Source organism: Pseudonaja textilis, chromosome 6 (assembly GCF_049901715.1).
Source record: "Pseudonaja textilis isolate UNSWEBS1 chromosome 6, rPseTex1.2, whole genome shotgun sequence".
Lineage (NCBI taxonomy): Eukaryota > Metazoa > Chordata > Lepidosauria > Squamata > Elapidae > Pseudonaja > Pseudonaja textilis.
This window is the reverse complement of record NC_141995.1, coordinates 9,056,477-9,200,655: the sequence shown is the minus strand read 5'-3', so window position 1 is coordinate 9,200,655 and position 144,179 is coordinate 9,056,477. Positions and strand designations below refer to the sequence as shown.

Genomic DNA, 144,179 nt, shown 5'->3' with positions numbered 1-144,179 from the left:
GAAGTTGCCATTTGTTTGACCATTCTGATACATAGTCAAGGTCTTTTTGAAGGGTAGCAGTATTGTCTGTGGTGTTGAATAGCTTTACATCGTCAGAGAAGAGAACGCAGTTGTTCTTAATATGATCACAGAGGTCATTTATGTAGAGTATGAAAAAAGTTGGTCCTAGAACACTGCCTTGGGGGACACCACTGTTGACAGGTACAGAATTTGATAGGATGCTCCCAATTTTGACCATTTGTTGTCTGTTTGACAGGAATGCTTCTATCCAGTTATGCAGTTGTCCAGAGATACCATAAGATTTTAGTTTTAGGAATAGTTTGTCGTGTACTACTGAATCAAAGGCTTTACAGAAGTCTATGTGGATTGCATCTATTGCTTTGCCCAGATCGAGTTGTATAATCCATATGTTTTTGCAGTGTAAGAGTTGCAGATTTCAGGATAGTTTTTTTCTCAAATCAAATTGTTTATTAGAGAGTAGGTTGTTTGTCTCTAAGTGGAGGATAATGGATTAGTTAATAATTGATTCCATGACTTTACAGGCGATGCAGCATAAAGAGATTGGACAAACCCCCAACCAATGAGAACACACCCTCACCCAATCAGAACACAGCCAAGCCCCCACCCAATCAAGTCACACCCCCTCTAGCAGTAAAAAGGAAGAAGCAGCTGCAAGCTCACATTACTCCAAGAAGCACAAAGCCGAAGACACAAGCCTGAAGATGATGAATGTGACTTCATTGAAACGTCGCCTAGATACTTCCAATTTTATGCGGGGAAAAACCTGAATAACCAAAGATCCACATACAAATACCTGCGAAAACCTCAGAATATATATATATACACACACACACACACACACACACACACACACCTCCTTTGAAGTTTGGGGTGTGGGAAGACTGGTAGAAGAAAAGGAAGGGGGCTGCCCCAAATTTAAATCTGAAACCACTGTAAAAGTCTGACTCACAGATGAACACTATACAGAAGCCTGATGATGGCAGATGAGATTCTGCTGAAACGTTGCTACAACTTTAAAAGCACAACTACAATGAAGTGGGAAAATACCCGAACAAAGCTGAATGCCATACATGTAAGTACCCGTGAAAACTTAAGAAAACAAATATCAAACCTCTACGGGGAGGGAATAAACAGCCAGATCAAAACCTACGAGAAACTGGAAATTAAAAGAGCAGGAATGCTATGTGACCTCCAATTCCTACGAATAAACACAGACCAAGACTCCCAACCAATCAGGATGAAGAAAAAAACCATTCTGGCACAGCAATAGGCTGCCCCAAATTTAAATCTGAAACCACTGTAAAAGTCTGACTCACAGATGAACACTATACAGAAGCCTAATGATGGCAGATGAGATTCTGCCAAAACGTTGCTACAACTTTAAAAGCACAACTACAGTGATGTGGGAAAATACCCGAACAAAGCTGAATGCCATACATGTAAGTACCCATGAAAACTTAAGAAAACAAATATATATGGTATTCAGCTTTGTTCGGGTATTTTCCCACGTCATTATAGTTGTGCTTTATATATATATATATATATATATATATATATATATATATATATATATATATATATATATATATATATATATATATATATATAATTTGTTTTCTGAGGTTCTCGCGGGTATTTGTATGTGGATCTTTGGTTGTTCGGGTTTTCTCCGCGTAAGATTCAAGTATCTAGGCAACGTTTCGATGAAGTCTCATTCATCATCTTAAGGCTTTTGTCTCCGGCTCTGTGCTTCTCAGAGTAATGTGAGATTGCAGCTGCTTCCTCCTTTTAACTGCCAGTGGGGTGGGACTTGATTGGGTGGGGGCTTGGCTGTGTTCTCATTGGTAGGGGTTTGGCTGTGTTCTGATTGGTTGGGGGTTAGCCGTGTTCTGATTGGTTGGAGGCGTGTTCTGTTCAGGTGGGGGCTTGGTTGTGCTCAGGTTAGTTTTAGTTGCTGGGGATTTGAGCTGGTGAGTTGTGATCTTGCTGTTTGGTTTCTAGTACGTGGTCCTGCTGCATCTTCATAGTGGGTGTCGGTTTGCTTCATGTATGGCTCAGAGGGGTTTGAAGTGGGTAGTGATGCAGCTGCAGTGCAGCTTCTGGTCCATGGTCGTGTCTCATTTTCTGAATGGGTGGGAGTCTGTTTTCTATATGGAAGTGTGGTGGTGGTATCTTGTGTGGCTCTCATGGGTGTGGGTCTGGTGTCCTTCTTCATGTTAGGTACTGTCTGTTCATGAGGGCAGGTTTCCAAATGGCTGGAAGGCGGGAGGTGTCATCTCGTTTGTTCATGCTGTGTGGGCGTTTTTCTATCTCTATGGCTTCTCTGATTATTCTGCTGTTGAAGTGTTCGGTTTTGGCGATGGTTCTGGTATTTTTAAAATCAATTTCATGTCCTGTGGCTTTGAGGTGTTGGACCAGGGAAGAGGTCGTTTCTTCTTTTTGATTGAGTTCTTATGTTCTTCAATGCGTGCACTTATTCTTCTGTTAGTTTGTCCAATGTATGTGGTAGGGCAGGCAGTGCAGGGGATTTTGTATACTCCTTGGTTTTCTAATTCGATTTTGTCTTTGGGGTTTCTTAGTATGGTGGATATTTTTCTGTTTGTGCAGAATGCTGTTTTGATGTTGTGTTTTTGGAGGATCTTGCTAATTTTGTCTGTAGTGCCTTTTATATATGGGAGGAGGGCTTTGCCGTTTTCTTGTTCTCTGTCTTGGATTTTGGTTGGGGTTTCTTTTTGGATTAGGTGGGTAATCTTCTTTCTTTGGAATCCATTGGCTGTAAGTACGTTGGTGAGAGTGTGTAGTTCGGTTTTTGGTGTTGTTCATCGGCTAAGCATTTTGTTCTGGAGATGAGTGTCTTGGCTACGGAATTGATCTGTGCTGGGTGGTGGTGTGAGAGTGCATGTAGATAGCGGTTAGTATGTGTTTTCTTCTGGTAGATGGTGTGTCCTAGGGAGCCATTGGATCTTTTGTATACCAAGACATCTAGGAAGGGAAGTTGATTGTTGGCTTCTGTTTCCATGGTGAATTGTATTTTGGGGTGTAGGCTGTTGAGGTATGTGAGGAAGTTGTTCAGTTTTTCTTTCCCGTGTGGCCAGATTATGAAGGTGTCATCTACGTATCTGAGCCAGAGTTTGGGTTTGTGGTCGTATTTTTCTAGAGCTTGTGTTTCAAAGTGTTCCATGTAGAGGTTTGCGATGACAGGTGAGAGGGGTGATCCCATGGGTGCTCCTTCTATTTGTTTGTATTTTTGTCCATTGTAGGTGAAGTATGTACTAGTATGTACCACGTACTAGAAGCCAAACAGCAAGATCACAACTCACCAGCTCAAATCCCCCAGCAACTAAAACTAACCTGAGCACAACCAAGCCCCCACCTGAACAGAACACGCCTCCAACCAATCAGAACACGGCTAACCCCCCAACCAATCAGAACACAGCCAAACCCCCTACCAATGAGAACACAGCCAAGCCCCCACCCAATCAAGTCCCACCCCCACTGGCAGTTAAAAGGAGGAAGCAGCTGCAATCTCACATTACTCTGAGAAGCACAGAGCCGGAGACAAAAGCCTGAAGATGATGAATGAGACTTCATCGAAACGTTGCCTAGATACTTCGAATCTTACGCGGAGAAAACCCGAACAACCAAAGATCCACATATATATATATATATATATATATATATATATATATATATATATATATATTTCACCCCCTTCCTTTTCCTCTACTGGTCGTCTTCCCACACCCCAAACTTCAAAGGAGGTTTTCTTTCTCTGCTTATAATTTGTTGCTAATCAGCTGTCAGGCTCAGCACTGGGGCAAGGAGAGGGCCCTCTCTCCCAGCAGCTAATGGTCTTAAAAGTCACTGATTCAATGTCAACAGGAAGCCTCTGATTCAATCAGAGGGCTGGATGAGCGATGGCCCTCGGTGACATTAACACTCATTTTGAGTTCAAGCATCTGGGGCCTAGTAAATAACCATCAGTGGGTGGGTCTCGGGGACAGGTCATTAGCCCCGCGAAAAATAAATATCGCTTCCCTTGATGGCTGCAAGTAATTTAGCTCAGACGAGGAAATTTCACCCTAGATTAAGTATGATGAGGCAGTATCAGTCAGTGGAGGCCACACAGTGAAGAAAGCCTGATGAGTTTGCAGGAAATTTATATGCAGCTGGCTGAATGCGAGATGAGTTCAAAGAAATGATGGACAGCCTTCTCCGAAGCTTTAGTCACCAAAAAACCCCGCCAGCCAGCCGTTGTCTCTGCTGGCAAAGCGAGACACAGACACAGACACACACACACGTACAAACCTCATACGTGAGTCCACACTTTGTTTTCCAGACAAGATGGATGCCCTCATTTCAGAACTTACCCTTTTGATTTCTAAAAATGAAGCAGAATTTAGCAACGAAAACTCAAAATATCCAGTTTTGGTCATCGCACTACGAAAAGGATGTTGAGACTTTGAAAAAAGTACAAAGAAGATCAACTAAAGAAGCACAATTAAAGACCCGGAGACTAAAACGTAAGGAGAACGGTTGTAGGAATTGGGGTTTGGCTAGTCTAGAGAAAAGAAGGACCAGAGGAGACACGATAGCAGTCTTCCAATATTTGAGGGGCTGCCACAAAGAAGAGGGGGTCAAATTATTCTCCAAAGCATCTAAAGGCAGGACAAGAAACTGGACAGAAAATAATCAGGGAGAGAAGCAACCTGGAATTGGGGAGAAACTTCCTAACAGGAAGGACAATTAACCAGTGGAACAGCGTGCCTTCAGAAGTTGTAGGTGCTTCATCACTGGAGGTTTTTAAGAAGACAGTGGACAGCCACTTGTCCGAAATGGTTTGGGTCTCCTGCTTGAACAGGGGGTTGGACTAGAAGACCTCCAAAGTTCCTTCCAGCTCGATTCAATGCAAGTGAATTACAATAGTGCAGAGCCAGAACTGAAGAGCTAAGATATTGGGGCCACCGCTGAAAAGCTCTTCTCCTTTCCTCGGTTCAGAAGCTACTATAAGGGTCATTGCAGTCTAACTTAGTAAGCCTCGTTGAACTTAGTAACTCATTCGTTGGGACAATTACATATACACACAATTGTGACTGAAAGGGACCTTGGAGTCCTAGTGGACAATCATTTAAAAATGAGCCAGCAGTATACTGCAGCTGCCAAAAAAGCCCACACAGTTCTAGGCTGCATTAACAGAGGGATAGATCACAAGAAGTATGAATACTACTCTATCATGCCTTGGTAAGACCACATTTAGAATACTGCATCCAGTTTTGGTCACTATGATGTAAGAAAGATGTTGGGACTCTAGAAAGAGTACAGAGAAGAGCAACAAAGATTATTAGGGGACTGGAGGCTAAAACATATAAAGAACAGTTGATGGAATTGAGTATGTGTAGTTCAATGAAAAGAAGGACTAGGGGTGGTGTGATAGCAGTCTTCCAATCTCTAAGGGGTTGCCACGAAGAAGAGGGAGTCAAGCTATTTTCCAAGGCACCTGAAGGCAGGACAAGAAGCAATGGGTGGAAACTAATCCAGGAGAGAACCAACCTAGAACTAAGGAGAAATTTCCTGAACAATTAGAACAATTAATCAGTGGAACAACTTAACTCCAGAAGTTGTGGGTGCTTCAACACTGGAGGGTTTTTGGACAGCTTTGTCTGACATGGTATAAGGTTTCCTGCCTAAACAGGGTGTTGGACTAGAAGACCTCCAAGGTCTCTTTTCAACTCTGTTATTCTGGTTTTCGTCAGTTTAATCTAAAACTGAATGCGTCAGAATTTTGCCCAAAAATAGCATTCCAGCTTAATGCCGACATTGCAAATGGTATCGACAAAAATATTGAAGCATACTGTCTTCGCTTCTCCCACTATGTTTGGCTCCAAAGACAATGAATCAGTTTCTCTTGCTCATTTTTGTAAATAACTAGACATTTAGGCAGCGCCGCGGTGGAGATCAGAGACACCGAATCGTTTACAGGTCCTCAAATCCTCAACTGGCAACCATTTATTTAATGACTGTGCAACGTTACGGTGGTGCTGAAAAAAGTGACTGACAATTAGTCCTCACACTTACAACCAGGGGTGGGCTTCAAAAATTTGTTGCTGGGTGGCCGTGGCCATGGTGGGTGTGGCCTAGTCGACCTCCTGCACCACGGTGGGGGAACATTTTTGCCCTCCCCGGCAGAGGTGCTATTCAGCAGGTTCTGACCAGTTCTGGAGAACCAGTAGCGGACATTTTGAGTAGTTTGGGGAACCAGCAAATACTATCTTTGGTTGGCCCTGCCCCCATCTATTCTCTGCCTCCTGAGTCCCACCTGATTGGCTGGGTTTTCTTTGGTTGCCCTGCACAGGAGAACGGAGCTGGAAAGCAGGTTAGTGGGATAGGGAGGGAATGGGATTTTGCAGTATCCTTCCCCTGCCATGCCCACCAAGCCACACCCACCAAGCCATGCAACACCCACCAAGCCACACCCACAGAACCGGTAATAAAACAATGTGAATCCCACCACTGCTCCCCAGGCTCCAGAGGCTTCCCTCGAGACTCCAGGAGGGTGAAAACAGCCTCCCCTGGCTCCGGAGGCTCTCTGAAAGCCAGAAACAGGCCTGTTTCCGGCCTTCCCAAACTTCTGGGAGGCCTATTTTTCACCCTCCTCGAACCTCTGTGTGCGCCCTGCACTTACCTGCATCCAAAACAGGCCACGTGGGGACTCCTGCGAGGGGAGGGGTGGGCGGGGTGGGGCCAGGCAGGAGTGGGTTTTGTGGGTTCTTCGAACCACAGAGAATCTTTTTATTTTTTTGCAAGTTTTACTGGTTTTTAAAGACAAACAAAAACAAACAAAACATAAAAACATCCAACTTTCTTTCATAAGTGTACAAGCAGTGTGTCGGTTGGTTTACAAATTTTTTGTGCATCCATTTCATAGTCTCAGTTACAGTTACATTGCATAGTAACTCATATTATCAATCAAAAATTGAATACCCTAGTATCACTATTAAACAATCATTTGACTGTAATTTTGTTCATTCATACTTTGCGAGATAACTATAATTTACTTAATTTATTTTATAACAATTCATATCATCCTCCCAAATCTATCCTAAAGACATTTGATAGATATAATAACAAAAAAAAGACATACATCTTTATATATTCATTATTTTCTAAAATTCTACATATTCTATTATTGTATTTTATTATCTAACCATTGATAGAATAGATCCCAAACTTTATAAAATTGTTTATCATCCTGTTCTCTAATTTCAAATGTCAATCTACTCATTTCAGCACATTCCAATATTTTCTTAATAGTTTCCTCCTGTGATGGTATTTTCTCATTTTTCCAATTTTTAGCAAATACAATCCTAGCCACTGTTAATACATTTACAATCAAATATTTTAAATCTTTACTTCTATGTATCAGGTAAAATTCCCAATAAAAATATCTCTGGTCGAACCACACAGAATCTTAACTAGGAGCTCTTCTGAACCTTTGCGAACTCCCCTGCTTACAACTGTCATAGTTTCCCTACAGTCACATGAACAGAATTCAAATCCTAGGCATGCATTTACAATGGTTATTGCATCCTGGGGGTCAAAGTGATTGCCCTCTGCAATCTTCCCAGGGGTCATCCGACGAGACAAGGAAAGTCATTTGGGGAAGCTGGATTCACTTAATGGCTGGGCGATTTGCTTAACAACTGCAATGATTTGTTTAATGACTGTGAGGGGGTGGGGGAAAGGTCAAAAAAAAAAAATCAGGAACGACTGATGACTTAACAACCGCATCATGGAGCGAATGAAGTTCTGATGCTGGTTGTACGTCAAGGACCATCTGTAATTATTTGCCTGGAGCTTGCCTACTGGCAAAATACAGGTAGTCCTTGACATAACAACCGTTCGGTCAGGATTCCAGCACTTACCCCCAGTTAAATCATGAGTCTCAAGCCAGACTTCCAAAACTTCAAAAGGATTTATTGGGAGTTAAACTGCCCGTCATTGCCTGGGTGTAGCTGACTCTGAGACACATCATTCATTGTCACCCTTGACCCTGGTTTTCCCCCCACCTCCTGGGTGTATCGAAATTCATATTCTCCAATGGGACACATCCATAGCCAAGAGTCATCAATCATGCTCTCCAGTTAGAATTTTCCATGGCAGAAACTTCAGTCACCTAGTTACTATCTTTGAAAACATTTATGGAATGCAGCTTCGGGTTTGCAAGCTGCTGCACTGCTTCCCCCTCCCTTTCTGTTGCCGACTCTAAAAAAAACCCATACAAATATTTTATGAATTGACACGTTCATTTAGAGACTGTTCAAATTTACACTCTTTTTCACACTTACAACTGTTGCAGCCATCCCCCTGGTCACATGACCACAATTGGGGCTACCAGCATGTCTTCAGGTGACCACCATTTGTCACCTGGGTCAGGTGACCACCATTTGTCACCTTCCCTGCTGGCTTCCGACAAGCAACGGCAGTGGGGGAAAGCCAGATTTGCTTGATAACCACGTGGTTCACTTAACGACTGCTGCAGTGATAATGCTTAACAACTGTGGCAAAAAAAAAAAGATCATAAAATGGGGCAAAACTTACTTCACAACTGCTTTGCTTAGCAGCGGAAATTTGGGGCACAATTGTGGTCGCAAGTTGAGGACTACCTGTACCCATTTGTAGAGAAATTGGCCAGCAGCTTCAGATACAATACTAAGAATCAGCAATATATCTTTCTCTGTTTCTCTCTCTCTCTCTCTGTCTTTCTCTCCTCTCTCTCATTCTCTGTTTTGCTTTCTCTGTGTCTCTGTCTCTCCCTGTCTCTCTCTCTGTCTCTGTCTGTCTGTCTGCCCCCCCTCTCTCTCTGTCTGCCTGTCTGCCTCTGTCTGTCTCTCCCTATCTCTTTGTCTGTTTTGCTCTCTCTGTGTCTCTGTATCTCTCTGTCTGTCTCTCTCTGTCTGTCTCTCTCTCTGTGTCCCACTCTCTGTCTATCCCTGAGTATGTGTTTGTGTGTTTCTCTCTGTGTGTGTCTCTCTCTCTTCTCTCTCTCTCTCTCTGTCTCTCTCTCTCTCTTTCTCTCTCTATCTTTCTTATTTCTCTCTCTCTTTCTCTGTCTCTCTCTTCTCTCTGTCTGTGTGCGTATGTCTGGGTCTGGGTCTGTGTGTGTATGTCTCTCTCTCTGTCTCTCTGTCTCTCTCTTTCTCTCTCTTTCAGATTAACAGAGTAATAGAGTTGGAAGGGACCTTGAGGTCTTCTAGTCTAACCCCTGTACTCAAGCAGGAAAGCCTACACCATTTCAAATAAATTGTTGTCCAATCTTTTCTTTAAAACCTCCAGTGTCATCCTCTCTCTCTCTGTCAGTATGTCAAGTTCTGTTTCTTTCCATTTTTACTATTTGGAAAATGGGTCTAACCTAGCAGGTAGATTTTGCCCTAGTTTGCACTAAAAGTTTCCATGGGTCCATTGGACAAAAGCTTTGCTGCCATCTCTTGTTTAGATTCTCCTCCACCCCTGGAATATCAAGTACGTAACTTACTCACGCCATAACATGAAGACCTTCTATAATTCTTTTGCACATCAATGGCACGGAGACCAAAGCACTATTGACGTCACAATATGAGAAAGTTTTTCTCCAGAAGGAGGTGGAAGTTAGACAAGCTGCTATCAGCAGTCGCTGAAGGTACATGTTTAACATCAGATCAACGTTAAACCTGTTGGCTCTATAGATTCTCCTGACAACAGATCCAAGAATTTGTAATCTGCGAAAAGAGAAAGGATGCTTTCATTTGCTATTGCAACTCTGCGTGATTCAAAAGCATAATGAAATTGCAAAGAACATCAGATGCTGAAGTACATGCAAATAATTTTGTTTTTATAACCAATTTCAGACAGATAAATACTAGCCTCCCTTCCAATTTCCCCCTATTAAACTGAAGTGTCAGAGAGATTTACAATCCTCTCAAGTTCTCTTTTCATAGGAACATTCATTTACATAAACAGATAATCCAAGATAAAATTTTCCATTAGACAAAGGTGAAATGGATCAATTTCCCCTGCCAAGACAAATCTTAAATCTTGAACAGATAGGGTCATTATTACACACCGGCCCCATTTCAGAAATAATGTGGGTTCTAAAAAAATAATAATAATCTGATCGCAGCCATTTCCAGCTTTCCAATTATCTTTAAGAAAAGCTTATTCTGTGGACAATAAAGCACATTATGGCACAATATGATACAGTCCATAAAGATCACAACGTTTTATGAAAGGTTAAAAAGAAAAGCTCAGCAAATCTTGGAAATTTTACCATCCACAAAGTCTTTGGTGACTTGACCAAGAGAGCTTGTGGCCGGCGTAAATATTGAGAAACGAAAAATGTGACATTTGCTTCTGCGTTCAAACAAACATGGGATATAAACACATGTTTGCAAATAATTCCTTTAGAGGCACAGAAAGGTTTACATCCCATTGCTCCACCCAAGATGGCTTAAGTATAATTGATGCTTGCCAGAACCTGGGGAGAACAATAACCACTCTGTCAAAACTAGCAGGTCGCAGAGAACCCAATGTTATTTTTATTTTTACTTATTTATTCATTAAATTAAATTATGCCACCCATCAAGAAGAGTCTGAATGGTTATGAAATGGCCTTACCTCATACTTTTTCTCCAATTTATTTCACTGCCCATTTATCAACTGAAGAAAATATTTGTAGCTCAGGGTCCTTGGTGCTGTCTGAGCATGGTGCAGTGGTGGTATTCTACTGGTAGTAAAAAAAAAATGCTACCTTTTGGCCGAATTAGTAGTAAAAAAATAGCTACCGGTTTGGCCGAACCAGTATTTCTTTTTTTCTCTCTCTCCCGACAATCAGCTGTTCCAATGATCAGCTGTGCCAAGATCCCCCTCGCTGTCTTACTGCTGCTCCCAGGAGGTTCCCTGAGGCCCAGGAAGGCAAAAAACAGAGCACAGAGGGGCCACCTATCTACTCCCACCTAGCCACACCCACAGAACTGGTAGTAAAAGTATTTGCATCCCACCCCTGGCATAGTGGTTTTATTACAGACATTTCATAACTCAACTAACTGGCATCATCAGTGTCCCAAAGGGGCTCTTTCAAAAGGCAACTGGACTTCTTGTTTTTGCTTGATGAAGTTTTGCTTCTCATCCAAGAAGCTTCTTCAGTTCTGCAGTGCAGAACTGAATTTTCAGAATGGAAGAAGCTTCTTGGATAAGAAGCGAAATGTCTTCAAGCAAAAACAAGGAGTCCAATTGCCTTTTGAAAAAGCACCTTTGAGACAACCATGACCTGGATATCTGAGAATCTCCATAAACATTTAACATCATCAGTGATACCAAGGAAACACCACTGCCCATTTATTTGACCCTAGCACTGTTGGGGTATTTAGGATCTTGGTGATACTAAATACCCCAACGGAACAATGGTAATAGCACTTAGACTTATATATTGCTTCAGAATGCTTTACAAGCCACTCTAAGCAATTAACAGTGTCGGCATATTGCGCTCAACAATCTGGGCCCTCATTTAACTAACCTAGGAAGAATGGGAGTCAGCCTTGAGCTGGTCAGAATCAAACTGTGGGCAGTTGGCAGAATTAGCCCGCAGTACTGCATTCTAACCCCTGCACCACCATGGCTCAAGTTTGAAAATAGCCAATATTTAATAATGATGATAGACAGAAACAGAGTGGGTGCCTCTTGGAAGCCAAGTGGTTCCATTTCTGATTTTAAATCCTTACTCCGACACTCACAGCCCCAGTTCAGCAGCACAATGTCATGTAGCTTTTGAAGTTGAAGGAGTTTATGGGTGAAAAAGAGTCTAATTTACTGAAAAGAAGGACTAGGGGTGACATGACGGCAGCATTTTGGTATCTCAGGGGCTGCCACAAAGAAGAGGAAGTCAAGCTATTCTTCAAAGCACCTGAAGGCAGAGCAAGAAGCAATGGGTGGAAACTAATCAAGGAGAGAAGCAACCTAGAACTAAGGAGGAATTTCCTGACAGTGAGAACAATTAGCCAGTGGAACAGCTTTGCCTTCAGAAGTTGTGGGAGCTCCAACACTGGAATTTTTAAAGAAGAGATTGGACAACCATTTGTCTGAAGTAGTGTAGGGTTCCTGCTTGAACATTCTTAAAACTCACCTAACAGGCTAAAATAAAAGCCAGGGGAAAGTGCCTCCTTCCTTCCAAGAACACCAGCCGTTTGCTATAAGATATGTGCTTGTTCTGTCTCACTTTTCTACTTCCCAAAAGATGAAAGAATACAAACTCACACAAACACAGGCAGGCAAGCTGACTCGGACTTCACAGAGTTAATTCTTTGGAACTGATAATATCCTTGGCATTCCAACACCCTCTGCCTGCCAAGTCCGAACTGATTACAAATAAAAATCTACTCACAGAAAATTACAAGGCAGTCCACAAAAATCATTCATGAAGAAAATCTGAAGTAAGATTAAACTTTGTCCCGTACAAAGTTCCAGCCGAAAACACACCCACTTTTATCCCCTGTGGGGTGTGGCTCAATGACTCAGCTCACTCTCTGACCCTCCCACGCCTTCTACGTTGCTGCTCACGTTTCTCCCTACGATGCTCTCAGGATCAAGCCAACACTCTTCCTCTTTACTCCCTGTCGGGGGCTGCTCCAATATGCCTTCCTCCTGATCAATCTCAGGCTGTTCCTCTCGGTTGTCTGATGAAACCTGAGGCATTATCAAGGAGGAAGGCATTGCCAGAGAGGGAAGTCCTGGGGAGGAAGGCATTCCCAGTTCCTCTTCCTCATCTTCCAGGTCTTCTTCCTCCGACAGCACAGGCTCAGGAACTGGGGCCACAACACATGCTTATGTGGGCTGACCAACAGTATGTTATAATAAACCACAGTTAACACGGTGTGAACTCGAGCAGTGAACCAAACCAGAGGAATACATCATTAAGTTACGTTATTGATTAGATAACTCCTAATCTGTGGATTGTCCAATTAGATATCCCTTGGAACACACTGGAAGTATCCCATGTATCCATGATCCACAAATTACAAAAATATGTTCATGACTTTGAGCGAGGGCAGTGGGGGAGTAGGGGAATTATTTTGACTTTTTGGTACCTTCCAGTCAGTGTTAACTCCTGGCAACAGCATGGACAATTCCTGCAGTTTTCTTGGCAAGGTATCAGCCTTAGAAGCCATATTTTACTTCAAAGCTTCGAGGCTGCCACATTTTAGTGCCTGGGAATTTGGGAAGGCAGGTTTCACAGAGAGGTGGAAGATTAGACTCAACAACATCCTTCTCATAATATCAAGGACAAGTTACCCTGCACCTGGAAAGGTGTGGTTGGAGGAATGTCTCTAGTTGGGACAATGGGTGATTGGACCATGTATGTTGTGGTTAGCTGGCAGCAGTTGCAGATGGCTGAGGAGAGCAAGGACTCAGGTGAGGGGCCAGGACTATTAGGGAGTGGACTGCTGCCTTCAGAGATTGTGGAAGCTGGCAGCAGCAATGAGAAGGTTCCCAAGGAGCCTGTGCCAAGTGCGCATGCACGCAGGATTGCTTGCAGGAAAGAGCAGCTGCAACAGCATGGGCAACTCAGGAGTAAGGCTGCAAGGTAATGGCCCCTCCTTCAAGAAAATAAAAGCCAGCTGTAAAGCGAACGTTCTTTGCAGGAAGCAAAGACATTTTGAAACTCAGCCTTGTGGACATTCCAGTATCTTAATTTGGTATTTGAAGACTCTTGTGTTGTGAAATGTTTCTTATCTGTGATTCTTGGCAGTCTTGTACAGTTTTGGCAAGGTTTGTGCTTATCAGAGTTAATTAGTTTGCAGCAGCCTTTTAACTGGGGATTCGTAAGGCTCATTAAAAGGTTTCTCTTCCCTTTGGTTATTGTTTGTCTTATTGGAAAAGGGTTTTGCTCAGAACAATGTGATGGACTGGTGGGTGCAGGGGATAGGTTTGTGAATTTCAATTGGGAAGGGAAAACACAGAACTCTCAGATTCAGGTTTTCCCAGATCTGCCAGTATGACTTCTCTAATCAATTCTTACTTGGATGAACTTAGTTTCTGAGTGCTGAATGAACGCTGACACAAGGTTTTTTAGAAGTGATTTTTTGCCCTTGCTTGCTTCCTAGGGCTGAGAAAGAATGACTGGCTCAAGGTCACCCAACTGGCTTTGCATCTAAGGCAGATCTAGAACTCACAGTCTCCTGGTTTCCAAGTCTGGTGTCTTAACCACCAGGCCAAACTGACTCTCTTTCACATTCAGAATTAAGCAAGATTATTTATTAGTAAGAGTTTGTCAACTTTGCTTTCTCGATGAACTGAGGCAATGTGAGCGAGACAGTTTTGAAATTAACATTTGGAACCAGTCTTTCTTTCTTCAAGTACACCTTTCTCTCACCCATTTGGTACAGGGAATCCTCGATTTACAACCATTCGTTTAGTGACCGTTCAAAGCTTACAATGGTGCTGCAAAAAGGGATCTATGACCATTATTCACACTTAGGACCATTGCAGCATCCCCCATGACCATGGTGATCAAAATTCAGACGCTTAGCAACTGGTTCATATTTACGACAGTTGCAGTGTCCCAGGATCACATGTTCCCCTTTTGTGACCTTCTGATAAGCAAACTCAATGGGGAAGCCAGTTTCGCTTAATCACCGTGTGTTATATGAAGATCAGTTATTAGAATTTTACAATCGTGATTGTGTTAAGCCAGGTTATTCTTTCTTTGTACTCATTTTCTCTTTGTTGCAAATTTTTGTCAGAGAAAATAAAATGGATTGCCAGATTTTATATATATATATAAATTTATATATATATATATATATATATATATATATATATATATATATATATATGGATCTTTGGTTGTTCGGGTTTTCTCCCGCGTAAGATTCGAAGTATCTAGGCAACGTTTCGATGAAGTCTCATTCATCATCTTCAGGCTTCTGTCTCCGGCTCTGTGCTTCTCAGAGTGATGTGAGATTGCAGCTGCTTCCTCCTTTTAACTGCCAGTGGGGTGGGACTTGATTGGGTGGGGGCTTGGCTGTGTTCTGATTGGGTGGGGGTGTTCTCATTGGTAGGGGTTTGGCTGTGTTCTGATTGGTTGGGGGTTAGCCGTGTTCTGATTGGTTGGAGGCGTGTTCTGTTCAGGTGGGGGCTTGGTTGTGCTCAGGTTAGTCAGGTTAGTTAGGAAGCAGCTGCAATCTCACATTACTCTGAGAAGCACAGAGCCGGAGACAGAAGCCTGAAGATGATGAATGAGACTTCATCGAAACGTTGCCTAGATACTTGAATCTTACACGGAGAAAACCCGAACAACCAAAGATCCACATACAAATACCATGAGAACCTCAGAAAACATATATATATATATATATATATATATATATATATATATATATATATATATATATATATATATATATGTTTACACATTACAGAAAATTATATGGAGAGAAATCTGTGCAGGACAGATTGTAAGATGCGTTTGTCTAGTTTACCTGCCATTTCTGGCTTCCTGAGCACACTAACAGGGATCTTTTGAAACCCACCAACCTTTTTGTCTTCTCCTCTTCCAGAACTGGAGTGGAGGAGCTGCTTATTGTTATTATGGTTGTTCATAAACTAAGCCAGATGTTTGGACTGGACTTGGCATTTTTATCCACTTATCAAGCCTTCCCAATATACTAGCTTCAATGCATCTTCTTCACTGTCCTTTTGTCATGTCACTGTTGGAATCTGACTCCGAGGAGGAAGCCAAACAGCTGACAGGGAGTGAGAGTGTGGCTCCATTGGCTGCGGAGGAGGCTGGGGAAGAGCAAAGCCTGGCTGGGCAAAGCAGGGGAGAGATAGAACAAGGGAGAGGGAGTTCAGTGGATGAACCAGGCGCACTCCCTCTTCATCCTAGGGCATGGGAGAAGGGAGCAATGTGGGTTGCGTGGCTTATGGGGGAAGAAAAGGCCCTGATTCCCTTCCTTAGCCACAGCTGGGAAGACAGTTGATAAGAAAGGCAGGCTGCGGGCAGCAGGCTATTGGGAGCAAACGTGACTTTTTCTTGTATCATCATGGCTTATCTGTGTTCCTGGCATCTTCCCAACTGTGTGGTTTTTGCCATGCTTTCAAGTTTGAAATTCCTGCTCCTGCCCTGCCAAACTAATTACTGCAGCTTGGTTTGTTTGGATTTTAAGTTACAGTTTGTGGGTACCTTGTTTTGGACTGAACTTTCTACAGTCAAAGGCTGTTCCTGGGAGAGTTTTTCTCCAGCCCGAAGGTAACCTGGACATTGGGAGCAAAGTTGGAGATAATAAAGGGACTCTTATTGCTTATCTGACTGTGTTGCCTTTATGCCACACCCTGGGTCATCACACCTTTGGATATTCTTCCAATGACCTTCTTTCATCTTTGACTGTCTGGTGTACTTGCAACGTTCAACATCTACCTATTTTCCTTGGTAAGTAGCATCTGTCAACATTCCTGCGTGGATGAAGAGCAGGAATCATTGCTATTATTTTTCTGGTTTTCCTATCCAGGGCTTTTAATTCTGCTTGACTCCAGCCTGCTATTCCAGCTGTGTATCTAAGGACTGAAATTGCCCAGGTGTTAATTGACTTGATGCTATTTCCTCCACTGAGTTTGGACTTCAATATGATCTTCATTCTCTTGACGCATTCACTTCTGACTTGTTCTTGACTTGAGCATGTTTGATATTGTTAGCTTGAAGGATGCCCTGGTATTTCTAATGATCATCTCCATCCAGACCTTGATTGGTGTGGTGGCCTAGAGGTAGAGCTTTTGCCTCACAATCAGGAGGCTGTCAGTTCGATCCTAGGTAGAGGCAGATATTTCTCTCCCTGAGCACAATGAGAATATATCCGCTGAATATATCTCTGCACTGATGACAGGAAGGGCATCTGGCCAGTAAATACTCAGCTCCATTCAGTTGCCCAGACTCCACCCTACAAAGGATTATGGGGTCATTAAAAGATGATGATCTTCATCCAGACTTTGATGCTATCTCCATAGTCCTTCAGTTTTCACCATTTTCCCCCTGTTGATAGTAAAGGTAGCAATGCATCAGGAGTCCAGGCAGTTCAGCCGAGTACAGGTAGTCCTCAACATATGACCACAATTGAACCCAAAATATCTGTTGCTAAGTGAGATCTTTGTTCAGTGAGTTTTACCCCATTGTGTCCTTTCTTGCCACAGTTGTTAAGTGAATCGCAGCAGTTGTTAAGTTACTAAGACAGCTGTTCAGTGAATCTGGTTTCTCCATTGTTTTGGCTTGTCAGAAGGTCATAAAAGAGGATCTCATGACCTTCTGGGACATTGTCACCATCATAAATATGAACCAATTGCCAAGCATCTGAATTTTGATCATGTGTCCAAGGGAACGTTGCAAGGAATGAAGGCAAATACATGTGTCCCATGTTGACCCTTACAACCGTAATGCTGCAAGGGTCATAAGTGGGAAAAACGGTTGTAAGTCCCTTTTTTCAGTGCCATTGTAATTTTGAACGATCACTAAATAAACTGTTGTAAGTCGAGGACTACCTGTATATAGGTTTATTGTATGCTAAAGCTTTCTACAAGAATTCAAACTACTAATGGTGAAAGCAAGTTGGCGGTAGATAAGAGTCAACAGAATTCAAGGGGGGGTGAACTTAGATCTGTTGGGCACAAAGAGACTCAAGACTGATGATGCATTTGAGACTTCCCACCGATTCAGCCTGGTCATCTCCTACCAGCACATTTATCCAGTCCAAACTCCATTGCAATGTCTTACCTTGGAAGGAAATATCCATCTGGTTCAGTTCCAAGCGGGAAGAAAGACACTGGAAACATGGAGACTGATTGGAAAGGTGGTTTAATGATGAAGCAGAACCACATGGGTTTGAGGTCTTGGGCAGCTGACCACATGGAGTGGAGAGTGAGGGTTATTTATATCCTCTCTTGGGCCTTGCCCTTGAGCTTCCTGTTCCTGTACAAGAAAATTATTCTATTGGCTGTACTCAGATTCCCATGGGGCCATGAAGGGGTTATGTTTGTCTGCATCAAGTTTGGTTGAAGCCTGGAGGGTGATGCAATGTCCCCAGGTGATTTTGTAATGCAGTGAGCCCTGCTGCTGGATAATCCTATTATGTCCTGGAGGGTCATGTCTTAATCCCATCACTCTGGAGCTGGAGGTCTTTTGTCTTGTAGATAGGCTGTCTCAGTCCTTCTCAATGGGCACCAAACATCTGCTGGGGGCAGGGAGCTGCTTTCTGCCTTTAAAAACCTGTTTCTCCTTTTCTCATTCAGTGAAATATAATATTCTGCCTTGTTAATATTTCTCAAAATATTTCATTCTTCTAGGAGGGGTGACTTCCCTCAGCTGTATACATGGATAGTGTTGAGCCACCATTATTGTTAGTGTTGTTTGATATTGATAAATTGATGGGCCACCTGACTCCCAACAAATGCAGAAGGATGACCTCCAAGACCAGAGTCCTTTAAGGAAGTACTCTTGAAGTGGCCCCCTGATAAATCGTGGTATCTGGAAAAATGAGCAAAACAGGTGCACAGATGGCCACTTTCTCTGCTCCCATTCTGCTGAGAACGTATCTCTATTTAAATCACAGCGATTATTCCTAAATTGGCATTATAGATGTTAATTAGCACGTGCTCTTTTCAGTAAACCTCGTGGTCATCGTTTGTCCTCTCGGCTGGTGATGCCTTTTCTGCTTGTGAGTCATAAGCCGGCCTCTCTCCTCTCCCTCTTCCAGGCCTCACATCTTTCTGATCGCCACACCCCCAAACTTGGCATCCTCCTGAGGAACATCGCCGCTGCCATCTGAGTTCTTAGACAGCATTAGGGGAGGCTGATCGAAGCGCCGTGACACACCCTTCCCAAGCTGGTGTCCTCTGTGCGCGTAAGGGGTTACCAAATCCATAAACCCACTCCACCATAGCTAACCCATCTGGAGGGCATCTGGTTGAAGGAGGCTGCTGAACGCTGCCGAGCTAGGAAACGATGCCAGAAAATAATTGACCGGTTTTCCTTTCCATTTCCCTCCTTCTCCGTCTCTTGAAAGTACGGCCTCGTTATGACTCATCCGTACAAATTCAGACACAAGACGCAATTATGACTTTTGGGAACGTCGGCTTCATGGCCAGGCTTGATCGACAGCAGAGAAAGCCTGCTGATCTATGGCAGCAGACAACATCTCCCTAGCCATGTTATGCACGAGCCTGCTGGCCAGGGGAGCAGGCTGATTTTAATTTCTGCCCGTTGAAATGTATTTATTGTTTGATGGCCTGCTGGATTATGAGGCTGTGGACTTGTCAAACGCAGTTGCCAGATTTTCCACACACCCCATCCCAGGTGGAGAATGTGATAAACAGCCTGGCATCACTTCACATGGAATGACCAATGTAGAATAATATATTTTTAATGGGCAGAATGTTTAATAAACATCTATTCTCCTGTTACTCTAACACTGCCTTTAGAAAAAAAGGAAAGAAAAGGAAGAAGGGGATTGCCTTGAGCCATGTAGCTATCCAGCTGATGGTTTTATAACACAATTTTCTCTCCATCATTAGAGGTTATGACTGTCATTCCAGCTGCTCTTGTTGTAAGAGGGTAGCCCTACTTTGGAAGAAAAAAAAACCCAGCATGATATGGAAATAAAAAAAAAAATGGGTTAGTTGCGCATAGGGCTTTCCAGGATTCAGCCCTAGAGGTTGTAGTACACTTGGGCATGTGCAGAGGGCCTATTTCACATGTTTTCATCTCTACATTTAAGAACGGTTCATGTCAAAAAGTTGATTTGCAGAGGTTTGAGATCTAACACAACAGTTGCGGAAATGTTCTGCATTTCTCAGAAAAGGAGCCAACCGTGTATTTAAGATTCATGATCTCCCCAACAGAGATTAGATAAAAATAATCATTTGCTTCCATTACCTTGCAACTTGGTATATTATAGATTGACATGATGACATTAGCATGTGCTTTCCGTTTTCCTAAAGACATATTTGACAAGTTCTGAAGGAATTCTCATAGATTGTATGGGGAATATCTCAGATGCTGCGGGAGGGAGGGAGGGAGGGACATTTTGGTTGATATAGCATTTAAAATCCAAAGTCCACATTTGATCCTAACTTTGCTGATACTATTCTTTACAGATTAGGATATACAGAATGCAGAATAATAGAGTTGGAAGGGACCTTGGAGGTCTTCTAGTCCAACCCCCTGTTCAAGCAGGGGACCCTATATTATCCTGAACAAATATCTGTCCAATCTCTTCTGAAAAACCTCCAATGATGGTTTTGCCTCCAACTTCTGGAGGTAAGCTGCTCCACTGATTAACTGTTGTCACTGACAGGAAATTTCTCCTTTTCTAGGTTGGCTCTCTCCTTGATTAATTTCCATCCATTGCTTCTTGTCCTGTCTTCAGGTGCTTTGGAGAATAGATTAACCCCCTCTTCCCAGTGGCAGCCCCTCAAATCTTGGAAGACTGCTATTTCTGCTCTAAACATTGTCCTGCAAACTAACATTCTATTATTGCATCCAATCAAGTAAGAGGAATGGATAATGTATGACATATTCCTGATGCTTGAAAGCAAAAATCCAGGCATTCCCTATGTTCTGCATATTATTCTTCGGATGGTATAAAGCAGATAGAGTAACTCCACAAAACATCCACAACAAAGTCTTTTTTATTGGTACATCAGGTATCCTCATAGCTCACATTTGTGACGAAGTTCTTCTTAATGTCCAATCCTTTGCATATCTGTCTTGTAGTGTAGAAAGATAAAAAGGTCTCAACCCCATGATGCATGGTATGGTATAGTTACAGGCAAGAGTGAGGGAGCCTCCCACAACCCAACAAGGGTCAATATAGTGACCAATCAGGATTACAGGTGTGGTCACGTGACATGGACTACATTTTCCAGGATACCTTTAACTACATTTACCATGATGCATTCCCTTAAGGGGACAGCTCACAATTCCTAAGTAACTAGTCCCAAATCCCGTTAACTCTGAACTGTCTGGACAGCACCACCCTAACACCTTTTCTGACTGTGACACCTGAGAAAACTTAAATCTGCTATCTGAAGAGAGAGGAAGGATTGAAGATATACCAGTTCTGTCCTAATAATACCTCAAGGGATGAACAATACTCCTTCCTCTTCCTATTTTCTCCCCATAAAACAACCCTGTGAAGTGGATTGGCCTGAGAGAAAAGGACTGGCCCAAAATCACCTAGTTGGCTTTCACACCTTAGGCAGGCAGGGAGGGAAGGAGGAAGGAAGGAAGGAGGAAGAAAGAAGGGAGGGAGGGAGGGAGGGAGGGAGGGAGGAAGGAAGGAAGGAAGGAAGGAAGGAAGGAAGGAAGGAAGGAAGGAAGGAAGGAAGGAAGGAAGGAAGGAAGGAAGGAAGGAAGGAAATGAACATGCAGAAGGAATATGTGAGATAACTCAAACAATCCTTCTAGGTCCTCTTCAAAATATCGTTGTAGAATTGGGGAACTGAACCTGTGGTGAGACAGAAGTGCTCCTGTTACCTCGTCAGTGGATGAGTTTTAAAGCCACAAATGCTTCCTTCACCAAAAGGCTGTAGAGCCCAAAATACTATTGGTAAGGCTTCTTATAAAAACAGAACAGGACGGAAGACACTTTGTGCCAGCGGGGGAAACAACAGTGGTGGAGTGACATCTGGTGGAAGTTGGAAGGGTAGGATTTTTCAGGCAACTTGATCCATAGGACTGTAAGAATCACCTAAGATCTGTTTCAAATACTAAACTCATGCTGATCTCCGTGATCAATTCAATGAACCGAACACTTGAATCACACTTTTGATTTAGAGAAAGATTCTTATTTGGAAGCCTCAGGTCAGTTAAAACACCACATCAGTTGTCCTGCCCCAGCTCCTATTCTTGTCTGGTCCTCTGTCTAATCCACACTTCTAAGCAGCAAGTAAAGTCCACACTTCTCTGAAGTACAGATACTCTTCAACTTACAACCATTTGTCTAGTGACCGAACACCACTGGAAAAAGTGACGTGACCATTTTCCACAGTAACGACTGTTGCACCATCCCCGTGATCACGTGATTAAAATTCAGACACTTGGCAACTGGCTCATATTTATGACACTTGTCCTATCCTGGGGTCAGGTGATCACATTTTCTGATCCTCTGAGAAGCAGAGTCAACAGGGCAGCCAGATTCACTTAAGACTTGTATATCACTCTATAGCACTTTAGAGCCACAGTGGCACAGAGGTTAATATGCAGTCCTGCAGGCTACTTCTGCTGACTGCCAGCTGCCTGCAATTTGGCAGTTCAAATCCTACCATGCTCAAGGTTGACTCAGCCTTCTATCCTTCCGAGGTGGGTAAAATGGGGACTCGGATTGTCAGGGGCAACATGCTGACTCTATAAACCACTTAGGGAGGGCTGTAAAGCACTGTGAAGTGGTATATAAATCCAGGGGTGGGATTCAAAACTCCCCAAAACCGGTTCTCTGCCCAATTGCTGGGTGGGCGTGGCCATAGTGGGCGTGGCCTACCAGAACTTCTGGGAGGGCTGTTTTTCACCTTCCCCAGAGTCTAGAGGCTTCCCTCAGGCCTCTGGGAGGGCAAAAATGGCCTCCACCTCGGCTCTGGAAGCCGGAAACAGGCCCATTTCCGGACTTCCGGAACGGCTGGTTCGGCCCATTTTTCACCCTCCCAGAGCCTCCAATTACCTACATCCAAAGCAGGGTGCGTGAAGACTCCTGAGAGATGCTGGGTGGGAGGGAACAGACAGTCGGTTCAACTACAGGTTCGGCGAACCAGATGTAAATTTAACATCCAGTTCGCCTGAACCAGCCCAAACCGGCTGAATCCCACCCCTGTATAAGTCCAAGTGGTATTGCTATTGCTTTACAGCACTCTGTGAGCAGTTTACAGAATCAGCCTATTTCCCTCAACAATTCTGGGTCCTCAATTTATTCACCTCAGAAGGATGAAAAGCTGATTCAACATTGAACTGGTCGGGATTGGCTGTTGGCAGAGTTAACTGTAGTACTGCATTCTAATCACTGCACCACCACAGCTCTTCATAGTATCAGCAAGCAAAAAATATATACTTTCCAACTTTCAAATTGAAAGGATCTAGATTGATCTGCACGGTAGATTGCTAGAAATATCTGAAAACTCCCTTTATGAGGCTGGAAATGAAAGAACAGTGGCATCAAATGATATTCCATGTCAGAATATAAAATTGGGTGGGTTACTCAGCACAGCTGGCAGCATAATTTCATTGCAGTTTCTAATGCCATAACATCTGGCCCTTGGCAGCTGGATTTCCATCTTTTTAGTTCATTGTCCACATTTCGCCCTGGAAGGACAGGGAGACATTTAAAAAGTTTTGCATTGCTTCCAATGAAAAATTGTCATATTTGCTCATCAACACAAATGGGAGATTTATTCATAGAAATTAGATTAACTGTTTGGGATTAGATTATGAGCATAGAAGCTTCTGCACTGATGAGACTGTTCTGGCCAGCCAGAAACATACAAGTTTTCAGACAGGGAAGGAGTCCTACTCCATTAGTATATGAACTGATACTCCACAATCAGATTTCAAGAATAAGTCATTATATTTCTATAAGGTGTTTAGATAAGTTTTAATTGTGGCCATACAGATCCTAAAGCAAAAATGGATGGGGTGACCTTCATTTCCCCACATCCAATTTCTAATCTTCTTTTGCTTTCTTAAAACTTATCAAAAACACGTTTAGGAGCAAACTTTATACAGGTAGACTTCAACTCACAATGATTCATTTAGTGGCCATTACAATGGCACCAGTGATGGGATATTTAAAAATTTACTGCCATTCTGTGGGCATGGCTTGGTGAGCACGGTGTTGCTTGGTGGGCTGGCTTGGTGGGCGTGGCAGGGGAGGGTTATTGCAAAATCTCCATTCCCTCCCTACTCCTGGGGGAAGGTTACTGCAAAATCCCCGCCCCGCCCCACCCCACTAACCTGCTTTTCAGCTCCGTTCTCCTGTATAGGGCAATCAAAGAAGACCCAACCGATCAGCTGGGACTCGGGAGGCAGAGAATAGATGGGGGCAGGGCCAGTCAGAGGTGGGATTTGTTGGTTCTTCGAACTACTCAAAATTTCTGCTTCTGGTTCTCCAAAACTGGTCAGAACCTGCTGAATACCACCTCTGAACGTCTGAATGGCATTGAAAAAAGCGACTTACGACCACTGCAGTATCCCCATGGTCACCTGATAGAAATTCTGACACTTGGCAACTGGTTTATATTTACAATGGTTCCAGTGTTCCCGAGAGTCTCCTTTTGTGACCTTCTGTCAAGCAAAGTCAGTGGGGAAGCCAGACCCACTTAACAGCCTGTTTTTAACTTAACAACTGCAGTGATTCACTTAACAACTATGGCAAGGGAAGGGGTGTAAAATGGGGCAAAAATCTCACTTAACAAATGTGTCACTTAGCATCGTACATTTTGGACTTGATTGTGGCCGTAAGTCAAGGACTACCTGTACTGCATTTAGACCAATAGATCATGGATGTTGTTTTCTCTTCAAGATATTCAACAGGACAGGCAGTTGCACTAAAAAAAAAAAAAAGATAGCTGAAGGCCCTCGCATTTAATACCCTCATTTGCTTTAGAATTGGATGAACAGTTGAAGGTAGAAGAGAAGGAAATAAGGGAGGCTCAAGGGAAATATTGGGCACTGAAAATAACTATTGCCAGTTCTGGATTTAATTATAGGTTATTAATTATATTTTTCCCTTCCTTCCAGTTTACATTGGATCATTACCCATCATTGTATTCTCCTGGTGACAAAAACCCTCCGTGTAATGACAAGCTGGGCTGATGTATGACTCAAGTCAACCAATGAATATGCGGAATAAAAGTTTAAAATTTATACTGAACTATAACTTAAAAGAAAATTTCTATAAGATGATGATGTATCATTGGTGTTTAACTCCAGATAAGTTGTCAAGAATGTATAAAGGCATTTCAAATGAATGTTGGAAATGTGAATGTAAAGAAGGGACTTTTTATCATTTATGGTGGATGTGTGATAAAGCAAAGAAATATTGGAGTAGGATACATATCTTAATACAGAAGTTTCTTAAAGCATATATAACAAGAAAACCAGAGACTTTGGGGTGGAGGGTAGTGGGAAAAGGGCCTTGGAAAAAAAATTCGTAACTTTGATATACGTTGATGGCAGCAAGATTACTTTTTGCACAGAAATAGAAGGTCACCTCAATCTCCACAATGGACCAACAGCTGCAAAAATTGATGGGAATTAGCAGAGGTGACTAAATTGACTGTTTGGTTAAAAAATACAAATACTTTTATTTCTACTTGGAAACCACTTCTGAACTTTGTGCTTGAAGTGGAGGAAAAAAAATGAAACTGATTTTGAGTTTTACCGATTAGATAAATGGTTATAGAAATGGCTAATTTATACTATTATGGAAAAGTAAAAAGTTGAGGTTAATGCACCAAAGGGAGTCGGAAGTCAGTCCCTTCTCTTTCTTTTTTTCCTTTCTTTTCCTCACTTTTCCCTTCCCTATTTCCCTATTTGCTTTTATATTTTCTTTGTATGCTATCCCAAAGATGCTTTTTTTCAAGAGGCAACTGGGCTTTCTGGTTTTTTCTTTTGAGGATGTTTCGCTTCCCATCCAAGAAGCTTCTTCAGCTCTGACTGGATGGTGGGGAATGATTCAGTCAGAGCTGAAGAAGCTTCTTGGATGAGAAGCGAAACACCTTCAAAAGAAAAAACCAGAAAGCCCAGTTGCCTCTTGAAAAAAGCACCTTTGGCACAGCCATGACCTGGAAGACTGAGAATTTCCACAGACTTTGTATGCTATATTATATAAACGAAGAAAAACTGTTTAACCAAAAACAACAACAACCAGTGAATGTCTGAATCGAAGTCCCCGCATCCCATTCATCCCCCTACACAGCCAGGCGTAAACATCCCAACTTGATAGACTTAATTTCTTCCATTCCTCTTCAATTCAATTTCAATATTTTTTTAAAAAAAATAAAATCATTTAAAATCGGTCCACAGCAAAACCAACCCCCTCTCTCTGCCCCGGCTCCTCCCCCCCCCCCCCCCCGCCCCTTCCGCGCGCTTCATTCTGTTTATGTCGTGCCCTTCGGCCACGCCCCCTGCACGTGCCCCGTGGGCGAGGAAGGGATGTGGGGAGGGGGAAGAGTCGCGATTTCCTATTGGTGCGCAGTGTCGGCTTCTCGCCGTGACGTCAATCCTGCGCGACCGTCGCGAGGCTCTCCAGCATCATCCGAGCGGGCCTAGGCAACCGGCGGCGTGAGGGAGCTAAGCGATGGCCGCTTAGGACCATTGGAGGCGGAGGTGGCTGTTTTCTGAGCGAGGAAGAGGAGGAGGAGGAGGAGAAAGAAGGAAGGGAGCCTCTTCGGCCGCCAGGATGCTTGAAGGGCTGAGGAGGCTTCAGCTGCTCCGGTGGCAGCAGCAGCGGCGACCGGGGTGAGCGAGATCGAAGACCGCCGCTTGCGGGGTCGGGGCTCTCAGCCTATTGGTGCCCTGAAGGGCCGGCCGAGGGAGCTGAGGCCGTGGCCCCTGGGCTCGCTTTCTCTGGGCGCGGGTCATCCTAGCCTGGTTTGGCTTCTGGGTCCTTCCCAGGGAGGGCGGGAGGGCGGCAGTTTTCACCCAACAGTAGTAGTACTTTATTGTCATTGCACCTCGTGCAACGAAGTTAAATGCCATCTTACATAAGAAAACTATAAAAATAAAATAAAAACATACATCCTTCACATTCTATGTGATTGAATTAAAAAAAACCCTGATATTAATTTAAGATTGCACTATGCAGTAGAAAATAGAGCTACTGCCCTGGGATAGGAGCTGTTTTTCAGCCTGCTTGTGCTTGTTTTTATTATCCTGTTCCGTCTGCCAGGTGGTAATAGTTAAAAAAAAAAAGGGGGTGCCCAGGATGAGATGGATCTTTGAGAATGTTTTGAGCTTTCTTAAGGCAGCAGGAGCTCTAAAGCTCTTCCAAAGAGGGGAGAGGACAGCCAGTGATCCTCTGGGCAATAACGTTAACCCTCTGGAGCGCTTTCCTAGCTGCCCGTGTGCAATTGGCAAACCATACAGAGGTGCATTTCATAAGCTAAAGTGCTCTGGGACTTCAGGCTACAGACAGACAGACACCTGCCACATAATAGCCCAGGCTTAACAACTGCAGATAAGTAAGATGAAAAGAAAATGCTGGATGCTGGATGTGGCAGCACCTGGAAAGAGAGAGAGAGCAGGACACAGGTAGTCCTCGACTTACGACCACAATTGAGCTCCCAATTTCTGTTGTTCAGTAAGACATTTGTTTTGTCCCCCTTTACGGCCTTTCTTGCTACAGTTGTTAAGTGAATCACTGCAGTTGTGTAAGTAAGTTAATATAAGTTAGTAACCCCAATTTGGCTTCCCCCATTGACTTTGCTTGTCGCAAAAAAGGATCACTAAATCTTGGGTCACAGCAATGGTCATAAATAGGAGTCAGTTGCCAAGCATTTGAATTTTGATCACATGAATCATGGGGATGCTGTAAAGGTCATAACTGCAAAAAACTCATGTTTTTCAGTGCCTCTGCAACTTTGAACAGTCACTAAATGAACTGTTGTAAGTTGAGGACTACTTGTAGAAGAAAGAGCTGGAGAAGCGAACAAAATGCAAAGAGCTGCAAATAGAAATAGGGCTGTTGTGGCAAAAGCAAGCCAAGATAATACGTATAGTGAGTCACATCTGCCCATCCCAGGTCTTTGGGAAGGGCTCGATAGGCAGGCAAAAATGCCATATCTGGTCTGAACATCTGGCTGACTGTGCAACAGACCAATAATAATAACAAGGTTCTTCTGTGTGAAAACCTCTGGCTGCCTCTCTCCCACTGTTTGAAGTTGCCTTGGAGGTATACACATATAAATCATGATATTTAAATGTAAACCTTTTTAATAATAATTAATTTTATTCATTTAGATAATATATACATTTTAACAATTAAATGTATATACCACCCAACTTCCAGAAGGTTTCAGAGAGGCAGCTGGAGGTTTTTACACAGGACTTTAATTAAAAATATCAAAAAGGATTTTTGGAAGGTTTTAGAAAATGAGCTGGCTAATATTTTACGGGACTTGATCATAATATTCCTGATTTAAATTACTGGAAAAAAAGTTTATAGAGTATAAAACAACATGGCAAGAAACATGAAAGAATCGTGGAGAAAACCAGCCTAGATGGGAACTAGGGAAAAGAAGAAACTTAGGGTTTATTGGTAATTAGATGTTAATCAGATTTAGAAACTACCCATCTCTGTCTCTCCCTCTGTATACAGGTAGTCCTCAGCTTATGACACAATTAACTCCAAAATTTCTGTTGCTAAGCAACTGTTGAGTTTTGCCCCATTTTATGAATTTGCCGCAGTGGTTACATATGAATCATCACAATTATAAAGTTAGTAATAATTGTTAAGTGAATCTGTCTTTCCCATTGACTTTGCTTGTCAGAAGGTTGCAAAAGATGATCCCATGACCCAGGGACACTGCAACCGTCACAAATTCCAAGGGTCTGAAGTTTGATCATGTGACCACAGAGAATCTGTCATAAGTCGCTTTTTTCGGTGCTGTTGTAACTTTGAATGGTCGCTAAATGGTTGGTTGTTAGTCGAGGGCTACCTGTATTCCTTGTATGCAGAGCACAACTTTTAAGACTGTTGTAATAACAGGGAGAGGTTTCTGGGAGGGCTGCCTTTAGGCCTGTTTCTTTAGTCAAAATACTGCTGACAAAGCTTTTTTTTAAGAGGAAAGAATATTAAACAGGTCTGTCTTTAGCAGTCCAGCTACTTCTTGCTCTGTATTGTTAATCATTAGTCTTAAAAGTGTCTGCTGTTGCTAAAATACTTTTTTTGATGGTGCTGTTGCATTTTCAGAATGTGAGTTGTGTTTTTCCTATATAGAAAAATGCAAATTGTTTTGTGACAAGTGAACGGGAGGAAAACTTGGATGTTCCATATCTGTCCTATTTTAGACCTTAAACCTCTGAATATGTTGTCTTCGTATTTTTCAGATAACTTATAACAGAAGTCAAAAGCCTTGTGTATTGCTGCATGTTTACTCTTGCCTTGGTTGATGACTTGAAACACTACTAAAATGCACCAGAAGCTCTTGAAGAGCGCTCATTACATTGAGCTGGGAAGTTATCAGTATTGGCCTGTTCTCGTTCCTCGAGGGATTCGTTTATACACCTATGAACAGATTCCTGTGTTCCTTAAGGATAATCCTTACATCACTGATGGCTACAGAGCATACCTACCTTCTAGGCTGTGTTTAAAAAGGTTTGGAGTTGATCGAAATGGTTCAAAGTGAAATTAATCAACTAGCCTGGATTGAAGCAGTGCCTATATGAAACAATGAAATGTTTTTATTTTGAAACTGCTTGGTTTATTTATATTTCTGTCCTGCTTTCTGCAAATTATAACCAAAGCGACTAATGAAGCAAGGTGCATTGACTTAATTTAAATGTTCTTTTCTCTGTGTGAAACACTACTTAATTCTGTCTTGCTGGTTATCCTTTGAAACTTTGAGGCACAAATTTCTTCTTGTCAGTCCCTTTTTCCGGAATCTAAACAGACAAACTCCACCGTGCAGTTTCTCAGGCCTAAGTGTATCCATACAACAGCAGAAGTAAATGGCTCTCCTAATAATCTATGAGCAGTGAGACTAATTTGCATGCGGTCCATTACTTTAGGGCTGGAATCCCTGATTAGATCGAGGCATTGCTATTGTCCAAAGCAAAAATATTAACAGAAAACAAAGTTATGGTTTGTCACAGCAACCATTTTCATGCACATACGATGGCAATATAAATATTGCAAATGCGAAAAAAATCTGAATACAGAACGGAAATATTATGTGATCAATTTATTTCAATTTTGTATTTTTCCTGAGGAAATATAGAGAATATATGCTGATTCAGGTTCAGCATAAAGTGCCCCTTTCAGGATAGACAGACAGACGGACAGACTCACTCACTTACTCACTCACCGACGTAATACCAGTATTACTGACTAGCAGAGTTGAACCACATACCTATGCTGCTATTAGTCAAAATTATTTAAAACTAGTCAGACATTATTGTTTTTTATCTTTTTTTCCCCCCCCAGTCTGTTCGTTTTGTCCAATGAGACAATCAATATCTGGAGTCATTTGCTGGGCTTCTTTCTCTTCTTCACTTTGGGCATATACGATATGACTTCTGTGTTGCCTTCTGCGAAAGCTTCCAGAGAAGATTTTGTTATTTGTTCTATTTGTCTTTTTTGCTTTCAGGTAAGTTCTTTTGCCTATGGCTACCAAACTTTGCAAGGAATGGGTATATCAGAAGGACTGATACAGAATAGAGCTTGCATTCTCTTCCGAGGTGAGGCCTTTGCCTCATTTATTTTAATCAAAACATTGTGATAATTTACGGTCCTTTAATTGTAGATTTCATGGAACAATGTTATCATCTTATTCTGAAATCAAGGTAGCATCTCCAATTGATGGTCTCCCTTCCTAGTCTCAGTGCATTTCTATTTCATTAGGAATTTTACTAGCCTGTAGAATTAGTACATAGTAATAGAATTTTAGGGGAATCGCATAAATCCTAATTTGACTTGTTTTCAATTTTCCTGCTTAGTCCATTAGTATTTTCCTATAGTTGTTGCTAATTATTATTGTTAGCTTTCCTCTAGATCCCCTTATATTGGAAGGTAGTAGTGTAATAAATAAAAGTGTTTCCATCACTCTTCCTATTGTAAGCAGGTTGAGTAGAGTAAAGCCAGATATTTCTGCCATGCTTATTTTTTAGTTTCAACTAGAAACACACAAGCTCCTTAGACTGCTGCATGCTAAAACCTAAAAAAAAAAAAACCCAAATCAATTGTATAAAATTAATGTGAATTTGTTTCAATGTTTTTGTAGGTCTGTATGCTTTGCTCAGTAGGATATCACCTCTTCTGCTGTCATCGCTCAGAAAAGACCAGTCGAAGATGGATGGCATTGGATTATGCAGGAATTTCGATTGGGATCCTAGGCTGTTACGTGTCAGGAGTGTTTTATGCATTTTACTGTAGTAATGTAAGTTGGGCACAATGCTAGCTGTTGTATACCTTAAATTCTGCTAGGGTTGTCTTCTCCCAAATAATTAAGTCTCTCAAATAATTAAGTACATCTAATTGTTCATTTATTCAGAATTCCAACCTGTAGTATAATTATATCCATGTGACCCTCAACTCCATCTTTTCAGATAAACAAAATATGAAAGTCTTTCTTAGCAGCAGGGACGGGAATGTGTACAGCTAGTGCAGATTTTGAGAAAGCTATTTCAACAAACAGCAGCATCTGAAATGGACTAGCTCACTGCTGAATGATCAAATCTGGAATACAATCTGTTAAAATTGCAGAGAAGAGCAACCAAGATGATTAGGGGACTGGAGGCTAAAACATAAGAACGGTTGCAGGAACTGGGCCTGGCTAGTCTAGGGAAGAGAAGGACTAGGGGAGACATGATAGCAGTCTTCCAACACTTGAGGGGCTGCCACAGAGAGGAAGGGGTCAAGCTATTTTCCAAGGCACCCGAAGGCCAGACAAGGAATAATGGATGGGAACTGATCAAGGAGAGAAGCAACCTGGAAATGATAAATTTTCTGGCAGTGAGAGCAACCAACCAATGGAACAGAAGTTGCCTTCGGAAGTTGTGGGAGCTTTACCACTTGAGACCTTCAAGAAGAGATTGGACTGCCATTTGTCAGACATGGTATAGGGTCTCCTGCTTGGGCGGGTGGTTGGACTACAAGGTCCCTTCCAACCTTGTTATTCCGATATTCTGTTAAAATTGTTCTGTCAGTATTTGGAAATGCAAATAGTACCACCTTCATTTATATAGTTGTTCCCTATGTTTTGGAAAAGCAGCTTAAACAGACATTCCCGCATTGGCTGAAATTCCCGCGCAAGTACCTAGGTTTCTTTACATAGATCTCCCTTTTTCCTCCCCCCATTCTAGTACTGGCGTCAAGTATACTTGATCACGGTGCTTGCTATGATTTTGGCAGTATTCTTCGCTCAGATTCACCCCAATTACCTCACTCAGCAATGGCATCGACTGCGCTCGGCCATCTTCTGCTCTGTGTCAGGCTACGGGATTATTCCCACCATCCACTGGATTTGGCTTAACGGTGGTATCACGGCATCTATTGTACAGGTAAATCTAGAATAGTTACCTGTTCCGATACATTTGCTTGAAAGATGGTTGTATGAACCTTATGGAGGCCTGTTTCCCATTATTATTGGTTTAGGGCCGTGCTTAGTGCTTAGCCAGCTTTGGTTAATCTTGGGAGACTATACAGGTTGACCTCAGTTAGTACTTGGATGCACAACCATTTGGGATTAGGTGGCTTCTTCCTCTTCCTCTTCCTCCTTCTCCCATATCCATCACTGGACATTGGCGACCCTATTTTTATCAACAGCCACACGAAAAAGTGCTGCTGAGTTTTGTCCAAACCAGTCCCTTAGATTTTGAAGCCCTGGTGTTCCTCTTTTCTGCCTGGACCTCGTTTGCCTTCAGTCTTTCCCTGGAGGATTAAATGAATTTGGGATTTGGCTAAATTAGGAAATTGTGAGGAAAAAATCTTGGAAAATCCCAAAGGGAAGATACTTTCAACATGCTGCCAAGAAACTGCATTTTATTTGTTTGCTTATTTTATAGTTGTACATTTCATGTGGTTCTGGGCAGCTTACAAAGTTAAAAATGCTATTCCCCCCCCAAAAAATATATCTGCTAAAGTCATCAAACCATAAAAAATACAAACTATTAAAATTATTTTTTAAAAAACAATCTGGGAGAACATTTATTTGTTTTCATAATTGCACTGATGCCATTTATCAGTTGAGCTGGTCATTTTTATTATACCCACTTTCTTTTATTACCAGTTAAAGCTTCCAAGTGTGAGGACGTTCAGTATTTAAACTTGCTTTCCTTTTTTACAGCCTCACTTTTTTTTTTTGCGTTGTATTGAAATTAGGGTATCTGAAGAAACATGGGAATATTCACTTAACAAAGTAGTGAGTGAATACATTTGTTGTTGCCAGGGTGCTACTGCAAAGCAATAGCCACTTACTGAAAAATCAGATGCTTTTTTTCCTTTGCAAATGTTTTTGTTTAGGAAAAGTTCAGTAATCCACACTGTAAGTACACTGCATATAATCCTTCATTTTGAATGAAAAGCATAAAACATGAGAAAATGAACTGGGTAGATTTTGCAAGTCATCCATTTTTTTAATAGTACTTGAAATCTGTTGAAAATGATTACTATATTCTTTCTCGCATGTCAAGGGATCTGAAACTTGGATGCTTTCAGTGATTACAGTTCATTTTTTTATTTTCCTTTCTCAGGAATTCGCTCCCCGAGTTATTGTGATGTACTTAATAGCCATCATAGCGTTTCTCTTCTATATTTCTAAAGTCCCAGAAAGGTATTTTCCAGGTAAAGATATTCCTGATCATTTTCTAGCCGGATAAAAGGTGCACATTGTAGTTTTGACTGCTGTTGTGATCTTGTTTTAGAGTGAATATTCGAAGAAATATTGAAAACTCCCTGGTTGGGCACCTAAATTATGTAGTATTGTATTTAAGGTATATGTCTTCAAATAACAAGAGGCCTAGTGCAGTATCAGTGTTAGTGCTGTGAAAATATTTAGCATGATATGCATCTTAACATTTCCATAACTTGAAAAATAGTAATAACATTGCTGCACGTGATTTTTTAAATAGCAATAGTACTTAGACTTATATACTGCTTCACATGCTTTACGCCCCTTTCTAAGCAGTTTTACAGAGTCACCATATGGCCACCAACAATCTGGGTCCTCATCATTTTACCCATCTTGGAAAGATGGAAGGTTGAGTCAACCTTGAGCCAGTGAGAATTGAATTGCCAAACTGCAGGCAGTCGGCAGTCAGCAGAAGTAGCCTACAGTACTGCATTCTAACCACTGCGCCACCGAGGTTCTGCCTAATATCAAATTGAGAGTTAACAGTAGCCATCCAGACATACCTGGAAGCTCAGGAACCAGACATAAATGAGACGGTCCTTTCCTGACCTCCAAAATGCAATATTCTCTTGACTTTCTGGGCTGGAAAGATCCTTCATTTCCAGTTCAGCCAAAGAAAAAATATATTGGAATGGCTGTCTCTTGACATGCATCTTCATCTGGTTGAACAAAACGCATGTTCCTTTCCTCCCTTCTGATTAAATTGGTTTTCTCTTTTCTCTTCTTCCACAGGACAGTTAAACTACCTCGGCTCCAGCCACCAACTTTGGCACATTTTTGCTGTGGTGATGTTGTATTGGTGGCACCAATCTACAATGTACATCATGCAGTATAGACACAGCAAGCCTTGCCTGGATTAGAGTAATGCACCCAAGTGCGTCAAAGTAAGGCACTCTCGGTATCAGAGAACTGAAGAACTAATAGCCCAGCGGCCCCCAAATTTTTGGGCACCAGGGACCAGGTCCGTGGGAGAGGTTTTTCCATGGACTGCAAGGGGCGTGGTTTTGTGTGCTGCTTGCATCCCGCGGATGGGGCTTCGCTTGTTTGAGCAGCCCGATTTCTGGCATTCTGCAACCCGGTGTTTGGTCCATGGACCAGGGGCTAGGGAGTCCTATTCTTGCCTGTTCTGGGATGGAGAGTCCCACCATTGCAATGAATTTGATCTCTTGGAGAGCAGCTGTTCAATTCCTAGCCTGGAATTTCCCTTCACAATGAACCCCAGATCTATCAAATTACTTGTTTCCATTGTCAGCCCATTTCTCCTCTTGTCCTTTGATGTTCTGGGCATCATTCCAAGTCAGTATTATGATTGCCGACTGGTAATGTCTCTCCTTAATTTCGGATTGATTTTTCTTTTTCCTGGCCCTGTGAAATTGTGACTAGGAGAGCCAGTGTAGTTGTGGGACCAGGGATATCCAGGTTCAGCTCCCCACAAGATCACGGAGTTCACTAGGAGAGTTTAAGCTAGACGGGTGTTCAACCTTGGCAACTTTGAGACTTGTGGAGTTCAACTCCCAGCATGACTGGCTGGGGAATTCTGGGAGTTGAAGTTGAAGTCCACAAGTCTTAATGTTGGACTCCCCTGGTTCATGCTATTCATTATCTTTTAGGCCAGCCTATACCCCAGGACGATGAGAGGATAAAAGCAGGGGAGAAGGCTTTAATCTTTGAAGAAAAGGCAGGATATATATATATATATATATATATAGAAGGAAAGCTTTTATGATACCTTTTACTCTTACAGGCATTTTGAAAGTTTTTATTCATTAGATTATATCCTGTCTATTCTTCAGGAACTCCAGGCAGTGAATACAGGTAGTCCTTGACTTACAATTGGGCGGAAAATTTCTGTTGCTAAGTGAGGCACTTGTTAAGTGAGATTTGCCTCATTTTACAACCTTTTTTGCCACAATTGTTTAGCGAATGACTGCACTTGTTAAGTTAGCAACATAGTTGTTAAGCGAATGTAAGGCTTCCCCACTGACTTTGTCGGAAGGTTGCAAAAGGTGACTCCAGGACACCACAGTCATAAATATGAATCAGTTGCCAAGCAGGTGTTGTAAGGCACGGGCTACCTGTACTTCTTTTCCCCACAACCTGTCCGACCTCAGCCGGTGAAGTGACTTAAGAGCTGTTTGGTTTAAGGGTGGGATTGAACCGGCATTCTTCCATTCTTGTAATTCCTCCCAGGCCAACTTTTCAAACATCACATTCTTCCAGCGGCCAAACATTTGAAATTGATTCCATAAATTGTGCCGTAATCTTGTTGGTTTGCAATTGCTGTGAAGTCAGGTGGATGCTGCAGAGGAAAAGGTTGCCAGCGGTGTATTGAAATATTGTCTTTATAAGGAGGAAATAAGGTTTTTATTTTAACCAGAGACGACGATAATGGGGGGAATATTAGATCCCTTTGTGTTTAAGGGACGGCCATCTTTTTTATTTTGTGAATCCTGAGATGGCAACCTCCCCCCTACTAGGAAAGCTCTCTTGGTAGAAGTTCTGCTTGCAATAATTTAAAATGAGTTTTGTATCATTTTTCAGAATTCTATCCTTGCACCGAAGTTTGGACATGTCTGCATTTCATGCTGATTTTAGGAGCAACAGCCACAGTTCTCATTGAATCCTCTTTCTTTTAGGAATAATATGTTAATAAGCACTCCTGATATCATTGATCTCCACCAGCTGAGTAACTCTTGGTCCACTTAAGGAGGTTGAAAGAACTGCAGATAACTCTGTTGTATATACACGACTTTTCTTTGAACTACTGATATATAAACTATAATAAAACTTCGATGTGGAGACTGTTTATGCTATCAACAAGAAAAGTTCTCCAAAATGCATGCATGTGAAGTTCTCATGACATGTGCATGCTGGGATCTCACTTGAAAATCCATGTTAACTATACCTTTTTAATGTGCTCTGTGTTGTGCTGACGTTTCATTTGAAAAAAAAATTCAAATAAGATTTTTTTTATTGGAGTTCCTTTTCCTTTTAATAAAAGAGTCTCCACAGATTACTGGTGGGTGACTTTTATCTTCAAACTAAGATAAATCGGTTTCTAATCTTGGGAGCTTGTAGTTAGTGAGTCCAACATGTGACAAGGGTCAAAAGATTTTAGACTTGACTACAAATGGCTGCAAGTAACACTCGCCACAAACTTGACCTGCTTGCTACTACTAGGATAAATGGAATTCTTCTGAGCCATTCTGCAGGATAGTACCTGCCTAATGCCAAACACAAAGTGCTTGCTTGTGCCTTGACAGCACTTTCTGCTGCCCTGGAAATTTTGAAGAAAGAGAGAAATTTAGCCAATGCAGGAAAAAAATAATAATATCCGACTGGAAGCACGGCTACTTCAGGTTTTGAGATTCCAGGAGCCACGTCTCCACAACCTGGTGTCAAAAAGGGATTTGCAGAGAAGAATGAAGGAGGTAAGAGGCATTTGAGTTGCAGCCTGTTGGTTGCAAACACTGGTATAGAATTGGGGAAGGATGCAAAAATAACGTTAAAGTGCAACAAAGTAGTTACTAAAAATCTATTTTAAAATACCTTGGAGAAGGACAGTACTTCTTTCCTTGCCTGTAACTTCCCTCTATTATTTTCTGATATTGTTTGATCTTGCCCTGGGGAGTTTTTTTTTTTTTTAAAACATCTAATTCTAGTTTTAATGTGGCTTCTGCTAAGTGTTTGGAGAAACGTTCATTTCTTTTCAGCAGTTCTTCCCATTCTGAAAATTGTGCCATAATGCACGTTAACTTTCGGAATACGGAGTCTCTAAAACTAAGATAATGGGGAAAATCGTATTTTCTCTATCTGAAGCAGGGTAAGATTTTGCCCTGTATACACATACCCTCAGACTTTTAGGACACAAATGGGAAAGATATGCCCTGTAGAACCTCCCAACCCTACAGCTGTTGGGACTTAAGCTGCCAGTGAAACCTCTTTTTAAGTCTGACGACTATTAGCAGTTTTTCCTCAAGGTTATAATTGGAGAGGGTAAAATTAAGTCTTCCCACATACTACAGTTCTGTTTCTCCAGAGGTACTGTTTGGTGCATGTTTTGCAAAAAGGCTTTATCGCTGAACAGGGATGAGACGGGGGGGGGGGGAGTAGAAAAGAGAGGCAACGGACAGGTCAGAAAACAAGAGACTTGCCAGTGAAAATCTGTAGAGCAGGGTATCCACACTTGGCAAATTTTTAAGATCTGCAGACTTCAAATTCACAGCTGAAGTACACAAGTCTTAAAAGTTGCTAAGGTTGGACGGAGTATTATAGTCCTTGGAAGGCAGTCCAGGGATTTACAGTGGGTTTGGGATGATCTGAAATGGTAAGTGCCCAGGTTGTTATAAAGCAAAATAATAATAAAAAACATGGGACAGACTACAAAGCATAAATTGTTCAACAAGTAGGCATAATCAAGAGTTCACCGTTAACCAGTGTAAAACATCCTCTAAACAAATTCATTTTGTCTTCTGTGAGATCAAAGTTTGCCTTTGGTTTCCAGGCTTATCCTTTAAAAACTGGTATTGGAGGCTTCGTGTGTATTTTTGCCTTATAACTTAAACTGTTAAGTTTCACTGGTGCCAGTAATACTGAAAAACAGTAGAATTGATGGCTTTATTGTGGTTATAATAGTGTGTCATGCCCTCTATAACCTCTTCCAATCATATTCTGTATGTGGTAATACAACAAGCTGAGTATTTGTGCAATAGAGAACAAAACTTACAATTTAATGCCAAGATGGAAATAAACTTCCTTAAAGGTAAATTTGGCTATTCAGGCAGAGTGATCCTAGTGTATTTTACACTGTTGAAAACAGTTGCTTAATTTGTTCATATAAGGGCGTATTTTGTTACTACATTTTATAAAATGTAGAGAAGCAAGACTATTCGATTCTGTTTTTTAAAAAATGAAATCCCAAGTGGAAATTCTTATGCAGAAAAAGCAGATATTAAGAGATAGTTAAAGGGCTTTCCAGAGCCTTCAAGATGTACTTGTAGCAGCAGGTTCTTCAAATAAATACCTCTTTTTCATTTAAGAAGTAATTTAAGTTAAAGAATCTCCAGCTACTTTTACTTTACTGAAATTAAAAAGGGGAGACTTATTACCTCAGGTGCATTGCTAGAAGCAAAATTTTAAATTTGGAAAGCTTACTAAAAGAAGGATTTCTCTATGCGTGCTTCTTCCACCTTGCTTCAATTTTGATAATTTCAGTGGAGAAAGGATGATTTAAAGTAAAATCTGAAATGGAGGCATTTTTTCTGCATAGATGAACTAAATTCCAGTGATCATTCAATCACTCTATATTGTTTTTCTTTTTCAAAGGCCTTATGCTGCTGTAACGTTGTTTGGATACTTTCAGAAAGGTAAATGAAACGAACGGCAATACCAGATTTCCACCTCTGAAGTCTGCAACTGCCCCAGGACTATCAGCAAAGTTGATATGTGCCAAGATCTGCCATTGAAGCTGCAAGCATGGCTATAGAGCAAGGGTGTCAAACTGGTGGCCCACAGGCCAGATGTGTCATGCGCAGGCCACGTCCACCCAAGCTCCGCAAAGGCAAAAAAAAACATTGTGATACATCATGTGACATCAACATGATGCGGCAAGCTTGACATCAGTGCTATAGAGGAATCTCCAGATGGTTTATTGTGAATGCAACTAATTCTAATGGATTCCACTCCAACATCTTTTTCCATTTCCTATGCCTTCCATTTTTTTAATGCTTTAATGTTGTTTTTTGCCTGAAACTAAAATGAAAGCTACAGTTTTATTTCAGATGTATTCCTCTAGCCTGGGACAACCATTACAGAAAACTGTACATTCAGAGTTAACTACAGGCAACTTATGTCGTGGCATCATCACTTTTGTTCTACTTCATCTTAGACTTTTAACTGCCTAGGAAAGTCGTGACAATTGTTTGCACTGAAGTATAAAGGCAATTTTATTTGGTTGCACTGTAGGTGTTGTGTAAATAGTGCTTCAATAAAGGGTTTGCCAAAAGGTATGATCTGCTGTGCTGCATAGTAACAAATAATTGGGTAAGGAGGCCTGAAAAACCCAGCATGGGAAAAGGTAAGGCTGTAAACTTTGAGATTCCCAGTGTCCTGCCATTACTTTACATGCTCAAAAGCACGTTAAAGAAAATCTTGAGTATTCTTGTGAGGTACTAGCAAATCTCAAGAGGACAAAATGAGCAGCTTTACAATCCCTTGTGCCTCTTTATACATTTTTTTAAGACAAGTACTGCAATGTGAGGTAAGAAATGGATCACATTAGTTTGAAACAACTAGCCATACTCTTGTACTGCACTCAGAAAGTTCCGAGTCTTTGTAAGTTATGGCTTTGCCTCCCAAATCATGCTAATCCATGAAAAATTGAGTAGCTGGGTTCACCCAATTCCTTAAGCCCAAGGACATATGCCATCTTATAGCTTAATATGAGAATAATTTAGTCTTTGTGATGGATTAATTTACACTGTAAAAGTTTGGCAGAAACCAAGGACTGTGGCAGTGGTCCTTAGGATGTAGCTTGGTTTAACCAATTATCAAGAAGCTGCTTAGTTCTTTTGTAGAATATTGCTATATTGCCCCAATCATAGTCTGAAAATACAAAGATCCAACTGCATAAAACTTTTCAAGTATTACAAAACAATTACAAGTAGTATAACACTTATAGATGCAGAGACAATTTGGCCCAAAATCAGAACTACCAAAATAATTACTGCTCTACAAAATGTAATTTGGGGGGGGATTGGGTATCCATGGATTCATAACTCTAGTAAATTAGGAAATTTGCTAGCAAAAATGTAACAAAAATATATTTTCATGATGTGATTTCCCACAATTGTTCACATTTGGCCATAGCAAGGTAAGGGAAAGCTTCCAGTTATCTATCCCCAGCCTCACAAAAGCCCCCTCTTAACCACCATCAAATGGACTTGGGGGGGGGGCGGAATTCTACATTCTTCAAGAGCTCAAAAAAGGGCAAGTTGAGTTATAGGTCCTGATTTTTTCAAATCTGCCCACCTGTGACTTAAAAACCATATCCAATTGTTTGGGGTTTTTTTTTTCCCATAAAACACTCTTAAAATAGCTAGATAACATTGAAATTTCGCTCGGTTGTTATTAACACATCTTAGTAAACATGCTTTCTTTAAAAATGGTACAATAAGACTTTATTATAACAGCTGGCATTGGATGGAACAAGATTAAGTTAAAGGAGATGTCAATGAGATCTTACACATTGGAAAAATCTTATACAGTACTGGAATGACAAGTTTTTACTTGTAACACCCCAGTCCCATTGCGAATTCACACAGTGGTTGGTGTTACAGAAACATGGTATCTGGTTGATTAACAACTGGAAGTTGTTTTATGTACATCATTTTTGCACAGAAAGGTCTGTATTAGTGGTTACCCATACACATACATGCACACATACACACTGCACAACGCTTTAGAAATTTCAAGTCTAACAAAAAAAGGAAAATATGGAAGTGTAATTTTGAAAAGTGCACTTGAACGCTGTTTGCCAGCAATTAGAATGTAACATTATTGTTTTATTCTTAAGTGATGTTCTTATCCCAGAAACTAATCTAGGCAACAATATTCTCTTCAAAGCGCCCCAAAAATATAATCACACAGACAATGGTTTTGCATTTTCTTATTATTCTTTTAGCAGCTTTTGGCTCCGTTTCGTTTTCCAATGCCGTGAAAATGATTGTGACTGCAATACTATATTTTTTAAATCACAGATTCCCAAGAGACTACAGGATATGTGTGCATGTACGCTTTATATACATCTCTATAAAAATACACTATCATGTAAAAAAATATTTCAATAAACTCTAATTGCTATTCTCACAGTAGTAGCTATCTCCTTTTATTCTCACAGTAGGTTTTTTTTCTCTCTCTCTTATCATTAGGAGAAAACTGAGGACTTCTGGGCAGCCCTACCACAAGGGTGCTTGCTACTGAATTTCAATGTTGCAGGATCGGCTTTGAAGAGTATCTGGGTAGAACACGCCAGGGAAGTAGCCCCAAATTGATATTTCAATCTACAAGGTTTGTGGCAAGAGATTCAATCTCAATTACAAAGCTCAAAAGTTGTACCTTCTGAACACATTCAGGTAACAAATGCAGTCCATAAGGGGGTAAGTGATATTTCCCCTGAAGCACCTTAATTTCTATCTTCGACCTCACAGATAGAAATTATATTTTCAAATCAAATACAAACAGTACCTTAATTTTACCAGTAAATTATCCTGTCCAAAGAAAGCTACCTAGCCCCCTAGATGAAGTACACAGCTGGTTAGTAAAAGGAAGGCTCAGATTTTCCTATATAGTAATGAGAAGGTCTAAATGTTTCATGAAAATGGAAACGGAACCACCATCTCCAGTTCTGAATCAATATCTCTCAAGCTTCTTACCATTGAAGGAAAGACCGAAACAGGGTGAATTTCATATATATGGATAAATACATCCATCCATCAAGCAAGGCTATCCCAACCTCCCCACCCAAAGAAAATAAACAGCTTTTTCAGTGAAGCACATAATTGAATGATTAAACTTACTTGGCAAAACGAATAAGGAGAAATCAACTTTGTGGAAACTCAGTTCAGCCACCAAAGACACACACACACACACAAATCAGTGTATGAACCTCATTTACAATAATCTAGGACAGTGATGGCTAGCCTTTTCGGCACCGAGTGCCCAAAGTGCGTGTGCGTGCGTGCAAATGCGCGTGTGCATGCATAAACCCCCAAATGCAATGTGCGCAAATCCGTCCCCTGCCCCGCATGTATGTGCATCCCCACACATGCACCCCCTGTGCATGCATGTGCGTCCCCTACATGCGCCCCCCCATGCATGCATGCATGGCAGAGACCTAAAGACCAGCTGGCCTGCAGGAGGCGTGCGGGCATGCGCAGCAGAGCTGAGCTGGGGCAACAGCTCGCGTGCCTGCAGAGAAGGCTCTGTGTGCCACCTCTGGCCCACGTGCCATGGGTTCGCCATCATGGATCTAGGAAATCAAATTCTTTTAAAAGTCTGATTGATACAAGGGGCAGAAAGCTGGGAGATTAAAGATCCTATTCAAAAACAAAATAAATGTTGATGAAACAAATGAATGGCCATGAATTACACAGGGTTATCCTCAGTCCCAATCCTATGTATGTTTCGTATCATGTGTTCATCCCTATCGACCAATTATACAGCTGGAGCCATGTAGGTGTGCCCCAAGGTTTTCTAATGAAAAAAATCTGTCCTAGCAACCAGAGACAATGGCCAAGACAACTGTAACCATTTTCTAGCATAAATCAGTTTTGGGAAGAATTATCTGCGACATATATAAACAGATGCAAAACACGAAGTTATGCTATCTCAGCTCTTCCCATCACTAGATTGGTGCCATTTTTGGTCTTAAGTACAGGAATCCATATATCCATATAGCATAAGTTCATATGCCCATACAAATGTACAGAATAAAACTAACCAAAACTGGTACAAAGGATGATATCCTCCTGGCAAATCGAAGCCACTATTTAGGATCCTGAAGACAGAAAACAGAGTGACCCGATTACTCTAAACGTCATTTCTCATGGCACATACATCATCATCTTCTTAACTGCTTACTGGAAACAACTCACTGCAATCTGATTTCATCAGGATTTTCTGATGAAAAGGGTTTGGATGGAGGTATAAAAAAAAAAATCAGATGTCAGGTGTAATCATGCAGACATTTGGAAGCAAAAAAAAAAAAGTTACCAAACTGATTAGGTGGATTGGCTGCGATTTACTTATTGTCTCCCATTAATTTTAGCAAGTGGTGGCAACTTTGGGGTGAGGAATCCAAGCTGTTGCATTTCTTTTATACCACCTGAAGCACGTGTATCTTTTCAAATAAAATGAGGTTATCCTATGGAGACCATAATTAAAATCAGCTCTCTGTTCACTCTGGGACTCCAACATATCTCCAACATATCTCCTACCCAGAAAGCCTTCCACTAAATGAAAGCCAAATACAGTACATTTAAATAGCAGGTCCTTAATGACTTGATTTTGGACAGTTTAGAACCCTCCTTACTCGGAAGTCTGCTGGCCGTGATTCCAAGTGGCCTTTGGAAAGAAAGTTATTTTACAACACACATTATGCCTGAGGCTTTGGCACAAAAATAAAGGAGCAGGCCTTCTGAGGCATATGCACAGCTGATTTTTAACTGGTCTTTACACAATATTTAGTGTAATAAGACATCTAATTGGGGGGGGACGGGACAATATGGGTTTCAAACCATGCAAAGAGATGGACTTCACTTCTAGAAGCACATTTAGCAAGAACTTGAAATTATATCTTCGAAGAATGATTAAAACGCTACATATTTTTTCAAAACTTGGAAGCACGGTTAAAGGGTCTTAACTATATTCACATTTATTATGTTTGCAAATGATATTCAAATTATGTAAATGCTACCCAGACACAGCTATAGTTAAGGTCATGGAGCTTCTACAGTTCAAATTCATATATGTGTGAATGTCTATGCAAGGATCCTGAGATGTCAATCTTCATTTGTTTAAGGAGAGAAATGGTTACTGAAGCTTTTCACTTTTTAAGAATGGATTGCTCTTTGCCACTTTCTGCTAGACATTTAGCATTTCTGATTCACACACACACACACACACACACACACATATACTTCAAAGATACTGCCGTGTTCTCTGGAACCTGACTATTCCTTTTGACAAAACTTTTTACTATGTCTTCAAAGACACCCATTTTCACAAATCTGAACAAAAACTGCAGGACATCAAGTGACTGTTTTGAACAAACCCTACTGCTCTAGAATGATCAACAGCGAATGAAGACATTAGGAATTCCTTTGCTCAGACTGAAAATTCCAAAATGTGCTGTCTACTCACCGAACTTCTCCAAATGTTACAATCTGTATCTCAAGGGCACCAATTGGCTCAGAGGTAAATTTATATCAGGACATGGTCCTGGCTGTAAGGCATTGCTGGTTTTACTATGCGGTAATAATGGTAAGAGACTCAAAAGAGCATCATTTTTAAGCCTTCCATTCTAAACCTCCTTTTGTTGGAAACTGATCGGTGTGTTTTGTATAAAGTCTTAGAAAAGTACAATCATGTAATACAGAAAGCATTCAAAAATTAGGTGAGAACCATTTTAGAAGATTAAAAACCTTGTGGGGTACATACAGTTTATATGAAATACAAAACCCCAGTAAAGCGAGTAGACATGGGGTGAAAACTCTGATTTAAACTCTTTGTAGGTTTGAATTTGCTACACTTTTCTGGCTGTTTTCCCCATCTTCTCTCTGTGGTATGCAAGTAAACCCCGCTCTCTTCTTGAAATGGCAATCTTCAAAGTGCTGCAAGAAGCTAACTGTTAGTGCTGCTGCTTTCTCGTTCCATTCCCACTTTCAACATCCTAAGTTCTTGAAATCCTAAGAATTACAACGATCCCTGTTTTATATTAATGGCACTTACTGTGGAAAAAGCACAGTATTCAGGCAGACAGAGATAGAAAGATTTGGGTTTCTTCATGTAAGTTTAGGAACCAGTATCAAGACCGCAAGCTCTGATTTTCAGAGATGAAAAAGAACAGTGTTTTTCTAAAAACCTTTAGAACAGGTACAAGGAAGCCATTCTCAATAAACCTGGCTTTTTTTCAGACATTTTCTTGATTTTTTTGACTGATTTCCTATTTCATTCGTCGACCCGGTCTGATCCTTCCATCATCTCTCCATCAATTCAAGTGTAATTGCACTCTGTAAGGGATACAGTTCTGAATGTTCTAGTCATAGCTAATATCCTCAGTGATAGCTATCTTCCGATCTCACTTTTGGAAAGATTTTCCTCTATTCAAACCTTTCTCCCCATTGTATCATTCCAATCCTGCACCTTTAACATTGCGGATGTTAAAATCTCATCGCGTCACAGCAGAGAAATAAGCGTGTTTAAAAACAACAAAACATTTGCTTCTCAACCGAAGTAAATGGATTACAGTGGCATATTAAATCCAAGGTGTTTTTTTTTAAAAAAAAATCCAGATGTTCCTTAAAAAGAGTCTACGGTTTGGAAGGAAACGGAGCTGCCCCGAATGGATCTAACTCTACTGCCTGTTGCTGCTGGCTCTGTTGACACTTCACGCTTGGCACAAGTTCGGTGAAAGGAACTGCTCCAAAATCATCTGTTAATTTTACGCCGTCACTGGAATGAATGCTGCCAAGTAAGGAGCTCTGCCTAGGTCTCCCAGGCACAGCTGTGTTGTGATCCCCACGATTATCGCCCAATCCTTGGTGTTGCGGGAGACGCAGCCCTTCGGCGGGATGGAAAGGCTTGGCTCCAAAGGGATCCAGGAGGTTATCATCACCCTGCAGGGGATTCACTCTGTCCTTGCTATCCGACAGGCTAATGCTTATGTTTTCCTTGGAATCGGAAATGGTCAGAAACTCGTTGCTGCTTTGGGAGTCTCGGCGGCCAGCTTTTTTGTGCCTTCGGGCTCTCTCCGGCGTCCGGTAACTGGGCTTCAAGGTCTTCTTGGCGCTGGTGGGAGTTCCATGGTGGCGCTTGCTGTTGCTCTTGGATCCCTCCTGCTTCATGCGCCTCTGGCGGGAGGAGAGTTTCTGCAGATTCCGTTGTTGCTGTTTGGCTTTGTGTTGCTGGTGGCTGCCAGTTATCTCCTCAAACGGGACAAGCCCGAACAGATCCTCTCTAGCTTCGCCGTGCCTTTGGATGGAAACGGGCTGGAATGGGATGCAGCCAAAAACGTCCACGCTTTTGGGGGAAACGGGAGACGCCAGAGGTTCCGAGCCTGTGATCGAATCATCTTGCTGGGATATTCTTCTGCTGAAGGGAGCTTTGGTGAAGACATCGAAGTCGTCCTGGTCTTGCTCCGGATGGGCAACTTGGGAAGAGGTATCCTTTGGTTCCTGGGGCTGCAAAACAAAGAACGGAACAGCTCCAAAGACATCGAATTCTTGTTTGGGGCTCAAACTGGAACCCGGGAACTCAGTCAACGAAGGGCAGGGAAGAATCATTTCTCTGCTTTCCATACCGCCAGGCCCTTGTCTGTATCTGCCGCAAGGTACTTCCTCTGTGGGCCTAAAACGGTGACAATCAGAATCAGAACTGTGCTTATCGTCATCTTCTGCATCTTCCTCAGAATCCATGAGAAGGGGATGCTGGCCTAAGTTTTCTGGCTCTGTATCGTTGTCGTCAATGAAGTCTCCCATCTCGCCCTGCAAGACTTCTTCATCCTCTTGTTCCTCCTCTTCCTCACTACTCTTTGGAGAAGGGGGATCGGATTCAAAATCACTCTCCGACTCATCGTTTCCTTTCTTAGTAGGGGCTCCCATGACCTTCTTTCCAGCATCCTGGTCCTTAACCACCTGGCTTGACTTCTCATACTTAGACAGACTCTCTAACATGTTTTCTAGATTGCTGGCTCGGTTATTAATTTCATTTCCCGGGGAGCCTGAAAGGATGAAGAACAGGCAAAAGAACTTCAATTTCAAATCAGTGTTTCATACCTCCACAAACACACACACATATATACATTCTTTTACATTATACAACTAGACAAGTATGATGCTTAGACTCACAAAAAAGCAGACATTAGAATCTTAAATCTTCAGCCTTACAGCCAGAAAAGGCATATCTGAGTATTTGTACATTCACTCTCAATAGCAACTATTCTGCTAAACCATCAACAGATGTCGTCCCACCAACAATCATTTTGCATTCTCTGAGTAAGAACTTTATAATGGAGGTCAGCACATTCTCTTATCTTCTTATTTATATACAGTAAGTCATACTGTTTTGAAAGGAAACGTACTAAACTATTTAATTATGTTTGCGATGCCATTTCTGATCACATGCTTATTTAGAAATGTTTCTATTTAATTATTTTTCCAGCTTGGATTGTCCCACATTCTGGCACCACTTATCTTCACACACTGAAGATCAACAATCCAAAGCTGACATTTCCTTCATGACATATTTCACTCTCTTTCCACACTCTTTTCTGTCCTAAAAACACACTCCTAAAAACTTCACTTGTCCTTTTCACACTTTTTCTGTCCTTTTGAGCTAATTGGAGTTTGGCATGCAGCATTCTAGCAATACAGCTCTGTATCTTATTAAGAATTCCCATGGTGGTCCATACGATTTAATACCTAGCAAATAGGTTTCAAATTTCAGCCTAATCTTTATGTAATAAAATATACCCCTTTATTAATCAATTTTATTTACCCTCTTAATATTTTCACTGGCTGATATTTTAACTTTGAATCAACTATGATTTTTCCGCCTAGGGTATTAGTGACCAATTTAGATTTGATCCATTTACATGTGAAGCTAGCATTATTTATCCCAACACACATCAAGGATACTTTCTGTCTCATTTCACTCACCAAACTGTTTTTAAGGAGAGATTGTTTTCCTTACAATGTATTTAAACCACACTTCACAGTTATTGGTTTCCTATAAATGGACTTTTGGATTAACTGTTGTGATTGCTTTTTGAGTGCAAAGAGCAATGGATTAGTACATCTGGACCAATCTAACTGACCAAAATCTGTAACTAGCCTTTCATAAGTCCACTGTGAAGCAAAGGAGGCACCGGACATCCATTCTTCCTTTTCCGTTAGATTCCAAGTCTTTTGAGACAAAACCTATCTTATCTTTTACTCTCTGCACAACATTAGAAATGTTTTTTGTTCTCTTAAATCAGCAGCCCCCAAACCTTTGGGCATGGAGAGAGGTTTTTCCATGGACTGGAGAAGGCATGATTTCACATGCTGACTTGTTTGCATGGCCCGATTTCTGGCATGCTGTGGCCCAGTGGCAGACCATGGCCTGGGGGTTACTGATTATTTTTGTTGCATCCAATATTTTATCAACATTTGGGGGGATAATTCTCTATCTATGGTTTTCTAAGATTAATATCCACATGTACCATAGATATATCAAATGTATATAGTACATGTTTAACTCTTAGCTGCTGCCTTTGAAGTGGTTACATCCCGCTCTATTCGTGCCTATATAAGTCATCGATCAATCATCAAGCCAAAATATTTGAATCATTCCTTCTAGCCTGTGAACTGTAGAAAAAAGTACCTATTTCCATTTTTCATTTTTCTGCCTTCCCATTCTTTTTCCTCTTATTTTTGCACAGTACTACATATTTTGTAAGCCTGGTAATTATTACTATGTGGGGAGCCTTCTAAGACAAAAGAGCAAGGAAAAAAATTCCTAGTAATAATATATCATTCATAAAATATTCAGGAGTGGGATTAGAATTCATTCCACCCAGTACAGTAATTAACCAAGGAAATATGAATTTTAATCAACATGTTCAGAAAGTAAGCATATTTCTATTAATTTTCCTTTCTGCTAAGATTGTTCTCTTTTATATTAAAAGAAAAAGTTCCCCCTTACAATATTACATTGAATTTATCTAAAGTAGAAGAGTTTATTTCATTTCTCTGACAGGCACTAAGACATTTACTGACAACAAATTAATGTATTTTACCACAAAAGGTACACTTCAACAATATCCAAAACTAAGGAAGTAATCAACAGAAACAGGGAAGAAGCTATGGGGTGTACAGCTATAGTAACATGCAATCCTACAAGTAGTCCTAAAAATAATTTGGGGGAGGAACCACCCCTTTTTTTTAAATGGAAAAATATAAACAACTGTTTTTCAAGTGTGATACTGTAACAGGTTGTGCTACATTTCATATATTGGATTTTAAAGTCATATGAATATGTAGATTCTTTCTTGGTGTGATAGTTTCCCCAAAGTAAGTCATAATAATGAACTTTCAGAAATCCATTTCAACATATCCTTGTGTGCTAAAATTGCTTACAGAAATTCTTATTCTTTCAAATTAAAAACTTATTCTTTTCAAATGTGCATAGTTATTTTTGTTTAAATACCAATTTTAAAACTGTGCAATTTTAAATATGGGCATGCTTCTGTTTGTTTAACTAAAAACAGCTCAATTCATATATGTATATATAAATGCTTATCTTAAGAGATGATGTACTTTCTCTTTATATCAGGAAGATAATTTGTCACATGTAACATTTGCTTGGTTGAGAGAACATATAAATCAGGTAACTCATAAATTGCTCTAAAACTACTTCTCTGTTTTGAGCATTCGGTTTACAGTGGGGAAAACAGTTAAGTCCAAATGAATCCCGATATTAACTCAACAGTAGTTCTAGCATAATGCTACTTTAAATATATGCGCACAAGAGGTACCAAATCCATATCTTAACCCAATTCAACTTCCTATGTCACCCCCCTGCCCTTTAATATTCTTACATTTATCAAAAGCTCAAGAGAAAGAAATTTCAAATTCACTTTTAAATTAATGCCATAATAATGTTGTAATAACATGTAGAAAAAGATTTGATTGAAGTAATCTCAAAACTGCTCCAATGGTCATTTCAAATCTGACTTTATGAACAACTAAGGACTGGGCAGCATAACAACATCTGTTCGCAAGAAAATGTACAGATTATATCACTTCTAATCAGGTTTGCCTCTTGTACCGGGCTGTAATTCTGCCCTCAAATCCAGTGCAGGTAGAACATCTTTAATCATTAAGATCCCAATCTTCAAGAGAGAGAGAAAATTTCTGTTCCTGTGTTCATTTTCTAGACATCCGATTATAAGAGGATGAATGGCTTGCAACAACTGGAGTAATTACATGCCTTCTGCTAGTGCATCATTTCAAAAACTGGGAGAAACCCAGGGGAATAACCATTTTTAAAGCTCTTCCTGAATTGGGAACATACTGCTGTCATCATTCCACAGCAATCCGCCACATGTTAGCTCAAGGATTGCAGAGATGTCAGCTAAATCTGCAGTTTTCAACAACAGAAAGGCAGATGTCCAATGCTGTCAAGAGATTTAGTGGTTTGCTTACTGTTTTGAACTTAAGGGACAGTCAAACTGCACTTCCTTCATTCCATACACCCATTTCCTTTATACTTGTTGCAATATTTGGAATATTGCAATATGGAATCTTTTCAATTCTGAGTTCTCAATCCCAATAACTGTTAATCATCAAGGAGAAATATTTTTTGAAAAAATTGTATCTTTTTCAAACAAAATGGCAGATCAAGTGGCAAATCTATGTACAGGTAGTCCTTGAGTTATGGCCATAATTGAGCCCAAAATTTATGTTACTAAGCGAGAATTTGGATTTTGCTCCATATTACGGCCTTTCTTGCCACACTTGTTAAGTGAATCACTGCAGCTGTTAGTAAAATGGTTGTTAAGTGAATCTGGCTTCACCATTATCTTGTCATGATAGCAGTCTTCCAATACTTGAGGGGCCGCCACAGAGAGGAGGAAGGGGCCAAGCTATTATCCAAAGCACCTGAAGGCCAGACAAGGAATAATGGATGGAAACTGAACAAGGAGAGATTCAACCTCGAAATAAGGAGAAACTTTCTGACAGTGAGAAATAATCAACCAATGGAACAGAAGTTGCCCTCGGAAGTTGTGGGAGCTCCATCCCTGGAGGCTTTCAAGAAGAGATTGGACTGCCATTTGTCAGAAATGGTGTAGAGTCTCCCGCTTGGGCAGGGGGTTGGACTAGATGACCTACAAGGTCCCTTCAAACTCTGATTATCTGTTATCTGTTATCTTTGCTTGTCAGAAAAAGTGCAAAAGTGATCACATGATCCCGGGAAACTAACCGTCATAAATAATCCCTTGCCAAGCATTTGAATTTTGATCAAGTGACCATGGGGAGGCTGCAACAGAAAGAGTTGTAAGTCACTTTTTTTCAGTGATGTTGTAAAATTTCAAATGATCACTAAATGAACTGTTGTAAGTCAAGGACTACTTGTAGTGCTTGACTTACAGCTGGTATTTATTTCAAGCATTCCAAACCTGTCTTTAAAGGAAAAATCCTTCTTGGGATAAACTCCATATAGAACAGGGGTGTCAAACTCAAGGCTCAAAGGCCAGGTGAGGCCTGTGGGGTGCTTAGATCTGGTCCGCAGGGCCACCCTAGAAACAGTGAAGAACCGGCCCATGGTGCCTCTGCCAGGGAAAACAGAGGTCGGGAGGGTTTGCGTGCAGCCCTCCTGGGCTCCATTTTCGCTGGCAGAGGCTCGCAAGACACCGTTGCAGCCGGAAATGGAGCTTGGGAGCCCATTTTCCCTGGCAAAGTGCTCAGGTCACCACAGGCGACCCCAACACGAGTAGCGTTGAGCCTGGCCATGCCAACAATGGCCCCCGAGGTCAAACCCAAAAACTGATGCGGCCCTCAATGAAATTGAGTTTGACACCCCCTGATACAGAATAATAAATCATTCCAATTTAGGTATAAGAATGTTTGGCCTAAACCAGGTGTGTCCAGCCTATGGTCCACAGGTTGCGCATGTAACCCTGGGCAACTAGTAATGCAGCCCCACAAGATATTAAAAAGTATTTTTTAAAAAGAAGTGCGTTAATTGTTCCTGACTCAATGCAAGTCCTGGCAAGCTAAAAGATTGGACCATCTATAGATGACGTATGTTCTCCAGTTGGCTTTTGATTGTATTTAACTACTCCTCAATTTCTAAGTGGCTCATAAGGGTAGATATTACTAGCCAAATATAACTCTAAATGATGAAACAGACTAAATTATGAATGAACTGTTCAGAGGCTTGAAGTTCAATTTCAAACCAGGAAGAGAACCTTTTTTAGACATATTCCCTCCATCATTAGCTTTTTAAAAAGAAAACAGCAAGGTTGCCCCCTCCCCCCTCCCCGTTTTCTCAGTGCTTGGTAGTAATGTTCAGGAATGGGGGGAGGGGGGGGGTTAGTTTGCCAAAGGAAGTAGATGCTGGCCTGTGTTACATTTTGCTGATTAATGGACTTCTATTGAAAATAATTTAGACAATGTTTGGATTTGTAAGCTTACTATGGAGATATATAAGATTTAGTCCCAGTTAACAAGCCACATATTTTAAAGGTAGATTTATAGAAAGTAATCAAGTCAATATTTGGAAGAAGCATTCATGATATTGTTGATGAGGTTGTGCTGATTTCCATATAATATAAAACCTCAATTCTACCATCAATAGAAATACCCATTGTGTTCATGAATGAAGAAAGCTTTCCTTTGTTCAACTTGTCCTAGTCAGCTTATGCAAATCCCCTGCTTCTAAACTTGTTTTTCAAGGAAAATGGGTTCTTCAAACTCCCATCTTACAGAAGAGGGCAGTATCTCCCCATCCACAAGATAAGAAATGCTCATGAGTGTGAAAAACAGTCGTAAGTCACTTTGTTCAGGGATGTTGTAACTTTGAACAGTCACTAAATGAACTGTCGTAAGTCAATACCTGTACATATTGGCTAACCTTCCTATGTAGTAATGCAGTCGGGTGATGGATTTGTTTATATGACTCCCTCCAGGAATCCAGTTTCTTCTTAGAGCCAGCTATTCCCTCAAACGGTTGAAGATCTGTAGAACATTGTATAGGTAGTCCTCAACTTACAATAGTTCATTTCATGACCTTTCAAAGTTATAACAGCACTGAAAAAAAGTGCTTTTTTTTACCATTTTTCACACTTACAACCATTGCAGTATCCCTATGGACATGTGATCAAAATTCAAACGCTTGGCACTTGATTCATATTTATGAGAGTTGAAGTGCCCCAGTGTCAAATGATTCTCTTTTACAACCTTTTGACAGGCAAAGTCAAAGGGGAAACCAGATTCATTTTACAACTGTGTTACTAACTTTAACAGGTGCAGTGATTTACTTAACAACAGTGGCAAGAAAAGTTGTAAAATGGGGCAAAACTCACTTAACTGTCTCACTTAGCAACAGAAATGTTGGGCTCAGTTGTGGTCTTGAATCAAAGGCTACCCGTAATTTTAAAAGTTATATTGTATTTAATAAATCTATCCTTTTATTGGTGTGCTGTGATTCTTAGATTTATTTTCTTTCTTTTTTCTCTTTTATTTTATTTTTTTTATAAAGAGGAGTAAAAAATATTCAAGAAAAAGTATAGGTAGTCCTTGTTTCATCATCACACTGGGGACCAGCTATTTAGTTGTTCAGTGAAGTGATCCCTAAGGGAAAACGTTTATGATCTTACTTCGTCTTTTTTTAGTTTTACAGACTTGCAATTTGGGGATTTGTCCAAATGTTACTTTATCATCATTATAATTGAAACAGTTGCTAAATTAGGCAGTTGCTAAAAGAGGACCCTCACCTGCAATCCCATTTTATACAGTACATGAAAAAGTCATAAACTCAAATGTCGTTATCAAACTGATATTGAATTAGAAACTGATTAGCATAACAAAGGAACAAACAAAACTGTGTTGTTTGGGGCTTATTTTGCTAGGGGGACGCTAATTGCACAAGAAATATACGTATGATTTCTTCAGATGCCATGTTAAGAGACTTCCTTTTCACCTGGGGAATTTACAACGATGCATAATTGGGCCTTTCCCACTGTACTGAAGAGATCCCGGGAGATTTGATCAGCTGCCTCCCAAAATGTACATCTGACAAAAAGAAGAGCCAAATAATTGGGCAAAGAACGCACAACTATTGGGAGATTGCTTAACCTCAGTCTGAAAAGTCAGCACGTTTTGATATTTGTGTCTAAGGGTTACTGGATAGGTCAGTATTTCTCAGCCTTGGCAACTTTTAAGGTGTGCAGACTTCAATTCTCAGAATTCTGGGAATTGGAAATCCGCACACCTTAAAGTTACCGAGGCTTCAGAAACACAGGGGTAGGTTATTTCTCCACCAGTAGAGCCAATTTGGATATAAATGCTGGTTTACCCCTCAGGCTGACCAATATTATTTCTATTTCCCTTCCTTCTTTGCATTATTTATTTTTGGCTAAGCCTCACCTGCTTTGAGATGTGAGCAATTAAAATGACTGCGCTATTGGAACCTCAACCTCCTGCCATGTGTCCATTTCTAATTGGAAAAAATGCTTAGGATAATACTGTGTTTCCCCGAAAATAAGACCCTGTCTTATATATATGCCACCCTCCAAAAGGTACCAGGTCTTATTTTCGGGGATGTCATCCAGACTCACCTCACTTGTGTGTGTCTCCCCCCCGGCCTCTTTTCACTGTCAGAGGCCTTCAGGAACTACTTTTTCTGTGGCTGGCAAGGCTTTCCTGAAGACCTCTGCAGCCGATAACAGAGCTCTTGATCGATCCAACGCCTCCCCTTCACCACCCTAGCTTAATTTTTACCCATGTATCCTGAAGTGGGCAGGGCTTATTTTGGGGGTAGGGCTTATATTGGGAGCACATGTAAGAATCAAGCTAGGACTTACTTTCAGGGTAGGTTGTATTTCCCGGGAAACAGGGTAATAGCATTTAGCAATAGTATTTAGACTTATATAGTGCTTCACGGGTCTTTACTGCGGTTTACAGAGTCAGCCTCTTACACCCAACGATCTGAGTCCTCATTTTACCCACCTTGGAAGGATGGAAGGCTGAGTCAGCCTTGAACCTGGTCAGGATCGAACTGCCAAATTCCAGGCAGCCGGCAGTCTGCAGACGTAGCCTACAGTACTGCACTCTAACCACTGCGCCACTGCAGCTCTTATAATAAGCCACAAAATCAGTATACTGCCTCCTGAATGTGTGCCAGAACACTGCATTTATCTCTCAGTGGGATATAGAGAGCACACAGGTAGTCCTCAACTTACCATTCATTCAGTGACCATTCAAAGTTACAAAAGCACTGAAAAAAGTGACTTATGTGGGTTTTTTTTACACTTATGACTATTGCAGCAACCCCATGGTCATGTGATCAAAATTCAAGCGCTTGGTAACTGGCATGTAGTCATGCCCAGGGTCATGTGACCAATATTTGTAACCTTCCAAGCTGGCTTCCGACAAGCGAAGACAATGGGGGAAGAGCAGGATTCACTCAACGACTGCATTATTCAGTTCACAACTTCAGTGATTCACCACCACTGTGGCAACAAGGGCTTCAAATGGGCTGCCACTTAACAACTGCCTTGCTTAGCAACAGAAATTTGGGGCTCTTACGTTGAGGACTACCAGCGAGTTGGCTTGTCAAAAAAAAAATAGTCTATTAAATGTGGTCAGGAAGAAAACAGTGGGAATAATCTATTTTGTTCTCTAATTGATCATAGGGAAGAATTTACACTACTGAACCAGCCCCATTTCCCTTCGATCAAAAAGATAAATTGACACGAAAATAAGTCATGGTATACACTATGTGACTTGCCTGCATGAGAAAGGAAAGGAACAGAACCAAAGGGATCTTCTGAAGGATGGGTCAGTGGAGCAGAATGTGACTCCACTGGCTTATCTAAGGAAGTTCTCTTCTCCACCAGCCTGTCTGCAAAAATAAAAATGAAACAAAAACAAAAACAAAAGTAAAACAAAAATGGCAACTTTTAACCCAGTTAATGTTGCATTTAATAAAAGTTTCTTTTCATTTGTGGAAATAATATCCAAAAATCCTTCCTGCAACCCTTCTGAGATAAATTGCCAGAAGTGTACCAGAAAGAAAAGAAAAGAAAAGAAAAGAAAAGAAAAGAAAAGAAAAGAAAAGAAAAAAGGAAGGAAGGAAGGAAGGAAGGAAGGAAGAAAGAAAGAAAGAAAGAAAGAAAGAAAGAAAGAAAGAAAGAAAGAAAGAAAGAAAGAAAGAAAGAAAGAAAGAAAGATCAATTTTAACTCAAACATTTAGTTGAACTAGGGGACAAATTTAATTATTGCTTCCAGAAATTGTCCAGAATTTAATAAATATCCAAACTAAGGAGACCTCACAAGTCTGCAGCAGCCAAAAGAGAACGTGCATTAAATAAATGGGTAAAGAAATTCAAGAAATGAAAATAATGATTGTTTAATTTCTGAGTTTTTCCAGGATTACTTATTAGTTGTGTTCGAATACTTTAAAGACTAGATTCTGCATGAAAAGACGGTTTCTATTTCATACTAATTCAGAATTCTATAGTGTTTCATGTTTCATTAATTTAAAAACCACAGCTTAACTCTTTTCATCATTCTGCAGCATCATTCTCTGTTCTAGCAATGCGTAAGAAACACCTGTCAAAATTAAATATAAAGCACATGCAAACTGCATGCTTACAGCAGCTGTTCAGCGATAGAAAGACTATGCAATGTATCATATATGAAAATTGCATTGCACCTGCTCTTCAACTCTTCTTCAGAAGTCTGTATAATTTTCTAAATAAGACATTCTTAACAGTGCAGTACAGTTCTGCTCCAATCAAGAAACTCATTTGCATAAAGCTGCCAAGAACAGTATATTCCACTTTGCTTCCCAAAAGCTATTTCTAAGGCTTAATTCCAACTTGTGCAAACTGCCTCAGCCCATTTTCTCTCTGGCTATAAGCCTGGCCATTTCTCAAAGTGCAAGAATAATATTTCAGAAGAGCCCAAATGTGAGAATTTCTTTCCTAGGTAGATCTGAGCTGTTAGCTGGATTCGGATTATCTCTTCTGTAAATCAAAGACCCATTTCTTTCTGAAACAACTGAAAATTAACGAAGAATCATTCTATGGGGTGGCAGTTTTGCCCATATGCTAATGCCTAACTTTTCAAACAACAAGATAGTATCTGCTATTTTTTTTTTTTTTGATCAGGATCCTTTTGTGAATGAAATTTCACTGAAGAGTAAAGGTAGAATTTTCAGAATCAATTTAAAACTTCCCCTATAAATATAAATGTCATTCAATAAGACAGCTATATCAGTTTTTAAAACAACTTAAAACAATATAATTTTTATCTGGTAAATATCCCCAGTGATCAAAGCCAGCTAGCCTGTACAAGAATCAAACAAATTAAGAAATAAAATATTCACAGAATCAACACCATGTAGGGATATAGAAAGCAAAAGACAATTGTAATTAAAATACACATTACAAAGAATAACATAAAACGTTTAACTTTCAAACTTCAATCACAGCAAATGAATATTCTCCATGCAAGACTTTTTCTTTCTTTTTTTTACCTAAGTCAAGTCTTGGGAAAATGAATTATACTTGTGTCCTTTGGTATTATTTCTCCTTTTCCACAAGAAAAGCAACTGAAAAAGAATTGGCATATTCCAAGAACTTCTATTGAGTACAGAAATGTTTCTCTGCTATATACAGATTTTTAAAACTTAACAGTATGATAACTAAATCATGATTACTGTATTATTATCTTTTGTTCATTCAGGATAATGCAAGAATGGATAATCAAAGTATCCTACTACACTGTTTATTCTATGTTTTAATTGAATCTACTATTAATTATACAGAAGTAAATTTAGAGACCTTTGCATTACAATGTCAGGAAAAATACTGGCATTTTATCTTAGTAGATTGTACTTATATGTACAAAAAGTGAGTTTGGAAGACAAAATTCTCATGAATATTTTTTTTTTTACAATTATATATTTCAATTTTATATCTTCCGGAAACCTCAGATCCTTATACTGTTTACAATCCAAAGTTTTCAAGCAATAATTCAGTTCACTTGTTTATCAAAATGGAATAAATTGCATTTATTTTCTTCAGTTACTTAGATAATTAAAGGGAAAAGAGGAACTTTGGAAGAAAAAAACTGGGTTTTCCAACATCATTGACCCTGATACTGTATTCATTATCAGTTATTTACTGTGGAGTTTGCTGGAACTGTACAAAGTGCAACAAGAATGCTATAAATCTATTGGGTTTATTTTAAATCCAATTCTTGCTTCAGGTCAGAATTGCAATTCAGTTACTAACAACACAACTTCCAATGGCTGAAATATAGTTTGGGGAATAATCTTCAGTTAATATCAATAGGTAGGGCCCAGAAAATAAATCTAGATCTAATTGTGGTTTGAAAAGCAAGAAATTTTCTGAAATCCTTTCAACTCTTACATATTTATTTACCCATTTATCATAGATTTCTTCCAGGGTGATTGAATACTTTATTAGTAATACTGAATTTTTATTGCATGCTCTTTAGGTAAGCAGCTCCAAAACAAATACCAAAATGTTGTAAGTTTCCAATACTATGAAAAGGACATTCCAGTACATAACAAAAAGCATTTGAGAAGAAGTTGAAACATTTATTCAGAGAAGAGGAGAAGCAAATGTTTTATCATGGCTCCTTCAAAGGAAAGCATTTTGAAAATTTACAGGATAAATACATTCCAAATAAACTGCAAAACAGTGCAAAACTATGATTTATAAAACTACTGCTTTCAACTTAATACATAGGTTTTTAATAAATTACTAAATGTTTAAAGCTTTCTGTTTGACTTTCTTGTACTTTTGCAAATCATTAAAAATTTCCCATTAAATCTACACGAAAACATTTGAAAAAATTAATCATAAAACACAACGTAATTTAAAATCCTATTATAGTTGATCCTCGTGTGGGTATTCTATTATATGAAGTTATCCAATTTTATCAAGTTGTTTATAAAGTTTACTCCTTGGCATGTTATAACTTTGTGGAAGATGAATAGATATTATAACTGATTCATTTTTAATTAAATAATTGTTTGGTTAAACCAAGTAAAACTCAGCATTCAATTTAATACCGGCATTTATCAAAGGTCCTGTAACAGTTTCTCTGTAGCCTTCCTGAATTTAGTTACATAGGTTAAATATACAGCAACACAGATATATTTTAACAAAGTGTTAAAACAGAGAATAAAAGACAATTAAATCTTTTAATATTTAAGGATTCAATTTAACTGTAATCTTTCAGGAGTCAGCCCATCTTGTTAATAATATGCCTATCAAAACTACAGCTCATAGGATGGTTGTTTCAATGACATTATCCATTATTTTAGCCACATAACAAAGAAAGCCCAGATTTAAGCTTCTTGGTTCACATGTGAAGAGAGAACGTTAGTTGAAGATTGTGTTAATTCTGGGATGCTATGTCTAAATTGGACCACGAGCCTTTCATGACAGTGATGTTTTCCATTAAAACAACAACCTGCATTATTAGTTTCATCACCTATATTTTGGCTAGGTTGTGATTTGCCTTTTACCAAGTTTAGAATCGATTTATTCTTCACAGCATTCTGCATTTTCTCCACAATTCATCTCCGCGAAAACAAGCAATATAGATAATATAGTAAGGGGAAGCAACTTCAAGTAAACACACTGGCTTTTGGACTTAAAGATATTTTATTCAAATATTGTTATTTAGAACAATAAAGCAGCCTTTAACATTAAGCTACTCAAAATACATTACAAAACATTAACATAATGTACTGGGTCATTTTTCCCCCTTTCAGGCACTTTCAAAAGGCATTTTCAGACCCACACGATCTCCTCTTTTGGTGTGCAAAAGAACAAAACTGCCAAGTGAAGCAATGCACAGTGCTAACTGGTATTCTGCAAGGTTACACAAGCATATGTTTTTTGCATTTAACATTCAAGTAATTATTCAACATACGACCCTGACGTTTTCTGTGGTTTTGCAAAATGTTAAATTTCTATTGCACACATTTGTGTGTGTGTGTGTGTGTGTGTGTGTGTGTGCGTGTGTGTGTTTGTGTGTGTGTGTGACAGAAAGACAAGTCACACAGTGGGTCTAGTTTTGCCCTCAAATGCTCAGAAAGAGTTCTCTCTACAACAGACTGTGCGGCCCTTGAACAAAACAGTCCCCAGCACTGTCATTGGTACCTAAAGAGCTTTTTACTTTTATTGTGAAGCGAAATAAGCCTTCAAGCGTCCCTTACTTGATCTCAGAAGGTCAAACTCCCTGTCCAACAGCTCCTCCTCTGTCAGGTTGGAGAAATTGTCTTCTCCAAAAGGGTTCCACCCAGACATATCAGGGGGGCTGCTGATGCTTTGTTTCGGATAGCTGGAAACAGACTCTGTGTCAGAGGAAGATGATCTGTAGGAATTGATTGAGAAAATGACTTAAGGTACTCTTCAGGCATATTTTAATTCACATTAAACATCATTAAATACAATGTGGAAAATTAAGTACGATGTGCCATTCCTGAAAGCTGATCTGACCGAAACCATCTTGGAGCTTCAGTGTTTCCACACCGGTGCTGAGGGATAGGGAAGGGGGAATTGAGATAGCTGGGACTTTGTAGCCAAAATAAACTACTTTCTCTTGGGAACCAAGGGCTTTCTCACACCTGGTCAGAGGAAGGAGGAGTGATGTCGCCAGGCAACCAGACAGAACTGTGATTGGATGTGACTGATTGTTTTGAGAAAGTGAAAAACTTTTAATTTAATTTTAATTAGGTAAAAACTGAAGGTTTCTGCAGTCTTCACCTGATCTGTGCCAATATGATATATCCAATAAAGCTATCCTTTGGGGAATCTACCTACCTCGGAGTTTTGCTTGCTATGACTTGGAACCCTGACATGATGTAGAACATGACCCTTGAGAATATGAAGCATTACAAAATGTTTTATTTTAGAATAAGATGCCCCCATTAAAATGGAATGATATCCTATAAATAACAGAGTGATAACATAAAAGGACACCTATATAGTTCATTTATTTATTAAATGTGTACACCTTCCATCTCACTATTAAGCAACTCTAGGTGGCTTGCAATGCCATAACCACAGTCTGGATGACTGAGAATCTCCATAGATATTTGCAATGCCATAAATAAGAGAATAAAACAATTAAAGGGTTAAAACATTGGGTATTAAAAGTTTAAAACATCAAAATTAAAATTAAAAAAGCAGATAAAAAGAACCAATACATAGATGGGGTGGAAGTGGGATCTTCTACTCATCTACTAGCTGCCTCCAAAATGGGATGCCCCCTTCAAGGCCCCAAGCCTGTTGGCAAAGACAGGTTGTCAAGCTGTCCCAAAGGTGCTTTTTCAAGAGGCAACTGGACTTTCTGGTTTTTCTTTCTGGTTTTTTTTTTTTTAAAGAAAACCCAAGGAAATCTGGTTGCCTCTTGAAAAAGCACCTTTGGGACAACCAGGACCTGGATGACTGGGAATCTCCATAGATAGATTGTCAAGCTTTTCTAGAAGGCCAAGAAGATCGGGGTGGATCTACCTCGAGGGGCAAGATATTCCAAAAGATGGAAGTCATGGCAACAAAGCTCTTTTTCCTAGACCCTGCCAACTGCAATTCCTTGGCTAACGGGATCCAGAGCTTGCCCCTTCTGCCAGATTGAGTGGGGTGGGCCAATCCCATTGGGGTGAGATGGTTCTTTAAGTACGGTTACTAATAACATGAGCTGAGGAAGCTTGCCTGTTTGCAGAATAAGGAGCATCCAGAGCTGCACCAACATGAGCTGGAAAGGATTTAGAATGAGAGATTAAGGCTGGTGAAAACTCCTGAGGAGAGGTAAGAAATTCAGGAGAACGTTTCGGTGGTGGCAACTGATTCCCAAGGACCTGTTGCTGTAGAAGAGCTTGTTGGTACTGCTGCATCTCAAAGGAGAAGAAGAAGAACGTCAGAACTGTAAAACTCTACCTCAGGTAAATCTTAAACACAAATAATCCCACCATCATGCCTTGTACAGAAAATGAACATCTTAACTGAATTAACACAAAAACACAAACATCTGGAATTTATACTGGCATTAATAAAACAAACAAGCAGTTAAAATAAATGGTAGGAAATGAAATCAGTTAATTAATAGTTACATAATTAGCACAATTAAATTATGCCGTCTATTCATCTAGCTCCACGTTATGATGGACATAAAATGATGTAGCGGGATATTCTTAGGGGAGGGAAAAAATATTCACCAAAAACTTACAATATTGAACAAATATTGCTGTTTTTGATGGGCATTTTCCCTGTTTCCAATATTTTTACTTCTGGTTTCCATCAAAAAATGCCCATGACCACTGAAAAAAATTGCCGAAAAAACAGGCCCAGGCACATGACTTACAACTGCAATGACTTACAACCATAATTCCAGGTTCAATTCTGGTTTTAAATCGAGGATTATGTCTACTTATTTTGACCAAAAAAACTTTAAAGACAAATTTTTTTTTCAGGAAGGATAAACAAATTGTCTATAATTACATTAACTATTATAGGAATTAAATAATATGGAAGGAAGTGAAAACTGAAGATGTAACATTTTCTTCACACATATTCACTGTTTCATAAGCCAAGATTTAAAAATGGCAGCACAGAAAAATAAGGTACCAGAAAAGGATATATTAATTAAGCAATCTCTTTAAGATGAGGCTCCAGTAAAAGCCACCAGATTTACTGTATATATTCTGAGTTTCATTTATTTACATAATACTGTTAAATTCACTCTCGATTCATTGGTTTGTTCCAGTGAACAATAAATGGTTTTACAAAACGTTTGTTAAGTAAAGCCTAATAAATTAGATGGAGTTAACCAGCACAATCAAACTATTTCTACAGTCCAAGTTTCCCTTTCTTAGCTAGAAGGGTTTTATTTGGTTTCCCAGAGTGATTTACCATAGCAGGATATGGAGAAGGAGTAGGCTGCTGCTGATAGACAGAGCGTATCAAAAGCTGCTGTTGAACGACATGCTGCTGCATTGCTTGCTGATACTGTAATTGAAAAAGAAAATATTTGCATAAATCACAAATGCTGCTCAATCAAGTGAAATTATCCACAAACAAAACTGTTTTGGGCAAAAAAATTTCAGGGGAAGCCACAAAGGAATTCTCAGTAATTGCTTAATCTTTATTGTGAACAAAACAGTCTCAAGATAAACTATTTGGGAGGGGGGGCGGGGGACTGGTGGAGAGGGCTGTCCTTACGCTGAGTTTCATATTCTCTACACTCCATACTCCACTTAAAAATGCTAGAAATAGCAAACACACACATCCCAAATTCAGAGCATTGCTAATCAAAAAGCATTCTGCGAAATGGTGAGGTTACAAGCTTGAAGTTTTAAAGAAAATAGAAAAAGGATTGGGGATTAATAAGGGATTAATTTTGAGGGATTACACATTACAGCTCAACCACAACGTTACCTGCTGCACATATGAATCATGGAGCAATTGTTGTTGTTGCTGTTGCTGATGTAAATGATGCAACTGCTGTAGCCTCCAGTCACCTTGTTGTAGTTGTTGCAATACTCTGTTTTGCTGTGGGGTTCCTGGCGATAATACGCTCTCGTGACCATTTCCAACCTTTGAAGCTCCTAGAACATTTTAAAATGCATATTAAGGAATTTATTTAACAGATGTTTTCCTCATGACTCCAACGGCCCATCCCCAAGCTCCGTAATACTCTTAGCATAGGAATAACAAACCTTTCCTGCTGCACTTTTCTATGGAATATTTTACTTGTTCTGTTTTGTTTATTTCTCCTTCAGCTAAGCCTTGACAAACTCTAACGAACCATTTATATTTTAGGGTATAGGTACAATTTTCAACTTTCCTATCCTAGTAAATTTTACATCTTAATACAGAACATTTTGACCAAAAAATCAAAATCAATTGAACATTTCCTGTAAACGTAACCCTGTTGTTGCTCACTTATTATTTGAAATGTAACATTATCTCCTGAAATATTAACAAGACTACATTTATTTTGGGATGAGTAAACTGTTTGCTACAAAGAATTTTTTAACTAGATGCATTGCTTTTTAAAACAATAACATGTTTTCACAACTCTGTGGTAGCAATTCTCCTCATACTGTGCTAAAATCCCTTTGAGCATAGGGAAAACCAACAATTGTTTGAGTCTTACACATTTATAACTGCTGATGCCTTCTAATTCTGGAATAAAATAACAATGATTTCTACTCGTTACCAAAAGAAGTTCTTTGCAGCTCACTGCATTAGTTTGAGAAATTACCTTTGTGTTCATTGTTAAAATCACCAGGAACTGGCACTTTTACTGGTGTGGCTGAGCTCTGAATTGTAAGTACACTAGAAGTGGCAGTGCTTGTATTGGCCTTTGGTCTCTGACGTGGTGCTATTGAGGTTTCTGTTGGTCCAATGGCATCTGTTATTCTAACGAAAGAAATCAAGAAGGAACTTTGTAATAATATTTTTTAAGCAATGTACAGTATATAATATGGGTGGTAAAAGTGTCTAGGAATTTCACAAATATTACTGAAGTGACAAATACAAGCTTCCCAACTCAGAATGTTTCTAATTTTAATTTAGTTACTTAGTTACTTATGTATTTTATATGCCACACATCTCACAGTTTTAACAACTCTGGGAGTCTTACAGCATAATACAAAGCAATTAAAAATTAAGGTAGACGTATTTGAGTCTTTATTTATTTATAAATAAAGACTCAAAAGCCAAGAGGACTGGCAACACAAGGGTGGGGATCTTTTCTCTAACCCATCAGCCACCCCCTGCATAGACAACCCTATTTGGGCCACAGACCTGCAAGCAGAACCAGGTTTTAAGGCTACTCCAGAAGGCCAGGAGTGTGGGAGGTTGAAATAGGCAGTTGCATCTTATTTGGACTACTGCTGAACACAGAGCTTCCATTAAAAACCACCCAAAAACTATAGCTGGTCCTGAGGCAGAGGTGACTTAATTCCATCTATGTCAAGGGTGTCAAACTCGCAATGGCACATTGTCGTCATGTGACGTATCGCAACTTTCCCCCCCCCTTTCACTAAACCAGGGTGGGCGTGGCCAGGGTGTGATGCATCTGGCCCGCAAGTTTAACACCCCTAATCTATGTGATACCTCTACTACACAAACTGCATTGATTGTTTGTTTGCTATTGGCTACAGTTCAAGCATCTATTAAGACCCGCTTGGCTGAGGGTCTGGATATCTACGGGATATCTCTTTCTATCCTTCTGGTAGGACCCAGCAGGATCACAGGTGCCAGAAGCAACAGGACTTCAAAGAGGGCCTTCTCTGTGGCCACCCCTACTTGCTGGAAGTGCATTGCCCAAAGTCCACAACCCTGCTGTCCTTTAAGAAAGCCTTAAAGACCTGGTTTTTTTTTTTTCAACAAGTCGTGAGCAAGGTGTAATTATCTAATTATTACGCCGTTCTCTAAGGTGGGTTCTTAATGATTTTTTGCTTGTGCATTTTAATATCGTTTTCAAAGTATATTTTATTGCACATTGCCTAGAGTTTCTGTGCTGCCTGAGACAGCTTACACACTTCAAACAAATAAAAATAAAACCATCTTTCCCTCTGTGAGACCAAGAAAGTGTGAATGGAAATAAGTGTTTCTTCAAACCATAACCAGCCTATTGTGTCTCAGTGCTGAGCCATGAAAACAAGGAATTACAGTTGAAGGGATAGAATAATCCTTATCACCAGCCCTTGTTTCACAAAAAGAGTATAGTACTCTGGCAAGGGAAGCATAGATAATTTCTTCTCTGTATCCCTTTTCAGCATCGTGTTATATTAATATGTATCATGTTTGGTTAAGAAGCATAGCAAGAGACAAAGAGAACTCTTTACCACTGCTTGTTTTTGTTTTGTTTTTTAAATCTTTTTTACTCTGAACAGTTTGAAAGAGAGTTTTAAAACAGAAAAGTGTTCTGGCTTCTACTCCTAGTCCTTATTATGTGAAAAACACATAAAAACCACAGGTTAGAAACATCTCAATTTAGTTAAAATTACGCAATACACAAACATCTTTATACTTTTTTCTAGGCCTTCAAAATTGTCCTTTGGCAGGCAGTGTGTCCATGTGCGTGCATACACGTGTACTGTATATTTAAGGGCATGTGTGTATATGTATACATAACATTGTATATTTATTCTTCACAATTATCACAAGAGGGCGCCTGTGTAATATGTTCTCTGAAAAAAACATGCAGTAATGACTTGGAATCCTGATTGTACCACTCAAGTTTACCTTCAAATGTACCCTAGTGCAGGGTTCTCCAAACTTGGCAACTTTAAGCCTGGCGGACTTCAACTCCCAGAATTCCTCAGCTGGCTGGGGAATTCTGGGAGTTGAAGTCCTCCAGGCTTAAAGTTGCCAAGGTTGGAGACCCTTGCCCTAGTGTGAGATAATTGAGTTTTTACAAAAAATAAACCATTGCACTAAAAAATGCAAAATCAAATTATTAACAATGGAAACCATTCAAGAGCAAATATTTGATCTTATAAATATACCAGATTATTTTTTAAATGGACAATCCTTGTCTCAACCACCCTTTCTCTCTTCTTATATACATGCAAGAGAACAAGAGGGAAAGGCAGAGGAAAATACGGGAGCTCCAAGATGCCTGGAGCAATACTGTGCTGGTGGGTGAGGAGATAACATGTCTGGACACAGGGATGCATTTAAATACAAGCCTGCTACTCGGCGATGCTAAGGGCAGTGGAGTAGAATTTAGTTTCTTCCCCTATTGCATCTGCAGAATGTTCACTGGCTGAAATCATGTCTTCCTACTTTAATGAGTAGCATTTTTATAAATAAAACCAGCCAAAACTTCATCGAATTTGGTAATGTTATCTGGAAAGTTCTAAAACCAGCGGAACTCACAAAAAAAGGCATAGGGTTCCTTGCGGTTTTAGCTCTCCCATTTGTAGATTTGATATCTTCCCTCTCCTGCCAGGTTAAACAGCCAAAAATAAAACGACTGGGGACTTGGATTCAAGGAACTGTCAATGTCTCTCTGTGAGAGGGGTGAATTCTAGCAATCTTAAAAGAGGTTGATCCATCCCCCTCTTAAGAGACCTGCTCTAAATCCATTAGTGCTGGACAGGCTGATGGATATAAATATTTCATCCTATTTCCAACTTTCACATTGAAGAGAAAAGTGGTGCAGCAACCTATTTGACCACTACTATATGTTCTAAAGTGGACAGATTCAACATCACTCACAATGGAGGAATGATTGTGAAGGGAATGGAACTTGCAGGAAAAGGCTAAGTTGACCATGGGAAAAAAAACCAAAACACTATCTACATTTAGGTCTGTCTGAAAATCCCCTTGTAGACTTTTTTGTATGGCACAGAAAAAAAATGCAAATGATTTGTGGTTTTGAAGATTAGGAAAAAATAGATAAAAAGTGAGCTTTTCTTTTTTGTAGCCACAAAGTAAGAGGTCACTTTGTAATCATACCTGTGTTTGCTGGAAAGAAAACTGTAAGTTTCACGAGAGCAAAACCCACCCCCTTCTGGCACTGATGAGGTTACCTAGTTTGGTAATGAAATGTCTGCAAGAGGACAGCCAAGCTCAAAGAGCACCAAGCACCAAGGACACTTCAACCTCTAGCTACAAATATTCTTTTCTCTTTCTAATCTTTTTTTTCCTGCACCTTTTTCTTTTTTCTTCTTTCCTTTATATTAGTTTTTGTTTACTTGAATACGCTCTTTAAAACTTGTAATATAATTAATATTAAAAAAAAAAAAGAAAGTAGCGGAGCAACAAAAACATTCTGGAAGAAGCATATTATCCAGAACTATCACAGTGTAGATTCAAGTCAAGACGGAGGGAGCGTGGCCGTCTTCATTTTATGGGACTATCTGGCAACCTTTGGCACGGTTAGCTACACCCTCCTCCTTCAGGGCCACCTACAAGGATGAAAGCGCTACAATAATGACAACATTGTTCCTGAGTGGGCAGGTTCTGACTATCAATTGTTGTAGAAGAGAAGGGGGGTCAATTCATGATGGGGGATTCTGGGCTTCATCCCTTTTAAAATCTACATGAAGCCAGTGGGAAATGGGCGATGCAGGGGAAGGATGATATGTGGAGAAACCAGCTTGGTTTCAACCCAAGCAAGAGCCAAGTGGCTAAAAAATGGCTGACCATTGTCTTGTACCAATCCTGATTCTGAATAGAACTATGTTCTACATGGAACTAGGAGCTTTCCTGGACTCACAGCACTGCCAGGGGAAATTGTGTTCAAGGAGGGAGCATCTATGGCCACAAGACAAAGCTCTGCATAACGGAGTTTAATAGTATGCCAAAAAGTGCACTGAATTATTAATACAGTTATTGCACTCACCTAGCTTTTATTTGGCTTTTCTTAGCAGCAGCCTCACTAGCTGTCAATGGCTCAGGAAGAGTTGAAGGGAGAGGAGAATTCTTGGAGAAAATAAGTGAGCAGGTTATTAATAGCTTTTTTAAAAAAATAGTAATAGAAAAATTTTTATATCACACCAACTTGAACATAATCACATTGCATACCAACAATAAAAAAGAGACCCATATGCAGTATTATCCATTCCATTTGGAGAACTGGGGATGCAGCCTCCTTGTGAGGTTTCAGAAGATCTCCGAAACCTTCTAAAACAGGGGTGTCAAACTCAATTTCATTGAGGGCCACATCAGGATTATGTTTGACCTTGGGGGGGGGCAGGGTGTGTGTGACCAGGATGTGTGTGGCCAGCTTGACATCACTCATGTCAGGGGCGCCTGTGGCGGCCAAGAACTCTGCCCGCAAAAGCGGGCTCCCGTGCTCCGCTTTCGGCTGTGATTGCCTCCCGCAACCCTCTGCCAGAGAAAATGGAGCTCGGGAGGTCTTGGGAGCTCCATTTTTTATGGTAGAGGTACTGCAGACCAGTTCTTTGCTGTTTCGAGGGCAGCCCCACAGGCCAGATCTAAGCACCCCGCAGGCCGAATCCAGCCTGAGGCCCTTGAGAATTTGACATCCCTGTTCTAAAGTATCACAAGAACACTATGTGCTATTTGAAGAATGACATAACCAGATTTGGGGAACAGCTATGGTGTGGCTACAAGCTGTGTCATATAAGGAAAGGCCAGACACCCCTCATCAACAGTGGAAAGAAGACGGCGAAAGTCACCTGAGAGCAGCAAGGCTTGCAGAATGCAGGACCACGGAGGTGGCTTTATGATCACATTGCTTAGTGATCATAGAAATTCCAGTCCCAATTACCGTTGTAAATCCAAAGATCACCTGTACAGTAGTATTCCGCATTTTTAACTTTATTTTTGTTGTTAAGAAACAAGGCCAGGTGAATAGCTCTTAACTTGGTCAATTATTTAATGACACAAGCATATCTTGGAAATGAGGCCAGGAAGTAGTATGTCAAATGCATTAAAAATGCATATTGCATTTGCTACGATCAATACAAGCATACATTATCTTATTCAGTAACTTCTAAAAATAAACTCTTCCCTTGTCAATACTACATTTGTTAAAAGATAATGGGATTTTTTTTTCAACAGAGGAAGATGAATTAATATTTTTTAAAGCAAACCTGATTACCAAACCCAATAAGCAAACCTTATTATTCTGAACAAGATGTACTATGTCAAAACAGGCACAAATATAAATGTGCTTACATTCATGTTTAAAATTGGACAGTCCTTTTTGGCAAGTTTAAAGGCAAAATAAGATACTTGAAAGATATCAGGTCTTCGCTCTTGATCTGGTTCAAGCATGTATCCTGTTGAGTACAGCAAATTAAATTATTAACATAAAAGTGAGAAGTCATTAAGGCAACCAAGTCTATTAAGAGTGAATAATTGATTTTATAGTTACCTCTGAGTTCTAATTACATTACTTTTTACAGATAAAAGAAGTATCATAGCAAGGTATGGGTGTTAAGAGAATTGAGTGACTGGATTGATTCCTCTTAATTGTCATTACAATATTTTATGTAATATTCTTACATCTATCCACACATTACACTGTGAACTTTGTACCAGTTTTACAAGAAAGCTACAGGATTGTTTTCTTTATAAATTAGATTTGGCTAATTTCATGCCTTCATAGCAGCTAAATTATTCTAAACTGCCTCAAAAAATTATTTTAATCACCATTTGGCACCACTGTAAATTTTATTTCAGGCCTAATTTATGGTACCAATTTTAACTTTCCACACCCATAAACTACCAAGGCTAGGTATTTTTGACTGCTGTATCTCCTATTTTGTCATTCTCGGGCAATTAAAACATCACATCAATTCTGCCTGGAAAATCATCATAATGTATATTTGATGAAGCAACTTTCCCTGAGATTCTTTACTTCTTAACCCTATTATTTTTTAGCTTCCAAAACTAGTCTCGTCTGTACTGGCCAGGATTAAGCTACAGATAATCAAAAATTTTAGTACCATTCCCTGCATAAACACTCTAGTAGGTGAATGTTTTTTTAGTTTGAAAACAAAGTGAGCCTACACAAAAATGAAGTATCACTTTTCATATATCTGTAATTTTTTCAGTTTATAAATTAATTGCATTTTTTAAAAAAGAAAAGTGGCTTGATAGGGATCAGAGAACTTTCTAAACTTATTTTATGGGTGGCAATCAATCATGTACAAAAGATTACATTAACTACGGTAAGCCATTGTTCAGAATTAGCAATGCTGTCATAAAATGTCAAAATAAATTTAGAGAGCCAAAAGAACGCTGCTATTCCAATATACCTAAAATTACAAATCTGTATTTTTTTTTTCTATTTATATTTGCAACAATAACTTTCCCTAAAAAGGGAGGGGGAAGAGAAAAGAAGGTATTAACAGGAATCAGAAGTCTGATTACACACAAATAACCATTGAAATCTAAGTATAATAAATTAGGACTACCTATAACAGATTTCTAAATGTAGAACTTTATCCAATTAAAGAACGGAGCCTTTGGATACATTAATTTCTTTTTAAAAAGTCGTGATAGTAACATGTTCTGCCTACATGTAGCAATTTAGTTTCACATAGACAATTTAGTTGATAAAATGTACCAATTACTTACTTATCAAACAATGCATACTGTGAGAATAACGTGAATTGTCTGGGATGGTAAAGCTTCCATCACAAATAGCAACCTGACTCTCACCAAAGGGAAGTGTGAAAAAGCAAAGTTTATACAGCAAGCAGCCAAGGGCCTGTTAAAAGAAAGGACATCATTATAGTATTAACTGAACTATAAACAGCAGACTCTACTTCAAAAGTTGCAATAAGTTTTGTTATCACAATTTCATATTGAACATATTGAACAATTGCTAGATATAATAATAAAACTTTTAAAACATGTTGTGTTACTAAGATAATTTACTAAAATAATTATTTAGCAGCAACTTTTCCTAAACTATAATTCTGTCAAATTTGTTCATTTTAAAAATACTTTTCTTGATTTTTTGCTGCTTGTGGCATAATGACAATTTATTCTGACGGTTATTTATTTTACCTCTACATCTTCAAAGTACACTTGTTCTAGTAAAAGTGCTATTGTAGTAAATAGTTTCCAAATGTTATGGATTAAATCCAATCAACTGTTTCTCTAAATTTAGTCATTAGAACAAATAAATAAATAAATAAATAAGATTCTTTTAAAATTATGTTCTACATTGAATTTGGCAGATTAAAAATGTCACCCATTTCATTTTTATCAATTGTCTAGATATGAGTTGGATTCAGACATTTATACGCAGCAGACTCACTGAAATTAAGAAAGATAACAGTAAACCTGAGTCTGGCTACTTCTAGATTCCTGTGATATAGTGATTTGGTCAGCACCTTTCTTCTTAATTCTTACAAAACTGTTTACCTTACCCAGATATCTGCCTTGGTTGTAATTGTTTTCCCTCCATAAAGGTTGATCATTTCAGGAGCTCTATATGACAATGTGGTATACCTTAAGGCAAATAATTTAGGATAAAAGTTAATCAAGTACAAATATGACTAGTGTAAACTGTTTTACAAACCCAAACTAGACAGCTATTGCACTCATAAAAGTACTTTAACATAGGGTGTTATTTATTTCATTTTTTAAAAAAATGATGGCACTCATTTTTCTCAGGGTGGTTGATAAAGAAATCAGACCTGGATATGCACATAAAATGTCTTGATTACTGATGGTTTGGCTTAGTTTTTTGCAACTGAGGGGTGCACACACAATAGCAAAGAGCAAAGGCACTCCACACAGACAGCAGAAGGAAAGGGATGCCAAAGGTCAGCTGGGGGCAGCAAGAGTGGCGGGGGGGGTGTCACAGAACCCAGAGTGGCCAAAGGGGCAGAGATGGCGGAGAGAAGCGGGGGTGGGGTGGGGGTGGATAGTTGAAGTGCATGCTGGAATTGTAAATGCAGACAAGTGCTTCAGTGGCTGTAACTCTGAAAAACAAAGCTATTTGTTTAGCACCACTGTAATTTCAAATGGCCATTGAATGGTCATTAAATGAGGGCTACCTATAACAGATTTCTAAATGTAGAAATTCATCCAATTAAAGAACAGAGCCTTTGGATACAGTGGTGTATTAGCCATTAAGCAGACTAAGCACCAAGCTCAAAGGGGGCACCACAAAAACTTCTACATAGTTTGTCAGTGCTTAGGGCACCAGTGAGACTTAATCTGCCACTGTTTGGATACGTTATTTCTTTTTAAAACATCGTGATATTAAAGCAGACACTGAGATTTCCAAACATTCTAAAGGTGCATTTTGTTATTGTTAAGATGCAGAAAACTACTCCCTTAAGATGTGCAACTTAATTAATATTAATGCAATATCAGGTTTTCAGTTCAATTGTATAGAATGTGAAGGATGTGTGCTTGTGTTTTATTGTTACACTTACAATGTACATTGAAGATGGCGATTAATTTCATTGTACAAGGTGCAATGACAATAAAGTAAAGTAAACTAAACTTACTTTTTAATTTCTTCTTCAACTCCGCTGACTCCATCTTTCTGAGGGTTAAGGAATTTATTAGTGGCACTGCCAAAGTCACAAAGGACATAGTTCCCACTATCATTCAATAAAAGGTTTTCAACCTAAAAGAAAACAAACATCGATTTACAACAAAAACACACACAAACACCAAATATAGTTCTAATAATTTTCAAGCACTTTCACTTAGCTGCTTGAGTTAGAATGAAGAACTAAATATTATTATTACTTTAATTCCCCCAAGTAAAGATTTATACACTGTATTATAACATGCACTAAAGTCCACACCGCAAGAGTAAAGCTCCATATATAATAGAGTTAACAAGCAGCTTGCAATCAGCTTGCCAAACATTCTGCCCCCAAAAGAAATGAAGAAGACTGGCTATGTATCAGGAGGCAGATCTTTTCAGTAGAAGTCCTTACCGAATGTGCTCCTCCTGGAAGCCTGGTTCCCCCCTCTATCCTACATGTTCTTAGAATGCTATCCTTTCTCAGCACTACTTCAGAACGTCCAGCTGTTCACCTAGTATCATTATTATTATTATTCTAATTTATTGAAATTATTGTACTGTTGAACTACTGAGATGCATGCTACCCAAAGTCAATACGATTTGGGCAGTTTATGAATTTTTGTAAGTAAATGGAGGGAGATACAGTGGTAGATACAAACTTAAAATAACTAGGAATGTCCTGACTACAAGAACTATTAACCAGTGAAACAGCCTGTCTTCTGAAGTCATGGATGCCTTGTTATTGAAGGTTTCCAAACAATGTTGGACAGTATGGGATGACATAAGGATTCCTGCCGTGGGCAGAGAGGACATGATTAGAGGGCCTCCAAGGTCCATTCCAAATTATATTATTCTATGAAATAAAATAAATATTGAATAGCAATTTCCACAAACCACATCCAGCCTGCGGCTGTGCTTTAGAAAGTACAAGTTGGTCTACTTCTGTTATTTATTAATCTGTTTGAACACAGTTTAATATCTGTGTCCCTATATATAAGCTCTTAACTAGCCTCCTCCTTACTAAAGATAATACCTTTATACTTATCAAAGACACTGCAATGCTATTATCTAAGTTTAGCTGCCCAAATAGTATGTCCTACATGTGCATGTTTTAAGTGCATTGTGATCTACTCAAGAACATAAGAGAGAATTAAGAGCAGTGTATAACACCAAAAACATAAAATTATAGCAAGTCAAAATAACTTAAGTCTTTTGTTTTCACATGATCTCAAACTCAAAAACTGCAGAAGAGCCAGTTAAACAAATCAAATCAGTAGAGATTCTAAGATTAAAGTTTAGGTTATGGATTATTTACAAAGATTAGAAGTGCATGTATGCATCTGTATATGTTCTTTAATGCTTGTTGACTGTGGGACTTTCCAAGTAACTCTGAAACTGTTTACAAGATTGTTATATAGAATTTGAGGAGATTTCACAGTGTTGTTTCAGCTTACAGAAGACTAAATTGTGAGTTTAGAGAAGGAAGGGAAGAAGCATTTTCACATGTGTTGCTCAGCATCTGACAGGGTTGGTGCTGAATGCAGTTCATATGTGCGTGGAGAGGATACTTGATACTACCACAGTACATAAAGAAGAATTTACTAACAATAAGAGGCCTTGAATAGCCTGACTCAGAAAGTGGTAAATTAGAGTGGGAAAAAAGGGCAGGATGCCATAGGTTTCATAATGTATTCTTGCTGGAACAGATTACCTCTACAATCCCTTCCAACCAGAGGTGGACTTCAAAAACTTTAGCAATCGGTTCTCTGCCCGGATGCTAGGTGGGCGTGGCCATGGCGGGTGTGGCCTATTCGGCTTCCTGCACCACGGTGGGAGGGGTCATTTTCACCCTCTCCGAGCTCCAGAGGCTTTCCTCAAGCCTCTGGGAAGGCAAAAATGGCTTCCCTGGATTCCAGAGGTTTAAAATATAAGCTATAGCTATTTCAGAATTTCTCTGAATAGCACTGTTTAACAGTAAACCCACAAATATAATCATACCCAATTTATTATCAATTTGGCTTCCAATCTATTAAACTACTGAAGAAAGGAATCAGGGTTTAAGTTAAAGTTTGCTGTAAGATAAATAAAATAAAATAAAATCTTATCCCATAAGTAATCCATTACAGTAAACCCAAAATTTTCAAGCATTTTACACAAAAAGGACATACCTGAAACAAGTGGTAAATAATGATTATAGTATTTCCACAAGACTTCCCTAATTAATATTACTACCTGTTTCAAAACAGCAGTTCAAACTATTCTTTCTTTTCGACCTCCATTCAACTGAACTTCCAGCTCAACTTAAGGAGCCAGGATGAAAAAGAAATAATTATTCTAAGATAATTTCTTAGATCTCATCCAGCAAGTTGAGCATAGTCTCAAACCAAACCAACCAAAAAGGATGTAATAACAGGGTTTTTTAAAGGCACCATCTATCTCAACTTGATTAAGACTCTGAACTTAGAAAGAAAACATGGCTATACTGAGACTCTATTTGTTTGTTTGAAACATTTATATAGTCATCCATTTTATACAAGAATTAAAATATTGATAGTAAAAGCTAAAAAACTGTATTAAATAATGCCATAAGCAGATTAAGGCAAAGATAATGAATGAATAAATAAACTAATCCATATAATTATTCATTCATAGACAGGAACAGCATGGATTTCAGTCACAATTTTTCTCACCTTCAAATCTCTATGAACAATGGGAGTTTTGCATTGGTGCAGCCTAGCAACAGCTTCACAGGCATCACAAAAAATTCTTAGCACTTCTGATTCAGTAAAGCCCGTTTGTAATCTCTGGTTCATCTGATTCACTATTTGCCCAGCTAGAGAGAAGGAATAAAAATAATACATAGCAGACTGGATTCAATTCTGTAAGATTGGAAACATTAAATATTCAAAACCCTGAAATACTTAACACAATGCTGCTTTTCAAAATAAAAGTTTAGATGTCATCTATTATTTATCAGAGATAAATACTAAGAATACAGTTAATGTAAGCATTTCATAATAACAAATTGAATCAAAATATTTTTATTTAATTTTAAATGGCAAATTAGCCGGATAAAAATAAGTCTCAGTTTAGGGATAATAAACTGCAGTCCAAGCATAAATAACAAAATTAATTGCACTGCATTGGAGAAAGTATCTTCTGCAGATCAACCTAAAATACTGATTCTAAATGAAATGTGCTCTGAATATTTCATATAGCCCTAACATATGAGTGATCACTGTCGTTTTTGTACCATTTTTGCTTTCTAACAAGAAGCAACAAAATGGAGGAACATTAGCAAATAAGGCTGGCTGTGGATAGTCTATTTCACCTTGCAGTAACTATCTCCAAAGCTGCTATAATTTTGTCCAAAACACTGCATGCTAGCCAACTATTTTTGTTATAAAGATGACAAAAAATGTACTTACCGCGACAATATTCCATTAAGATAAGCACTTCCCACACATTATCACTAACAGAATTGACAGCACAATCCAAATACCCTACAATGTTCTTGTGCCCAGACAGTTCTTTCTGTAAAAAAGAGAAACATTCTTAAGTATAAAGAAAAAAAAAGAATACGCTAACTTTTAATTCTACTGCAAATTTTCATTCAATGCAAACTATTAATCATCAGTTAGTTATTTTATGATGTATTAGACATTTTATAAGTATCCATTTCTTGTTATTATCTTGAATACAGAATCTCACCAATGTACTATCTGGAAAAGTTTAATCTCTTCTAAATAAACCTATGAAACTCTTTTTGTGTTTTCTATTACTGGCTTAGAATCATTAAATTATTTAAAGCTTATTCAATATGATCTGGCAAACAAAACATGAGTTTGAGGTTTTATATAGAAAGCCAGGTTAAAGGGGAAACAAGTTGGATAAATATTAAAGCTTTTATACAAATTAAACTGTATTTCCTATATTCTTTTTGAAAGTGATCTATTAGTTAGGAATGCACAGCATTTCAAAATTGACTCCGGAGAGATGTTTAAAAGTACACTGCTCAAAAAAATAAAGGGAATACAAAAATAAGACATCCTAGATCTGAATGAATGAAATATCCTTATTAAATACTTTGTTCATTACATAGTTGAATGTGCTGACAACAAAATCACACAAAAATTATCAATGGAAATCAAATTTAGCAACTCATGGAGGTCTGGATTTGGAGTTACACTCAAAATTAAAGTGGAAAATAACACTACAGGCTGATCCAACTTTGATGTAATGTCCTTAAAACAAGTCAAAATGAGGCTCAGTAGTGTGTGTGGCCTCCACGTGCCTGTATGGCCTCCCTATAATGCCTGGGCATGCTCCTGATGAGGTGGCAGATGGTCTCCTGAGGGATCTCCTCCCACACCTGGACTAGAGCATCGCCCAACTCCTGGACAGTCTGTGGTGCAATGTGGCATTGGTGGATGGAGCAAGACATGATGTCCCAGATGTGCTCAACTGAATTCAGGTCTGGGGAACGGGCGGGCCAGTCCATAGCATCAACGCCTTTGTCTTGCAGGAACTGCTGACACACTCCAGCCACATGAGTTCTAGCATTGTCTTGCATTAGGAGGAACCCAGGGCCAACTGCACCAGCATATGGTCTCACAAGGGGTCTGAGGATCTCATCTCGGTACCTAATAGTAGTCAGGCTACCTCTGGCGAGCACATGGAGGGCTGCGCAGCCCCCTAAAGAAATGCTACCCCACACCATTACTGACCTACTGCCAAACCAGTCATGCTGGAGGATGTTGCGGGCAGAAGAACATTCTCTACAGCATCTCCAGACCCTGTCACGTGTGCTCAGTGTGAACCTGCTTTCATCTGTGAAGAGCAGGGCACCAGTGGCGAATTTGACAATCTTGGTGTTCTCTGGCAAATGCCAAACGTCCTGCACGGTGTTGGGCTGTAAGCACAACCCCCACCTGTGGATGTCGGGCCCTCATACCACCCTCATGGAGTCTGTTTCTGACAGTTTGAGCAGCCACATGCACATTTGTGTCCCGCTGGAGGTCATTTTTCAGGGCTCTGGCAGTGCTCTTCCTGTCTCTCCTTGCACAAAGGAGGAGGTAGCGGTCCTGATGCTGGGTTGTTGCCCTCCTACAGCCTCCTCCACGTCTCCTGATGTACTGGCCTGTCTCTTGGTTGCACTTCCATGCTCTGGACACTACACTGACAGACACAGCAAACCTTCTTGCCACAGCTTGCATTGATATGCCATCTTGGATGAGCTGCACTACCCGAGCCACTTGTGTGGGTTGTAGACTCCGTCTCATGCTACCACTGGAGTGAAAGCACCACCAGCATTCAAACGTGACCAAACCATCAGCCAGAAAGCATAGGAACTGAGAAATGGTCTGTGGTCACCACCTGCAGAACCACTCCTTTATTGGGGATGTCTTGCTAACTGCCTATGCTTTCCACCTGTTGTCTATTCCATTTGCACAACAGCATGTGAAATTGATTGTCAGTGTTGCTACCTAAGTGGACAGTTTGATTTCACAGAAGTGTGATTAACTTGGAGTTACATTGTGTTGTTTAAGTGTTACCTTTATTTTTTTGAGCAGTGTACATTCAAGCACAGTGTACCTATCTTCTATTTGTAGAACTCTACAGTTCTACAAATGCAAATTGTCCAACCCTCCCAGATAACACTAACTGTTGAAATGAAATGTGGAATGCTACAACCCACAAATAAACTATTTTTACAATAAACTGTATTTCTATAATTTAACCACAGTGATTTCGTCATATCAAAGAACCACATTTCAACACAATGAAAACAAATTCGAACATTAGCTTACAGACTAATGCATCATTTCTAAACTATACACACCCATTATACACACCCACATATATATACTGTACATACAACACAAAACTTATATCAACTTACCATTATTGTTATTTCCCTTTTGCAGATATTGAGGTCAGGCACATTATTTACATACATTCTTTTCAATGCACATCGAACTCCACCATGAGTACGCACAAGAAGTACCGTGGAAAAGCCACCTAGAAGAACAATAGTGCTATGAATAAGTTCATCTTTTTAATATTAAGAAGCTAAAAGTTTATTTCCTAAAAAATAATTCAAATGATTACTGATATTCTTGAATGCTTCCATTTCATAGAACTACGTGAAAAACTGCAAACAGAATTATGCAGTAAAGGACAAATGCCCATTATTTTCACATTTCAGAAATTTGTTTATTTAGAAAGAAGGAATTAGGTTGAAGCAGTCTGATGAATCCAAACTTGGAAAACCAACGTATCAAAATAATCAAAGAAGGAAATTTTATTCAAAAAGTAACTATTACTGTAAATTCCGCTACTTCACAGAAACTTCTGCAAACATGCTGTGAAATATCAGAACTTTTGTTTCACAGAATGGTTTATACAGGGGCAAACAGTTTTAGAAACATTTAATGACACAGCTGAAGTTAATACAAACTAGAAAAACAAATTTCATATGAAATCCTGATATAGCATACTCAACAACTTTAAGTTTGAAATTTTTGTTCTACAATACAGCTTTTATATAATTACCAGTTTTAAATATTTATCTAGTTCAATATTCCTTATAAACCACCTTTTAAATACTTCTTCCAGTTTTCTCGCCATCAAAAGCAAATCCTTTCTGAATTTAACCTTAATGTTTTCTTAACTGTAAATCATCCATAGTCATCTAAGCGAGACAGGCTGTGTAGAAATGCGATAAACGGGATGGATGGATACATGGAGTTCCCGAGATATCATATCACTTACAAGATGAGCAACGTCTCATGACTCACTTTGAAGTTACAGCGATTCTGAACAAAAGGACTTACAACCGGTGCTCAAAGTTACGGCCATTAGTGTCCCCACTGTCACATGATCAAAATTTGGGCACGGTCCACTCACACTTTATGATTGCAGGGGTGCTGCCACTCCCCCTCATTTGCCAATCTAACCCCAATCTATGCCCTTTTGGCTCCTTGCACTCCATGCCCCAACATCCTATCTGACTTTTATCATCTTCTTGCTCTCACTACTGACCAAGCATGCGCGCACTGTCTGGTCCTCCGCAAGGCAGCTGTTGGCCACATGAGGTTTGCTTCCCGAGGCTGCACAGGTGGTTTCCTTGCAAGACCTGGAAAAGAGGACCTCTCGTGGTTTCCTTACAAAAGGGCATGATTTCTCAGCAGCAGGAGGAAGAAAACAACAAAGCTCATACAGGATAGTGGAGCACATGGTGGGTAGGGGTCTCAAAGTGCAAGGTGATGGTAACAATTGCAGGTGGGACTGGGCTGACTGTGGACAGCCATACCCGATACTTCTGCCTCCTATTTGCACCACATTAACAACCCGGTTAGGTGGGTAGGACTAAGAGGCAGTGACTGGCCCAAAATCACCCAGCCGGCTTTCATGACTAAGGAAAGCCTAGACTTCTGGTCAGCATCTTAAACACTGTACACCAAACTGGCTGTCATTTCGTGACATGTGTCAGAATGCAGATTATATTAACACTAACACATATGCTAAAACACCTAATTATTCGTCAAAAGAACTTTTGCAATAAACAGTAGCTTTTCTAAGAACTGACTCTGTAGCAAAGGAATAGTCCAGCAGCACAGAAGACTGAATATTTCAAGGTTATATGTTCTCCCATAGCGTTTCAATTTAAACGACCAATACTGTATATATATATTTTTTAAAAAAACCTGGGTCACTATTTTCATCATCACTGAGAAACCAACAAGTTTCTATTAAAGTCTGAAACTACCGAAGCACAGATTCAAGCAAGTATTTTTTGCCATTAGATGGCAACATATCCAAACACCTTTTAAATCTATCACTGTTCCAGATAGTAAACTGTAATAACCTAAAGAATGTCACTGTACTGATGTTTGATTATTTCCAACACTGTATTTATTCAAGATTTTTTATGATTGATAGACCAATTGTGTATAGAATTATATAAGAAAAGTTGTTGACTAGATAAAAGCAAAATGTGAGAATAAGACTTGCAAGTCTTCTATTCCACAAAAGTAGTCACTAAGCATCTGCGGGCATGTTCATAGCCTTAAACTCTTATCACTGTAAAACCTTGTCAAAAATGCCATGTTTTATGTAGGAAGCACATAACCCCCTTAAATATACTTAAAATATCAGTTAAGTCTACTTAGATTTTACACACGAAGTATGCCACCCTCTCCCTAGCTACTGCTTACTCCATAACAAATTCTGAGACTATGCTATTTAAAGCTCCTATATTTTTAAGAGATTCTTTTTATTAAATATCTTTACAGCAACAAACCGTGCTTTGCAGAACTTCAACTTTAAAGGCAAAAAAGTGTTTCAGTGTATGTGGGGATTCAAAAATTGCATCTCTCTGCAACTTCTTCTGTTCTTCTATAATCAAGCACAAGTAGAAGTGTGATCTGGAGGGGGAAAAAGCACCTGAGTTGCAGACAGGTGCTACATTCCAGACAATCTGAAGAATATTTTGCACCACACAGCCTTAGAAACAGCCAAAGCACCAATATGTTTTATTCCCATTCCAAATGAAGTTTCAGGGAGATTCAGTTAACTAAAACTAGCCCCATTAGAGTGACCCTAGCAAACAAGTTTCAAAAACTCAACAGTGGGATTTTGAAACTGCATTCCACAGAAATATGGATTATTGAGAAATATTTTTCTCCAGAACTCCAGGGTTCAAAAGAGTGCAGAGAAACATTTCGAAGGGACCAAGAGAAAAAGGATATGAAACTCAATCTTCAACTTACTTTTTAGGAGTGTCCATAACAATTTTATTATGTAGAGATTTTTTTTCCTTTATTGTTTTTAATTCTCGCTAAAGTTGGGTGGAGGAACCTCTTCACAACAAACAGTGGAGGGCGGGGGAAAGTCATTTCTACATGAAACTACAGTATGCCTTTTTTTCTTGGTTCCTTGCAGAGAGTTTCCCCCCGTTAATTCTATTGGACCCATTTAAGTCCTTGTAGAATCCTAGTTTTCACAGCCTAAAAAAAATTTGAACACATTTTCTTCACATTAAGATTATATGGTATTTCAGATAAGATTCCAAAAAGTTGCTTTGGAGCAGACTGGAATGGGAATAAAGCACCTATCTGCAACCTTTTAAAACAGATGCCTCTCCTTCTGAAATGGCGTGGCTATCACGCAATCCCAGAAACAACGCAAGACAGAAGTCAGTTGTGTATTTTAAAACACTTCTTTGAATCAAAGCTAAATCCTACATACAGTACAGTATATTTAGAGTACAATGCAGAGATCATGGACAAGTCTCTGCAGCTTTCTTGGGAAGGGTTTTCCGAAGTGGTTTGTCACAGCCTCCTTCCTAGGGCTGAGAGAAAGTGACTGGCCCAAGGTCATTCAGATGGCGCAAGGTGGCACTAGAACTCACAGTCTCCCTGTTTCTAGCTTGAAGCTTCAACTACTACTGCAAACAGGCATTGTCAGAAGGAGCTTATAAATGCTAGTAAATTCAAGCCATATCGACATTTTTTCTGTCTATAAAGAATTATAGGAATTTCACATCCTAAAATTTATTGATCACCCACCCACCCTCACCAGTGTTTTCTCATCAATGCTGCATTCCAAAATAATTCCTGTGTATACAGTTTCTAAAGAAGTAACTATTTATCGTTAGATCTTTTACAGAAAGAAGGGACTTACAGAGCTTTAATAGACTAAGTTTTATTTTATTTGAATTTTTGTTATCAGAAGTCCACCTTATGTGTGGTGGGTTCCAATGCATAAAATTTTATAACATAATACAGTTGTTAAAATGTAACATAGCGTGTAGTTTTCAAAAGTGAATAGATTCTAAATCTTTCAACTTATATCTTCCTTCTTTTCATGTGAGTCCCCAGTTTCTTTAATTTTGCTACCTTAATTCACTTAATTTACATTTTTGAAAAACTGGAAAAGTTAGTTTGGCAAAAAGGCATTTTTCAAAATCTTACACTACGTTTTTCTTTTTATATTAAAATGTATAGTATACAAATTCCTCAAAAGGGCTAGCCCCTGAAAACAGAACAACATTAAAATCATTTTAAAATACAAAAAGAACTTTAAAAATTCAGAATACTCGTATGGAATTCTCTTTTCCCAGAGAAGATGCCTCACCCACTCTCTTGGGCTTTTATAAGCTATTCAAAATGGTCTTACTCTACTGTGTCTTTGACCCAAATTGAATGGGGGCATCACTCTAGTTTTTAAAAGGAATGTTAATTGTTTAGTTGTCTTGTTATTTCTTTTAGCACTCACTGACAGAGTCCACTGGAATTGGGGCAGCTTAGAAATGCTGCAGATTGAATGTGTTACTGTCAAGCAGACAGAAATCACAGAGTAAAATGTAGGCTGCAGCTTTCCTAAACAGGAAGGTCCTTGCCCCCAGCAAAAGATGGCCTCAAAAAATGCAACTGTGTCTCCGAGGGAAGAGGGTTCCATCATTTAAGAGTACTCATAAGTTATTTTCCCTTTATCTCCACTATAACTCCACAATAATTGGGGACACAGGGAAGGGCCAGTCCAGTCAGATCTTAAGCTGCAGAAACACTGACATGGACAAAGCAGCCTCTGTGTAGAGAGTGCAGAAAATGGTCTTGATGGAGACAGGGCAAAGCAATGATCATGCAAACTTAGTTACTCCAATACAAAGATATTTAGAAAACATTTAAAATAGGCACTTCCCTAATTCATTTGAAGACAAAAGGACAAGGAGAAGCACACTGAAACTTGCAAGTTTCTGTTACTGTTGTACAGCCATTCTAATAAAATCAGTTTTAGGCCTAAGTGACATCTGTTTGTTGATCTGGATTACCTTATAAGACTGACGCTCTACAATGTCATGAAGTCCTGAACTATGCTAGAAACAAAACTAGTCATGAATACAATCCTCACGGGGCAATGTGATCTTGCCGCTGAAAATCCATTAAAATTCTCACTGCCATAGTATGAATCAATCATAGTTTACAAAGATTCTTCAAAGATTGTTAACCATTTTTTTCACTGCTGTTGTACCTTTAAACAGTCACTAAACAAAGGGTTGTACAGGTGAAACTCAAAACATTAGAATATCGTGCAAAAGTTCATTTATTTCAGTAATGCAACTTAAAAGGTGAAACTAATACATGAGATAGAGTCATTACATGCAAAGCAAGATAGTTCAAACCGTGATGTGTCATAATTGTGATGATGACGGCTTACAGCTCATGAAAACCCCAAATCCACAATCTCAGAAAATTAGATTACATGAAATCAATAAAACAAGGATTGTACATAGAACAATATCGGACCTCTGAAAAGTATAACCATGCATATGTACTCAGTACTTGGTTTGGGCCCCTTTTGCAGCAATGACTGCCTCAATGCGGCGTGGCATGGAAGCTATCAGCCTGTGGCACTGCTGAGGTGTTATGGAAGACCAGGATGCTTCAATAGTGGCCTTCAGCTCTTCTGCATGGTTCGGTCTCATGTCTCTCATCTTTTTCTTGGCAATGCCCTATAGATTCTCTATGGGGTTCAGGTCAGGCGAGTTTGCTGGCCAATCAAGCACAGTAATCCCACGGTCACTGAACCCGGTTTTGGTGCTTTTGGCAGTGTAGGCAGGTGCCAAGTCCTGCTGGAAAATGAAGTCAGCATCCCCATAAAGCTCGTCTGCGGAAGGAAGCATGAAGTGCTCCAAAATCTCCTGGTAGATGGCTGCATTGACCCTGGACTTAATGAAGCACAGTGGACCAACACCAGCAGATGACATAGCTCCCCAAATCAACACAGACTGTGGAAACTTCACACTGGACTTCAAGCATCTTACAGTGTGTGCCTCTCCATTCTTCCTCTAGACTCTGGGTCCTTGGTTTCCAAATGAGATGCAAAAGTTGTTCTCATCAGAAAAGAGGACTTTGGACCACTGAGCAACAGAGCAGTTCTGGTTTTCTTTAGCCCAGATCAGTCGCTTCTGACATTGTTTGTTGTTCAGGAGCAGCTTGACAAGAGGAATACGACATTTGAAGCCCATGTCCAGGATCCGTCTGTGTGTGGTAGCTCTTGATGCACTGACTCCAGCCTCGGTCCACTCCTTGTGAAAGTCCCCAACACTTTTGAATGGCCTTTTCCTGACAATCCTCTCCAGGCTGCGGTCATCCCTGCTGCTTGTGCACCTTTTTCTTCCACACTTTTCCCTTCCACATAACTTTCTATTAATGTGCTTTGATACAGCACTTTGGGAACATCCAACTTCTTTTGCAATTACCTTTTGAGGCTTTCCCTCCTTATGGAGGGTGTCAAGGATGGTTTTCTGCACAACTGTCAGGCCAGCAGTCTTTCCCATGATTGTGATTCCTACTGAACCAGACTGAGAGACCATTTAAAGGCTCAGGAACCCTTTGCAAGTGTTACGGCTTAATTCGCTGATTAGAGTGGGACACTTTGAGCCTAGAATATTGAACCTTTTCACAATATTCTAATTTTCTGAGCTTGTGGATTTGGGGTTTTCATGAACTATAAGACATAATCATCTCAATTATGACAAATCACGGCTTGAACTATCTTGCTTTGCATGTAATGAGTCTATCTCATATATTAGTTTCACCTTTTAAGTTGCATTACTGAAATAAATGAACTTTTGCACGATATTCTAATTTTTCGAGTTTCACCTATAAGTGGAGGACTATCTATAATGAGGGAAACCTGAATGTTCTACAGCAGGGGTCTCCAACCTTGGCAATTTTAAGCCTGGAGGATTTCAACTCCCAGAATTCCCCAGCCAGTTCTGGGAGTTGAAGTCTTCCAGGCTTAAAGTTGCCAAGGTTGAAGACCCCTGTTTTACAGTACTAGTCTAAAAGGAGTTTACTATCATTGTTGATCTTCAAGGAACCGTTCCAATTTCCTGCATAAATAATCAACCACTACAATAAAAACTATTTCAGATCCAAATCCAGATCTGAAGCTAAACTAAAATGGATCCAGACAGTTCCACTCAAGAATCTAAGATACTACCAAATGCTAAAGGACAAAAAAATTGAAGATGCCTATGGAAACTCTCAGTCATCCAGGTCATGGTTGTCCCAAAGGTGCTTTTTTCAAAAGGCAACTGGACTTAACAACCTTGAAGACGTTTTGCTTCTCATCCAAGAAGTTTCTTCAGTTCTGGTTGCCTTTTGAAAAAGCATCTTTGGGACAATAAATTGAAGACTGCTGAAAAACTTTCCCAATACTTTTAGATCGCATAATCTTATTAAAGATTTCCCAGTATGTGCATTATTACTAGGTCCTACACCCTCTCTATCCAGCCTCTCCCTACACTGATCACTCAGAAACAGCTAGGGTGACACATGGTAGTTCCATGTAATTACAACCATAAAGAAGCCTTTCTATTATGATCATAAATCGGAGCCTGTCCATTACAGTCATAAACCATAATAGTCAATTTTTTTAGTCAATTTTTTGCAGTGGTCATTAAGTGAACGTCACAGTAGTAAAATGAATGCTGCAATTGTTAAGCCTTAAGTGAACCCATTGTTCACTATGGAACAGTTTTGCTGAAAAAGTGCTGGTTTTCAGCAAAACTGTTGTAAAATGCAGTTGCATAACCATGGGATACTGCAAACAGCAGTAAATGCAGCCGTGTTGCGAAGCACCCAAAGTGCAGTCATATGACCAGGGAGGAACCGTCAGAACTTCAGATCCAGATCATAAGTCCCTTTTTTCAGATAGGTCATAACTTCAAATGGTCTCTAAGTGACCGATCATAAGTGAAGAACTGTCTGTACATATTGGTCTCAAACAACTAAGAACTACAACTTTAAATTATATAAACAAAAGTATATCCATAACAAAAAACGGCAGGAAGAAACCACTGGTATATCATTAGACAAAGCATCTGTATTCATTTCTCCAAGCAGTAATCAGTTTGTGAAAATAAATGACAGCCGGTGTATACATAGCTTATTCAAATATTATTTTGTCAGACTGAAAAAAAATTAGCTTCTAAAACATCATGTGTAAATTTCACTAATATGATAATTTTGAAAACAACTATCATGAGGCAGAGCAATATATTTGACTAAATCAAGCTTCTACAGATTTTTTTTGAAAGAAAATATAATTGAAACTATTGTTTGATTCACAAAACTGCATACATATTTAATTTTTTCTAGAGCAATTAATACAAAAAGGGCATAAGAAAGCCTGGCTATGTGGAATCATCACAGCAAAAATGATTCAAAATCACCACCCAAAATACTAACATATTTTCCTTTCATTCATACATTTTCTGAACAAGCATGCCAATTGATTTCTGTAACAAAACAGAGCTGATACAGTATACTAAGCAGTATACTTCAAATTAAGTCTATGCGTTCTTTGTCTCATAGATTTATTTATTCAATTTTAACCCCACTACAAACTCATGACTCTCAATTAGATCTTTCTGTAACAAAGTAGTTAGATTTGAACTCTGACTAATTAATATTTCACCATGGTGTAGAAAAACATCATCATTAATGGTCAGGATGATAGGAGCTATAGACCAAAACATTCAGAAAATGCCAAATCTCCTTCTTTTCTACACAAATATAACAATAAAGTTACATTATAAATTCTACCAATTCCCAAAGTTTTCTCTCACTTCTAGGAGATTTCTCATTACCATTCTTAAGAATAACCCCTTACTAACTGCTATATTTTTTTTTTATTTTATGAATTTCCAACCATCCTCACTGGTTCATTCTCTCCACAGCATCAAAGTTATTTAGTAGAATTTCCTCCGTTATAAAATAATCCCCCATGAAATAAGCAGTATACATCCAAAGACTTCATGTTATCGTTTTCAGAACAGTTTCCCTAATGCCTAATAATAGCCAGCAGCTGCCTCTTCCTCTACAAATATCTAAGAAAATGTGCTCACAATTTCCTAGATTATGTTTTTGTAAATTGTCATAAGCATTGTAGACAATTCCCACCAAAACCTACTTTTAATTTACTTCAAGTATAAGAAGCAGTTTCATTAAAGCAGTTATACGAATGAATCAGATACAATAACACATCTGTACACCTCAATTACTCATTTGAACTAAATCTATATTGATTAATTTAAAAATATTTACATGTCTTTCCCACATACACAGCAATGGTCTTCTAAAGAAGCCAGAAAGGTAGTTAAATTTAAGGGGGAGGAGTAGTTCCTCCTATTCTTTTTCAAGCTATAGAAACTTTTAACATACTGCGGTTTCCAGCCAGGGAAAAGGAAGCCCCAACCAAACACACCTGTAAATGTTTACTTAGCTATGCAGTGTAAACATGCAGTCCAAACAAGTTAAAACAAAAGTAGAGTGATACTTTGATACAATCGATATTATGATGATCTCTTCACTTAAACCTTTCTTGCATGATTCAGGGAGTGAGGTATTCTTCTACCTGTCTTTTAATTTATGCATAATGTTTTAACTTAAACTAATTTAATAGTTTTTTTTCCCCTTCTTTTCTATTGTAGATACAGGTAGTCCTTGACTTATGATCACAATGGATCCCTAAATTTATGTTGCCAAGTGAGACAGGTATTAAGTGAGTTTTGTCCCATTTTACTATCTTCCTTGCCACCGTTGTTAAATGAAACATTGTAGTTGTTAAATTAGTAACACAGTTATTAAGTGAATCTGGCTTCCCCATTGACTTTGCTGTCAGAAGGTCGCAAATGACCACATAAATCCAAGACACTAGAACCCGTCATAAATATGAGTCAGTTGCCAAGTGTCTGAATTTTGATCACCTGGAGATGCTGCTATGATTATAACAGTGAAAAGTGGTCATAAGTCACTTTTTTCAGTGCCGTTATAACTTTGAATGGTCAAACTGTTGTAAATTGAGGACTACCTGTACATTAATTCAAGATATGACCATCCAGAAGAGAGGAATGTTCCCAGTCCTTTTGATTAAACAATGTCATCTATAAGGACCCAGGAAGTATGCCTTCTTTGCTCTTATTTTACTTGTTTCGTATTATTGTTGTTTTACTTTGAGAGCTATCCAGATTCAGTTCAAGTGGGGCTGTATCAAAAGGTAAATAAATTTCAAAAACAAAAATATTTTAACACAGGGTATAAAAATATATTAAATCAAAAATAAGACACACACCATAGCATGTTCATGAACAGTCATTGCTTAATTAAATTAACAATCCAATTGAGGGAAATTGATTAAACAGCATTTAAGATGGCAACGACTCACAATGACTGGAAAGCATTTTATTATATCATAATGTCACTACGTGCAAATCATCAGAATTAGCCATGTGATGGGAGCAAATAGAACACAGCCACAGATTTACACTCCCTTCCCCGGTCTTCCTCCATCACACTACGAAGAGTTCATCTATGGGGCTATTTTTATAAGCTACAGACAGTCATTTTACCCATGGCTAAAAGTAGAAATCTACTTTCAAGCAAAGATCCCAAAAGATGCTTTTTTTTTCAAGAGGCAACTGGACTTTCTGGTGTTTTCTTTGAAGACGTTTCACTTCTCATCCAAGAAGCTTCTTCAGCTCAGATCCGAAGAAGCTTCTTGGATGACAAGCGAAATATCTTCAAGGGAAAAAAACACAGAGAAAGTCCAGTTGCCTCTTGAGAAAGCACCTTTGGGACAACCGTGACCCCTGGATGACTGAGAATCTCCACAGGCTTTCAAGCAAAGGGTATCACGTTGGCGCCACTGAAGCAAAGATAGTTGGGATGAATGGTTTAATTCATGCGTAATACTAAATCATCCAAAACAGGACTGAAAATTTAATTCCTACAGTAATTTTTATTTACATTGTGTTAGTGAAGTGTTTATAATTTTGAGTTACTCAAAGTGCAGCATATAAATACGGTATAGTAAAATGAATAAATACATTTCCCAAGGAAAAAAGAAGATTGAGCAAATAAGCCTAAAAATCTTCTAGTCTGTATTTTTTATCATGAGAAACAGAGGCAAATCCAGCCAGTGCCTTGGAATAATATAATGTTAAATAGGCATTTTACATTTTTCTTGATAAATCGTAAATTTTATATTGCATTTTTTTCAAACAAGCAATTGCAAGACGTGAGGTAAATAGATTAGGAATGCCATTTCTTTTCAAATTTAAAATCATTGCCCTATATACCCATCAATGATAAGGAAAATAGATATTATGCCTATTATGCCCTCCAAAAAATAGTACTGTGGACCATGAAGCAATTTTAAAAGATATGGCACCCTGGGGAAATACTAAACCTCTTTCCCCAACTAAATATACACAAAGAGCTGCTTTGATCTTAAAGAAATACTTGCATCCAATGTTGCATTTACATTCATAGTCTCTGCTGAGTCTTAATTTTTGGAATATTAAATTAACCCTTGCTACCTTTTATACCTCAAATAACTTATTAAAGTGCTTTATGCAAGTATCATCAACTTATCAATATGCTTGTTTAAATATTTTGTCTAAATATCTGAGTATTAGCTTCCAATCAGATCAATATGAAGTGCAATGCTGCTTAGCTTTCACTATTATATCAGGTAATGTTGCTGACAAGTTACAAAAATTGCAGTGACAGTAGCAGCCAATATTAGCAGAATAACTCTTTATACAAGCTGGAAAGTTATAGCCAGCCTGGCAAGTTTGTTCTCCGGATACACTGAACTTCAATTCCCATCATCCTTAAATACCTATATTTGTCAGTATATTTCTACCCTTCCGATCTGAGTTTCCTATCTACTGCTTAGGAAATCCTAAGGATTTATTCCAGGATTTATATTTTGTTCCTGGAATGACCAAGAAACAAAGAAAGGTATCTATATCTATGATTTTTGCAAAGATTAAATCCCATCCAAAACAAACAACTTATTTTGCTCACATAAAGAATGCACAATCTGATCCCTTAATTCATGCGAATGGACGGGGGTGGTGGTGTACAATGCTTTGGATCCAAAAATTCTCTTTTATAAACAAAGAACAGCGTGAGAAGAGTGAAACTCAAACACATCAGTCTGTTAGGAAAAGCCATGTATTGTTATTACTGTACTTTTATTCTCATTTTTCCCGATACCATTAAAAATCCATTTAAAGTGGGTCACAATTATACTGTTACATGCTGAGAATGGGCCACAATACCCTGGCTGTTATAGCAAAATTTCTGGGTGGCCCAAAGGTTCAAGAATAAGGGAGCTGGGAGCACAGGAATTCTAACTTTTGTGGAGAACATAGAAGAATGACAGGTGATAGGCTACGGAAGCACAGACTAGGGCTCAGGCAATATGCTTTTTCAAAGGTTCTGAGAAGAACCGTGGCACCAAACACCTCACTGGTAAAAATGGCATGCTCATTTGGTTATTTCTACCACTACTGAATGGCAGCTACTGCTGCTAATAAAAGGATTCAGGGTACTGTACCTGGAAGCATTTGCTACACTTGCTCTTCAGTCTCCATTTTACTAGAAAGCCAGAGATCCAACATTTCAGAAGTCCCATCTTCCTTCCTGCCACAACACTTCAGGCTCTTCCTCTGCAGCCCTTTACGATAAGGTCAGAAACAGACTCTACCAGAATGCTGGACTCTATTGTATTTTTGCAGCTGTCGCCATTGTTTCTTCAATGTCATCTCTGCGGCTGTCTAATCTGGCACTGCTCTCTCTGCTATGTCTCTCTGCTAGCCATATAAGTTGTCACGCTCTTCAAGTGCCTCGGATGCACCAAAACCTGACAGTTACCTTTTTCCTAAGGCAAAGGGCATCCAAATCCAGCTTCCAGAAGTACCTTCCCACATACACATCCCTAAACTTGCTTCTGTGGACTAGAATGGCTATTCTAAAATCCATTTTATACTAGTAGGATTGCCAAGCAATTGGTCACCAGGGCTGAAACTAGCAGAAGGGCTGACTAGGATAGGATAGCAAGTGGTAAATTCTCACTTTCCAGAGCAGCCTTTTCCCTTTTTTCTTTTGACTTTTTTCTCTCTCTCTCCCTCCTCCTTCAATTGTTTCTCTTCACGATGCTTGCTCCATCTTCCTGCCTTCCCCTTCCCTACTTCTTGGTACAATAATTTCAAAATTTGCCACGCAGAAACTTGGTGGAAGGAAACTGAGCCAACTGCCCCTCAGGATATTTTCACTCAATGAGGCACACGCACATAAGTGCACCATTTCTCAGCCGCCATGCCTCAGGGACTTCCACAACAACATTCCTCCCACTCTTGCTTCCAAAGCCAGGGAAGAGCTCAAATCCCACTATCCTAACCAGCTGATCAGGGAAGACAGGGGCAGCAAAATGAGCTTCTACAATGCAGAGCAAAAAGTCCCCCACCATAGGAGAAACGTTCATTCTTTCAACAGCTATTACTGTTGTAGCTTATTATTGCTTTTGTTGTTATCAGTAGCACTGTTTAGGAATCACACGTGTATATATTATTTTGGTGAGATACAATACCACAAAGCTCGAGAACCCCTGTCTTTAGGATTGAAAACCCTCACTCTAGTTATTGGCAACTTTCCATTTCCCGTGGCTGATAACAATCTCACTAATGCAACAACAAACCGTGTACAGTGAAAATATGGAAATTATTGATATATGTGCGTAGAGTACATTGATGTGTACATACCAAAAGTACTTTCTTCTGTGCAAAGTGTTTGTCACTTAAGGACTTGCAAGGTTGGCTCAACTGGGTTGTATTTAGTGTCATGTATGACTAAACATCTTCCATCCAGCGTATTTACTTGAAAATTTGTCTTATCGTTTACGTAATTTATTTATATCTCGCTTTTATTATTCTTATAAATAACTCAAAGTGATGAATATATCCAACACACCTTCCTCCTCCTATTTTCCTCACAACAATCCTGTGAAGCAAGTTGGTCTGAGAGAAAGCAACTGCCCCAAGATTAATTTAGCTAACCAAATTCATACGTATGCTGAATCAGTTTACCCTGGCCTGTTCCATTCCAGCTTGGCAAATAAATGTTTTAAAATGTACTAACAATACATGCATTCAGTTCCTTGTCACTCAGGTCAATAGTACGTGTCTTTTTTTTTCAAACAGCAAGCCTGAGAAAAATATGGGGGCTACTACCTTAAACATCATCCTCTGGTAACAACTGCCTTCTTGGTATCCCTAAATGAATAGCGAGACAGCTTTTTCTCAATATATGCCTTCTTAAATATATTGCACACCTATTTATGGATTACAGACATTTATATCTTGCTTTTACTCCAGGAGCTTAAGACATTATTTCCTCTTTCATTTTATTTCCCACAACTATCACTCTTGAGACAAGTAGGGCTGAGAGAATGGGATTGGCCCAACATTAATTCATCCGTTCCAAAGGGTTCTTCAGTTTGGTTTAGTGATTAAGGCATCAAGCTAGAAATCAGGGGATCATGAATTCTAGTCCACTTTAGTCACAAAGCCAACTGGGTGATCTTGAACCCATCTCCTTCTCTCAGCCCTAGGAAGGAGATAATGGCAAACCACTTCTGAAAAATCTTGCCATGAAAACTGTAAGGATCATGTCCATGCAGTTTCCAAGAATTGGACATGATCAAAACCAAAAATAAACACACCAGAGAGCCAGTGTGATGCACTGGCTAAGACACCAGAGTAGAAAATGGGAGACCAGGAGTTCTAGTTCTCTAAGCATATAGGCAGCTGGGTGACCTTGGACCAATCCCTCTCTTTCAATCCTAGGAAGGAGGCAATAGCAAGTCACTTCTGAAATCTTGGCAAGAAAATTGCAGAGATTTATCCAAGAAGTCATAAGAAGTCAATACTGACTCAAAGGCACGTGCACACACACACATATGCACACACACAGAGGTTCAAAGTTGGAGCAGGTTAGACGCATTTACTCTATTAAAAAAGATTATCTAATTCCAACAGGTCCAATGGCACCAATAGACTCACAGATACAGCCTCTATCAGGCTTTCCAAATAAATAACCAGGTACACTATACAAATACTTTGTTAGCAAGGTGCAGGCAACATTTAGCTTGCATACAAAAGTGCAAGGACAGTTTAGTAAATCGGGTTTGGGTTCTCCTTGTGGCAGAGTGGCTAAAATATACCATTTAAGTTATACTCTGTCTGAATGCAGCATTCTATACTAGTTATAAGAGCATACTACCAATCAGTTTTGATTGGTAGTATGCTCTTATAATGAGTATAAAATGCGGCATTCAAACTGAATATAACTTAAGTTCGTCATCTAGTGTATTTGTTATCTTACTGAAAAGTATTCTGTGAAAGCCTTGATTAACCAAAACTGTAACTTCTCACTCATATTGTACACTTTGCATCACACTATCATAGTATGATGGGTATGTATGTATATTTATTTGAATTATAAAAGAGATTGCCAGGCTGCAAAGTGAAGTGCTAGCCTCCAACATCATCTTTATTTCCAGAAACATCTTCAGACCCCTCATGGACCCACATAAGTTTTATGGTATGGCTGTATTTTATGGTATGGCTTAGTATTTCTTTTTATTATACCCCCTTCCTCTGAAACAGGGCAAGAATAAACAAGAACAGCAGAAAGGAGTGGCAGTAATATTCTATAAATTAATGCTTTGTATCCCATTATGACCTCTGTGGCCTCCACATTATAAATAGGCAATGCCTCTCAGCAACCATTTTGCAATTTCAGTTCACTTCAGAATTCTCAGTGTCACCCACTGGATTATAACAAGTATTAACGTTATCTAATACTTAATTTATACTCCAGATAAATACTGTTTATAAAGAGCCTTGAACATCTAGGGAAAGCTCAATAAGACAAATCTCTGAAGGATGCAGTTTTTAATGGCAGCATTGTTTTTGTTATTTTACAGAGTTGAGGAGAAAAGGATTACACTTACAATTTCCTTATAACCCAGCCATACCTGTTCCATAAGAATCATAATTTATTCCTAAATATCTGGAATACCAAAAAACTCAGATTTTCAGCATATATAAACTCACCAGCTTATCCTAACAATAATCAAGTACTTCTGCAAGTTTTATATCAAATCCAGGCACAATGTATCTGACTGCAAGGCACCTTCTTTCTCTCTCCCCCTCTGCTTTTTTGTACAATATATAATTAACCCGTGCCCACAAACCAACTTGTACATCTTTTTCCCACTATCAACTTTATATCTGAAATCTACAGTGCTGCATGCAAAACTTTCCAAAGTGAAAGCTGCCTTATTCTGTTTCAACAAAAACAAAAATGAAGTACTTTGTCACACTTGAAGAGCATCAAATTTTAGACTGTACTTTTTGCAATTCCTTAAAATTCTCAGTTACTTTACAAATTAATCACACCACAAACTAAAAGCAATCTGTCATGTTGTTATTTGTAGGAAAAGCAAGCCATTCTTTCAGGACAAATCCTTTCATTATTTTAACTACAAATATGAGTAGAAAGAGTCATTAGTGAAACTCACAAATGTGGAAAATAATTCTCCTTTGCATTTAATTACACCATATAAAGTCATGTTTCCTTAAAAATGCTAAATTTGTTTTGAATACCACTTTAACCTACCGCTGGAATCCCCCTTCCCCCAGCAGGAATCCCCCTTCTTCCAAACGTAAGCGTTTTATTTTAAACATGCAAAAGGTTCAACAATAGGAATCATTTTAGCCAAACAAAACAATTATAATGTACTTTATGTACATTTGCCTTTGAAGGTGGCTTGGAAATTTAAATTGGTTCAGCATGTGACCATCCGGAGGCTGGGAAATCTGAACATGTAACACTTCTTCTGAACTAATTGTATTAGTTACAAACCTGCTTTCAGGCCAAGTTCATGGTGTTGTTAATAAATGGCTTATTCTTATGTTACCATCCTTGTATAGACATTTACAGTGACATTAGTCAAATGCATTGATCAAATGCCCTCTAAATAAAATTATTTATACATACAAATATGACCTTTCTGAAAGTGACAGGCCCATAAGTAAATAATCTTTTTGCTGTTATTTGGTGTTCAACTATCTTAATGAGCAACCTTTAGATGACTCCTGAAAATGAATTTCTAAACTTTAAAGTGCAAACAGCTTATAAAATTCAGTCATCTTGCTTAACTATATTTTTATGTACTTATCTCCAGTAATTAATTTGTTATCTTGTATCTGCATCTCTATATACTATTCTGGGAGAAACAGGCCCTATAACTCACTTACAACCACCCTCAATAATAGTAGTTGTGCACCCAGAATCTTGAGCTGATTACCAATGGATTTACAATACCCTTAACCCTTATGTAGAGGTTCACATGATGAATGTAAACCATTAAAGTGGACCTTGACGTCCTCTGACCATGTCAAACAAAAAGAAGACAAGCTTTTATATGATCGACAAGCTTAAAAGTGACTTTGGGCCAGTCACTCTCTCTCTCTCAGCCCAACCCACCTCACATGGGGATTTCCTGTGGGGAAAACAAGAGACGGAAATATTACATATATCCACTGCCTTGTGATACATACATGACAGATAGATGATAGCTAAATAAAGATAGCTAGCTAGCTATAGATCAGGAGTGTGAGTTTGACAACCCTGCTATAGATGAAAGAAAAAAAAAGGAAAGGAAAAAAGGAGAGATAGAAGAGACAGAGAGAGATGAGATAGGCAGATGGGAGATGAGATAGGTGTGTGTGTGAGAGAGAGAAAGAGGGAGAGAGATAGGTAGAGGAGAGAGAGATGAGATGATAGACAGACAGCTTAAAATTGAATATAACAAACTGCCTATCTCAAATCCTTGGTAGCCTAAGTGGATAAAATGCCAAACCCAATCTAAACATCTGATTACTATCAACCATTATTTATATATGTATGTGTGTGTGTGTTTATGCATGTATATACATATACACACAATTTCCTCCTTTCCTTTACCCATCCTCCCCCTTCCAAAGGAGCATCTTTCCATCCTCTTTCCATTCCAAGGACCAACTTCGCTGCAGGAAGCACAGAAAGAGAGAGAGAACCCTTGAAACAGGACTACAATAAGCCAACATTTCAACTTAGCCCAACGCTGCCATAGAGATACCATTCGATTCCAGTCAAGCCGTTTCCCCTTTGGGGAACTGACCCCCCACCAGGCCTCGAAGCCCCCACCCAACCCATCCATGCCTCCCTATTACCCCCCACTAACCCCCCCACATATATACACACCCCAATGCCTGGGTTTGTGCTCGCTTCCCAGGGAAGTCATACATCCCCACACACATACACACACCCCATAGACACACACCCAGGCCACCCCTTCGGTGGAGGAGGACGGGGGGGAGGGGGGGGAGAAAGCAAAGCTTTGCGCCTCAGCAACCCCCTTTTTCCTACAGCAGCGCCCCGGGGAGAAAAGGCAGAAGCGGGACGTGAGGAGGAGGGGAAGCCCACACAGTCGGCAACTTCTGCCTTTCGTCCTGGGAGATCGAGCGGGCCCTACGAGAAGCGGGGGGTAAGGACCCGCCTAGCACGCCCGCCGGGAGTTCCTTCGGGTCCGCCAGAAACGCGAGGGCGAGGAAGGGAAGCGGCGTCGGGCGGCCCCCCAGGCCTCGGCGATCGGTAAGCCACGCTCACCTTCGGCCAGCACCTCCTCCACCGTGACCTGGAAGCGCCCCACGGCGAAGACCCTGCTGCTGCCCACCGCCAGGGAGCCCGAGACTCCGATGCCGCCGCCTCCGATGCCGCCGCCGCCGCCGCCTCCAGCCGCCGGTGCCCCGCCGATGCCTCCGGGGCTGCCGCCGGTGCCGTCAGACTTGGGCATCCGAGAAAACTTCTTCATGGCGGGTGAGACGCGAGGAAGCGACCGGACGAGGACGAGGACCAGGCGCCGCCCGCTCTTTTCCCTCAACGAAGGGACTGCACCGCCCGCCCGTCCCCGCACCGGGGAAGCCCGAGGCGACCGCCGCGCCCCCCCCCTTCCTTTTTTTCCTTCCTCGCCTCACATGCCCAGCCGAAGGGCCCCTTGCGAGGGAAGCCGAGACTAAGCCCGGCGGCGGACGCCCCCGCTCGCAAACCCAGCAGCAGCAGCACCAGCAGCAGCGCCGCCGCCTCGCGCCCCGAACCCGCCTCACGGGCGCTGAGGGGAAAGGAGCCGCCCCCCCCACCCCACTCTCTCCACCCCCCCTCGGACGGGCGCGCACCGCAGCCCACAAGGGCGCAGGCGTTCCGCTGAGGGGCGTGCGTGCGCGCGCGCGCGCCTGCCTGCCTATGGCTCGTTCGCTGGTTGGCGCGCCGGGGAGGGTTGGGGGGGCGGGGCCCAGCAGGGCAAAGGAGGTGGGCGTGACTTTTGGGGGGGGTATATATGGCGCGAGAGGGGGGGGAAAAGGATGCGTCTCCAACTTGAGAGGAAAGTTCGCGCAGGCGTGCTGCTGATTTTTCCTCTTTCTTTCTCCTCCCCCCCCCCCACCCCTTCCTCGCCGTCTCCCTTTCTCCTCCTTCCTATTATTTCCCGCTGCCGGAAGTGAGGTTCGGCGTGCCCGGAGGAGCACGTGCTAGAGGGGGGCGGTAGCGGAGGGTGGTCCCTCCGCCGCTGAGCGAGTCGTTGGTGGTTGCTGCGGTTCTTGGGGAAGGCGCGTGGGGTTGACTGCCTATCGAGTGGAGGTCTCCCCCCCGTGCAAGGGGACTACAGTTCCCATCACTTTCACCCGTGCCAAGGGACTGCAGTTCCCATAATGTTGCCCCTGCAAAGGGTCTGGCAGTTCCCATCATTTTCTCTTGTGCAAGGGGACTACAGTTCCCATCACCTCCCGTGCCAAGGGACTGCAGTTCCCATAATCTCCCCCCCCCCCTGTGCAAGGGGACCCCAGTTCCCATCATCTTCCCCACTGGGCTGAAACCTCTTCCTGGGGGAAACTTGGCTCAAGTCTATCCTTGGCTCGCTGTGTGGTGTGAAGCTCTGAATCCAACCTAAGTGGGGGGGAACCAAAGATGAGATATATGCATATAATCCTCTTGGCTCAGGATACCAAATTAATAAAGCATGCGTGTTCCTTGCATCAGGAGAGCACCAAGCTGGAAAAGACTCAAGATTGAAGCTCTGCCTTTCTTGAGGCAAGTTTTCTGCAACATCTGTTTGGGTTTTAGTGCCAAAATGGATGATTAAGCAACGCTTTATATGCATGCAAAGTAGATTTGCAGAACTCGCTGGACCGAGGACAGTTCTGTAAAAACTTTCTGCATGAATAGTACAGAGTTACAGGAAAGGAGGCAAAGGGGGCCATCTTTGTCAAAATTGAAACAGCCCCACCTCAAGAGAGGGGGAGGGATATGACATCATCTATCTCTAATCTACAACACAGTCCCTTCAACAGTTCCAAGAAGGCTCCACACCCTTTTGCACCCCTCAGGTAACCCTGAGGACACAGACAAACCTCCAAGTGGCCAGAATGACTCCTTAAAAGAAAGCAAATGGCCAGCTGTCTGCAAGGAATGTTGAGACTCTAGAACAGTGCAGAGAAGAGCAACCAGAATGAGATTAGGAGACTGGAGGCTAAAATATTGAGAAAGGTTGCAGGAACTGGGCATGGCTAGTCTAGTGAAGAGAAGGACCAGGGGAGACATGATAGCAGTCTTCCAATATTTGAGGGGCTGCCACAGAGAGGAAGAGGGTCAAGCTATTTTCCAAAGCAGCTGAAGGCCATAGAAGGAATAATGGATGGAAACTGATCAAGGAGAGATTCAACTTGGAAATAAGGAGAAATTTTCTGACCATGAAAACAATCAATTTCTGATGGAACAGAAGTTGCCCTCAGAAGTTGTGGGAGCTTCATCACTGGAAGCTTTCAAGAGGTGATTGGACTGCCATCTGTCAGAAATGGTATAGGGTCTCCTGCTTGGGCAGGGGGTTGGACTAGATGACCTACAAGGTCTCTTCCAATTCTGTTGTTATTATTAAGAATATAAATCCTTCCATTCCCCACCATCCAATCAGAGCTGAAGGAGCTTCTTGGATGAGAAGCGAAACGTCTTCAAAGAAAAACAAGGAAGTCAAGTTGCCTCCTGAAAAAGCACCATTGGGACTACAGAGTTACAGATAGCCCTCAACTTTCTACCACAATTCAACCCAAAATTTCTATTGCTATGCCAGGCACTTGTTAAAATTGAGTCATGCCATGTTTTATGACCTTTTTGCCTTAGTTAAGTGAATCATTGTAATTGTGAATCATACTGTTGTTAAGCAAATCTGGTTTTCCCCATTGACTTTACTTGTCAGAAGCCAGCTGGGAAGGTTAGAAATGGGGAATCAAATTAAATCCTGGGATAGTGCAACTGCCATAAATACATGCTAGTTGCCAAGTGGCCAAATTTTAATCAGATGTCCCTAAGGAGGCTGCAATGGTTATAAGTGTGAAAACTGGTCAATGCATTGTAACTTCAGTGCCTTTGTAACTTCAAACTGTTAACTTCAATGAATGGTTTTTATTGGAGAAATACCTGGGTGCAAAAGAACATGCAAAATGGAATAATGGCCTGTTTGTGATTGATTGAATGAATGAATGCTTTATTGGCCAAGTGTGATTAGACACACTAAGAATTTGTCTTGATGCAAATGTTCTCAGCGTACATGAAAGAAAAGATACATTAGTCAAGAATCATCAAGTACAACACTTAATAATGGTCATAGGGTACAAATAAGTAATCAAATCATACTAGGAAACAGTCAGTAGGAATCATAAGGATACAAGCAACCAAGTTACAGCTATACCGTCATAAGTAGGAGGAGATGGGTGAAAGGAAGGATGGGAGGATTAATATAGTAGTGCAGACAGTGTTGAGGGAATTATTTGTTTAGCAGTGATGCCATTCAGAGAAAAACTGCTCTTGTATCTAGTTGTTCCGGTGTGCAGTGCCCTATAGGAGTGATGGCGAATCTTTTCAGCACCAGGTGCCAAAATGGGAGTGCGTGTATGCGTGCCGGAAACTGGAAGAGTAACTCCCTAGTGCACCACACAGGAGCACCAGAAACTGGAAGCTCAGATTCCTGGCACGCACATGTTCTAACGCACATGCGTGTGCAAAGCAGAGGTGGTATTCAGCAGGTTCTGACTAGTTCTGAAGAACTGGTAGTAGAAATTTTCAGTAGTTCAGAGAACCAGCCAATACCACCTCTGACAGCCCTACTGCTTATTTTGGAGCCTCCAAAAATACAAGACGGGGTCTTATTTTCAGGGAAACACGTTATTATCTTTGAGAAAATTTGGAGAATTAACTCACTGAAGGAAAGCAAAGTGCCTTTATCTGAAAGGGAGGGACAGGGAAGGTGTGGAATCTCGCAGGAATACAAACTTGAACCAGCCTGATACCAATTCCCTGGAAACCTCTGCAAATAGATCAAAAAGAAATCATTATCCGTTTATAAGCCCCTTGAAAACATTGCAGTAATTTTCAGAAATCAGCAAAGAGTTTGCCAAGAACAAGCACTGCTCAACTCCCTGGATCTCATTTGTTTACTTTCTTAATAGATCGAGGGGAGGTGGGATGACGTCCTTAATCATTTTGAGTTCAAGACAGTAGGAATGAAAGAACAACCTGTTCACTGTTGCTTTGATTATTGTGGCATCAGAAATACGATGGTACTGTGATGGAGGAAGGAAGCCAAAATAGAGTTTCTGGTAATCTTAGAAAAGATAAATGGAGAAGAAAGGCATGGGGTGTAGGCATCTGTAGAAATATCTAGGAAATGAAAGGAAACGCACAGGTACTAATGAGGGATGAAGCATTTAAAGAAAAAGGCAGATCTTGATTAGCCCACACATAAATCAGACGGAAGAATTACCTTTACAAGTCGTCCTCATTTACCACAGTAGTGGGATTTTTACTACCAGTTCTGTGGGTGTGGCTTGGTGGGTGTGGTATGACTTGTGGGCTTGCCAGGGAAGGATACTGTAAAATCCCCCTTCCCTCCCCACCCCACTAACCTGCTTTCCAGCTCTGTTTTCCTGTGAAGGGCAACAAAAGAAGGCCCAGCTGATCAGCTGGGACTCAATGGGAGGCACAGAATAGATGGGGGTGGGGCCAGTTGGAGGTGGTATTTGCCAGTTCTCCGAACTACTCAAAATTTCCGCTACTGTTTCTCCAGAACTGGTCAGAACCTGCTGAATACCACCTCTGATATACCAACTGTCTCATATGCCAACCATTTAGGTCTCCAAACTTGGCCACTTTAAAACTTGTGGACTTCAACTCCCAGAATTCCACAGCCAGAATCTGAGAAAACATGTTCATAGCTGTTTGAGGAATTCTGGGAATTGAAGTCTGAAACCCATCTTAAAGTTACCACATTTGAGGACCCCTGAGTTACAATGGTGAGGAAAAAAAAATAACTGCAACCAACCCTCTCACTGATAACCTTCTTAGGTCTATAAAACAGAGGAAAGCTGAAGAGAATAAACGAATAGAAATGCTCAACGTCCAGATATTAAACTCTGCTTAAAGAAATCCGTTTCAACTACCTCTAGAACAGGAATGTCAAACTTGATTTCATTATGGGCCACATCGGGGTTGTGTTTGATCTCGGGGTGCCAGGGTAGGTGTGGCCAGCATGGGGTCACTTGTGTTGGGGGGCACCTGTGGCGACCCAAGTGCTCTGCCAGAGAAAACAGATTCCCAAGCTTTGTTTTCGTCTGGGTAGGCCTCCTGCAAATCTCTGCCAGCAAAAACGGAGCTCGGGGGCCACATGTGGCCTTCCCGAACTCCATTTTCACTGGCACAGCAACATGGGCCGGTCCTTCACTATTTGCACTATTTCTACAGGCCAAATCTGGACCCCGGGCCTTGAGTTTGATACCCTTGCTCTAGAAGTATTTATCTGGAAAATTAACTCTCGAGTTGCATTTGAAAGCCATCCAGAACGATCCTCAGGGATGTAAATAAAGGATTTCATCACCCATTTCCCCTGCTTTTCTTTAAAATAACAGACATTTTACTGTCACTTCTTGACTGACCCCAGCAGTTTCCGAGAAGTCACCTGTAAGACTACATTGCCACTGGTTAAAGCAGGTATCGGCTAAATAAAGCTACCGAACACATAACACAACCCCGTTTATCTTTAAAGCCATCTACAGTCATCCAAGATAATAGTTTCAGCTGTGTCCTTGAAAAAGGGAGAACTGGAGGACAGGTACCGTGTTTTTCCGACACTACCCTGCCCCCATAGGAAGGCCCAGCACTGTTTTATTGGCATGAGTGAAATTAAACCCTGCCCCCAAAATTTGGACCTATTTAGGGTAGGGGCAGGGGGCGCTGGGAGGCGGGAGGAGCAAACTTGCCATTAGGAGTGGTCCGCGGGCAGCTTCGCCTCGCCACCAGGCCACTCCTAACAGCCAATCATGGCGGAGCGTGAAGAGCTCCCTACTACCACCAAGCACCTTTGCCGCAGAACCAGGTATGGTGCTGGCTGCAGGCCAGGTCAGCAGGCAGGCAGGCGGTGGCGTGGATGGCAGCGGCGGCAGGGGGGCACTTTGCGTCACAGGCACACCAGCCATCGCACGTTGCTCTTGCGGATTTCACCATCACGGCTCTAGTATCATCCAACCATTGTTGTTTCAACAGAGCTTTAACAAGGACAGAGTTTATATGGCTTCCAAGATGGTGCCAGAAGATGCTAGAATAAAGCATGTTTAAGAAAATGGGCAGAAATATAATGTTCTCTCTTTGCTTTAACTGTATCTGCCATACAGCCCTCAGCAGATCATTCTTGAGGGCCTTCAATTGCTGAAAGATTTCCCTCCTTTTACCATGCACAGAGAGGATGGAATTTGTACCCATAAACTGATTTAACTTACAATTCTCATACAGTTTCTAGCTTTATACAGGAGCCTTGGTCAAAGGCCACCTGAGAATTTCTTCTTACTTAGCCCATTAACTTCCTGATTGTCTCCTTAGAAACAATAAACAGAATAGGTGATTGTGTAAACACCTGGGCATTCCAGGTCCCTGTACATCTTGCTAAAACAGGTCTCTGCCAATTAGTGAGAGCGTGTGAACCGAGAGTTTAGTGGATTGCTGTGGGGCTTTTTAAAATCAGAACGAAGAGTCAGAACTGGGAGAGTTGCGTTACTATTATTAATCTGTGGGAACTCAAAATGTTGGAAGGTGATACATCAAGAATTAGAATTAGTATCCTTTTATTGGCCACACAAGGAATTTGTTGGTTACTTAATGCAAAAACTGAACCTTTGAAAAGAAATCTTCCTTCCTTCCTTCCTTCCTTCCTTCCTTCCTTCCTTCCTCCCTCCTAAAGACATTAACAAAAAATATCATTAGAAGGTGGGGAAAAAAAGGACAAGAGTTTGCCAGATATCTGTATGCTGTACTTGAGATTAAAATGTTTGTTAAAATGTTTTAGCTAAATAATTCAACCTATTTCCAATTCAGTGGATAGAGTGGCTTAATAAATTATACACAGACGTTTATAGCTGCTCAGAGTCACTCTATAGGGGCGATGGGTGACATAAAATAGCAAGAGCAATAGCACTTAGAGTTATATACCGCTTCACAGTGTTTTACAGCCCTCTCTAAGCAGTTTACAGAGTCAGCCTCTTGCCCCCAACCATTTGAGTCCTCATTTTCCCCACCTCGGAAGGAGGGAAGGCTGAGTCAACCTGGAGCCTGGTGAGATTCAATGTGCCAAATTGCAGTCAGCCAGCTCTCAGAAGAAGTAGCCTGCAGTACTGCACTCTGACCACTGTGCCACCATGAATCTATTAAAAAGTTAATAAATAAATAAAAATAAAATATACAGACAACTCCAAACACAGCTTTTTGGCATCTCTTAACTGTTTCACTTCTTCCATCCTTGACTCATGCAGTTCTTCTCAGTAGTATCATTTTTGGGGTCACTACCTTATGCCTAAAATGGAACTAGAACTTTCAGCCTTCTGGTGATGTGTCCAACATCAACTAATCAACTTTCATGACTAAGTGGGACTAGAATTCTCAGTCTCTTGGTGATTAACCCAACATCAACCAATCGACTTTCATGACTAAGTGGGATTAGAACTCTCAGTCTCTTGGTGATTGGCCCAACATCAACCAATTGACTTTCATGACTAAGTGGGATTAGAACTCTCAGTCTCTTGGTGATTGGCCCAACATCAACCAATTGACTTTCATGACTAAGTGGGATTAGAACTCTCAGTCTCTTGTGATTGGCCCAACAACCAATTGACTTTCATGACTAAGTGGGATTAGAACTCTCAGTCTCTGGTGATTGGCCAACATCACAATCGACTTTCATGACTAAGTGGGATTAGAACTCTCAGTCTCTTGGTGATTGGCCCAACATTAACCAACTGACTTTCATGTCTAGGTGGGACTAGAACAAACGGTCTCCCAGTTTCTAGCCTGATGCCTTACCCACTAGACCAGGGGTATCAAACACACATTGTCACAGAAGCATCATGTGACTTATCGGGATTTTTTTCCCCTTCGCTAAACTGGGTGTAGGCGTGGCTAGCGCATGATGCAACTGGCCGACGGGCTGGGAGTCCAACAGCCCTGAACTAGACCAAGTTGGCCCTCAATTCTACGACTTTTATACATTCAGTGCCACAGTACATAGGAACTGGGCATGACTAGTAAAGAGAAGGACCAGGGGAGACATGATAGCAGTCTTCAGCAGTCAATATTTGAGGGGCTGCCACAGACAGGAGCGGGTCAAGCCATTTTCTAAAGTGCCCGTAGGCCAGACAAGGAATAATGGATGGAAACTGAACAAGGAGAGATTCAACCTGGAAATAAGGAGAAACTTTCTGACAGTGAGAACAATCAACCAATGGAACAGAAGTTGCCCTCGGACGTTGTGGGAGCATCATCACTTGAGACTTTCAAGGAGAGATTGGACTGCCATTTGTCAGAAATGGTGTAGGGTCTCCCGCTTGGGCGGGGGGTTGGACTAGATGACCTACAAGGTCCCTTCCAACTCTGATTATCTGTTATGTGGCATTCCACTTCGAAAGTCATTTTGGGATAAATACATTGCTAGTATGGGGAATATATTACTGGCTAAATCGCAAGGTTCAGATGCTAAGAAAAACATTCAGGCTCAGGCAACGAGGCCACTAAATCATCTTTGCTGCTTCTGATAAGTGGGAAAGGAAGAGACAAGGAGATAAAACAAAATAACAACGAGACTTATTGGCAGGTCCCTGCAATTAACAGTAAGTGTTAGAATCTGTTTTATAACAAGTCTTAATGAGCTTCCTAATGATACGGTCTTAATAACTAAGCAAAGAAGTTATATTTATTTTAGCAGTTGCTACTTAAGGCTTTGTTAAATACAACTCTGAGAATTTATCCTTAGGCAAATCGAAGTGGATAAAACTACAATAGCTCTACCATTACAACCCCATCTCTCAAGTTATGTGATGTCTGAGCATAAAAACCGAGACATTAATAAATATAAATAGTTGTTGAGTTATGAAAACTCAATTAAAAACTCTGGATAAGAATTCAAGAAAGGAAGCAGTCGGTCATAGAATCATACAGTTAGATTATCTAATACAACCCTGTATCTAATACAGAATTCATCAGAGCATTGTGAAAGATAAGCATTGAGCCTAGTGGTTAAAGAGCTGGGCTAGAAACTAGAAAACATGAGTTCTAGTCCCACTTAGTCATAAAAGCAGGTTGGTCAATGTTGAGCCAATCACCAGGAGACTTCTAATCCCACTTTAGCCATGAAAGCCAGATTGTTGATATTGGGCCAGTCACCAGAGACTGAGAGTTCTAATCCCACTTTAGGCATGAAAGTCAGTTGGTTGACATTGGCCAATCACCAGGTGACTGAGAGTTCTAATCCCACTTTAGGCCTAAAAACTGGCTGGGTGACTTTGGGCCAGTCACTCTCTCTCTCTCAGCCCAACTCACCTCACAGGATAGTTATGGGAAAAATAGGAGGAAAGTGTGTTCACCACCTTGAGTTATTTGTAAAAATAACAATGGTAGGATAACATAAATAAAAACGGTCACATTATCTCATTCTGTTTCCTCTTCTGACAGGCCAAATAAGCCCTTGAGTTCATTGCCTTCCCTGGTTATCTTTTCTTGGGACAGCCTCTCAGATGTTTGGTGTCTTTCTGTCAGGGAATTGAGTAGCAACTGTCCAAATGAAGTCAAACAAAAACACTGACACAGAGTTGTAGTTTTACATAAATATATTTGAGATTTACAGCAGACAAGGTAGTCAGGAACATCATGAGGTAAATTCAAATAGAATAACACAAAAAGAAAAAAAAGGCAGGAAAAAAGGGAAACTGCCCCTTTACATCCACAGCAACCAATTGTAGCGTTGATTGCCTCGTGCATGCGTCAGCGCTCTCTAATTCAGGGGTGTCAAACTCGCAGCCTCACGGCAGCATCACATGACATATTGAAACTTTTTCCCTTCTCTAAACTGGGCACGGGCATGGCCAGCGCGGGACGCATCTGGGCCATGGGCCGCGAGTTTGACAGCCCTGCTTTAACTCATCAACTACAATTGTGCGTTCTGACCCATTGAACACTTTACTATTCCAGCTATTAAATTTAATATCCTAACACTTTCCAGGTTGTGTGGGTTGTAGACCACTATCTACCATGCCTCTCTCAAAATGGGGACCATCCTGGCAATCCCAAGAGATCTGCCCATCAAGTCTTAAATGACAGTGAGATATTTAAAACAGATAACACCAGTACACCTGACTTTTCACTGTCTGGATCTTAAACTTTGCTCTCTTGTCTTCTCTGTCTGGAATCACACAGAGAACTCAAACCAGTGTGTCTTTGACAACTCGTCTCTGGCTGTCAAAAAAAAATCAGGAGTCTGCTACCATGGACAAACACAGGTCTTCTCCAACAATCTTTTTCAATTTCATTGTACACATGTTGTGCACTGACAATAAACATTTGATTTGATTTGACGATTAGTAACTCTTATGGGAATTAGAACCTCAAAACATTGTACAAACTAGCCTTCTTGTGTTCCTAATCCTGTCCCTACCCTGATCCAGAACAGGACAGTTCTGATCTTAGGTTGCAAGGTTCTCACAATCACCCACATTCCGATCGCCTCCTGTCTGGACTACTGTATTGGGCTCTACATAGGGCTTCCTTTAAAGAGTATTCAGAAGCTTCATTCAGGTCAGAATGCAGTGGCTCAAATAATTTTGTGCAACCATAGACATACCTAAATGTTGTCCCAAAGGTGCTTTTTTCAGGAGGCAACTGGACTTTTCTTGTTTTTTTCTTTGAAGACGTTTCGCTTCTCATCCAAGAAGCTTCTTCAGCTCTGACTGGATGGTGGGGATGGAAGGATTTATACTCCTTTCAGACAGCTGGTCATTTGCATCCTTTTAGAGAGTCGTTGAAGCCACTTGGAGGTTTTATCTATGTCCTCAGGGCAATGGTGGGATTAAAAGTCTACGGAGGTATGGGACAACCATGACCTGGATGACTGAGAATCTCCATAGGCTTTTAGCCATGCACTTTGCGATGAATACCCTTCGAATGGTGTGGGACTATGAATGGATTTCCAAGAGCAAGATTGCAAACTACAGGAACCATTAGCACTACTCAGGTGACCCTGAGGACATAGACAAACCTCCAAGTGGCCTCAACAACTGTCTAAACAAATGCAAATGACCAGCTCTCTGCAAGGAATATAAATCCTTCAATTCCCTACCATCCAGCCAGAACTGAAGAAGCTTCTTGGATAAGAAGCAAAACATCTTCAAAGTAAAAGCAAGAAAAGTCCAGTGGCTTCCTGAGAAAAGCACCTTTGGGACAATCATGAACCAGATGACTAAGAATCTCCATAGACTATTACCTATGTGTTGCCTCTCCTGTGGGACTTACACTGGCTGCCAACCTGCTTCTGGGTATTATGATGATGATGATTCATCACAGAGTTCAGACTGGATTTGAATGTTTGTCTACCTATCAAGTCCTTCCCAAGAACTGGGGATAGGCAGATGTGGATGTTTGATGGTGTCACAGATATCGTCACAGGATGTCTGCTGTTCTGAGTTGTTATTTATTTATGAGCCACAGTGGTGCAGTGGTTAGAGTGCAGTACTGCAGGCTACTTCTGCTGGCTGACAGCTGCCTGTAATTTGGCAGATCAAATCTCACCAGGCTCAAGGTTGACCCAGCCTTCCATCCTCCTGAGGTCGGTAAAATGAGGACCCACATTGTTGGGTGGGGTGAGGGGGGCAATAGGCTGACTCTGTAAAACCACTTAGAGAGGGCTGTAAAGTACTGTGAAGCAGTATATAAGTCTAAGTGCTTTGCTCTTGCTCTTAGATTTGTTTGCCATCCATCTTGTTTCAAAGCAACAATTCAGAATGCTGGTTATCACTTCACATGGCTTAGAGCCAGGTGTTGTGGTCTGCCGGAGGTTAGCAGAGGTGGATGCAGAGTCAGACAGTGAGGAGGTTGGGGAGGAATGTGGGCCAGTCTTGGAGGCTGAGGAAGGCTCGGACGAGGGCTCTGCATCAGAGGCAGAGATGGGGCCAGGATAGTCTGGCAGTCATCAGCTGCCTTCGGAGTCGGACAGCAGTGAGGTGAGGGAGCAGCTGGAGTTGGTTCCTAGCCTGTGCATGCGCAGAGCTGCCAAAAGAAAAGAACAAGTACGAACTAAGGGTCAATGTGGGAGTAAGGCCACAGGTGGACAATGAGTAGCCCCTCCCACATGGATTAAAAGAGGAGCAAAAGGGGAGGGGGCTTTTGCAGGAAACAATTCATTTGTTGCAGCAGTGTGAGGATCTGACTGTGCATCTCAGAGACTCTGTGCTGGGCCCTTCCTTGTCAACACTGTGTTTGGAAATATTTACTTGGCAGCTCTCCAAGCTAGCTAAGGTCTGTGCTCCTAATTACACCCTTGAAAGACTGTTTGCCAGGCCTTTGGCTGAATGTGAATGCAAGAAATTCCCCTTCATTTAGTAAAAGGGGTTTTGCCGGGACAAAGAGTCTGCATAGTGCTTTTGGGGGAAGCCTAGGTCAGAACACCAGGCTATTTGAAAGACCCCCCCTCTCCCCCATTAATCTATCTGGCTCACCAGGATGGAGAGGCAGGGCATGTTACTGGTCTCATCGATTAAGGCATGTACATCCGGTGAGACCATGAAAAAGGGGCTTTTTGGTGGTGGCACCTTCTTTATAGAACATCATTCAACTCGAGGTACAGCTGGCCCCAAGACTGTTGCTCTTACAAAAGGCCCTAAAACATGGTTTTTGTCAGTGGGCCCGGGGACCTCAAATGGAGATGGAGTCAGCTGAGTGGCTGATTTGATTATATTGTTACTGCCTGGGTGAGGGTAGGGTGGTTTTTTAATAGGTTTTTATTATATGATGAATTTTTTAAACATTGTAAGCCACGTGGATTCAACTACGTGTGAGTTAAGTGGCTGTACAAATTGGTTTAATAAATAAATAAATGTCCAGGCCTCAGTCCAGAAATCAGGCCTGTGGTCATTTACCTGACACATTCTTAAAAGTGGGATAATCTATGTGTGAAGAGAGAAACACACCCACACAGCTGTGAACATCAATGTTTTTGATCAATGAATAATACCACTGATGAACATGAAGTGGGTACCTCATGGACAGTTACCAAAATTCTCACTTGCCAATTAATCTTTTTTTTCCTTTTTCAGGAGGCGAATTTCTAAATAAAGTATTGCGCGGCAGCTATCCGCTCTTCTCATTTTCTAAGAACTACCCATAAAGGCATTATCAGAAATAAATATACCATTGGATGGACATTGGCACTTTATTTTGCAGTTCTTTAAAAAAAGGGAAGAAGAAGAAGCACTCTTTAAAAGCTGAAAGCTGGCAAATGATAGATACCAAGGGAAATATTTATATACTCTGTTCAGATCTTCATGTTAATGGATCTAATTTCGGAGCAGAAGAAGAAGCCACATGAATCCACTTCTTTTGTTGTCTAATCTATAGTTTTTAATCAGTTGAAAAGGCTGTCTGGATGCCTGACACCTTGAACTACTCCATAGCAATAAAAAACTACTATATAGGTAGCAGTGATGGTATTCAAAAACTTTTACTACTGGTTCTGTGGGCGTGGCTTGGTGGGTGTGGCCATGTGACTGGGTGGGTGTGGCTTTTTTGCAGCCCCCACCTGTTCTGGGAGCTTCTTAGCCACAGAGGAGCCTCGGGGGGGCTGAGCCCCTCCCTCCATTTTTTGCCTTCCTGGGCCTCAGCAAGGGGAATCGCAACACAGGTGATCTTATCTACAGCTGGAGGGGAAAAAAAGAAAGAAATACCTTAGGCGAATGTCAGGCAGGCGGGCGGGGTGAGCAAGCATCGGGCGGGAGGGCGACCGTGTTGGGGGGTGCGTGGCAAGCCAGAACTTACTACTGGTTCGGCGATCCATGCCAAATTCTTGCTACCGGTTCGCCCGATCCGTTGCAAACCAGCTGAATACCACCGCTGACAGGTAGTCCTCGATTTACAACCACGATTGAGGCCAAAACCTCTGTTGCTAAGCCAGACAGTTGTGAATTTTACTCCATTTTACGACCTTTCTTGCCACTGTTGTTAAATGAATCACCGTAGTTGTTAAGTGAATCTGGCTTCCCCATTGACTTTGCTTGTCTGGAGGTTGCAAAATCTGATCGCATGATCTCAGGACATTGCAACTGTCATAAATACAAGCCAGTTGCCAAGCATCTGGATTTTAATCATGTCACCACAGGGTTGCTGTTAAGTGTGAAAAATGGCTATAAGTTACTTTTTTCAATGCTGTTGTAACTTTGAATAGTCACGAAACAAATGGGTATAAACAGTGGTGGGATTAAAAAAAAATGTACTACTGGTGGGTGTGGCTTGGTGGGCGTGGCAGGGGAAGGATACTGTAAAATCTCCTTTCCCTCCCCGCCCCACTAACCTGCTTTCCAGCTCCATTCTCCTGCACAGGGCAACCAAAGAAGACCCAGCCCATCAGCTGGGACTCAGGAGACAGTGTGAAGCAGCAGCCAAAAAGGCCAATGCAATCCTAAATTGCATTAACAGAGGGATACAATCAAGATTTGGTAAGACCACACCTAGAGTACTGCATCCAGTTTGGGTCACCACACTATAAAAAAGATGTTGAGACTCTAGAAAGAGTGCAGAGAAGAAGAAACAAGATGATTAGGGGATTGGAGACTAAAACATATGAAGAACGGTTACAGGAACTGAGCAATGGCTAGTCTAGTGAAGAGAAGGACCGGGGGAGACATGATATTTGAGTTCCAGTATTTGAGGGGCTGCCACTGAGAGAAGGGAGTCAAGCTATTTTCCAAGGTAACCAAAGGCCAGACAAGGAATAACGGATGGAAACTGAACAAGGAGAGATTCAACCTGGAAATAAGAAGAAACTTTCTGACAGTGAGAACAATCAACCAACGGAACAGAAGTTGCCCTCAGAAGCTGTGGGAGCGCCATCACTTGAGACTTTCAAGAAGAGATTGGACTGCCATTTGTCAGAAATGGTGTAGGGTCTCCCGCTTGGGCGGGGGGGAGGTTAGACTAGATGACCTACAAGGTCCCTTCCAACTCTGATTATCTGTTAAATGGGGGCAGGGCCAGTCAGAGGTGGTATTTTGCTAATTATCTGAACTACTCAAAATTTCTGCTACCAGTTCTCCAGAACTGGTCAGATCCTTCTGAATACCACCTCTGGCTATAAGTGTAGGGCTACCTGTAATTCTTCATTGGTTCTTTTCTTGGTGATATCATTTTTCATTTTCTGTAGCAAATTAGAAATCATTTTTATTGAGAGTAGGCTTAGAATGTAAACATGGCTTTCCAAACTATTCTGATGGCGACACCCAAGTTAAACAATTTTTCAAAGCTCATTCATTCTGAAGATGCGGTCTTGAAGTTGAACTATTCCATATAAACAAAATTAAAAATATTATGTGTACGTATGTTTCATTTTCAGCTTGCTCATGTACAAATAATTTTTGACCTTGACTTCTCTTTGGTTTAATTCATTATCCGGAATTAAGATTAGCATCGAATGTTGTTTACACCCCAATAAATATCTATCAGATAGTAAATGCCGTGAAAAATCCTTGAATATTTACTCGAAATATCTCAACCACATTCAGTCAGATTTCTTTCTGCAGTTTTTCCTGTCTGTTGCCTATTCCTTTAAAAATAACTTTACCTCATGAAAAAATTCCCCCATACCCTGTTCCCATAGGGCAGGCAAAAATTAATTTCTCTTTCCTTTCTGAACACTGGTTGGAGTGACCTTTTCACCTAAACCATTTGGATTCAGCTTGAATACTTACTCTCCAATTTCTGTTTGTAGCCTACATTTATGTATTAAATTCATATTCTGCCCGTCTCATTGTTACAGCAACATTATCAGAATACAGGTATCCTCGACTTACAACAACAGTTCACTTAACGACCATTCAAAGTTACAACAGCATTGATAAAAGTGACTTGTGACAGTTTTTCATACTGACGTCCGTGGTAGCATCCCCATGGTCACATGATCGAAATTCAGACAATTGGCAACTGGTTCGTATTTATGACGGTTGCAGTGTCCCAGGGCCGTGTAATCAAGTTTTGCAAACTTCTGACAAGCAAAGTCAATGGGGAAGCCAGATTCACTTAACAACCATGTTACTTTGTGTGTGCATGTGTGTTTTTAACTATGGAAGGAAGGCCAAATACAAGCAAAAAGCTTATCTTCTGAATTTTACATCAGTCCACAGAATCTACAAAATTCATCTTCAAGGGAAATATCATTTGAATCTGTTTTTTAATTGATAAAGTTGCTTTTTAACTTCTTAGAGCCCACCAATATTCACAAATCAATACGCACATTTTAACAACGATTCTGAAGGTTGTTGTACAGTTTTGTAAGCATTAGATGCCCTTAAGGAAAGCCTTATTTTCCTGACTCAGCTAAGGTTCCAGATTTCACAGACCCCCCCCCAAAAAATCATCTTCTCTTGATCTGTCATTTAGGGATGAAGATCCGAATTTAAAAGGACTATGTATTTCATAGGATAATGAATTAATGAAATTTAAATGCAGTACATAAGCACACCAGCAAGTGTCCAGTTCTGATCATCACTAAAGAAGAAAGATGCTGAGATACTGTAAACCGTGCAGAGAAAGCAACAAAGATGCTAAGAGTTCTGTAATCTAAACCATAGCATGAATAGTGAAGGGAACTAGTTATGTTTAAGCTAATGAAGAGAAAGCTCAGGGGACACATAGTAGCTATCTTCCAATATTTACAATTAGAAGAGAAGGGAAGGGAAGGGAAGAGAAGGGAAGGGAAGAGAAGATATGGAATGGAATGGAATGGAATGGAATGGAATGGAATAGAATAGAATAGAATAGAATAGAATGGAATGGAACAAAAATAGAATAGAATAGAATAGAATAGAATAGAATAGAATAGAATAGAATAGAATAGAATAGAATAGAATAGAATAGAATAGAATAGAATAGAATAGAATAGAATGGAATGGAATGGAATGGAATGGAATAGAATGGAATAGAATAGAATAACAGAGTTGGAAGGGACCTTGGAGGTCTTCTAGTCCAACCCCCTGCCTAAGCAGGAAACCCTACACCACTTCAGACAAATGGTTATCCAATCTCTCCTTAAAAACTTCCAGTGTTGGAGCACTTACAACGTCTGGAGGCAATTTGTTCCACTGTTAATTGTTCTGTCAGGGAATTCCTCCTTAGTTCTAGATTGCTTCTCTCCTGGATTAGTTTCTATCCGTTGCTTCTTGTCCTGCCTTCAGGCGCTTTGGAGAATAGCTTGACTCCTTCTTCTTTGTGGCAGCCCCTCAAATATTGGAAGACTGCTATCATGTCTCCCCTAGTCCTTCTTTTCATTAAACTAGACATAACCCGTTCCTTCAATTGTTCTTCATATGTTTAGCTTCCAATCGCCTAATCATCTTTGTTCCTTTTGCAAGGCTGTCACAGAGTAGAGGAGGTCAATCTATTCTCCAAAGCACCTAAGGACAGGACAAGAAATAACAGATGGAACCTTATCAAGGAGAGAACCAACCTAGAATTAAGGAGAAATTCCCCGACAGTGTGAACAATTAACCAATGGAATGGCTTGCCTTCAGAAGCTGTGGGTTCTCCATCACTGGGAGTTTTCAAGAAAAGTTTGGACAAGGACGTGTCCAGGTTGGTATAAGGACTCCTGCCTTATTTTGATTTATTTATTTTATTTGTTTGTTTGTTGAGCATGTATTAGGTAACAAATATAAGTATAAACATGATTATTAATACATGAAATGAATACAAGTAAAAGGGAACATTAGGACAGGGACGGTACTAGACACATTGGTGCTCTTATGCATGCCCCTCTAAGGAAAGGGGTGAGGTCAATAGTACACAGTCTAAGGTTAAAGTTTTTGGCATTTTGGGGAAGAAACCACAGGGTTAGGTAGTGTTGTGGTTAGCCGGCAGCAGGTGCAGACGACTGAGGAGAGCGAGGACTCAGATGAGGGGCCAGGACCATTAAGGAGTGGACTGCTGCCTTCAAAGATTGTTGGGGCTGGCAGCAGTGATGAGGAGGTTCCCGAGGAGCCTGTGCCAAATGCGTGTGTGCTCAGGAGTGCTTGCAGGCAAGAGCAGCTACAACAGCATGGGTGACTCGGGAGTAAGGCTGCAAGGTAATGGCCCCTCCTTCAAGAAGATAAAAGCCAGTTGTGAAGCGAACGTTCTTTGTAGGAAGTAAAGACATTTTGAAACTCAGCCTCGTGGACATTATCGTTGGTATTTGAAGACTCTTGCGTTGTAAACTATTATGTGTTGTTTTTTGGCAGCCTTGCAAAAACTTGGCAAGGCTCTTTCTTGTCGGAGCTAATTAGTTGGAAGCAGCCTTTTATCTGTGAAGAAACAGGATTCATAGATGAAACATTAAAAGGTTGTGCTGCTGCCTTTGTCTTGTGTTTACTCTCTTGGAAACAGGTTTGGGTCAGAACAGGTAGTGTATTCCAGGCATTGACCACTCTGTTGCTGAAGTCGTATTTCCTGCAATCAAATTCAGATTAGAAGACTTCCAAGGTTCCTTTCTAACCTTACCCTTCTCTATAATTCTTTGTGCATTCTTATGAAAGCATCAGCTGGCCTGGGGTTAAGCAATACCCTTTCATTAGCCACCGTTAAAAACCAGTGCAAAAGCGGAAGCACTTTTTTCCTCTTTCCTGATCAGCATCTTGCAGTCAGCTAGTGGCTTCAATATTACTCTTCTTCTGTACTGGAACCCAACCCTTTCCTGGCCTCCTAGTCTGGGGTATCTGTCAGTTGTCACCATGACATGGCGGGAGGGGGAATACCCATGGTCTGAAAATAGCACCCTGAAAAATTTAAGTTGTGGCCAGGGACAGCTATTAATCAAAAAGCGGGAAGAAACAGTTCCACTTTAAGAGGCATGAAAGTTTCCAAAATATGAGTCTCGGTTTACTTTTACTGCTAAAATTACATTTTACGGCTGCTACATTCCATAACCCTCAAACCCCCACCTACACTTTTAGTTCAGCTTTTTAACACGTGCCGAATGAGGAACAAAACGCAGAAGGTCATGATATTTTCACTGAAGGATTGCAAACAATACTGCTACCCTTCAGAAAAGTCCTCGACTATGTATCAGAATGGTCAAACAAATGGCAACTTCAAATCTCAACAAATAAATGCTCTGTCTTACATATTGGCAAAAAACATCAGAAAATAAAATACAAGCTGAATAGTCAAGACCTTGTTGATGATCCAAACTCTGTCAAGGACCTTGGAGTTCTCATCTCTAATGATCTAAATGCTAGAGCTCACTGTAACTACATAGCCAAAAAGGCATTAAGAGTGTTTAACCTAATCCTACGTAGCTTTTTCTCTGGTAATATCACACTACTAACTAGAGCATACAAAAAACATTTGCTAGACCAATACTCGAATACAGCTCATCAGTCATCACCCACATTACGTATCTGATATTAACACAGTTGAGAAAGTCCAGAAATATTTCACAAGAAGAGTTCTCCACTCCTCTACTTCTTGCAGAATACCTTATGCCACCAGACTTGAAATTCTAGACCTAGAAAACCTAGAACTACGCCACCTTCGGTCCGATCTAAGTATAGTATATAAAATCATACATTGCAATGTGCTACCTATCAATTAATACTTCAGCTTCAACCATAACAATACAAGAGCACACAATTGATACAAACTCAAGGTAAACCGCACCAAACCTGATTGCAGAAAATACGACTTCAGCAACAGAGTGGTCAATGTCTGGAATACTCTACCTTTGTGGTTTCTTCCCCAAACCCCAAAAACTTTAACCTTAGACTGTCTACTATTGCCCTCTCCCCTTTCCTAAGAGGCCTGTAGGGGGGCGTGCATAAGCGCACCAATGTGCCTACCATCCCTGTCCTATTGTTTCTTGTTATTTTTCTTATATGTACCCATTTCATGTATTCATAACTATGTTTATTCTTATACCTGTTATCTTATAATTGTTTGACAAAAATAAATAAATAAATTTAAAAAAACCTACAATTGTGAGAACATGAGTGGAAAGTTTGGTCAGTTGCATGTCTTTGTAATGCCCACCCGAGCTGGTTCACAAATGTTAAGTGTGAATTTGTATAATAAATGGGCCATTTCTGATATTGCCAGAAGGCCCATTTTTTGGCCTCCTGAGGCTGCAGACGCTTCCCTCGAGCCCCCCAGGAGGGTGAAAATGGCCTCTCCCAAGCTCCAGAGGCTCTCCGTAGGCTGAAAACGGGCACTTCCGGTATTTCCAGAAGGCCTGTTTTTCGGCCTCCCGAGGCTGCAGAGGCTTCCCTCAAGCCTCTGCAAAGGCGAAAACAGCCTCAAATGGGGTGAAAATCAGCCGGGAGGTGCATGCATGCACAGTGCAGGTAAGTTTGGCTGGGGTTTGCGTGCCTGCAAAAAATGGCTCTGCGTGCCACCTGTGGCACACATGCCATAGGTTCGCCATCATGGACATAGTGCATAGCGCATAGAGTTATCCTTTATGTAATCATTAATTTTTACCCATGCCCCCCGAAGTGGTTGAGGGCTTAATTAGGGCTTATTGGGGGAGTAGGGCTTATATTGGGCACACTTGTAAAACTCAAGCTAGGACTTACTTTCGGGGTAGGTTGTACTTTTGGGGAAAACATGGTAAAAGATATTTCTTTTAGGAAAGAAGAATTAGGACTAGGGCTGGAAGATATTTCAAGAAAGCGTTCCTGATTTCCTTCCAACAACTGGAGCAGCGTGCAATGGTTGGGGTGTGCATTTATCCCAAGGTTTTTTGGGGGTACCACTACACCCCTTTTGCTTTTATCACTTTGGATTCAACCCAAAAAGATTCAAAGCAAGCATTATTAATAAGCCGGTAGATTTGCAGCAAAGGTATCACAAGTATCGCCTTCGTCCCCCCCATTGGAATGGACACGGGCATTTTCTTCCGAGCAAGTTCCTTTGTGCCTTTTTTTTTTTTTTTTGCACACTTATAAGAGGTTGCTAGGAAACAATGACAACCCGTTTGCCATTGAGTCCAAATCCTGCTTTCCTCCCCCAATGCCCCCGCTTTCCCCTGGCACTTCTTTCTCTTCTGCCGTCCATTCTACTTTTTCTCATGAAATCCTTAATTTCTTTACTGTGACTTTATGCACAAAAAAAAAAGGCCTTTACTAACGGCTGGGGGAGGCGAGAAAAAAATAAATAAATCCTTCTTGTAACTTGCAACATGAACATTCATTGTAACATTCAATCCAGATGTGTCAAAAGATATGGAAAAAAAACCCCAGAAGTCAGAGAAATGATAATTTGGGTGGGAAAATCCTCTCCAGAACTGGTTTGTTTTTATAAATGACCTTAAATCGGTATTTTTTTCAAACTTGGCAATGTTCAGATCCATGGACTTCAATTCCCAGAATTTCCCAGCCACCATGAAGAATTCTGGGAGTTGAAGTCCATGGATCCTGACATTGCCAAGTTTGAAAGACATTGCGTTAAACAAAAGTGACCTGATGCAATTCTGAAAGGTAGTTTATGTGTTGGTTGTGATTGCACAACATTTCTAGGCTGTACACTTATGTTTGTTTCCTCTATATCGGTTTATGTGTCACATCAATCACAAATTTGGCTTTCTCCAATAAATTTTCACTGGAGGTGAAGCAAACCTATTTGTTTTACAGTTCAGGAAGAGGTGGAAAACATATTGATTATTTATTTTTTTTGCCTTTTACAGTAATGGTACATGTCCTTCTTGTATTTATAGTTCTTTTTACTGATACAAGTACGGTACCTTGGTAGGGTATGCAGAGTTGTTAAGGATATTCCAAATAAATGAATACACATATAGCTCCTTACTAAAGAGTAGGCCTTGGTGTCATCCTTTGAGAAAAAGGCAGTGCTGTCTGAAGTGACCAGAATAAATATTACATTTTAGGTTAACCATTTTTTCCCCTCCGATGTTGAATAGTCTCATGATCATCTATGATAAATGTATATATCACAAAGAGAAACATAATCTTAGTGGCAAACAAACTTCATATATTTTCATATTATGCACCCCAGGTTCTGACTGGTTCTGGAGAACCAGTAGCGGAAATTCTGAGTAGTTCAGAGAACAGGCAAATGCCACCTCTGACTGCCCCCATCTCTTCTCTGCCTCCCGAGTCCCAGCTGATTGGCTGGTTCTTCTTTTGTTGCCCTGCACAGGAGAATGGAGCTGGAAAGCAGGTTAGCGGGGTGGGAAGGGAATGGGGATTTTGCGGTAGCCTTCCCCCTGGAGTGGGGAGGGAATGGAGATTTTACAGTATCCTTCCCCTGCCACGCCCACCATGCCCACAGAACCGGTAGTAAAAAAAAATTGAAATTTGGATGGATGGATGGATGGATGGCAGGATGAGTAGAGGAAGGGAGGGAGAGAGGGAGGAATGGATGGATGGATGGATGGACCAATGGATTGATGGATGGATGGAGCAATTGATGGATGGATCGATGGATGGATGGATGGATAGATCAATGGACTGATGGATCAATGGATGGATAGATGGATGAATGGATGGAGAGAGAGAGATTGACAGACATGTGTTCAGCAATTGTCAAGTTTTGGAAGACATTACAAATTTTTATGCAGTTGTTGTTCTACTTTATTGGCACCTGAGTATTTGTCACCAAAATAAAGACTCTTCTTTGGATTAAAAATGTCAGCGTTGGAATGGATCTGAAGAACATATAGTCCAGCCTTCTTTTGCAGGAACCCACTATCCCATCTTTGACAGGTGGCCACCCACCTAGGCATCTCATCAAAGACATTGCATATATCATGACCTTATCAACAATTTACATACTTCTCGCATTTGGGGTTATGCAGAGTGACGTTTATGGACAGCTTGTATCATATGTGTTGAGGACATCATGATACGGATAATGTCACTTGCCTCCCCTATAGGTATTCATGACCATATACTTTCTGTTTGAGAATTTGAGGGAAGAGAAATCAGGCTGGTCCAAGTTTGTTTTTTGTTTTTTTTAACCACAGGCACAGAAACATTCTTCCTAATCTCTTTTATTTTAATTTCAACCTTTTAGCCCTTGTCTTTCCCTCAGTTTTGACAGAGAACCCAACCCTTCTTAATATCTGTGGCAGCTTTGCAGATAGTTATAGAACATCTCGCCTCTTTAACTGGTCTCCATTCTCTGCTTAGCTTTTGTTGGGATGTTTGCTTCTTCAACGGCCTCCTTAGTTCTTTCTACCCAACTGAATTTTTAACAAGCTGCTTTCCAGTTTGCCTAAAGGGATCTCTTTCCTAAAGAAAACACGCTCTTTGCGATTCTAAAAGCGTGCAGCAGAACAGCAGCTGACTTGAAAACGCTCTCTCTGGGTCTACAAATAACTGAGTCCTCTTCTCCCACCCACACCAAGTTCATCATTCCCCTTGGGGTCAGGACACAGCGTTCCCGTGACTAGCCCAGAACCAGGCTCAAAATTACACTGAGCATTTGTCCATGCCTGTCAATGTTAAGCAGGGCACCAGTTTTGAGCGGCAATTTCTCTCTTCTACCACATGCTTGTGAGGATGTTATCCCCTCACCTCCCAACCCATCAGTTTTCCTTAGCTATATTGAAGTAAAAGTGCTAGAGTCTTCGGCTTATGACTACAACTGAGTCCAAAATATCTGTTGCCAAGCAAGGCGGTGGTCACCTGAGTTTCGTCCAATATCTGAGGGGCTGCCCCAAAGAAGAGGGAGTCAAGCTATTCTCCAAAGCACCTGAAGGCAGAGCAAGAAGCAATGGGTGGAGACTAATCAAGGAGAGAAGCAACCTAGAACTAAGGAGAAATTTCCTGAAAGAACAATTAATTCATGGAACGCCTTCAGAAGTCGTGAATGCTCCAACATTGGAAGTGTTTGTTGTCTGAAATGGTATAGGGAAGAGGCGTCAAACTCAAGGCCCGTGGGCCGAATGCGGCCCATAGGGTCAGGGGTGAGATACAAATATTTTTATTACCGATTTGGTAGGCGTGGCTAGGTGGGAGTGGCTAAGTGGGCCTAACCATGTGACTGGGTGGGTGTGGCTTCTCTTTTTGTGCAGCACCCATCCCCACCCCACCCCATTCTATTTTTTGGGCTCCTGGGCCTCAGGGAAGCCTTCTGGGCAAAGCAGTAAAACAGCGAGGGGGATCCCAGCACAGCTGATCATCGGAACAGCTGATCGTTGGGAGGAAAGGAAAAAAAAAAGAAATACCAGTTCGACTGAACCAGTAAATTTTTTTTTTTATTACCTGTTTGGCCGAACAGCAGCATTTTTAACTACCTGTTCACCCAACTCCACCTGAACAGGTAGAATACCACCACTGCATGGGGTGCTTAAACGTGGCCCCTGCGGCCTGGAAATAGCCTCTGGCAGCCAAAATGGGGTGTGGTGCAGGCCACACACAGCCCCCATGCAGCCCCCAGAGGCCCGAGGGAAGGCAAAAAATGGCCCTCCCGGAAGTTCCGATAGGCCACGCCCACCATGGCCACGCCCACCCAGCAACTGGTTAGCGAACCGGTCGCTGGGATTTTTGGATCCCAGCCCTGGTCAGAAATCACAAAATCACGAGTCCAGAATCAGCCTCGTGATTCAACTAGTCATGAGACCAACCGACCAGCCGGGACCTATATATAAACAAGACACGTCCCTCCTACCAACCTCACTGAGGATGTTACCTAGTTTGGTAACGAAACATCCAGGAGCCAAGTCGATTTCTGCCTAAACCTTTTTTTTTTTCTTCTTCTTTCATCGAGTGCAATCATGCCTGACCGTACAAAGATGCCGTAAGTACACCAAGTTTAGGGCTGCTGGAAAACAAACACACACACACACACACACACACACACACACACATCAGCACAGCCTTTGTTCCCCTTGTGTTTACTTCAAAAGCAACAATTACACTTTGTTCCTGGGTTGTAAAGGCACATTGTAACTGTCCACCCACCGATGAGCTCTGAGGCTGCTTATCCTCCAAATGTGAACATAACACCGTGGGAGTGGAAGTGGAAAGCAGACCGAAAGATACGGAAGGGGGTACGTAAAAAGTACAGGTGCAGGTAAATTGTCTGCAGTCTTTAATCAGCAACTGTTTGCTAATTAGAGCTGAAAACCAGCTCAACAAGAGGCACAATTATGGTACAGGTAATTCTCGACTTCATTTAGTGACAACGGTATTTTAAAAAAGGGACTTATCGCCGTTTTTCATACGTACAACTGTTACAGCATCCCCATGGTTGTGTCATCAAAATTCAGGTGCTTGAGAGCTGACTCCTACTTATGACAGTGATCCCAGGGTCATGGGATCCCCTTTTGAGACCTTCTGATAAGCAGAATCCATGAGAAACCAGATTCATTTAACAACTGTGTTACTCACTTAACAACTGCAGTGATTCACTTAACAATGGTGAAAAGAAAGCTCGTAATATGGGGCTAAACTCACTTAACAAATGGACTCACTTAGTAACAGAAATGCTGGGCTCGATGATGGTTGTAAATCGAGGGCTACCTGTACCAGATCCCTCCTGGTGTTTGCCTCCATTGAACATGGCTCCCTGTGGTAGAATGTAGTCTGGATTCCCAGGAGAGCCAAGAGACAACAAGGTTTAGATCAGGGGCTATCAACCTTGGCAATTTTAAGACTTGTGGACTTCAACTCCCAGAATTCCTCAGCCAGGGAGGAAGAGAGTTAAGGCAACTCCTTCTTAACAGATTTTGGTCGCCATATTACAAAAAAGATGTCAAGACTTTGGAAAAAGTTCAGAGAAGAGAAACTATGACGATTAAAGGCCTGGAGACTAAAACATATGAAAAATGGCGGCAGAAGAATTAGGGGGTGACATGATAGCAGTATTCCAGTATTTGAGGAGCTTCCACAAAGAAGATGGGGTCAACCCAGTGGTGGGATTCATATTTTTTACTACCTTTTCTGTGGGCGTGGCTTGGTGGCATGGATTGGTGGGTGTGGCAGGGGAAGGATACTGCAAAATCTCCATTCCCTCCCCACCCCACTAACCTGCTTTCCAGCTCCGTTCTCCTGTGCAGGGCAACCAAAAAAGACCCAGCCAATCAGCTGGGACTCAGGAGGCGGAGAAGAGATGGGGGCGGGGCCAGTCAGAGGTGGGATTTGCCGGTTCTCTGAACTACTCAAAATTTATGCTACCGGTTCTCCAGAACTGGTCAGAACCTGATGAATACCACCTCTGGGTCAACTTATTCTCCAAAGCACCGGAGGACAGGACAAGAAACAATGGATGGAAACTAATCAAGGAGAGAAGCAACCTAGAATTAAGGAGAAACTTCCTCACAGGGTGGACAATTAACCAGTGGAACAGCTTTGTCTCCAGAAATCGTGGGCTCTTCATCGATGGAGCTTTTTAAGAAAAGACTAGACAGTCACTTATCTGAAATGTTATAGGTTCTCCTGCTTGAGCAGAGGGCTGGACTAGAAGACCTCCAAGGTCCTCTATTCTATTCTAAGATCTCAGAGTATATCTTTCATGGTGCAAGTAGTTGCTTTAATTTGGCAAGATTTCAGCCTATAGATAGGAAGCCATAAAGGAAACTGCTGAGAAGTAATTTTACGTGTCTTTCTTGGTTTTTTGGAGCCTGACACTCTCTTCCTACAATGACCCTCTCCGACTGTCCCTATTTATCATAGCCAGGGGTGGGATTCTACCGGTTCGCACCTATTCGCTAGAACCGGTTGTTAACATTCTAAGCAGTTCGGAGAACCGGTTGTTAGAAAAAATTACTGAACTAATCCTGTAAGGAAGGCAAGAAGGAAACATTCTGGTGTTGCTTATACAGAAACTGCCTCTCCATTAACCCTTATTACGTTCTTGGCAGGACTAGACTTCCTGTCTCAGGAACCACTCTGGAGTTGTTGTTTTTTTCCCCCCTCCTTGGCCTGTACTTTGCTTGTGTGCAGTGACCATTCAAAGTTACAATGGCACTGAAAAAAGCGGCTTATAACCATTTTTCACACTTACAACTATCGCAGCATCCTCACAGTCACGAGAGGCCAGGCGAGGAGATGCGTGCCTCAGTGTTGATTTGGCCACGCCCAGCCAGTCACATTACCGAGCCACACCCACCAGCTAAGCCATGCCCACAGAACCGGTTGTTTAAAAAAATTGAATCCCACCCTGACTATAGCCATGATTTTACCAGTCTTGAGTTCACCTCTGGGCCAAATAAGTTTTGCCCGCTGCTCTTTTGTGTGAAGATTCCCCTCTCTGCATTTCAAAAATTGCCCTTCTTCATCAGAGACACGCGGGAGCAGCTTCACCCACCCCTCGCTCGCTCGCTTCCTCTTTCTAGTTGCCCTTACCAAGGGGAGCTCATGCCAATCCCCAAGATTTAATTATCCAGAGGCAGCTAGCCAGAAACTTTCATAATTGGAAAAACAACTGCAGAGCGGGAACCTTCCTCTCCAGGTAGATTGGCTCGGCCTGCTGAGTCAGCAAAAGGCTGTGTCAAAAGATGACGCAACGCTTCGCTGTTTCCCTCTTGCACAAGCCGGGATTTGGGTAGAAAGTTTCCTCTGGTTTCGGGACGGAGTTTGTTCCGAAATCATTGGGTTGGCTTTCTGAGCCAAATGTCCTAAAGGATTTGGGGGGAAAAAAAAAAAAAGAGAAACAAAAGAGAAAAGAGGGGAACAAACAAACAAACGAAAACAAAAGTTTTAGAATAACAGAGTTGGAAGGGGCCTTGGAGGTCTTCCAGTCCAACCCCCTGCTTAGGCAGGAAACCCTACACCACTTCAAGCAAATAGTTATCCAATCTCTTATTTAAAAAACCTGCAATGTTGGAGCATTTACAATTTCTGGAGGCAAGTTGTTCCAATGATTAATTGTTCTAATTGTCAGGAAAATTCTCCTTAGTTCTAGGTGGTTTCCCTCCTTGATTAGTTTCCATTGCTTCTTGTCCGGCTTTCTGGTGCTTTGGAGCAGGGGTCGCCAACCTTTTGGACCTCAGGGACCACCAAACTCATCATTTTAGATCCCAGGGACCACTAACCGGTTCTGTGGGCATGGCCTAATTTGTGGGTATGGCTTGGTGATCCTGTGTCTGGCTGAGCATGGCTTGTATGTAAATATTATAAATATTTATATAAATATTGAATTTTTTATAAAAAAAGAGCAACTTTTTCCTAAAATCAGGCAAAGCAGGCAGGCAGATTGAGTCGCTCACAGAATCACAGATATCTGCCATTGGCTAGCTCAGTCTTTCACATAAAATTTGCTTGCAAGCAAACTCACAAAATTTGCTAGCAAGCAAACTCGCAAAATTAATTCACAACACACCATGCATGTAAATATTGAGTCTGCAGCTGAATTTGCTTGCAAGCAAACCTTCAGTTCTAAGGAAGGTTTGGCTGAGCCGAAGATCTAAAGACTAGCTAAAAAGCAAGAAATCCAACCGTTTTCTGCTTCCTAGCTAATCTAGGAAGAGCAGAACAGAGCAGAACAGATGATGGTCTGAAAAAGGAGAAATTTAGCAGGCAAGTTTGTTGGGTAAGGAGTGAGTGGGCCGGGAGGGTTCCTGTGGGCCATGTGGGTGGCGCAGCCTTGTGTTTCTGCGCAGCCTGGATTAATTGCTTTGGGGGATGCTCTGGGGGTGAGATTTCTCTGCGGCCCACCAAAATTTTCTCGCGGCCCACCAGTGGGCCATGGCCCACCAGTTGGTTACCACTGCTTTGGAGAATAGTTTGACTCCCTCTTCTTTGTGGCAGCCCCTGAGGTATTGGAACACTGTTATCATCTCATCTTCAGTCCCATCAGACTAGACATACCCAATTCCTGCAACTGTTGTTCATATGTTTTAGCCTCCAGGCCCCTAATCACCTTTTTGTTCTTCTCTGCACTCTTTCTGGAGCAGTGGTGGCTAACCATTTTGCCAGCACCCAGAAGGCAAGGCGCATGCCCCCGCCACACCCACTACGCATGTGCATGCGATTTCCCCCACACACACACACACCGCCCCCTTACCTGCACTGCGCCTCCCAGCTGATTTTCGGCCCATTTGAGGCCCTTTTCAGCCTGCCAGAGGCTTGAGGGAAGCCTTTGCAAGCCAAAAAATGGGCCTGTTTTGTCAAATAGAGGAAGTGGTGAAAACGGGCCTATTTTTCGGCCTGCAAAACATGCAGAGGCTTCCCTCAAGCCTCTGGTAAGCCGAAAAAGGCCCAAAAATTAGCTGGGAGGCTGTACGCATGCACAGTGAGGTAAGTTTGCTTGTGGCTCGCGTGCCTGCACAAATAGCTCTGCATGCCACCTGGGGCACGCCTGCCATAGGTTTGTCATCACGGTTCTAGAGTCTCAACATCTTTTTTACATTGTGGCTATTGTGTGGTGGGCTTCAGTAGGCAAGAACCAGACCAGCATCGCTACAACAGCATTTATTGACTGAAAACTGGAACTCCAGAACAGCAGGCAAATGCCTGTGATTTATACTCTGGGCCCACAGGGTCTTAACCAATCATAATGCTTGAAAAACCCACCCAAATATGAATGTTCAAAGTTTCTCTCCAAAACAGTTGGAGCTAACAGTGAGGGTCATCTAAAGGTTAGTTTCACTTTAGCAGGGTTAATACGACTATATACATTCAATAGATAACAGTGGCGACCAAAAAAGTCTTCAAAGATAAACCAGAAAGTTGAGTTGCCTCTTGAAAAAAAAGCACCTTCGGGACAACCATGACCTGGATGACTGAGAATCTCCATTGGCCTTTTTGAGAAACAAAAGGCTTAAACAGGTTGGTTGCTTCCCTGTTGTAACCTCACGTGTGAATTCTCTACATCAGTGTGCAACCACCTAGCAACTGTTCACATGGACAGACAAACATTTGTCTGTGCTATTTTTATTTTTTTTTAGCAAAGAATGAATCTCCAGAGCATTATGGGAAGCTTTCCTCCAATGACCAATTACTGAGAAGCAACGGCAATGTTCTCCTTTGTTCTCTGCATGTTGCGTGGACTCTTTGAGCCATCTGGGAAAGTCACTGCAAAACAAGGAATTCCTTTTACGGGGGGGAAAATGGGGTGGAAAGCAGGAGAAGAAGCAATGGATGGAAACTAGTTGAGGAGAGAAGCAACCTAGGAGGGATTTCCTGACCGTTAGAACGATTAACCAGTGGAACAACTTGCCTTTAGAAGTTGTGGATGCTCCAACACTGGCAGTTTTTAAGAAGAGATTGGACAACCATTTGTCTGAAATGGGATAGGTTCTTCTGCCTGAGCAGAAGTTAGACTAGAAGACCTCCAAGGACCCTTCCAAACTCTGTTATTCTGAAGTGTGCAAAAGAAGCCAAAAATCTAATTCCAAGAATTTCCTTGAATGTTTCAATCTGGCTTGTATTTAAATTTCTACTGAGGAACTTATGGCCCAGGCTTCTATGTGTGAGAGATTAGTGATTCATGTCTTGATTAGTAGTTGGTGTTTGTGGGTAGATGGTTTGTCTTCCACCTGTTGATCTTATACGGTGCTTCCCCTGGGCCTCTGGAAGGATGAAAACAGCCTCCCCTGAGCTCTGGAGACCTGCTCTCTGGAGACAGGCCCGTTTTTGGACTTCCGGAAGGCCCGTTTTCCCCCCCTCCCAGAGCCTCTGCGCGGACCCTGCACTTACCTCCACCAAAAGTGGACTGTGTGGAGACTCCTGGGAGGGGAGGAGAGGAGTGGATAGAGCCAGCCAGTCGGTTTAACTACCGGTTCGGCGAACCAAATGTAACTTTAACATCCGGTTCGCTCGAATCAGTCCCAACTGATAGAATCCTACCCTTGCCCTGAGCTATGATATTACTAAAGCATGATCAGCTTAATCGGTGTCAGACGTGCCCCAACTTGATCCTTTAGGCAAGAAAGATCCTCAAGTCCATTTGGATTAAAAGGTATATTTTACTAAAAGCCAAGTGGAATACAGCATAGCAAAACCGGAACTGACGTTCGCGCGCCAAAGTTTCCCACTTAACTTTCCCCCTCCAGTTCCTCTCCTCTGCGGGTCCCTTATTGTCCAAATATATTTGAATAAATTATGAACGGCCTCTTCAATGGCGGGCTGGTTGTTGAGCCATTACATTCCTTTCCCAGGGTTTTGACCTTGAGATGGTGTCTCTGGAAAGTGGAATGAAAACCTTTCCCGCCCGGCTTATTCCCCCCATAGTTCATGGCACACTGACAGCTAACGAATGTGAAGCTCGTATGATGGCGGTTCTGACAATATGATTTTGTTCAGGCCAGAAATATTAGAAGACAAAATTTTGAACGGGGTTGGGTGCTTATTGTTGTCATACTTCGTGCAATAGGATGTCTAAACAATGCCAGTCACAAGGATTTCCCTCGTTGCATGACTATCTTCTGTCAAGCAGGTTGTGTAGGATTTTGAAAGCCTGCAGAAACTTGATGATCTAATTTGTCCAACTGTCGGACCACAACATCATGTGAACAAGACCACAAAGACCTCAGGATCAAAACTTTTTCAACCCTCTTTAAAATAAAACTAACAACTTAATCTCCAAGTCTTAACTGTAAATTGAAACATGGTTGATTTCTTGTAAAGGAGGAAGGAAATTGCTGGAGCAGGAAACGGTGTTGTCAGCTTGACAGATCCAAAAGTGTGATGAAATAACTACAAAATTTTCAGATACTTCTTCAGTGATTCTGAGCACGCTTATTGCCAAGAATTTAAACCCTGGGAGCAACGCTGACAAATGATATTGGCTCAGTCCACTATTAGTGGACATGGTCCAGTGTAGCTGTAAAATCCACAGGAAGCAGAGAATCTATAAATGTGATGTCCATCCATTTTGGCCCACTGTTAAAACACCAGGCTAGAAAGTGGGAGACCATGAGTTCAAGTCCCACCTTAACCATAAAAGCCGATTGGTTGACACTGGGCCAACCACCAGGAGTCTGAGAGTTCTAGTCCCACTTTAGTCATGAAAGTTGGTTGGTGGACACTAACCATTAATTCAGGATCTCATAGGATTTTATACCAATTCTGAGAGAAATTTAAATTAAATATTCCCACTCTACATTATTTTCCTTCTTTTTTAATGCCACATTTAATTTTTTTCATTTTCAAGTAGACTTAATTCAATTTATTAACTTAAGTACAAACCAGCCAATAGATCTACCGTAAAATATTCAGGACTAGAAAACCCTGTAATTTTAATTCAGAGAGAGGGAGGGAGGAGAGAGAGAGAAAGGAAGGAGGGTGGGAGGCAGGAAGGAAGGAAGGAGAGAGAATGGAAGGAGAGAGATGGGAGGGAGGGAGTGAAGGAGGAAGGAAGGGAGGGATTTCCCTGTGAAGATAGTATGAGTTCGCTTAACAACTATGTTTGCTTTACAACTGTGGCATTCGCTTTAGAACCATGGCATTCACTTACTGACCATTGCAGAAAAAGTTCATTAAATTGGTCACATGATGGCCCGCTTAATGAATGGCATAACTTATGGCTGTAATTCCAGGCTTGATTACGGTCATAAGTTGAGACTACCTGCCTTTTCCTGGGTCTACTACTAAAGCAAAGGGACGCGGTGGCTTAGTGGCTAAGACGCTGAGCTTGTCGATCAGAAAGGTCAGCAGTTTGGTGGTTCGAATCCCTAGCGCCGCATAACGGAATGAGCTCCCGTTGCTTGTCCCAGCTTCTGCCAACCTAGCAGTTCGAAAGCTCGTAAAAAATGCAAGTGGAAAAATAGGGACCCCTTTGGTGGGAAGGTAACAGCGTCCCGTGCGCCTTTGGCGTTGAATCATACCGGCCACATGACCACGGAGACGTCTTCAGACAGCACCGGCTCTTCGGCTTTGTAACGGAGATGAGCACCGTCCCCTAGAGCCAGAAACGACTAGCATGTATGTGCAAGGGAAACCTTTACCTTTACCCTTTTACTACTAAAGCATCGTCTTATTCCTCATAAAATGTTGACTAAACTGCCGATGGTCCTTCAAATAAAACCCACCGTTATTAGTTCTGTTTGACCAGCCACAATGTCTGGGATCATGTAACACACCAAGCAACAAGTCAATCCCATCGTGGCATGATGAGTAACCTACCTTTTGTGTTCTGCAGCTGCAGCGAAACCTCTATTATTCTTGGGGTTACTTGAAGGAGAAATTTTAAAAAAAATATGAGTTCAATTCTCCTTTTAAAGCCCTCCCTGGGTTTCCTCTCCGCGCCTTTTAATAAGGTGACTCAAGATCCATTTTTTTGCAAAAGTCTTCTAGGAATCCTCTATTTTGCTCTATTTCTGCTGCTGCTGGTGGATTTCTCTGGAGCACAAAAGCAGAGAAACAGCTTTGGAGTTTGCTATGAAACCAGTCGTGCCTTGCCAGCTAATTTTGAGCTTAGTTACCAAAGAATGCTGATTATTCTTGTTTTCTTTTCTTTTTTTTTTCTTGACAATGCAAACTCCCTCCAGGAGAATCTTCCAAAGAAGGAAGTTGATTCTTCCATTCCCAGCTCAGACCAGTAATAAACTCTAAATCCTGTGTCTCTGGAGAACTTTAGAGAAGCTTAGAATTGAAGTTTAAAGCCGTAACCTAGCAGCCAAAGAGTCCTTCTAGAGATGTTTCTGAGGAAGTAATAATGGAATGCTAGAAAGAAACTAGAGGAATTGTGATTTTTGTTGTGGTTCAGCAACTAAGTTGTGTCCGACTCGTTGCAACTCCATGGACCATAGCATGCTAGGTCCCCTTCTGTCCTCCACTGTCTTCCCAGGTTTGCTCATTTGTCAGAAATGGTGTAGGGCAGGGGTCCCCAACCACCGGTCCCCGGACCGGTACCGGTCCGTGGATCATTTTTTACTGGGCTGCAAAGCTTGGGCGCCGCCATCTTGTTTCGATGGTGCTTCCGGGTTTTCGGTTGCTTCCAGGTTTTCGGTTGGAAAGCGGCGTTTGGGTGCTCGCGTCTTAGTTTTGTCGAAGGGGGGGGCAGCTTCGAACGAAGAGCCGTCCCGATGGTGGTGGAGTCTCGCGTTACTCAGGTACCGGTCCATGGAAGAATAAATAATCGTGAAACCGGTCCCTGGTTCAAAAAAGGTTGGGGGCCACTGGTGTAGAGTGTCCTGCTTGGATAGGTGGGTGGGTTTGAGTAGATGACCTATAACACTGGTGGCTAACCTTTTTTGGGCTCCTGTGCCAAAAATTTTGTGCACGGTTGCACGCTCACGTTTGCATGCCAGCACCCAGAAGGCAATGTGCGCCCCAACGCTCCCTACGCATGTGCGTGCAATCCCCCCCACCCCCGCCGCCCCCTTACCTGCACTGCGCCTCACAGCTGATTTTCAGCCAACTTGAGGCCTTTTTCGGTCTGCCAAAGGCTTGAGGAAGGCTTCTGCTGACTTCTCCAAAAATACCGGAAGTGACGAGACGGGGCTAGTTTTCGGCCTACAAAGCTTGCAGAAGCCTGCAGAAGCCTTCCTCAAGCCTTTGGGGGGGCCAAAAAAGGCCTCAAACCAGCTGAAAATATGCTATGATGCGTGCACATGTGCAGTGAGGTAACTTTGCCCGCAGGTCATGTGCCGGCACAAATGGCTCCGCATGCCACCTGTAGCACGCATGCCATAGGAACAGGTCTTCACCCAAATGAACTAATTGTCTCCTGCAAAACCCCACTCCCCTTTCGCTCCTCTTTTATTCCCTATGGGAGGGGCCATTCACTGCCCACCTGTGGCTTTACTCCCAAGTCGACCCTTGTTCCTTAGCTGTTCCCTTCTTCGGGCAGCTCTGTGCATGTGCACACTGGGAACAGGCTCCATCTGTTCTTCTGCCTCACTGTCCGACTCCGAAGGCAGCTGATAACTGTCAAACAGCCCTGGCCCCATCTCTGTCTCTGATGCAAAGCACTCATCAGATCCTTCCCCAGACTCCAGGACTGGCCCCTGTTCCTCCCCAATCTCCTCACTGTCTGAATCTGCTGCCAGCTCCACTAGCCGCTCGTGAGCACAACAGGCCAAAGGACAGGTAGTCCTCAACTTACAACCACAATTGAGCTGCAATATTTCTGTTGCTAAGTGAGACATTTGTTTGTTTTGCTCCATTTTATAACTTTTCTTGTCACAGTGAACCACTGCAGTTGGTAAGTTAGTAACCCGGTTGTTAAGTGAATCTCGCCTCCCCATTGACTTTGCTAGTCAGAAGGTCCACAAAGGGGGATCACATGACCTTGGGACACAGCAACGTCATAAGTATGAACCAGTTGCTAAGCATCCAAATTTTGATCACATGATCATGGGGATGCTGCACTTTTCATAACCGTGAAAAATGGTCATAAGTCATTTAACAGACAACAGATAATCAGAGTTGGAAGGGACCTTGTAGGTCATCTAGTCCAACCCCCTGCCCAAGCAGGAGACCAAACACCATTTCTGACAGATGGCAGTCTAATCTCTTCTTGAAAGTCTCAGGTGATGAAGCTCCCACAACTTCTGAGGGCAACTTCTGTTCCATGGGTTGATTGTCCTCACGGTCAGAAAGTTTCTCCTTATTTCCAGGTTATTTTTTCCATTTTTCCATTGTAACATTGTAACTTTGAACAGTCACTAAATGAACTGCTGTAAGTCGAGGACTACCTGTATTTGAGCTTCAGCTTCAATATCTATCCTTCCAAAGAACATTAGACCTCTTCAACATTAATCCAGGTTATAGCGCAACCACCACCTTCACCACATCGCAAAAGAAAGAAGATATACATAAGTAGCAGTTGAATTATGTCTGCATTATGTCTTGGGGCCAGCTAAGCAATAATTTTACTGTCTGCTGTCTGCTGCTAAGCAACAATTTTACAACCATGGTTGCCATGATGGTTAAGTGAACCATCATGAACTGTCATGAACCACACTGAAAGCCACAATGTAACGTATCCAAGTTAAGGAAAGTTGCCATCAACTATGGTTAACAAGCCACCATGGCTAGATTCACATGACACTCTATACCCAAACCAAACAAGTTATGTGATAGTTAGGGCAGTGTTTCCCCAACTTTAGGCATGGGAAACTATGCTGGCTGGGATATTCTGGGAGTTGAAGTCCACACATCCTATAATGGCTAAGATTGGGAAATACTGCCTTAAAGATGTATGAATTTGGTTTATGGAGTTATTGCCCTCTGGTGATACGAGTAGAGTAGAGTAGAGTAGAGTAGAATAGAATAGAATAGAATAGAATAGAATAGAATAGAATAGAATAGAATAGAATAGAATATAAGATAGGATAGAATATAGAATATAGAGAATAGAATATAGAGTATAGAATATGGAATATGGAATATAGACAATAGAATATAGAATATGGAATATGGAATATAGAATATAGAATATAGAATATAGAATATAGAATATAATATATGGAATGGAACAGAACAGAACAGAATAGAACAGAATTCTTTATTGTCCGAGTGTGATGGAATTTGTCCCCGGTGCATAAGCTTTCAGTGTACATACAAACAACAGTGATGGGTCATATAGCATAGACCATAGTTACAATCATTAATCATAAGACACAACAACGATAAATCTTAGATGGGAAAAGATATCAGGAAAGATGAGATAGATGAGAAAATGAGGAAGAAGCGGAAAGGATTGTAAAACAAGAGCAGTCCATCTTTCTCACAGTCATGCTGTAATTTGTCTTCAATTTCAATCAAGCCTTTTCTTTTCTGATTGTTGCTTTTTAAAATCACGCGTTTGGCACTTGAAGACTGGGAGATCAGACATCTCCTTCTAAGCCCTCCTTTTGCGGCGTGGCTGTTTTTTGATCTGCAGCGAGTTAACAAAATAATACCAAAGGAAATGAACAAAGGCCTGTTTTTCCCATTCTGTTATGCTGGACATGATTCTCCCAAAGCCGTTCTGATGAATTTCCTTTCTTTTTTTTCCGTATCTCCCATGATACTTTCCACTGAGCGAACACAAACAGATCCGAGAGCTTTCCTGTTATCTGTGGGCTAAGCTAGAAGGTTACTGATGTGGCCTTATCAAAAGTGATGCCAACCAGGAAAAAAGCACAACGCAAAGGACCCATGGAACGCTTTGTTTTTCTCTAACCTTTTGTGAATTCTGACAGTCTGGATTTTTTTCTGGCCTGGCGAGGGCTCAGTGGCTTTGAAACATCAAACCAGAAGTGGGCCTGAATTAATGCAGCCAGGAAAGGCTTTTTGAGTTATCTCCAAAGGCTGGAGAATATTTCATTTTTGTGCCAACCTTCAAGGCTTTAGACCAGGGGTTGCCAACCTTTTGGACCTCAAGGACCACCAAACTCATAATTTAAAATCCTGTGGACCAGAGACCCTGGGAAAATCCCCCAAAAAGTCTGCAGGAAAATTCCCTACCAATCGATCGTTCTTATTTGGGATCACAGGATACCATCTCCAACTCCGTTCTCAGGGGGAGAGAGAGAGACTTTTGGCTTCATGCAAGGAAAGCAGCAGAAGCAGCAGAAGTCTTCCTTTCTCTCCCCCAAACTCCTCCAGAAATGAATCTTTGCCAGTGCAGCCTCTTGGAGCAGGATACCCTGTAGGGTCCCAGAGACTCATTTCTGGCGGAGTTTGGGGGAGAGAAAGACACACTTTTGTTGCTTTCCTTGTGTGCTGCCAAAAGGAGCAGAAGAAGGAACAAGCGGAAAGAAGCTGCCTGGTGGCCAGGCTAGGCGCATGGGGCGAGTGGGGCAAGTTCCCCCCGCCCTCTGTCCTTCCCTCCTCCCCTCACTACCTCACGTTGTTCGCAATGCAAACAACGCAAGCCTTGTGTTCCCACGGGCCACGTCGGCGACGCAGCCTTATGTTCCCCGCAGCCTGGATTAATTGCTTTGGGGGTGCTTTGGGGGTGACATTTCTCTGCAGACCACCAAAAAATTTTCACGGATCGCCAGTGGTCCCCGGCCCACTGTTTGCTGACCACTACTTTAGACCATCTGCATAAATCATTTTGAAGTATTCTGTGAATGGAAAAAATCTTCGTAGCCTTTTTAAATTTAATGAAGAAGAAAGACTAGCGGTGACACGACAGCAGCCTTCCGATATTTGAGAGGCTGTCAAAGAGAAGAGGGAGTCAACGTATTCTCCAAAGCCCTGAGGGCAGGACAAGAAATAAAAACCAATAAAAACGTATCAAAGAGAGAGCCAATCTCGAATAAAGGAGACGTGTTCTGACAGTGGAAACAATTACCCAGTGGGATGGCATCAGTGGAAGTTTTTAAAAAGAGATTAGTCAGCCATTAGTCTGGAATGGCATATGTCAAAGTATATTCATTAACTGACAGAGACATGATTAACGAAGTAAGCATGGCAACAGACCAGCCAATGGGAGCTGACAGCCTGGGTGTGGTTTGGCTCTGTGTGCTTCGCTGAGGACTGAAACTGAAACTAACTTGCTTGCTTGCTGAAACTGGTATCTGCTCTTCGCTGCTGCTGCTGCTCCTGGTGTTTTTGCTTATGTTACGTTGAAAGAATCTACAAATGGTATTGCAAACTTTACTTCGTGTTATTATGTTTATAAAGATGTTAATGATCCTGCTGAATCAGTCTCTGTGTTTTCTAGACGTGAATTTATGCTGCAAACTCTTAACAGTATAAGGCCTTGTGGGAAGCCCCAACCCACCCCAGAGAATGAAATATTTTGGGGGATATTAAAAGAGGCAGAATATTGTATTTCCCCAAAGAAGAAATGGAGAAAAATCGTAACAAAGACAGAAAGCAGCCCCAAAGTTCCTGCCATAAGAAAGCAGCTTCAAACTAAGACACTTGAAGAAGCTGGCCTTTAGGAAGGCAGATTTTTGTGTCCGTTCAGGAAGACTGGGCCAATCTATTCATAAATAGATTCAGCAGGTTCTGACAGTTCTGGAGAACTGGTAGCGGAAATGTTTGAGTAGCTTGGAGAACCAACAAATCCCGCCTCTGAGTGGTCCCGCCAACCCCATCTCTTCTCTGCCTCCCATTGAGTCCCAGCTGATCGGCTGGGTCTTCTTTAGTTGCCCTGCACAGGAGAACGGAGCTGGAAAGCAGGTTAGTGGGATGGAGAAGGAATGGGGATTTTGCAGTATCCTTCCCCCCCAGGAGTGGGGTGGAAATGGAGATTTTACAGTATCCTTCCCCTGCCATGCCTACCAAGCCACGCCCGCCAAGCCACACCATGTCCACCAAGCAACGCCCACAGAACCGGGAGTTAAAAAAAAAAATTGAATCCCACCACTGCATTGGAGACATTAATGTTCACCCGTGGAACAGAGAGCAGCATGACAAGGAATTGGCTAGAAAGAAGAGCGTTCCTAAAGAAGAACGTCAGCCGATCTGGGTGGTGTGTGTGTGTGTGTGTGTGTGTGAAAAAAGCACCAGAAAACAGGGAAGTAGTTGGAGATCCAGACCAAATTCAGAAAATGTGATTACTTCTGCGGTGGCATCTTAAGTGCTCTCTCAAAGACAATGCAAGGGGCGATGGCTGTGTGGGCATCCTTGAAGCGGCCCAGATTGTTAGATGACTACAGGAACGGAGGGAGGGCAGGCAGGAGGAAAGGAGAAGGCAACACGTACAATTATTTTCCTCTCTGCTTGCAAAGATGGCAATTCTCAAGCCGAGTATCACTTTTCAGCCTCAAAGGCATAACTGGTTTTTTTTTTTTTTCTAAATCAGAAATGGCTAGTTATCTTCTAACCTCCCATAAAGAGCTAAGATCCTCGTTCATGCATACATGGTATGAATATTTTTTTTTTTAAATCAAGTTCTCTTGTCAACTTTGGAAGCCATATTTTATTTCGAAACTTCCATGGTGCCACATCTTAGTGCCTGGGAATTTGGGAGGGAGGATTTCACGACAGAGGGAAGTTTAGACATAAACTTCCCGTTCTATTCTTCCTATTCTTCTCATAAAAGTGTTATTGTCAGCATTACGTGAAAAATATATTAACCCAGTCATGACACGGTCCACAAAAATGTTGACTGATAAAGAAAAGCTACAAATAAAACAAGATTTTGAACGGTCACTAAATGAATGGTTGTAAGTGGAGGACTACCTGAACTTTTTTTAAAAAATAAGCTGAGTCCATTCCACCTTGCTGTTGGCCTTTTCTTCTCCTTTCTTCCAGTTTTCTTTCCTTCCGATTGAAGCTGTGCCACTGTTGTGTTTTGCCTTTGTTCTGGCACAATCCAAGGTATATACAATCTGTTAGACTTTGTCCCCTATTATTTTGAATGGAGGCCGGGTGACTGGCAGTGTCTGGAAACAGAAACAATGGAGAGAGGATAAGAACCGGCGGTAAGGGCAGCCAATATTATAACCGTATAGTTTCACGATTTGCTCCCAATCCAGTTAGAAGGGGAAGCGAGCAAATCAGAGAAGACTGAAGTATAATTTCACTACCTATAAGAAACTGTAAGGAGAATTCTTATAGATGGACGTGAGATTCTGAAAACTGTGACGATCAGAGGAGCAATAGCAATAACACTTCAACTTAGAGTGCAATACTACAGGCTACTTCTGCTGACTGCCAACTGCCTGCAATTTGGCAGTTCGAATCTCACCAGGCTCCAGGTTGACTCAGCCTTCCCACCACTGGCTAGAAAAGCACTGTAAAGCGGTGTCTAAGTCTAAACACTATTGCTGTTGCTTAATAAATGTAACAAATAAATAAAATAAAAGCAAAACTTTGGGGTGGAAGGTTTTTTTTTTTTATTTCATCCCACAGAAAACAGTCAGAATTCACTATTTTTTCTTTCCTTTTGTTCACTTTGCACTCCTTTCCAACTTTTGCTTCTTTTAGTATTACTGCCTCATAATAAACTTTAATAAAATAATGTCCCCCCCACACCAAAAAAAGACAACATTGGGCCAGTGTGATAGAAGCCCACCCATTTTTTAGCTGTATCACCCACCCACCCACCCCATATTTAAAGGGTCAGGGTCTTTGATTGCACAGAGATGGGTTTAATTCAGACTTTTTTGACCCGCTTCCCATCTATGGTTTGTAAAGCATTTGAAAGATAATGGATTTTCCGTCTCGGCATTGATCCATAATTCCATTTTTCCGCAACACTTTGCTCATCACGAACCAGTGAAAGAGATTAGAGAAAAAAAGGCTCAAATAAAACACACACACACACACACACACACACACACAAACATACACATCCAGGATGCGCTAAGTCCAGAGCAAGACAATTTCGATGAGATGCAAAGACAAAATGGTGCTTTAGGGTAGAATCCGTGGTGAGGTTTCTGCTAAGATGTGCATTAGTTCCAGCTCATTATCTTTGCCAAAAAAAACCCCCTCCCGGTTACACCACGGTTTTCTTTTCCTTTTCCTTTAAATATTCCTACTCTAACGGGGTATTTGGAGAACTCTTGTTTAGTTTTATGAGCTGGTTCCTGAATATGCTCTTTTCCCATCCTCATTTGCTTTTGCTCTCGTGTTGTTTTTCCTTTGCTGCATAATCTTTTGGACAGAATGGTATTGTTTTTCCAAGTTGCTCTAGGAAAAAGTTTGGCTACAGAGCAAGATTTTAAACAGTTGACTATACCAATCGATGTGCAGGAAGTCAAGAGATCAGAGACTGAGCTAAATCGATTGGGGAGGAGAGTTGCTGGCAGGAAACTTTTTGAATACTTTTATTTTATAAAAAATAAAATGAATCAGCCTGGGAGATAATCAACCACCTGGAATTACTGAGGGAAGAAATTTAGTTTTTCCTTGCAATTTCAGGTTATTTTCCCACAAGTTTAAAGTTTACACTACTCTAGAAGTCAAGAATTCATGAAGCAGTTTCTACAAGAAACCAGTTAGGAGATTGCAGCTCACTTCCTGTTCATCTTATTTTGAGAAAAACATGGCAGTATTCTATAAGTTTTCATTGTTGTTCGGAGTGGTGTAGGAAGTTTTATATCGAAATATATTTTATTCTATAAAATCGGCGTTTAAAAGTGAGATTGGTCTATAATTGTTGATATATCTGGCATCCACATCCTCCTTCGGAATTAACGCAATCAACGCCTCCCTCCATGAGTCTGGCATTTTGGCAGCCGAAAGTACTTCGTTAAACACTTCCAGCATCAGAGGCCCTACTAAATCTAATGTGGCTTTATATAATTCTACTGGAATCCCATCTGGACCAGGGGATTTATTATTACATTGATTTTCCATCCCCACAGTCATGAGAGGCCAGGCGAGGAGATGCGTGCCTCGAGGTGAGTGATATTGAGTTGGCCACGCCCAGCCAATAACATGACCAATCCATGCCCACCAACTAAGCCACGCCCACAGAACCGGTTGTTAAAAAATTTGAATCCCACCCCTGGGACTAGGTCAAGTGTGTGTCTGCGGCAACACAGACCTTGGTCAAATACGGCCGCTCTTCCACAGCCTTGTGGCAGCTTTGAATTGAATGCTTCAATTGACCAAGTGCGATTAGACACACAAGGAGTTTGTCTCCAGTACACCAGCTTATTCCAAGTTGGCAGATCCCTCGTGCCCTGGTTGAAGTCTGTTACGTAGCCGCTGAGTGAACGTGAGAAACGCCCAGCCAGTCACATGACCACCAAGCCATGTCCACCCAGTCATATGACCACCAAGCCATGCCCACCACCTAAGCCATGCCCACAGAACCGGTTGTTAAAAATTTGAATCCCACCCCTGCCTGTCTTCCCTTAAACATTAACAGAATCTGCAATGGACTGAGAATCAGTGTCTCTGCTAGATAATTGACAGTCAAGTTCAAACTAAGTTAATAAGCTACATTTCTAAAAAAAAATAGCAAAGGGAGGGGGGAGAGGAATCGTTTACTCAAACTTCCTCAAACCATCAAATAAGTTACCCAGATCTACTCCCAGTGGTGGTATTCTAGAGGTTCGGCCTAGTTCAATTGAATCGGTAGCTCCGAGGATCATGTGTGAGTGAACCCGTTGGCTCCGACGATCAGCTGCTGGGTCCTCCCGCCTGCCCGGGCACCCATACTGACCTTTATTTCCTGGTTTTGAAACTCAGCTGCTTTGCACGGCACACCGGATTGCCTCCCGTCAGCTGTTGAAGACACAGGAAGAGTGCAGGATTGCAGGAGAAGGTCAGTAGCAAACTCTCTGCACGCACACAAAGCGTGTGTGCATACGCAAGGCGCGCCCACCAAGCCACGCCCACGGAACTGGTGGTTAAAAAAAAATTGAATCCCACCACTGCCTAATCCACATATCAAAGGAGAACGCCTGTAAATACAAATAAAATTAACTACAATGGTCTCCTAGTGCAAGGATCCCCAACCGGTGGGCTGCAGCCCACTAGCAGGCTGTGTCCTAATCACCATTGGACTGTGTGGCCAGCTGGTGTGCATGCCTCCATGCGCGCACACAGCCCAACTCGTGCAAGGGTTGCCATGAGCATTGTGGGGAGGGAGGGTTGCAGTCCCACTCGCACAGGCATCACTGTGGGTGGTCATGGCCCCACTCATGTGAGCTTTGTTGCGAGCGCTTGCTGCCCCACTCACGCAAGCATCATGAGAGGTCATGGCCCCTCCCACGTGAGCCTCGTTGTGGGCACTGGTGGCTTCTCTCATGAGAGCCTCGTCGCACGTGGCTCCATGTAAATTCTTATTCTTATTCTTCCTCTTCCTTCTCTTTCTCCTCCTTTTCTTCTTCTTCATCCTCTTCCTTCTTTTCTTCTCTTCTTCCTCTTTCTTCTCTTTCTCTTCCTCCTCCTCCTCCTCCTTCTTCTTTCTCTTGCTCCTCCTCCTTTTCTTCTTTTTTCTTCTTCCTCCTTCTCTTCCTCCTCCATCTTTTCTTCTTCTTCTCCTTCTTCTTCCTCCTTCTCCTCCTCTTCTTCTCCTCTTCTTCTTTTTCTTCTTCCTCCTCCTTTCTGCTTCTTTCTTTTTCCTTCTTCCTTCTTCTCCTCTTGTCTCCCTTCTCCCTTTTCTTCCTCTTCCTCCAACTGTGCAACTGAAAACACACTTGAAGAGTTGAGATTGCTGTGTCCTCGAGATTATTGTTTTCCCCTTCCGTCTCTTGGAAGTTAGCAGGAAAAGTGCATAAACCACCCATTTGCAGATGAATAATGGGAACTGGGAGCAAATACAGGCAAAAGCAAGAGCTACGCAGACCACAGAAAGGAAAAACACAGGAAGTTGAGATGTGATAGGCAACTAAGAAGTAACCCACAGTTGTTTGCCTCGAAAGTTTGTAAATGAAACCGAGTCATTTCAGGGTGAGGTTCCTTTCCTTACCTCCACTGCCTAAACCCAGGAAAATTATGTGGAAATCCTTGGGAAAAGCACAAGGGGAGGGTTTATCATTTTAAAGTGAGTGTTAGAGTGTTACTTAAATTATACAGTGTTGAAACTAATGGCTCCTGCTGCAATGTTTCAAGTTTTTTTAAAAATAAATACTTATCTCTCCATTTAAAATTATTTTAAAAAAACAATGAAAATATGAGATATTAGTTGCATACATATCAAAACTGTTTATGGGGGGGGTTAGGCTTATGCACATTCACAGACACACATAGGTATGTTTAAATATGCTGTAGCTAGAGTATACACACACACACACACACACACACACACACACATGTATATATATATAGAGAGAGAGAGAGAGAGAGAGAGAGAGAATAGATGAGAGAGACAGAGAGATGATAGATATAGATGATAGAGATAGATAATAGATTAGAAAGATAGATGATTGATTGATTGATAGATGATAGATACAGATAGATATACAATAGAGATAGATAGATAGATGGATAGATAGATAGATAGATAGATAGATAGATAGATAGATAGATAGATAGACAGACAGACAGACAGATGGATAATAGCTAGCTAGCTAGAAATAGATAGATATTGATGGATAGATGATAGAGATAGATAATGGGTAGAAAATGATAGATAATGATAGATGATGATAGATAGATAGATAGATAGATAGATAGATAGATAGATAGATAGATAGATAATAGGTAGATTGATGACATCACTCATGTCGGGGGCACGTGGTGGCCTGAGTGCTCTGCCAGAAAATGGGCTCCCGGGCCCCGTTTTCAGCCATGCTGGCCTCTTGCAATGCTCTGTCAGCAAAAACAGAAGTTGGTGGAATCGTGGCCCTCTGAGTTCCGTTTTCGCTGGCAGAGGGCTGCAGGAGGCCAGCATGGCCGAAAACAGGGCCTGGGATGGCTGTGCGTGGCCCTCCTGAGCTCCATTTTTGGTATTTCGCTGTTTCCAGGACAACTCCACTAAGCACCCCATGGGCCAGATTCAGCCCACAGGCTTTGAGGTTGACACCTCTGCTGTAGATGTTTCCAGGTGTATTTATCCATGTGCCAGAGAAGGAAATCGCTGACAATCTGCAGCACCTCGGAGTTTGTTTCTGCTGGCACAGCAATGGATCGATGTAACTCTCATCAATCACTTTAACTAAAGAGCTTTCTGGAAGACTTTATGAAATCCATTTTTAGGGCCAGAAGGGTAAGGAAGCGCCCACATCCTGGCCTGTGTTTGAAATCCATAAAATGATGTTTTCTGCAGATTGAGTTAAGAATTATGGCTCTACCAGGAGCCTCAGTGGTCATGAGGGGGAAAAAATGATACATGGACTTCCATCCACTTAAGCCAACAATGGTTAGTTGCGGAGTTGTTCTTCCTGTTTACGATTGCCTGATTCAAAGGAAAAAAAGTCAGCAATGCTGAACGAGGCTCGGGAGTTCCTGTGATGCCACCTGACCCGCATTTTCTGTCCCCAAGATGGGCAATCTTGATGCCCGAATCAGCACATTTGGCATTTTGAGGGCAGGTTGTTGTTGGAACCTCACACAAAATGGTAACCAGGGAAGACTGAAGGACTCACAAAATAGTGGCCATGGTAGATGTGGCCAGTCACAAATCACCACTGGTTAAAGACAAATTGACAAAGTTGTTCCCTGTTAGCCAGTGATGGGATTCAAATTTTTTACTGTCGGTTCTGTGAGCATGGCTTGGTGGGCATGGCAAGTCTTTGTGGGCATAGCAGGGGAAAGATACTGCAAAATCCTCCCCACCACACTAACCTGCTTTCCAGCTCTGTTCTCCTGTGCAGGGCAACAAAAGAAGACCTCACTGTCAAATGTATTAAAGGAAAGTTTAATTAGTTTTAGCACAGAGATTATTGTGACGTTTGTCTGTATGGATCTTTGTCTTTAGAGTTTGTATATTTGTATATTTTAATTTTTTGTATTCAATAAAGTTTTTTTTCAATTCTTTTTTTTAAAAGAAGACCCAGCCAATCAGCTGGGACTCAGGGGGCAGAGAATAGATGGGGTTGGCGGGGCCAATCAGAGGAGGTATTTGCTGTTTCTCCAAACTACTCAACATTTCTGCTACCGGTTCTCCAGAACTGGTCAGAACCTGCTGAATACCACCTCCGTTGTCACCTATTTTATGCCCTACGATGTTCAGTACTGCCTTATTATTTTAGATGGATAGATGACAAAGCTAGATAGATTATAGATCAGTGGTGGCAAACTTATGGCAC

The 144,179-nt window shown here is 41.1% G+C and overlaps 2 protein-coding genes across 6 annotated transcripts; one reads left to right on the top strand and one right to left on the bottom strand.

Annotated features, from left to right (window-relative positions):
• The first annotated feature begins 26,312 nt into the window (after positions 1-26,312).
• Positions 26,313-39,659, top strand: PAQR3 (progestin and adipoQ receptor family member 3). 3 transcript variants are annotated; one of them, XR_015744040.1, is made up of 9 exons: positions 26,313-26,542; positions 29,132-29,399; positions 30,228-30,390; positions 31,024-31,179; positions 32,105-32,302; positions 33,494-33,584; positions 34,384-34,535; positions 36,288-37,082; positions 38,977-39,659. XR_015744040.1 is itself a non-coding variant. In XM_087935776.1 (7 exons), the coding sequence occupies exons 2-7, from the start codon at positions 29,215-29,217 to the stop codon at positions 34,509-34,511; spliced, it is 921 nt and encodes a 306-aa protein (XP_087791902.1). In that variant the 5' UTR covers positions 26,313-26,542; positions 29,132-29,214; the 3' UTR covers positions 34,512-36,664. The 3 variants fall into 3 exon arrangements, 1 of the variants encoding a protein (XP_087791902.1); XR_015744039.1 differs by having other exon boundaries at positions 36,193-37,082; XM_087935776.1 differs by lacking the exon at positions 38,977-39,659 and having other exon boundaries at positions 34,384-36,664.
• Positions 39,660-40,802: 1,143 nt separating this feature from the next.
• Positions 40,803-98,346, bottom strand: BMP2K (BMP2 inducible kinase). Of its 3 annotated transcripts, XM_026718927.2 has the most exons (16): positions 97,754-98,346; positions 79,075-79,193; positions 76,601-76,706; positions 75,863-76,005; positions 73,144-73,265; positions 72,052-72,133; positions 71,252-71,384; positions 69,845-69,948; positions 68,544-68,623; positions 64,446-64,603; positions 63,617-63,786; positions 63,092-63,187; positions 61,895-62,076; positions 60,397-60,554; positions 55,924-56,037; positions 40,816-47,149 (listed from the first exon to the last, which is right to left on the bottom strand). In XM_026718927.2, exons 1-16 carry the CDS (start codon positions 97,956-97,958, stop codon positions 45,741-45,743), a joined length of 3,381 nt encoding a protein of 1,126 aa, XP_026574712.2. In that variant the 5' UTR covers positions 97,959-98,346; the 3' UTR covers positions 40,816-45,740. The 3 variants fall into 3 exon arrangements, with proteins under 3 accessions (XP_087791900.1, XP_087791901.1, XP_026574712.2); XM_087935774.1 differs by lacking the exon at positions 55,924-56,037 and having other exon boundaries at positions 40,803-47,149; positions 97,754-98,257; XM_087935775.1 differs by lacking the exon at positions 55,924-56,037 and having other exon boundaries at positions 40,803-47,149; positions 61,895-62,070; positions 97,754-98,257.
• Between the last annotated feature and the right edge of the window lie 45,833 nt (positions 98,347-144,179).

Excerpts from the sequence above, each read along its gene's own strand:
- PAQR3 (XM_087935776.1), top strand. The coding sequence starts at position 29,215 with ATGCACCAGAAGCTCTTGAAGAGCGCTCATTACATTGAGCTGGGAAGT. Across the intron at positions 31,180-32,104 it reads ATGCATTTTACTGTAGTAAT|TACTGGCGTCAAGTATACTT; the intron begins GTAAGTTGGGCA and ends CCCCCATTCTAG. Across the intron at positions 32,303-33,493 it reads TCACGGCATCTATTGTACAG|GAATTCGCTCCCCGAGTTAT; the intron begins GTAAATCTAGAA and ends TTCCTTTCTCAG.
- BMP2K (XM_026718927.2), bottom strand. The coding sequence starts at position 97,958 with ATGAAGAAGTTTTCTCGGATGCCCAAGTCTGACGGCACCGGCGGCAGC. Across the intron at positions 76,707-79,074 it reads AAAGGGAAATAACAATAATG|AAAGAACTGTCTGGGCACAA; the intron begins GTAAGTTGATAT and ends TCTTTTTTACAG. Across the intron at positions 47,150-55,923 it reads TCCTTTCCTTTCTCATGCAG|GCTCCCCGGGAAATGAAATT; the intron begins GCAAGTCACATA and ends TCATCCTTTCAG.